Source organism: Dryobates pubescens, chromosome 6, assembly GCF_014839835.1.
Source record: "Dryobates pubescens isolate bDryPub1 chromosome 6, bDryPub1.pri, whole genome shotgun sequence".
Taxonomy (NCBI): domain Eukaryota; kingdom Metazoa; phylum Chordata; class Aves; order Piciformes; family Picidae; genus Dryobates; species Dryobates pubescens.
The window spans coordinates 29489869-29625963 of record NC_071617.1 but is presented as its reverse complement, the minus strand read 5'-3'; the positions used below and the strand labels follow the sequence as shown (position 1 = coordinate 29625963).

The following is a 136095-nucleotide window of genomic DNA, read 5'->3' as shown; positions in this document are numbered from 1 at the left end:
CATACAGTGTCTGCATGGACTTAGAAAGGGGAGACAGCTGAGCATAGCCAGACAACCACCTCATGTTCTATACTCCAGCCAGAGCACTTAAACCAGTGGCAGTTCAGACTTCTGCAGATGTCAGGGGTTAAAGAAAAGCCAAACTGCTGTCAAAAGCAAAGTGAACTTAGCAGGTCTGCAGTGTGCCTCCCTTGCAGAGCACCCTGACTCCTTTCTGCTGACAGTCTTTGCACCACTGCTCAGCAGGGAGAAAGGCAAGCCACAACAGAAAAAGTGAGATGGAAGAAAAGCATTGCGAGTGGCTTACAATATGAAAGTCTTGGATGCAATGACTGCATGGTTATGTCAGATGATGAAACTTGAACAGTGGACAGCAACACCATGGTGGAGGAGCAGGGCAATAGCAAGGTTTACAAGGCTTTCCCTGGTGACAACTTTGATCCTTGTGTCCATCAGTCAAGTGACTGAAATATGAGCTTGCATTAATACACAGGCACAGTGCAAGGCTCTGAGGCCTTTCTCCCTAAAGCTTCCTTCCTGCTTGCTCAGACACCTGCATGATAGCATGTCAAGTGTCAAAGTGCAGCATCATAGCTTGGTGCTAGATGTGCATCTCCCTTCTGCCCTCCAAAATCTGCCCAAATTTGTCACAACAGCTCAAGGCAGGAGCGAAGGCCGGCTCTCCCCTGCCGGCCCCTTCACAATAGATGATCACCCTATTTGTGTGCAAAGGAGAGGGGCTGCTGCCTGGGCCACAGCCCTTGCATCTGTAAGGGCTGGAGACAAGCCGCACAGATAGGCAGAAATCAATAAGCTGGCGGATCAGAGGGCCCGGCGGAGGAGCCGCTCCGTGCACACGCACAGGGGCCGAACATCTGTCAGGCAAACAAAAAGCAACCCAAGCGGAACAAAAGAGAGGATTATTTTCACTCAAGTTCTTCTTCAGTCTCAGCAGGCAACATTCAAGCCGTCCTCGCATTCAGACACTGAGGCCTTATGGAGTACGGGCTGTCCGGGAAATGCCAAATGCTGTTACCAGAAGACAAAAGAAGGAGGAAAAGAAAAAAAAAAAGTGTAGATATTGAAAATTCAGACTGTCTTGTTGAGTGCAACTGAGTAGGGGGAAGGTGGAGGGGGCACCGATAAGGGCTGGAGGGCAGGGAGCAGAGAGGAGGACGACAGCGTGACGATGTGTCGAAGAAGCTGATGACAAATCTCCACAGCAGTACTTGAGGACAATGCCGATCACATCCGATGTGCCACAGAAGCAGAGTACTGGTACACAGCTATGGATCTGCAGGCACTGAGACTTGGCCCCCAGCTCCCGCCCTTGTGCTGGGGGGAGAGTCACTGCAACCCTTTCACTCACAAAGGCAAATGCTGAGCTGGCCTTGTACCCCAATACCCTCCTTACCTGGTGGGAGCAGTTTGCCTGTGAGCCCCTGACACTTATGGAGGACCAAAGGATACAGAATAAGGTCAGAAACAAGCTGTCATGCCTGTCCCTTGTGCTTGGTGTTAAACAGTGGACGCAGTTATTTTGCAGCTTGGTTTCTCCAGCACAGCTGTCACTTCTAATTGGCATGTTATGTATGTGCTAGTAATAGGTGCAAAAAAGTGAATTTGTGACAAAATAGATTAAGGAAAATCAGATTTTGGCTTAAAATATCAGAAACCTCCATCCTTTCTGAATGAGAAGACTTTTGTCCTCTGAATCATTTCACAGCTGAGAATTGAACTCCCTCTATTGCATTCATATGTTGCTGCTCTATGCCATTTATGCTGCTCTTGGCATAGTGCATTTTCCAAACTTAGGTTATACTATGGGAAAACCTATCTTGGTCTTGGGTTTTCTCCAACAGTTCCACAATATGTAGTTTGCCTTCACTGATGAAAGCAGGAGCTGTTCTGGATAAAAGTGAACTTGCTTAGTTGAAGATTTACACTCTGACCTTGCAGCTCCATGCCCATGGATGCAACTACCCATCAAATAGTAGCCCACACTATGCTGCAAAATAGATACATTTCAGCTTTGAAAGTGACTTGACATAGAAGACATGGAGTCTTAATGGCATTAGAGGGAGTATCTGCCTTACCTGTGAAGCTCCTAAATTTTCCTTGACTAATTTACAGTGCCAGACACAATGGAGTTGGCTGCCTCAGTGAGAGCTCTTGAATAACCCTTAAAAAGAGTAAGCCTTGGTTTTTGTTTTGCTTGAGAAACTGAAGTAGATGGAATGATTGTCTTCCCCATCCCCGGGAAGGATTGGAGCTTGCAGTTCCAGCTGGCCACAGGCAGCTTCATGCACGTCTTGAACTCAGCCTCTACACACCAGGGAGAAGTAAGGCTTCAAGGGACTCGCATCACCTGTGTATTTTGTTCATATGTACCACTCACCTGAGAGGAACCAGAGGCAGCAGATGAGGGGCTCTATCAGCAGCTGAGGACAGGAACAGCAGCTTGGTGCCAGCAGCATGCCCTTCTGTCACTGGCAAATGGAGGACATCTGCCATAGATATAGCACTTCTCTATTCCCAGGAGCTTTTCTTGGGTGGACCATGTGCATTTCATAACTCATAGGCAGAGCAGAAATCTCCACCAGCCACTGCAGCTGCTGCAGACCCAGGTACCTTCACCCCATATACCCATGGAGACTCTCCAGAATTTGTGGAAAAGACAACAGAAGTTTGAGCAGCAACAGACACAGCCTGCATGCTACACCTCAGGTCAGTGAATGGAGAGCATATCCAGCCCTCTGGCACATGTCTTGACATATACCTGGACTCTCTGAATACTGAAAGAGGTCATAAGGCCAGAAAGATCAAACTCTCTTAATAAAACAAAGTAACTCATGGCAGCTTTTGGTGTCCCCTTAATCAAGCTTCACCAGTCCTGAGTTATCACCTCTTCTGCAGGGCTACAGGAAGTCTAGCCCAGGTTCCCCCTGGGAAGTGACACTAATCCAGAAGAGCCTGCTTGCCATGGCTGCTCTTGATCACCTGGTTGTTACTGACTTTACTTGGTCAGCAGTTATTCAACTCAGCTGCAGCCTTTCCTGTATGCTTCTGCTCTGCCTAGGCTACAGTGTTTTGTAAGAATTATCTCTAACAGCCGCTTGGTTATGTCTCAGGAATTTCAGGGCTCTTCTATTTACCTTTTGCAAGCACTGCTATAGACCATCAATAGCAAATCAATACCTTCTTATCTCTTAGTTAGAATATTTACTAATATTTGTTTATAGTAAATGTTTTTTCTTAAACCCCAAGCACTTGAGTTTCTTTTGCTCTTTTTGGTATTTAGTTTTTCCTTTTTTTACAAGCCTTGAACCACAATCAAGCACTATCCTAAGCTATGCAAGCAAATACTTCTATGAAGCTAGGCTTTAGGGGAAGGGTGTTACAACAAGGGGGTTTGATGTTATTTTGATAAATAAAAATAACAAAATACAAAGCTGATCATTTACAAGAAAGAGTTGTTTCATATGAGGAAGAGTATCCTCGTATAAAGTTTTATGGTAAGAGAAGAGTACAGTACATCATGCAATAAAAAAGGGAAGATTTTTTCCTTTACTTCCTACCACAGAAATGTGCTCTTGATTCTCCCCAGACAATGGCCCCTCCAAGAGCTGAATAAAGACCAAAGAAAAGACAAGACAGAGAGGTAATAAAAGTGGTAAAAGTAATGGATATATGTAAGTCTTTTGTGTGACATTTTACAACCTTGTCTTTGGAAACTAAGCATGTTTGATGTGTTTAATTTTATCTTTGTCTACCAGCAATGAAAGAGAAATCACCTCATCGGTAGGATCTTTTTTGGGGGGTGATCGGTTTTGAGTCAATGTCTGTGGGAGGCTCCTGGAACAGGAGTATTTGGAGGCATCATTTTTGTGCACAGTCTGACATGACCAGCTCCTTAGGAAAACAGTTTTTGGGGTTGCTTTGATGCACGTGATGTTGCTCTGCATGCAGAGGGTAGATCTGGAAGACAAAAGCCAAGGGACACGGAGTCTGACCAGCAGAAAGTACTAGTCACCTGGGAATGGAGACTGACAGAGACATGCTCTGAGAGCAAACCTGACCTTTAAGTTTAATGGTCCCCATTTCCTCTGGAGCCACAGAGCACCCTGGTGGTTCCTGCAGCCTGTTGCACTCCTTCTCAAAGCACTTTAAACATTAGAGAGAGAATGTCAATGTGTTATGTTAATACGGCTTTGCAGACTACTTGACGTCCATTAGATTACAGTTTGGGAAATCCTGTTCCAAATGTCTAAGAGAGAGACAGGACTCACCAGCAACTCTCCAACATGCAGCAGTGACATGTGCCACCCCAGTAAATTAACAATGGCCACAGTTTTGACAGTTTAAGTTAAAACAACAGAGCAACCAGAGCAAACTTTTATCTTGTGTCTGCACACCATTACTGTCTTTGGGAGTCACTGCCCTAAGAGATGAGTTCTTAATGAGCAAATAAATAACTCAAGAAAAAAATTAAACCAGTACATTCCTGAGGGGAGCTCAGCAGCCTCTTCTCCCACTAGCAACAATGGCAGTTGCCATGCTCTGCACCTCGCCAAGTGATGGCTCTTCTCCCTCCTTTCAGCAGATACTGCAGTAACCAAGTTTTTCACCATGTCATTCCAGTTTGCCTCTTTTGTTGATATTTGGAAACACATTGATTTTTGGTCAAGTTTCAACCCTGAAAAAAAAATTCAATCACACAAAACAAAATGGAAAGGAGATCAGATTTGTAAGTCCATGAGTAAAACTTCTTGTTGAAAAGTACTTATTGAGTACTCACTTTGTGGATGAATTTTTCAGTTTTGGAAAGAGGAAGATCAGTCATCCTAGGATCTGAAAACAGTCAAGAAACCAAACCCAGGCAATTTGAGGATGATAGATTGGCTAATCTCAATTATGTGAATAGTACATATATAAGAACTTTTTTTCTATGGTAGGAAAGAGAGAGCAAAGTATTTTTATTGAATGTATTCAATGGGCATGGGAAGCACCCTGAAAGGAAGAAAATATCCTTTGAGTCTGTGTTGTGGTAGCGTGGCACTGAAAAACAAAAGGGGTGAAAGCAGTGTGAAAACAGGTGAGTGGCAGCCCAAAGACTGAAGTGTGGAGGAGGGGAGAAAACAGTTAACAACAACAACAATAACAACCAAACCACGACCAATCAACGAAAACCAAATAAAACCAACCAACCAAGGCCCCTAAAATCCTATCTTCAATAGTAAAATAAAGACCCAAACAGAAAAACTAAACAGAAGTGTTGGGAGCGTACTTCCAAACACCAGCTTCCAAGGGATAGTAAGAGCAACCCTTGCTATCTGTTGGGGATGGGAACCATAGAATACAACAAGCTCATCTGGGAACATAACTGCTGTGTGCTCTCACATTTCTCAACTCAGTCCAACACAACTCTCTCTCTTTAAAATATGAGGGATGATCCACAGAGGATGAGTGCACCCCTACCTAGCTGAGCAGGTGATCTGTAAGCACTCACCTTCCTTAAAAAAATTCCCAACAGTTAAAATGTAATAATTTCATTAAGGCTCTCAGGAAAGGAATAAATAATGGCACCATAGCATGGTGGTGGGCATTTGGGACAGAGACCTGCAGCCAAACACACAGCTTGTTGGCTGCAGCCATCTCTGGGGAAGAAGTTAGGGCTGCAGTGGTTGCAGGTGGCAGCATGCCCTGCTCCTGGGCACAGAGCTGGCAGAGAGCTTTGCTCTGGGGCTCCTGTCTTCTCACAGCTGTGCTCCTGCCAGGAGGAAGAGAGAGCTTATGCTCAGCCTCAGGCGAGGCTCTCTGACTTTCTGGGCAACTTGGCCCGACAGTACACTGTTATACAAATGTCTCTGCCTGCCTTCCCCTGGTGTGGCTTTATATTTCAGAGGTTTGGGCACTTCTGCAGTAGGGCCTGGCAGGAGCTGCCTGCTCCCCTCCAGATGCCAAGAACCTGTCCATGGCCAAAGCAAGCTCAGCATATGCTGGAGGATGATGGCACAACACAGCCCTTGCTCCATACTTGCCCCTCTGGCCACGCTGGATGTCGGGCAAAATATCATACAAAGATAGATACTTAAAAGCAGGGGAGGACTTTTGAAGAGGGAAAGATTAAGCAGACAACATCTCCAATGGAGCAATGACAGTGAGATGTAACATTTTGACAAATATGGAGAAACAACAGGAAACAGTTACTCACCATTTCTCAGAACAGAAATAATAACAGGCATCACCTGAAGTGATGTGATACCAAGGTAAGAACAAACAGAAGAGGTGCCTCTATCAATTATGAAACTTTGGATTAACTAACAAAAAACCCCCAAACAAACAAACCAACCAAAAAGGGCAAAATATAGATAGATAAGAATAGTACACAAATGCAATTTGACACACAAGTCCTTAAATCACAAACTGCCCAATACCAGGAGAGATTAAAAGAATTAAAAGTCTCCCCTTGCTAGCCCTATTCTTACACAGCACTACTGACCACTGCTGGAGGCTCGAAAGAGCTTTAGTGAACCCAAGAGTCTCATTTTCTTCTGTTTTGCATTTGTCCTTTGAAGCTTGTCATATTCAGTGATTAAAAATGAACCTGTCTTTGAAACAAATACATCCAAATCACAGGTATCCAAAGACTACGTTAACCTGACTGCCGCATGTTTTACCTTCGCAATATTTAAGCCTTTTAAAAGGATTTAGCTCATGGATGGGCTCATCTATTTCAGGGCATGATTGACAGGGCTCTGTTTCAGAATACCTCCCATTAAGGAAAAAAAAAAGAAAGAAAGAAAGAAAGAAAACTACCTTAAAATGGTGAAGCAGGGAATGACAGCAGCAGACAAAAGGTCATTCCTTCTTTGTTCTTCAGATCTGAAGAAAATACACAGAACTCCATTGTATGACTTTTTCATGCACAACATTGTCTCCCTTGACCCATGCACATCTGCAGCCTGAAGTCTTCTGTTATCTCTGGATAACAGCTGTTCCATCACTGATTATTCATCAGCAACACTTTAGTCTGCCTAAGGTGCTATGAAACGCCCCCAGGTTGCTGTTTGCTAATATGAATTCAAGATAAAGCCTAAAATTGCTGAGGAAAAAGAAATAAATAATAATAAAGAATACTGGATAACCCTTATTGGACATTTTGTTTGGGTTTCTGTAGCTCACAGGACTACACTTTAACATATTGGAATTGCAGGATCTTTTAAAAACCTCACAGAATCCCCTAGTTCTCTCATCTAACTACTTTATACATTTTATTTGGCTTTGGACAGCAAAATGCAAGGTCAAGGAAAACAAGCAAGCCCTTCAGACATACGATGCGCAGAAGCAGAATCTGGAGAACAATTAATTAGTGAGGATTTCTAGTTAAAAGAAGGTGACTGAAAAGATGACATATGTGCCAAACCCAGCTCCTTTGAATGCAAATACTCCTTGATCTTTATTTGGGGCAGAGGAAGTAATTTCTCTCTGGTCTTCTCACACTTCCTATGAAGACCACAATTCAGTATGCACCTTCTCCTTGGGTAATTCATCTGGGCTCTTCCACCACCACCATCACTCCTAATCATTTTTCACTCCTACCACTCCCCAATTAGAAATGCTCATATTCCCATACCGGTGCTAAATCCCATCAGTCTCTCTGTCAGAAGGATAAGGATGGAAGAGGATTTCTTTGATCTCCAAGACTCTTTCATGGGTCATTTGAGAGGTGAGGATGGAAGAAGGTGAAGATTTCCAGTTTATCAGCAAGGTGTTGATGGCCACCAGATTGCTGGGAACATAATAGGGGACATTCCTTTAAAAGAAGAAGAAAAAAACACCAGTATTTTGCCGCCAAGCACTAAGTTGTTAATGAGCTCTTGGTGTAAATTCATTGGGTGCAGGGGCTGTACCCAAGCAGGTGGCTCTGTAGTGCCGAGCAGCACTCTGTTATCTAATGGTGGGTAAGCTGTAGAGCTCCTGAAATACCTGCATGCTCAGTATGTGAGTTTAGACTAGCGTTACAGAGTCCACAATGTACTGGGCATATTTTCAGGAACACGACCCCACCTTGCAGACAGTAAACCAGAGAAAACAGTTTCTGTAGGAGCCCCAGAGGAGGCACAGGATATTTTGTGGAGTGGTCCTGAGTCCTGGAAACTGGTGGCTTGTTTGCCTTGTGGCCATCTGTAAAACAGGCTGCTCAGAAGTCACCACCCTTTGATCTCTCAAAATGTGAAGGTGTTATACATGTGGATAGCTACGGTTTGCCTGTCAAAGTTGCTAGGACTGTAGCTCAGGTATAGGATGCCAACACATATGTCTACTGAAATGACACAGAGGGGTGGAGTTTGCAGTGTGATTGCAATACTGACTTTTTTTTCATGCTCTCAATTTGCCTTTTGTCTTTTCCAGTCCATCTACATCACATCCCTTGCAACTGTATCACACTCCCTTTGTCCATATGCCAAGATTTTGCCAAAGACTTGCAAAACCCTCATTCCCAGTTGTTTACCTGTTTTGTACAGGGTGTGTTTTTGGTTTTTTTTGCATTTCTTCAGAAAGCAATTCTGCTTACAGCCTCCTTCTGTTAGACAAAATTATGCAAATTGCATAGATTAAATTGCTGTATAATGGTTGATCAGCTTTTCCTTATTGTTTGCCATTTGTTACACAGGATTTAAGAGTTTTATGTGTTTAATAGTTATTTAAGAGGCTTAGCATAGCTAATACCTTCAAGCAGTTCTGTCCCTGCAGACTACAGAGAAGTAAAGACTACCTCTGTCATCAGCGAGTTTGACTCTAGGAGTATTAAAAATTGGTTGAAAAGCCTGAGTGACAAAGGAACTGGAGAGAAGGTGCAGTGACTGCTGATGCTCTTTGGAGCTTGCTGCTTCTTATCAAACTGATCGCTGTTCATCTTCTCATAAAAGGAGCTACGAAACAGACCCAGTAGCTCCCACTGGTGGAATAAGATCTACAGAATATGGGTCTCCAAATTTCACATTGGTCTATTACAGCCTGTTTCCACTCATGTGCATGCAAAAGTTTAGATTCAGTTTGGCGTGAACAGAGGCTTCTGTTCCAGCTGGAAGCTGGTTGCAAGCGAACACATAGGCATTTCCCCTCTGTCCTCAGATCCTGTTCTTGTTAACGTGTTGCCAAAACATTAATCATATCTCAAACCCCACATGCCCCTGAGCAGTCTTTTCCTCCCAACTGCCTCATCCCCATTCCTGGATAGACAGGCTTTCATCTCTCTCCCACTCCTTACACATTCTTGATCTTTTCCAAGAGCTGCAGCCCCACCAGAGCAAGCAGGCCAGAACAATGAGTGGTTTGCTGCCATGAAGCTGGCTCCTCCCTACTTTGCTGGTCACATTGCAGAGGCCACTCCAGTTCACTCAGCAAAGCACACAGAATCTATGCAACACCTACAGCTTTTCTGTAAGCAATTAACTGAAGAAGTCAGGTTTGGTTTTCTTAAACAAATTAGCCTTTTAGTATTGAGTTATACACACCGTTGAGAAAACAGAGAATAAAGTAAATACGTTCTTGAAAAGCAAGCCTTCTCCCATGCAGCCCCAGAGAGTAGTACTCACACATTTGCCCACTGCAAACAGATGGGCCATTTTCTTGTGTCTCTATTAGGTAATAGGCTCAAGCTGTGAACAAATAAAGCAGAAAACACCCAATATGCCAATGTGTTAATTTTGTCTTCCTGTAGGTGTCCCTGTTGATTGCAAAAATGAGTCAGGCTCAACTTTAATTTCCTATTTTTTGCTAACAGAGAAAAAGACCAGTTACAACCCTATTCCTGGGCAAAATAAACTCTGATCATTTTTCACAGATACATAAATAGTATTGATTAAGCCATGTGTGAGCCCAAACAGCTTGGTAGCCTGTTTGTATACACATGTGGCTCCTGGGCAGCTTGCCCTAGGTGATCCTGCTTTGATGATCTCTGGAGGTCCCTTCCAACCCCTAACATTCTGTGATTCTATGTTACCTTTTCAGATAGCTGGATTCTCCTATAAAGCATATGTCTCTATACATCTTCCTTACCAACCCCAAGTTTTAGTGATATGCCCAGACCCATTCTCTCTAATGCACAGATGTGTACACACAGTTATTTGTTGTTTGCACGGCCTTTCTTGCTTGTGGTACAGTTCTGATGCCCCCGCCATAAGAAGGACACTGAACAGCTGGACTGGGTCCAGAGGAGGGCCATAAAGGTGATCAGAGGATTGAAGCATGTTCCCCATGGGCACAGGCTCTGAGAGTCGGGGCTGATTCAGAAGGCTTCGGGGAAACTTTATAGCAGCCTGCCAGTACCTGAAGGGGGTCTACAAGAAAGCCAGGAAAGGGCTTTTTACAAGGGTCTGCTGTGATGGAATGAGAGGGAATGGAGCTTGAGGAGGGGAGATTTAGACTAGATATTAGAAATTCTTTACAATAGGGGTGGTGAAACACTGGTCTATGGAGGGTGTTCCTGGGCTGGAACTAGAAGATCTTTAAGGTCCTTTCCAACCCAAACCATTCTATGAATCTATGTACTTCACTGGGGTATAGCTCAGGACAGAATCAGGCTCAGACTGTGCAGAACCCATAAACTAGTAACATGTGTGAATGGTTCATCATTGCTTTTCTACAAAAGACTGTTTCCATGCTTGCATTGAAACTGCCAGGAGGTTTCCACAGGGAACAGAAGGGAAGGTAATGACCTCTAAAGAGATCTAGATAGTGACTAAAACTGGCAAAGATTCAGTATTATTTTTCCAAATGGTCCAAATCTGCAGTTTTACTTATTTTGCCTATAAAGTCTTTGGGTTTTCAGGGCTGAATTTGTCAGTCTAAGGAGGAGCAAGTGCTGAGTGCCACGATGATTTGTGTACTTTGCAACACAAATCCAACTGTTCTTAATGCACTCAGGCCTATACCCAAGAGATATAAAAGTGCTTCTCCTTCTTTAAAGTCTAACCTGATTAGAGTAACTCCTATGACTCTTAATTTACCACTATCAAACTACCTCTTCTATTGTTATAACCTTTCTTTCTCTCATGAAGGCTCTTTGGAAGCTTTTCACATACTTGTTAAATGCTCTTGGTCACAAAGCCTGCTCAAAGTTCCCTTGATCATGTCATTGGTATGGTGTAAAATTGAATTACTTTTACAATGGATGCTGTACGCTGGCAGAGGGAAGCCTTTTTCCCACACTTAACAGAGGTGGAAGGCTTCAAAAATAAATGAATAAATGAGGACCAAAAAAGTGAATTTTCGTTTAAAGGAGGAAAAAACCTTTTTTCTTGAAATGCAGGGGAGGACAAGCTCAACCAGCTCTCAGAAAAATGTCATCCAGGAATGCTATCTCACTATTTCAAAAGATAAATAGATTGACTTGCTGGTAAAAACAATAAAGCATTTGCAGTTCACTTGGGGTTTTTGTTTGTTGGGTTGGTTTTTTTTTTTTTGTGGGTTTGTTTTTTGGTTTGGGGTTTGGATTTTTTGGTATTGTGTTGGTGGGGCTTTTTTGTGTGTTTTGGTTGCTTGGCTGGGGTTTTTTTGTTTGTTGTTGTGGTGGGTTTTTTTCTAGTTTCACCCCCTGGTGATTATAGACAATGTCTTGTCTCCCACAAAGAAATGGGCTTCTTTATTGCTAAAAATAGGTGTGGGATGTCGTAGGCCTACAGATCACAAAGTTAGCTTTCATCCTTATTTGTGTCTTTTATAGGACTCAGTATCCAAACCAGAAATAAGTATTAAAACTAGACAAACATCTACTCAAAGAACATCCCCCCTACCTCCAAAAGGAACACTCCTGTCCATCCCTTCCTGGAAAATAATCCAGGCTTTGTTACTCCTGTTGTATCTCCTGAATAAAGGACTTTGATTAGCCCTGCTTGTTCCAGATTCTTGCTACACATCTGTAACACAATACAATAAAAAGACTGCGCTAGCAACCCATTGCTTCATGCAAGAGATAGCAAAGTGCCCCTTGGAGGCCCAAGACTTGTCTTTTGGAGAGCTCAGTGGTGCTACACCATCTACAAGGCAGGAAATGCATGCAGCAGAGCACATGGACATGTGTAACATATTTTCTGAGTTCAGCATGGTCCTCCAGTGACCCTGTTCACCAACTATCTTATCTGGTGTCAAAAACTCAGGCTAATGTTAATTTCTTGTCAGTTTCTTCTGCATGACCTGCTCATAATAGTGATTATTGTACTTGTTTGTGAAGCTTCTGCTCCCTCCTGTCATAGCTACAGTAGCAACCTTTAGCTTCAGCTCTTCATGCACTTGACAGCACTTTTGGTCCTTAAGCCAAAGGGCTGGGACCAGTAGGAGTTCATGCCTAGGTTTACAGGCATCTTCAAGGTCCTGTCTGTAAAGGGTCTAGATGCACTGTTCTTGCTGTTGGTAACTCAGACATAGTTTCAGGTGCCTGTAAGTCGTCCTAGCTCGGTTCAGGGCAGTCCCAAGTGTTTTCAGTCCTCCCTATTCTGTAAAAGGGGCTGTTCAGCCACGTCACAACATGATCATTTCTACTGGTAGTTGTGCTCACAGGTACATATTGTGGTAAAACTACACTTTCATGGTGAGAGCTTGTGTCCTATCTAGCAGGGTGATTTCATTGCACTGTTTTTGTGAAAGGTGTGGGGAGCTGCTTCATCGCTGGCAGTGCTGTCCTGCCCTGGAATGCAGGCAGAGCACATCTGGGGAGATGTGACCTCTCTGATGCTCAAAGGGATTGCCAGTTAACCAAGCAGTGAGAGGAACAATGGGAGCAGCACTCTTTTGACTTGCATGGTTTTCATCTTGCTTTTGCTTCCCTTGGATTTTCTGAGGCAGGCTGTGAATACTGAAGTGTCACCACTTGCACTTAAAGACTTTGCAGGTGATAGCATGATGCTTGTTCACACCAATATGAGAGGAACCCCACAGCAGGAAGTCGGCTCTTTCAGACCTCTTTAGAAATGTGTGATAATCTTATGGTGGACCAACACTTTCTCCCTCCCTTCTCCCCCAGCCTCTAATTTCTCTTAAACACAGCTATGCTAGTCTCTACTTTTTGATGCTGCTGCTGACATAGCTCTGCCCTCTCTAAATTTGCCATTTCACACCTCACTATCCCATATTGTTGCAGCATTCAGTGCTTTGGGGACAGGTTTATATAGTCAGTCTACACGTAGCCTGGTGTGTTGTGCCCTGTGTTATGCTTTTTTTTCCATATGCTTTGGAAAGGACACTTTTGGTGATAGCTATGCAGCCCTTTTTAGATTCTCTTTCCTTACCCCACCCCCCACCCCCCTTCTTAACTCTTCCCCTTGTGCCTTGCAGACTCTATTAGAATTGGCCCATATTTAAATTTTGCACTAATGCTCATGTTCCTCCTGTTCTTACTATGCTCAGAGATAGTCAGATTTGGTGGTTTTGTTTGTTTGTTTGCTTTCTTTTTTTAACATGAGCAGCTTTTTTTTAATGAAGCACCCCAACTCTGATCAGTTTTCCAGGAAAGGAAAGCCCCAGGTTCAAGTTCCTCTATGAAATGAGTTAATGGCAATTTTAATGTGAAGCCTTATCCCACAGTAGCACTTTTACCATAGAAATATTTTTTGTTCTATATATGTATTTGTTCCAATCACTATCCCACCAAAGATTGTTATATCTTCTGTGCAATAAAGTTGAAGGATTTGTGAAGTTTCCTGTCAAGCTCTATTTATAGCACTGTAGTATCTGAGTGTCTCTCAAAGGCTGATTAATTTGCTTATGCAGTCCTTTAAACAAGACAGTAACACATCAACTTGGGTTTAGAGTTGGGCAATAAATACAGAGGACAGTAAGTAATTTTCCCAAGGTCATACTCAAAATGGGATTGTGCTCTCCCTCACGACTCCCTCTCATGCCAGACTAATACTTTACCTCTAATCTCATCATATTGCTAAGTACTTTGCAATATTTATGCCATTATCTGATACCAGAGCTCTGACGCTTCCTGATTCTTTAAAGCTGTGTACAAACACAGAATTCTCACAGTGTACATCTGGAATAGCAGTCACTATTTTGTCTCCTCTGCAGACTGTGATATTGGAGGATATATTGGAAAGATGACATGACCAAAACTGTGCTGAGAATCATCCTGTCATCATTCCCACCCTTCCACATGCACATACTGGGTTCCCTGTAGAGGACACCAGGTTCCTAGGCTGCTTTTCATTTGGTTAAACACTGCATGCTAATACTTTTGTGTACCTTATTAATCCTGGTGAAGGTCAGCATTTCCCTCTTTAGTACAATTGAAATTGCACCCACCAGGATTTACACACCAGATATGGGCCTCTTAAGAAGCTCAGCTGTAAAAATAATTCTCATCACACTTTACAAACCTGACTGTGGTGTTAAACACAGTAGTCAACACAGTTAAACACATGCTAAGTTAAGTGTACTCCTGGATAGGACCAAGTACTTAAGCATGATAAGAAGTGGTTCCCTCATTCAAACAGAAGCCACCAAACTGTCTTTTGAATATGAAGTCACTGGGTTTTCTTCACCCTTTCATCTTGTCAGGAAATCTCTGTGAACTTCCCTCCTCTCCATTTGCTTCCCTTCCCCTTTCTCTGCTGTCATTTAGTAGCTGGGCTATTTTCTTCAAAGTACCTTCTAAATGTCACAACCACCAAACAACCACAGCAAATAATGGAAATGCCCTCATAACCCATCCCAAAGCACTTCTATACCAACACTGAATAATTTGACCTGCTCTCATTCTTGGAAGCGCATTTCAGGGCAGAGGCAGAGGAAAGAGAACAGTTTTAAGATTTTGTTCCTTTTTTTCCTTCCATGTAAGGCAGCTCTGCAAACACAAATTAGAAAAACCCTACAGCCCAAAACAGGGAAAAACCCTACAGCCCAAAACAGGGAAAAACCCTACAGCCCAAAACAGGCACCCCTCATGAGTGTGCCAGGTAATACAGAAAGAGGAACTTTCCAATTCTGAGTGCTGTTGCACGTGCTATGTTCCCCTTGTTATAAGAAAGTTACTTAAAAGCCATCAGGTACCTCTAAAACAAATAATCCATAACAATAAAGAGCAAAATCTTGTGTATCTTCACATGTGTTTCACCTGGGCAAGGTAGTCTGTAATGCAAGATTCCAGGCAGAAATCCAACTCTTACTTCCATTTTTAAAATATAGGAGTTTATAAAGAGCCATGAGGACTGTCGTTTGGATGATTCTTTCTAATGTATCAAAAGATACTTGTTCAAAAGGCCCATGCTGAGAGCCATTTAAACATCGTGAAATATATTAAGATATCCTACTTGACTAATCTTGGGATTTCTGTGTAATTTCATTGAGTGCTAGTTAAAGTTCTCATCTCTAAAACAACTTACTTCTGTCTGCTCCTTTGATCACAGATAAATATGAATTTCATGGCATTTTGTATTCAAGATGTGCCTGAAGCAATATCCTCAAACTAGCTCCTACCCAAGATCAGAAAACAAATATTTAAGTTAGTGTTTAAGCTTTGAAGGTAATCTTATTGCAGTCTCAACAACACCTCTGGATCTAATCTAGATCAGGGCTTTGGTCACTGTCCCCTTTCTCTTTTGCAGAGATAGAACAATACTGAAGGTATTGTCTTTCTCACAGTAGTTTTCCCTCCTTCCCCTCAGGCTTTTCACTGTACCTAATTTGCCTTACCCTAAACAAGCAACACAGACCTTATCTTCTGTCACTAGAGAGGCACTTCAAACCTAACCTGAGTTACGCTGGCTTACAGGTCAGGAGTGAACAGAAGTGTTCAGTTTAACTTTCAGAGCCTGTGGGTTTAGTGACACAGTCAGCAGTTCACACACAAGATCCTTCTGAACTGCTTCACCTTTACAGAAAACAAATCAGCAGCACTGACAATGCAACCAAACCCAAGTCTATATACTTCCCTGGACATGGCAGCAGCACACATGTGAAGGGAATCCAAATGAAGGATCCCCTTCACAAATTAAGCTACCTATGAAATTCGGTAATGAAGAGAAAGAGTTTCCAAATCCCAGCTTTGAAACTTAAGGACTGACATACCTGCAGACCAGGTCTGCACTGGAAACTCCTCTCAGACCAGCTATGGCAGCCATGGGTTGTTCCTTCTCTTACCAGCATGATTTTGCCAGGAACCCCTCTATTTAATTACAATTAAATCAGCATAAGGATTCACAGCTAATTTTTCTTAGAAAAGGAGCAGGTTCGATAGCAGGCAGAGGACATGACAGTTGGTAGCTGGAAGGCTTGCCAACACAGTTTGGGGAATAACTACTCCAGGATTCCCTCTGAAGCACAAAGTCTTGTTCTCCTTGTTGTGCAGCCACAGGAGCTAGCTGCCTCCATGACACAACATGGCAGTATATTGCTCTGTTTAATTAGAAGCAGCATAAGCCAGAGATATTTGTACACCCCGTCAGCTTCCTCTGTGTCTTACAAAACTACTATGGAGACAAATAGGTCTTGTGGTTGATGGCACTGGCCTGTCAGAAAAGTGTTGCTGTAATACATTATTTGTGAGCGGTAGCCCTTCGTCTCTCATCCAGCAAGGGTGATCTGGGCATGTGTGGTGCTTCATAAGACTTGGTTCCCCTATCAGCTGTTGTTTCTGAGACCTTACACAAACAGTTGCTAATGATAAGAGATCCTTTGCCCTCAGTGTATAAAATAAACAGAATTTTAAATACTTAGCTCTGATTTTTGCTGAAATGATGCCAAAATGGTCAGAGGACTTGGAAGGAAAGAGGCCCAAGCTCTCGCCCGCCAACCAACTCTACCTCTCCTGTGAAGAAAGCCTGAGAGAGTTGGGGTTGTTTATCCTGGGGAAGATAAGACTCCATAGAGACCTTGTTGAAGCCTTTCAGTACTTAAAGGAGGCCTATAAAAAAGATGGGGACAACATTTTCACCAGAGTCTGTTGTGACAGAACAAGGGTTAATGGTTTTAAGCAAAAGGAGGGTAGATTTAGACTAGATATAACGAAGAAATTGTTTTTTTATAATGAGGGTGGTGAAGCAATGGTACAGATTGCCCAGAGAGGTAGTAGAAGTCACATCCCTGGAACCATTCCATGTCAGGTTGGGTTGGGCTCTGAGCAACCTGATCAAGTTAAAGGTGTTCCTGCTCGCTGCAGAGAGATTGGACTAGATGACCTTTAAAGGTCCCTTCCAACCCAAACTATTCTATGCTTCTATGATTTCCATTGCAGGCTCTGAAGGCTTCACCCCATCATTAATATACTGAAGGTCATACTTTCCCAACCTGCCCTGTTGGCTTCCCCCTGGGATTTTCAAGCTCACTCCTTCTGGTAACCTGATTTCCATGTGTATGAGATGAGGTGAGAGCATAAGCCATTTCAAAGCCTCGGAAATGGATCTCCACCGCTGTGATGCTGAAGGAGGGCAGGGAATCAGCATGAGAATGTTATCCTAACACCTTGGCAAGAATGGGAGCCCTCACACAAATGTTTATTCAGAGGCAGAGGGATGGCCTAGTTGGGCAGCATTTTATTTTTCACTCCTAGAAGTGTGAAAGAGACAACAAGTAAAGAAATTTACAACTTGTAATTCCCCTTCTGAGACCTAAAAGATGCTACAAAGTTGTGGAGAAACAAAAGGCTTTTAAGATGAGGGAGGAAATTTGCTGCCCATTATGAGATTAAACCTTCTTCAGACAAAAAGTTGTTGTCAGTAGAAGATGGATCAGAAAAGAGCAATGACGTTTTATGCAGACCATGACTTTCAAAACCAAACAGAATCCTTCTTGTTTGTGGCTGGGAACACTCAGCAGCCTGATACAACACGGTTTCAGAGCTGTGCAAGGGGTGAGGTATCTAACACAAGATCAGCAAATCTGGTCAAGTAATGAAAGTTACCATATGCCTAGCAAAAGCTGTGAGTACTTATCTGGTGCTCATGGAGGAGCACATGGCATATTAATTAGTGTCAGACACTAATGAAAGGCTAGCCCAGTGATTACTGCTGAAACAAAACAGTGGCTGCTTCTGCTGGAGAATATAGAGAAGGGTCTGGTGTTCAGGACCAGCCTGACTCAGCTGTGCCCCAGGAGTTGCCTTCATCTTCCAATAGCCCCTCTCACTCATGTCTTTCTTCTATTAATAAGAACAGAACACATGGCTTTTCACATTAACATGTTGCACTTTTCTCCTGGATGAGCACAATTCTGGGATATTTTGAAACATCATGTCCAACTTTAGGAGGGGTTTGTAAAAAAGCAAGCCTTTTCTACCTCCTCCTACATCCCTCAGAAGACCATCCCATAAGTGTATTTGACATATGTAGAATGACAGCCAAATATCATGGGAAAAGCTGTATCTAAGACAGCTATATTTCAAACCCAGAAAAGGCCATTAGATCTTTCTGACCTGAACAGTTGTGTTCTAAACATTCTTGGCCATTAAACTTCAACCCATTTGTCTGTACTGAACAGAGCTCTCACTTTGGAAAGATGATAAATTGCTGTGCCTTGGTGGAGATTAAAAGCAGGTAAACAGACAGCATGGCTCTGGCCTCTCTCTCATACATTTTGCACAGATGAGTTCAACCCACCACACCCAGCTTCCAAAGTTTACCTACCTGTCAATGAAAAGAAATTTAGTTTCCTGTTTTAACCACTAGCCTCTGGCTACCTTGTGTTTGAGGGTCACACTTCTCCAAATAAGCGAGTCTATCCTACAAGTGTGCTCCTGCCCCAAGCCAAAGCAGATGAGGAGGAACTGAAATAACAGGCCTAGCACAGCATCTTGATCTTATTTCCCAAACCTTTAGGACAACTGAATGAGATAAGCACGTTCATCTGTACATCAGAGGATGGTGGCACATCTGTTCAATACAGCCTGTATTTTCACTTCATGAAGAAAACTCTTTGGTAAAGAGTTTTGTGTCCCATAGATGGTAACACAGACTTCCTTATTTGGAAGATCAACAGGTCCCATAAGGGCAGAATTGGTTGTCAAGTGAATTGAAATACCCTCTGAGAGAGAATTTCTTTTCTCTATCTTGAGTAAAAGTGAAGGGAACAATGTGGCTAACTCAGGTAACACTCACCTCAGGTAACCAAGCCACCAAAAAATCAGGCTTCTAGCCTGGGTGAGCATCCATAGGCACTGCAGGTTAGATGCCTCCAGTTAGTTGACAGGAGTGTGGAACAAATACCTTTGTCAGTTTCACATTTTCAGCATTGAAACCCTTCTAAAAATAAGCAGAAAAAAATTAACAGAAGAGATCAGATCATAATGCAGGTGCTTATCAGACACATGTATGTTAAAATTGGATCATCTTCAGCTGTGTGTTGGCAAAACAAGAGCAATCATAACCAGCTGCAATGGTTTTAGTCAGAGGACTAAACCTTCCATCCTGGGCTAAGATCTTGCATTACACAATAGCCACTCTGGCTGTTGCTATGCACACCAGCATCTTGGAAGATCAGATTGTAAGCTTGTACATCCACGTGGAATTTTCCACAATGGCCACAGGCAAAACTTATTTCAGTGATCCAAACTCAAATTTCCTATCAAAGCATTCCAATTCCTGTATCACTGAAGACAGAGCACAGCTGGCTACTTCTTTTGTGGGCAGCAAAACTACACGGACATTCCAGGTTGTAGATTTAACATACTCAAATAATTATAAATAAATGTCCCAAGACCTTTTGAGTTCCATGCCTGCCTAGCAACAATCACGTGCAAGCAACCAACAGTGAATGTGAGAAACATTATACATTCTTTGTGATGTTATAATAAGCATTTGTGATTTCTTTATAAATTGCCAAGCTCAACATCTGAAGATGTCAGGCAACCTGAACTGATAGTCTGATCAGATACAGCAAACTCTACTTTGTTTTGATTCCAGCCTTTTTTTTTCCCTCTCCTCATCACCAGTAGTTAATGTTTGATATGCAGGGCACTGGGATAATTAGAACTGCATCTGTTTTCTCTGCTACACTGCATTTTTAGCCACATAATCACCTACAATTGGATGGAGATTTCTCAGAGTGTGTTTTCCAAAGAAGTGCATTGAGAGGCATCTGTCTCATTTAGTTTGGAATGAGTTAAAAAGAAGAAAAGAAGTAAAAATTGAATACTTACCCTGGAGAGATGTTGAAATTATGCTACATACTGAAGTCCAGGCTACTGCTCTATTAAATAAATGTTTAATTCTTCCTTGATAAATCTACCAACCTTTTCCTGAATCAGACACACACACACATTTCTTGAAAATCCCTGCTGATACTAGGAAGCAACTGATGCTAACCAGGAATAAAATGCAGCAAGTTTTAATTCTCAGAATAAAACCAGCTTGTATTTTGCACTGTTATAATCAGCAAACTCTAATTGAAGTGTACTAAGCCAAGCCCTGGCTTGCCGAAGCTCTGCACATACTGCTATGTGCTATGAAGGGTAGGAGATGGTTTATTTGACAGCTTCTGCTAAAGAAAATAAAACTAAATGCCTACATGGAACATTCACATAACCCCTTGCTCATTTCAGAGTCTGTGGTTTGCAGCTCACTGCAGATGAACAAAAATTAAAATACTTGGCTAAGTCAATTCCCACATATCTGTCTCAAATCCTTCTTGTTCTTTGAAGACGTAGGAAGTTTCAAGTATTAAAACCATCTTTAAAATTTTTATGAGATGGTGTGACACTGTACTTACAAGAGAAATGGAAGATCAAAGATCTACAATTTTTTCCTGCTTTTCTTATGCTAGTAGTAAAACATCTTCATATATAGAGATACTGTCTTCTCACCCGTCTATTGTCCTCTCACCTCACACCTCCCTCCCAGCTCCTGGCAGAGTGGCTAGTAGAGAAGCACCTTAGGCTGCAGAGCAGAGATGTCCATTATCTGAGAGATGACATTTCACAGGTCTTAGGTATCTCTCAGCTGTCCCACACTACACTGTTTAGCCCTATTGCAGAGATGTAGATGTCCCCAGATCCAAAACCTGAAGGATCATAGAATTATTTCAGTTGGAAAAGGTCTTTAAGATCATCAGGTTCAACCATTACCTAACTCTACCAAGTCTGATGCAAAATTACGTCCCTTAGCCCAGGTGGACTGTTAAAAACATCTCTTCCACTAGGGACATTCAGCTCTCACATACCTGCATGTGGCTTGTTGCACTTCTTCGATACTGTGACAAGCTACTTTTTTCCATAGCTGTCTCTCAGAAGCAAACTACCAGACTTCTGATTGCTAACATTTAATTATCCAAACCGGAGACTGCTTTGCATGGCTTTTGCATTTGTGTTAAAGCTGTGGGATGTATGGTGACTTCCAAAAGTATCTGGAACAAACACCCTGTCTATCTACCTACCTACCTACCTGCCTGCCTACCTACCTACTACCTACGTACATCTCTCTCTCTCTCCCCCTCTCTCCCTACCTACCCACCCACCATACCTATCTGCCTGCCCACCTGCTCAGATCAGAGCTGCCAGTGTATTAATAAAACACTGCATAACATTTCAATATTTATAAAACCCAACAGCATGAGGTGAGATGTAGATAAAAGCACTTTTTCAAAGTCATAAAAATGACCATCAAAGATTGACTTCCCACTACTCTCTCGGTTGCTGGCAGTGCAAGGAACTCAGCAATTCCATTTTTTTAATGGCATGTAAATTATACCACTGTGTTGTGATACATTAATTAAGTTCTTTGAATAAATTAATCAGAAAATTCTGTAAGGATGCTTCTTTGCTTTTCTAAAGGGGAAAAAAATAATAAACCCAAACACAAACCCAGGCTTTGTGTTTATTTGGTGGTTTGTTTTCCTCTGGAGTTAATTCATGGGTTGAAATCTCCATGCATATATATTCACACATGTAAATAAGGAATGAAAAGCTTCACATTCTGTGTGAAAGGCCTCAAAACACTTCTCATAATTTAACTTAATAGATGTTAGCAACATGCCAACTAAATAAAGTGCCTTGCACACATTTAGATGAAGCATCAGTTTTGCAGCTGACTGACTACTGCTCCATTATTTCTACTAATTACATATTTATCCACCGTAAGGAGCTGATTTGCTATTGATTCAACTAGAAACAGCTTGCACAAAGCCAAAAATAAAGCAGCATTATGAAGTCAGATTTTACATGCAAATACAGGACCCAGTTAGTGGGGTATAAAGCAGCAGTCATGTAACTTCACTAAAAGCTGCACCACCTCATCACACGACCAAAATTGTTTCATCTCAGGTTTTAACGTGAAAGCAGACAAGTTGGTTAAACTTAGATGAACTTATGAATAACATGGCACATGAGAATATCTCCTGGGTAATGTAAACACATCACTGCTGCACAAAAGAACAGAAGTCAGAGTTACAAATGCTGAGTATCATTGGCATGAAGAGGTTAGGTCCTTTTTAAGGGAGTAATGCTGTGTATTGAACAGAACCCAGTTTCTCAAAAACTAATAGATTCTTCTTTCTGCTCTAGCACATACACATTGAGATGAGCTTGAATCTTGGTTATGCTTTCCTACCTAACACTTGATGGCTGCATCACACTTAAATGCTAGTTTTTAATTTTAATTCCATTTAAAAAAAATAAATTAAATAATGATTTTTAATGCTTACAGATTCTCAGGAGTGGATCTGGCTGCCTGTGGAAATGTTTAGCCGTTGCTTTTGCTCAGCCATCTGCAGGTATAATGTGCTTCCATTAACTAGTAAAAGGAACATCCTTTCCCTTCTCTCCTCCAAACAACAATACAAACCAACAATGTATGCAAACCTCACCTGGCACGGGACAAACCACTGGTGCTGAAAGTTTATGGTGTTGCACTGGTTTATGCAAACAGCCTAGATGCTGAACTGTTGCAATGGCATACCTGTTTTCAGAACTGGTCCCTGTAATGTTCTCAAAACTCAGAAGTCACAAAGCAACATTATAGCCAGGTCAGACAGTAAAAACTGAGGTCTTGCTGGTGACAAGACAGTGGGAAGCTACCTTATAGTGTGTTGTGTTTTCCCTTCCCTTCCCTTCCCTTCCCTTCCCTTCCCTTCCCTTCCCTTCCCTTCCCTTCCCTTCCCTTCCCTTCCCTTCCCTTCCCTTCCCTTCCCTTCCCTTCCCTTCCCTTCCCTTCCCTTCCCTTCCCTTCCCTTCCCTTCCCTTCCCTTCCCTTCCCTTCCCTTCCCTTCCCTTCCCTTCCCTTCCCTTCCCTTCCCTTCCCTTCCCTCCCCTCCCCTCCCCTCCCCTCCCCTCCAAACCTCTCCTCTCCTTTCCATCTATCATATCAAAGATATGTATGTAATTACTTTACGCAAAAGGAGGAAAAGTATATATATTGTAAATAGGTGCTAAAAGTGTATGTAAGCACATGTGAGTAAATGTCCATACAAGTTATATATTTTCAAGAGAACACCAGAGTACTACTTCTGGAATAATGAACAGAGCCACTAGTTGATGGCAGGGGTGAAAAATTTCCCCATCCCCTTGCAAAACCAAGCAGCGTCTGCACTGCATTCTGGCAAATAATAAGCATTAATGCCCTTAAACAATGTGTGCTTGAAGAAAAAGGATGGGTGGATTGAGGGAGGGGAGGTTTGTAAATATGGCCCACAAATCACTCAGTACTTCTTTCACAGTGCAGTATTAAAGCCAGACTAAATTAGCAGTCCACTTCCCCCTCTCTCCTTCCCACTCAAGTCATGTCTGTTTACCCTCAGTAATGACAAAACGTAGACAACTGTCTGCTAGGACTATGGTGACATTGGCACACACATACCAGACAAGCAGAATGTTGTGGGAAACAGAGATTGAAGCATCTTGATATACGAGAAACAATTATCATGGGAATTGTTGTTTCTCAATGCAACAGCTATAATAAATAGTTGCCATATGCTAAGCACAGATGCCTCCTTGAAAAGCAGCCCCGTGATGGCACAGCCCATGTTCTCCAGAGTCTGGGGCTTTGATGAAATGATTGGCTTTTTGCAAGCAGAACTGATGCCCCAAGGAAAGGTATCTCAGGCCACTGAAGAGCTTAGGTGGGGAAAAGGCTAAGAAAGTGCTTTGTGTTTGGCTGGTGGGTTTTGCAGGGGAATCTGAAGCCAATCCTCTCAATCAGGTCATGGTAACATTGCTTTCACCTTTGCTTGCTTCTTTGGTAACATTGCTTTCACCTTTGCTTGCTTCTTAAAAAAACAACTAAATGGAGAGGCACTGAAAAATATTCATAGGGAAGAAGTTCTAGTTGCCTGCTTTACACACGTATTAGAAACACAAGAGGATTTGGTGTGCTACAGAGGTCTCCAGCTTTGTTTGATTGCAGGCCTTATCGGCAGAACACTTCATATACATGATTTCAGACATGTATGTGCAGATATGCATGTGTCTTCACTCAGGTATCACAAGAGTGTTCTGTCAATCTAGACGGGAAAAGCTATTTTTGTATCAGAGGATGATAAAGAAGCAAATGGTTCTTTCATCCGTTTCACTAACACTTCACAGGTGTCTTGTGCTGTTCAAAAGCAAAACAAAACAAAAAACTAACAGGTCAGACTGACTCACACAGCATCCTGCTGAGGTTGGTAGGATTGATGCTGTTTCATCATCACTCCTGTTTTTGCATCTGTCTAGGTCCCAGGTTCTTTAAAATCCTATCTTTCTTTCATGCACATCTCCAGCCTTCCCCCCCGCACAATGCAGAGGCTAAATCATCACATTTAAGTCCCCAGTAAGGCAGAGAGAGCCCGGATCCTGTACTGTTAAATGTCTGAAGGTACCTGACTACTAGATTTCAGTGGGAGTTAGAAGATTAGATTCCTCTGGGTTTATTTTTTTTTTTAATCTTACCTGTATCATTGGGCATCAAAAACTTTAAACCCCTTCTGCCTCTGCAGTCTTTATGGTTTTACTGCACTCTGCAGTCTCAACTATTGCACTGTCACAAACTACTATTAATAATTTCTAATTCTTCACTTGTACTAAACTGGGATTACAGTCTCAGTCTAGGCATCTAGGGGTCATTGTAGCAGAAACATCTGTTTAACTCTCAGGACATCACCGCCAGCACACTTGAGAACGGACACTCCAGCAGTCTCTGCTGAGCAAGAAAACCGGATGGAAATCTAAACCTGCCAACAATTTCTCTCTGCGTGTATGTCACTTTAAGAACATGGCAGGACATATATTTGGGAAGCCAGCTGTAAACCCCTCAGATAGGCTTTGGAAAAAACCAGCCCATCATACACAGCAGATGCTGGCTTCATAAATGTCACAGAAGGCAATGATGTAACCTGCTGTACTGTTTGGCTGACATAATTTATGTGTGCGATCACACAGAATGCTAATCATTTTTTATGTTTTATTTCTTTTAACTGTTAAACAAATTAATAAAAGATGTTGCAAAAACCTTAGCTAGTTTTTCATTTCTCGTATGATTAACATATGACAGTGATTAACAACTATGAGAGATTTCCACTAACTTTTCAAATGTTTCATTCATACAGGTCCCCTCTAAGGAGAAACCTTCTTTTATCTGAATTCAGTTGTGTGCTTTGTTAAGAACTGTAACATCAACAATACCAGGAACTTCATTATTATTTTCCTATTTATGCCAAGGATTCTGATTGCTACCCCTGACTCCCATCCCAAATTTAAAGGAAAATGGAAAACTGTTAAGGAAAATTAAACCCTGCTGAGTGGTTGCTTTGTATTTTGAATAACCCTTTTGTGTATGCATTATACATACATACACGCTGCACCAACCTTTTATTGGCTAAATTTGTATCTAGTGTATGTTTATTAAACAGGGGGGAAAAAAAGGCACTTTTAAGGGGCTGCCTTTTTTCAGCTCTTGCTGCATTTGAAGCAACACTTACAAGACAGCTGAATAAAGAACAAATGCTCAAGTGCTAAAGAGTCTTTTTTTTTTAGCATATGAAGAATTTACAGCTTCACACTTGTAATTCTCAGAAGTTTCCTTGTTCTCAGGGCTCTTATTGAAACATTTGAAACTTTTAAAAGTGCACCTATTGGTAATTTAAAAAAAAAAAAGCCCAAACCATGGGATTTTTGTCACCAGCCTATTAAAGATAATGCACAACAATGACAAGATCAATATACAAGATACTTTAACCCTGGGAATTCTATGACACTATTTTATCTGAGGAACATAGAGATTGGAGCCCTGCTGCTGTACCTGACTGCTGACAGAATGGCCTTTTCAGTGTCCCAAAGCTGAAGAGAAGGAATGAAATTCAATATTAACACCAGAGCCTGCTTTAATTTAGGCCTAGGAATTACAGTCCTTACTTAAATCTTCTCCTCACAACGTTAGTACTGAATGCAATCAAGGGAAACACCAGCTGGAGTAAGGACTCCTTTGGATCCCGCCTGTAGGTAATGCCATGCAAAAGAAACCTGTTGAAATGAGCTGGTCCTTTGCTATTGGGGCACAAGGAAGCAGGTTTGCTTAACAAGTGCTATCCATCAGTTTAGGTCAAAATACACAGAAGAGAACTGAAATCATGTGAGGAAGACAAAGAAGTGAAGTTCAGTTACTCCAAACTGGAATTCAGCTGCAATGGGCAAATTGGCACTTGATGGCTGTGAAAAATACCAGGCAACATTTCATAAGAAGAAAGAGTCAGCACCCTGGCTTTACAGTTTATTTGGAGAAGTTCAGGCACATCAAACAGTATCTGTGATGGACGTGAACTGTGTTCACAGACAACAGGAAGGTTTCTCCCTCTTTTAGTCTATGCCCATTAAGCAGAGCAATTACCTTCTGCTTCCTCTGGATAAGAAGGCTTGTTCTGGAGATATTTGCAAGTGAAAAATCTGACACTCAGATGAAGGGAAGGGTTAGAAAACCAGTAGCTGATGAGTTAATGACAAGACGTATATGGTCTTGAGTGTTAAATCATGGTGTGCCTTAGAGGAGTGACAAAAACCACTCTATGGAATAGATCAAGTTGAACATAATGGCATCTACCTCTTGAATTATACATTTTGCAATCCCCTTCTACCAGGATCCCTGCCCTAGCCTCCCTGTGTATATCCTTTCAGCTGAACACACTGCTGCTGAATTGTCAATACATGAGAGCACATTTCAGGAGCTGAGAGTTAATATTTTTGGAAAATATGCAGCTCCAAACCATTTCTTCATTTCTTTCAAGCTAAGACTGAAGCACTTTTACAAGTGCTGTCTGCAAGGAGTTCTCCAGGAATCCCCTGAAGACTCTAAACATAAGAGAGTGCTTCCACCATTCCTCAACACCAGCAATGACAAGAGCTTGGAGCAATCCCTACCCCACATGTTCTCCAAGATGCAGCAGCAGTGAGGCAAAATAGTCATCACACCCATGTCCCATCAGTCTTCGGCTGCCATGAAAGGGACAAGCATATATGGTCATGGTCTGAATATGCCACCACAATGGAAATAGAAAATGCAAAATTGCATGCAAAATTGCTAGGGATGTAACTCTTCACTGTTGCCACAGTGCTTCCCTACAGCCAATTGATTTTGATGTTTATTCCATCATCTGTAAGCAGCTCAGATGATTTAGTTCAGGTGTTACATCAGTACTTGCTTGTAGCAGATCTTAAATATTGCAGCACACCTTACTGGCTGTCATACAGCTGTTCTGAATGGGATTTATCACAGCCATTCACAACGAGTGCATCCTGCTCGTGTTGCTCACCCAGCTTACAGGAGAACGGTGGCTGTTTCTGACTCTCCCTTTCATTCACCTCTTCTGCCTCAGTGACTAATTTCTGACAGACAGTGCAGCCTCTGGGGAGCATGGCTCAGCCTGCTGGGTCCAGCAGCTATTGTTAACTCTGCTTTCTGACACATCTAATTCAGGAGAGTCTCTTAAGCGTGCGTCCGGAGTGTCAAGAGTTCCTGCAAAAGGATCTTCATCTAATCCCCACTGGGATAGTCTTAAGTGTCTTGTTTTCCGTTTTCCTCTTGCTTGGGCTTTGTCCTTTCTGGTTTGCACACCGGCTGAATTCTCAAGTTGACAGCAGTTACTGAGAAGCTGGAGGTAACTTCAAGTATCTCTTTCACAGGAGAAATTTCTCCCATTTTCCTCAGCTCTACTATGCATGGAGTGAGTAGATGTATGGGCTAATCACCTTAATTGTTCTGCCCAAAGATAAGGTAGAGTATCTATGTCTGACTCTCGAGTTTTCTGAGGCATTAAAATACAAAAAAAAAAAAAAAAATTAAAGGGCAAGAAAGGGCAAGAATAACCAATTATTTGAAGCATGCAGTGTATGTTTTCAACATGACAAAATCTCACCTTTGAAGAGCTATGTCAACATTCATCATATCCCACATTTTCAAAGGACATAAGCCATTAGAAAAAGTGACCTTCGCATCAGCTTCCTAAATACACGTATCAGCAGACAAGAAAGTGTCCAAAGCATCAAGGATTCACAACTGCAGTGAAATCACTAGGAGCTGATGGAATATTACTGCACAGAGATAAGAGCTTTATGTTCAACCTCTGTTTTAAGCCAAGTTTACTGAGAAAAGGTGTGTTCAGCAATTTTCTGCACGTTTTCCTATCTTCCTGTATGCTCAGCTCTCTTAATGGCCTTTGAGTTAACTCACCACTTTGCACAAAGTTTGATGAAGTTTGAAGTTGCATTTCATGATATTAAGGCTATATTGAGGATGGTGGTTTCACTTGTGCCCTTATTAAAGACAAGTCCTCACTTAAAACTAAATCTTACTAGGTACAAGGACCCTGCATGGGGAAACCCTCCACTACAGCCAACATTTCATTAAACACCAGAGTATATGGACGCAAAGCAGAAATCATACAGAGATCATTCTCTTACAGCTCCTCTACTATTGCTATGGAACTTCTTCTCTTAACATTTCAATATTTTCTTTGGTGGGTGATTCTCAGTTTTCCCTGTTTTGGTCATTATGGACCATTTAAAATATCTAAATCGAAGGAAAAATGCAAAGTATTACATGGCTGGGCAATCTACTTTATCAATCAGATTATTTAGTCTGCTACCACCTGTATGTTTATCTTCTCCTTCCAGTTAACCATCTAAACACAGGGAAACAAAGAAAGGTGGGTAGGAGAACTGTGCAAACAGTGTTCTGCATGGGCAATTGTATCTATTTTATTTATGGCACTACCAAATACTGCTGGTGAGAGCTGATGGGAGCCTTTGAAATCCTTAGCAAATTTGTTTTGCTCAGGATTAAATACTTCTCAGGGACATATCCATTTCAACAATTTTCTGGTCCAGATCTGTCTAGTCACTTCTTATTACAGAGAGGGGAGAATGAACTGAAAACTTCTAGTTTTCAAGGCTCTATACATGGAAATCCAGGAACAAGGGAGTTACACATCTGTTTCTGAAGGGGAGCCAGAAAAATAACAGTAATATCAGAAATTTATGTGAGTTGAGTAACAAAAAACATTGAATAAAAGCAATTAGTTCTGAGAGGAACTCACCTTTGGATTATTCTGCTGCTCTGTTTTACTGAGTTGCTAGATTCAGACCTTTTGCTAAAATGTTCACACCCTCTGCTGCTTTAAGGAAAGTCAGGGGCAGTGTAAAGAACATCTGTACTCCTCCTCCTATTTCTGTTTGAATGCCCACCAAGGTGGAAGTGCAGCACTTTTCCTCTTAATCGATAACTCTGGGTAGTTAACTAGTATCATCTGAAGGGCCAAATTTTGGGTTACATTGTTATTTATCTGTACGAATCAGCAGGCTTTTCCCTATGCCTGTGGTTTGGCTGCTGCTACAGAAAATATCTGTGTGCTTTAGTAGTTTGATGACAAATAAAACTGTAAATATGGTTAAGTTTTCCAAGGTGGTCACCAAACAAAAACTGAACCCCAAAATATCAGTTTTCATTATACATATGCTCATTCTGTTTATGTTTACACAATGATGAACTTTGCTGCTGCCTCCAATACATGCATCTTTTATTGCAGATTATAAATATTAATGCCACATCAATAAAAGCAAGCAGAGAAGAGAGGAAGAGCAAACACAGCAAACACATACACTTCACACAGTTTTGGAAGACTAAGCTCTAACCTAAAGCCACGTCTGTGTATGCATTTTCAAAAACTCTGGAAAGTTGCATAAATCTGCAAACAGATTCTGTTTCAGGATATGACCAAAGGCTTGAACAAAACCAAAGCATCACGGATTCAGAATGATGAGAAGCATGAATAACCATGGTCAAAAATACATCTTTTGGGATGTCGTTAGGTCAAAGGAGTAAGGCAGCAATGGCCGAGAAGAGCGAAACCTCTAGGAAAATGAAGAAACATGGATCCAAGGAGTACAAATGTGTCTGCTACCAGGAAAAAAACCAAACCAAACCAAACCAAACCAAACCAAAACACCAAACACCCCACAAAAAAAGCCCAAAACTTAAAACCCCCCAGCTCTCAAAACATATCCCCCACCCTAGCAAACGCTTGAAAAGACAAAGGAGTAGTAACTGCTTGCAAGATGTAATACACTATGTGCTGAGGTGCAAGTAAGGAATACAGCAAAGAACCAGTATCCTTACCATCTTCTGTAGAGAAACTGTGGCTGAAAGACCTTCATTAATTACTGGTGGTGTTGCTATTTGTGCTTTAAAGCAAGCCAAAATAAAAGCACTGAAGAATACTAGACAGAATATTCTGCACAAAAATACCCTCTATATACCAAGCGCTCTCTGCGTTTATCAGAAAGTGCTCATACAGCTATGCTAATACAGCTATGATGGAATATTTTATCTCAAAGCAAGAGTGGTTCTAAAGAAAAAATGTAAACCAATAAATATTATTTCAACTGAGAAACAAAACCTTTGAAGTCCAAGAGACCAGTTCTGGAGACACTAAGTTACATATCAGCCAGCATGACAAGGGGAAACCAGATCATGTGTACAACTTGCTGATGGATATGCTTGCCAAAGGTGATTTAGTGCTGAACACAGATCTGAAAGCAACCAAGTGAAAAATCAAGAGTAATCCAAGTGGTTCTGTGTAGAGGAGTTTTTTACAGAGGATGACAGACATCAAAGTATGCAGTGAGAGTGAGCTGCAGCCTTTTCAGTCCTCAGAACTGAATTAAGTCAAACGCACACGGCTTCGTCATACAATGCTAACAGGATAGAAGGAAGACTTAAGCCCATCAGCAAGAATAGAGCAATGGATAAACCTCTTTGACTAAGATGTAGTTTATTTAGTCAGATGGGAGGAAAATAATCCACCAAAGCCCCCTGAAATCATCACTATCCCATCTGTCTGTGTTATTAACAAAGACTTGTCCAAAGGCTGAGTGGTGTTAACAAGGCATCTCTGGTCATTTGAACCAGACGAAGGTGCAGAAAGTCATAAAGTTAATACATTGTTAAACATTTACCAGACAATAACAACAAAACGTGCTGAGAAATCCGAGAGGACCCACTACCAGTGTTTATTTCAAGGACAAAACTGCAGGCCACAAAATCCAAATAAGAGACAAATTCTACTCAGCAAGTCAAACTCCATCTAATTCTTAGACAATGGTGTGCCTGGGTGTGTAAATCACAGAGGTAAAGTACATTATGTCTCTATTCAATTGTGATCTTCTTTTTCTTACTAACCAAAGACTACCATAAGAAAATAGGACTTCTCAAGGCACTATTAAAGAATGAAGATGCATGCTACACTGCATGCTCAAATAATGGGTAAAATCCAACGGTAATATAGACCTTAGCATGAGAAAGTCAGAAAACAGAGACACTCACTGACGGCAACACAACAGTGTGCTCCCTTGGGGATGATGCAGGCAGAGCACTGGTTGGTCTGCACGATTTTGTGGGATGCAGTGCTGTTAGTGTTGTGGGGTTTTTCTCAGACAAAGGAAACCTGGGAGCTCTAGAACTCATGCAAAGAAAATGCCATTATCAATACAACTTTTCAGTGTTTGGACAACCCCAGGAGCTTTCATCAGGCTTCTTTCAGAAATTACAAGAATTCACATGCCATCTGTTTGTCCCTAAAAGTGCAACAACTGATGCCATTATCAAGCTTTCTTTGCCAAAAGGGATGTAATTGACTCCAGCCAGCTTCCCCCATGCAAAGATTGCTTATTCCAGCATGAACTGCATGCAGCCTATTAATCAGAATTTGGAGATGATTCCTGCAATGTGAACCCACTATGCTAGATCCAGCAAGTAATGGCTGAACAACTGATGCCAAAGGGAATTTGGACATTCAGTGGATGTTTGAGTCATCATCACCCAAAACTGTCTTGAAGCTTATGAGTTACAGATGTGTAATATTCATTCCTGCCAAAATGATGGGTACTTGTGTATTTGTAATGTATTCAAATGCAAAAACATATGGAAGTTCCAAACCATACCAACTGAATGACTGATGATGGAAAGCAATACAGTTTGCAAGATCACTTCAGCGAAGATTTGACAGAGAAAGATAAAAACCACAATGTTATACAAGACCAGTGAAGTAAATATCTGACATGCTTCCACAGGGGAAAAAATACCGTGTTGTTTATTAACGGTGTGTTTAAACTTCTCAGTTCCATGAACTTGTGTTCAGAGTCTCCTTTTTTATCCACAAACTCTGTGGTCAGATGAAGTGAGAATCGTCATCAAAACCATGCTTAGCAATACTGAACTACCCCACTGAGAAAGTTGTCAGATCCAAAGGCTAGAGTTGGTAACACCTGCAAGGAGCTTTCTAAGAAATCTGACTACAGGAACTATCAGCAAGAGGAATGCCTGACCTTGGCTCACTGGCTCTTGGCTGGGCACGACACTTATACTTTGTGAGATCTTATCAAGCAGCTTCTTTTGGCAGGTGATCCAGCTGCTAAAAATGGGCCACCTGTCATTATTAAATGGGGAAATAGACGTCAATGAAGACAATAAAGTATGTTAATGCAGAAAAAAAGTGGTCCTGCTCTCTCCCTGACCTAGATGTTCAATTCCATCCTTGGTGACACCGTATCCTGCCTACTTACACAAGGTTTTGCACAGTCATGCAATTAACTAGACTGGGGGAAATGGATCCAGCTACACTCAAATGCCTCTCTCCCAACTCCAGCTGAATCTGCTTCAGTTCACCATTAGGGAAAAAAAAGAAAAGTATGATGAAAGATAGAGAATACTACAAGGGCAACAACAAGCAGCCAGAAGAAGCAGAGGAATTCTGGAACTACTACTTTTAGCAACACTAACAACTAATGCCAGTCTAAAGTACTTGCTTGACTGCATCTTCCAAATAGCATCTTATTTCAGTTTCTGTATTACCACTCCATAATCCTGTCATCACTTACTGAAGCTGATCAAGATATTGGAAGGGAATAATATATTTGAAAAGATAGTTTCTTAGAAAACTGACTTCAAGCATTTCTTCAGGTATGGAAAAGACTGAACACATGAAGACTGCTCCTGCATATCTAGGTCCAGCATGATCCTCACCCCAAAATACATATTGCCTCATTGCCCTTGAAAAGGACTACTTCCCAATTACCAAGTGCTTAAAGTCTAAATCAGAGAGCATCCTACTGGGAATATGACTGAAAAGACTGAGGAGGAAACCCCAGAACAATCTTGGGAGATCAAAAACTTAATAAATCAACCACGCTTATTCAGAGACCAAACTAGATGACTAAATTAGCTCTAACACTGTGGTAGTTTTAGGCTGTGCCTAGAAAATTTCCCACAGATCTTGAACAGAAAGTAGTAGAATGCAAATAAATCACTAGTGGATGAGAAAAGGAAAATCGTGATAAGGTCTAAATAATTCCATTGGACAGATACCTAACAGAAGTTAGTTTTGTAAACTAACTTTATTTTTTTTTGGCTTCCTCGCTCTGGCAGATACTAAGTTGTACTTCTGCTGGCTTTGCTGACCTTGAATGCATTCTTCTTGTGGTTAAGTAACTAACAGCAGCCCTCTGCCCTTTCTCTTGTCTGGTGTACAGGAGGGAGGGAAGGGAGCAGGGAGGGGAAAGCTATTAGTAGCCCCCTGGTTTGTCCAGTGGGGTTCTTGTGTTGTCTATAAATTGTAAATACCTGTAAATATCATATATTTTGTATATATTCATTCTATTCCATATTTTAGATTGTAGTTTTGCTTGTAAATACAGCTTCATTTGCTTTCTAACTGAGCTGGTCTGGCAATTTTACGTTGGGGGAGGGGGGGAATTTTCAACCCACTATAAGCACTCCTCTCCCAAGATATAAGAGAGCAGCCATTGCTCATTCTCCTCTTTTCTTGCATACCACACACAGTCTGTTGTCCAAATCTGATAGAGCAAACCCTGTGCAAGTCTCTCACATCCAGTGGGAAAACCAAGCAGCTTTCACACAGCTCTAGATCACTCATTTCTGCTCATCAGTGGTGTCAACAACACGTGTCTGCTCAAAAGCTTTAGATTAGGATTTAAAAATACATGTTTTTCAGTCCATTACTCCCAATCCCCAGGACACTTTGATTTTTACGTAGCTGGACATTCATTTATGTTGTTCTTCTAATTTTGTTCATTTTGGCTCAGGGTCTTAGCTTCAATTCACTTGTTGTTAAGTGAATAGACTATTGTAATTAAAACATTTTAAACACACCATACTAAATATTGTACTTTGAAAACTTACCACAATGTGTCATATTTTATCGTGCCTTAATATGCCTTTTAATAATGTATTTTTTAAATATAAAAAGCATAAAGAAACTGACACGACTGGAGGCAGAAGTCTAATCTTACTGAAATACAAATATTCAATCTGAAGGAATAAAAAGTAGCACATCTCTTCTATGACCAGTATAAACACTTTGGCCTTCCACACTCATTCTGAAAATAAGCATCCATAGCATCCATTTCCTCTGTACTTCCCACCCCTAACGGCACTGACTATAGAGCAGCTGTGAGGGTTACCCCAGATCTGTGGTGCAGCTGCTGCCTGTGGTGCCCCCTGAGCTGCAGCTCACTAATGACAGTGTCACTTGTACTTTTTTTTTTTGTGAAGTTGATTGTGTGACCAAAACATTTACATTCAGCATTTGTCCTCTGGCACCTGCATGCTCATTTGCTTCACCTGGATCCAAAGTTTCTTTGAAATCAGGATCTTTTACATGTGAATCAAACTCAGACCAATTGAGATGATGATGTTAATCTTCTGTGTTTAGGTAATGAAAAAAATCTCATTTCAATCTACCAACTCGAACCCACCATTGCTGTAGAAGTGTCCTAGCCCGTGCAACCCACAAAACTGTCAAAAATACCCCACCCTGGAGCTCCTCTTCCTCTCATAACCCTCTCCAGGCACTTGCAGCATTGCAGAAAATAATGCCACAAACAAGAAGAAATTCCTGCTGGAGGGAGGGACCGTGCACCCAGGAGAGAGGGAGGCAGGTAACGCAGTTCCTTCCTTCTCCTCAGCAGATCCTCCCCTGGATAGGAGTACACACGAAAGGTTTTATGAAAGTGACATATGTCTAATTGGCTGAAAGGTAATATTCAAAGGCACGCCGCTCCTCTCTGAGCTCAGGGACTGCAGCTGGCAGAGTGTTAAATCAGTTAACAGTTGGGCCCATTACTGCGCTGCACCACTGCTGCTGCTGCTGCTGTTACTGGGGCTGCTGCCCAGTTTGCCTCATTGAGCTCCACAGTCAATGGAGAAGGCATCTCTATTGTGCACCTCAAAGCATGCTCACAGCCCCTGAAAGAGAAACAGGCCCCAAACTACTGAGGCAGATCGTATGACAGGATTACTTGCTTGTTGTTCCTCTTTCTTTCTTTTTTTCTTCTTTAAAGGACTTCTATTGGACTACAGGAAGGAATTACGTGAGGGGGAGACCGTATTACATAGTGACAGCTGGAAAACTGAGAATTGCAGACTAGTAACAGAGCTGGGTTCCTTCTGTGCTGGCTGGACACCTACCTAAGGCATCTTTTAATTAATTTGTGCAGAGAGTGATCTCCAGAGTCTCGGCAGTGCAGAGCAAATCCTCATGCAACTGATGTTAGTGGCAGCCTGCCCCCTGCACCACAGGGAGGACAGGATTTTTTCACAACACCACACACAACCACTCTGCTTTGCAAACTTCAGAGCACAGTAGTGAAGCAAGTATTTGTTTTTTGTACAGGATCCAACCCTACAGATTCAGGAAATGTGTTATAGACATGATTAAGCAGAGTTCTGAATGCCTAACTCTCCAGCCACAGCAGTGATCAAGTTCTTGGCTCTTAAAAATCAGTATTTCTCTAATGATGTCAATAGACATTGACTGGCTGAGGAACTTCCTTGGCAGCCCAACAGTGTTTCTGTAACTAGTTCTAAAACCTCCATCTAAGCAACATTAAACAGGCAATTTACATCTGCCCCTCTGCTTTTTGCAAGCCATGGCCATGTGTACACATCTCACAAAACTGTATATGTGCTTGCAACAAAACATCTAAAGTTTGTTTTCCAGTGCTATAGACAGGCACAGCACCATGGACTTTCACCACCGTTTAAGAGTGGAGTAACCACTACATAACTACTCATGAAGGCAAGGGCACTGCTATCTGGAACGCCAACATGACTCTTAGCTGCTATACTCCCCTAGAAATGGGCAAACACCACAAATTTCTGGTAAACTATGTGCATATGCCTTATCTCAACTTCTTAGTAGCTTCTCAAGGCTTTGAAACACTTTAATTTGCCACTCTCGTTGTTCAAGTACCACTCTGTAAAGTCACACTGAAATCTATCTTGTCAGCCACATGTAGAAATCAGTGTAATCATTTCAGCTGCACAAAACATGCAGCCTTGTCCTGTGTGAAAATATCACTTGGGAACTGCAGAACCTGCTGGAGGCTGGGCAGATAGTGGCTCATGCTACCACTTTTCCTTCATGTTTTTTCATTGAGGGAAAATCAAGTTGTCTGATCTTAAAGCAAAGTGTTAAATTCCTCATTGTTTTGAGTCAAAATGCATGGTAGTCAGGGCCTGTAAAGACAGCAAAATCCCCAAGCTCTATGACATTCTTGGAGGGGAGAAAATACTTGCCAAATTTTCACCTACGTACTGGCACATCTGCACCATTCTGGCAATGCACAAGGACACCAAAGCAGATTTAAAAGCAGACTGGCATGAAACGAGTTGCCACAAGAGAGAGCATACATTTTGATTGCTCAGGCTCCCCTGTGGTAGTTGTGATAGACTGCAGATAAATGCTTTTATCATAACCACAACAAAGGCAAGGTAAGAGGCCCAGCTTGCTGCTCGGAAAAAGCACACACCACAGAGTGAGACCCAACACTCAGACACTCACCACAAAGCAGATGAGGCAATGTAAATCGCTGGCTTTGCGGTAATTTGTTCTCATACTCATCCCCAGGGTAAATAAACCCAGCTTATTGTGCCAGAACATTCTGAAATAGCAGTGCATGATGAAGTTGCATATTATTATCAACACCTACAATTATGTCAGTGCGCTACATATCTTATCCAGCTCTACCACACATGCCATGTAGTCTCTGAGCAAGCAGCATTATTGTACTATTCGGTCATTTAATTAAAAGAATAGTTGATGAAAAATAAACAGCCCCTTTTCTGAAAAGTTCGCAACTTAGTCTTATGGAAAGATGGTGTAGATGTCTGACAGGATACGTTAAAAGAAAAGGGAAGAGGATTTTGGTGCTAGGAACAGAAGAAAAGAGATTTTTAGTAACATGTCGAGCAAAGGCAGCTACCAGAAAGGTCAGCCAGAGTATGGCTGACTGGCCAGGCTACAGGTATGATTGTCAGAGGACTGCGGTAGGAGACAGAAAGGATAGGCTAAAAAGTTCTCTTTTACTACATAGGGACTGCAAAGGTACAACATACCTGAGAAAAGATTTTGGGAAAAGATGAAAGGGGCAAGGCTGGACAGAGGAAAGTAGAAGGGTGATGGGAGAGTCTTTGGCCAAGAGACAGGGGCTAAGATATCATGTAAGTGACTGCTGTCATCTAGGGACCAAAACCCCAGGGTAAAAGGAGAAAACACCGAGGAATGACAGCACAGAAAAAGGAGAGACCAAGACATTCCAAAACTTCAGAGCATTTAATCCTACTAAGCATCCAGATTTCCCACATCCTAAAGACCATCACTTTTTACCCTAGCTCTCGTAGTCATCTTCATCGACAAAGTTCATTTATCAGACACTGCTCTATTCCCTTCACATATAAGATGGAAACAACTACAGGACACAGTCTACTTGGCTCTCACGTCTGGTATGCAGCTCCTCTTGGCACCACGGCTGAGCTGGGGCTCTTGGTGTGTAACGAAGGGCAATATGGTCTAGTGATCTCAGCAGGCAAGGACTGGGAGGTGTGGGCATGCCATGCTTCTTGTGCCAGCTCTCACACTTTGCTTCTCCGTCTTTAAAATGGGAATACCACCTGCCAGCCCCACAGGCTTGTCATGAGGATTGATTAACGTTTGTAGACATTTTTAAAAGAGGGGGAAAGATCACCAGACAAAGCTCAAAAAGGCTGCATGTGGACAAACGGTTTATTATCACTGCTGTGGCTTTCACTCCACAAACTGAGGCCTGCCATAGAGGCATGGCTACATTTGGATTCAGTTATGTCTGAAAGGTTTGTGGCTGTCAGGCACAGCGACAACACACAGCAATTACAGAACAAGTGACTTAACCAAGGGAAACATTGCCCAGCTCTTGCCTTTTGCTTGGATCCAAAAATCCCTCTGGTCACCTTGCACAGCTTCAGGTGTTTGTGTGTAATTCAGTCTCGTCACACAAGCTTTCTAACAGCCACCACACATGCTCCCTTGACCCTGGGCTCCCATCAGAAACTATGCTTGCCCCTGTGTCCAAGCCTGTAAAGGCACAAGTTTACCACAGGCATGTTAGTTCTGCTGCAGGCTTTTACATTTGCCCTAAAACTTGTAACTCGAATTTTGAGTGCGCTCCTGCTGTAAGCTGAGGGAAAAGGCAGGGCTGGGGTAACCCACACCACAGCGGGGCTGCCATTCCAGAGCACAGATAAAAGTGAAACCTGAGCGGAAAATGTTTGCAGTGCCACTGGCAATCAAGGGCCGGGTTGTCCCAGCAACGGGAACACTTCATCAGCTCAGCTAACAGATGGTCAGTGAGCAACAGGCAGCATATGTTTCAATAAGCACTGACATCAGCACAGATGGAGGGTGGGCAGGAGGCTGGCCCTGAAACATAACCTGACATTTCCTTCTCATTTGGTGCTGCATTGTTGTAACTCACACAGGAAGATTAGCAGGGAAAAGTGAATAGCATTAGGGAATCTGCTCAGGAACCGATTACTAACACTTCACTGCAGTTTTAGATTTTTACTTAACCAGAGTGCAACATTCAGGGGCAGAAAAGGAAAATGCAGTGAGTTTTAACGATGGGGCTTTATTTTCATCACATCTTGGTTTTCCCAAGAATGGTAATTAACAGATTGCCACCTTCCAGGACTCTAGATCTCCAGTCCTACTGATTTCTACAGCTTTTTCTTTTACTCCTCACAGTCTTCCTCCAACAGCATGCACCCAAATACCCCACAGGATTAAATAAAGCCCCACAACATGTTGTCACAAAGGGTATAACTTTCCTTAGCTCACAAATGAACTTTAGTTGTTGCTACAGGAGATAGGAAAAACAGCCACAAAAGGAAATAAAAAATAAAAATCAAAATCAAGCTTATATCCTTGCTGACAAGCATTCAGTAAACACTAGGAACCAAAGGAGGCTATAGTCCCTGAAAATCAACAACAGATTGATTGGGGACACAGGCAATCGGTATGCAAACAAGATACACACAGGTTCTGTATTTATAGACTTGAACTGAAGATAATGGGAAAGCATGCTGGACAGCTTCAAAATGTCTCTTTGTGACAAACAGGAACATGTCAAGTAGATACATCCAAATGATGTAAGCATACTGCTGTATCACAGACTAATATTAAAGAAGTGCAACGTATGCAGCAACAAAGTTCTGTTACCTTCTGAGATACCTTGAGGAGTCTATTCCTTTGCTAATGTGTGGGAAAGTTAAGCAGGCACCTCCCTTCAATGCTGATGGGATTTGTATGTACATCCATCTCTTGTGTCAGCAGAAGAAGCCTCCAGTAAAGCCAGGCTACAGTTCTGGGGGACTGTCAAGCTGTTTTGGGAATGGAAAACCCACCTCTGTCCTCTGTGCCTTTCTTTGGAAAGCATGAATTTCATCAGAGATTTGCACTCTGGATACCCCCCTATTTATTCATACCATTTCTTCTGTGAAGCTTTACCTAGATACTATGCAGTCCTATAGCCTGTTCACACAAGGATCTCCTGCCCTCCGAGCTATAATCTCTCTGAGAGGTGAATATCATCCCTTCTCTTTTAGCAGAGAGCAGCACAGGCAGTCAATTGCTATTTTCACGTGGTTTCTAGTTTTGCACACCTCAGCATCTGGCCTCAGCACTACAGAGTTATCAGGGGTACTGTTCAATACATTTAACAACCTCTGACAGCAATCAGTGCCCAACAGAGCTAAGCTTCACAGAGACTTCTAAGGTGGCAGGCTGTACTCCAGCAAATGATAGTGGGTGTCAGAAGTTACTTTGACATGGTCACAGTTAGTAAATGACAAGTCTAGAAAGGTGCAGAGGAATTAGTCAAGTTTCCTAACTCTGTCCCTTATCCTACCAATTAGACAGAATCCTCCTACTGCAGGCCAGTTTAGATACTCAGCAACTACGAAAACATGTTCAGCCAGAACTCCCTATAAAACAATGCATGCCAATGAGCAGATAGACAATCACACACAAACTGCAGATTTCTGCATCAGTAGCAAGGGGTCTCAAGCACATGCTCTCGTTGTTAGCTTCCAGAAGCTAGCACTGCAACTCTAGTAAAGCCATCATTTTTAACTTGAAAAGACCAGATAGCTGAACCATTTTGATTAGTTTCCAGCACAAGGATGCCAGACTGCTGAGAGGTGCCCATTTTATGCTCTGGGCTTTATGCATTACACTATCAGTGACTTTCAGTGTGTCAAAAAGGCAACCTGGAATTCTGGGATTATGCTGTCAGAAACCCACCTATTTCAATGCTGTTTGGGGGACACTTCCACTTGTAAAAGATGTTTTGTTTCTTTCCTCCACCATATATAAGCTAAACTTGTACACACTTACCAGTCAGGATCCAGAAGGATCGGTCTGGTTCTGTATAATATGCTCTTTATCACAAAAAAATCTTATGTGCCTCTATCTGCACCGGATAAGTTCCAAAACATGAGGCAAGTAGGACATTTAGTTATCAAACAAGACAGGCACTAAGTGTGCCCTTTCTCCCCATGTATATATCTGTATGACACAGTATGGACAGAGATAATTCATCTAGTAAAATCAGCAGCCTCAGGCAGTTAACACTGCCTAGATCTCCAGAAGATTCCTGCCTCTGTGTACATCCATTAAAGAATCTACCTGGCTAAGGTACCTGAACACTCCCTCCCAATGATTTCCTTAGTTCTTTGGAGTAGTACGGATAAGGGCTTGGGCAGATGGGTAATATGAGCAACAAAGCAGAAAGAGAGGAGCTTATTTCTACCCTTCCTTCACTCTGCAACTTCCCAATCCTCAGAATGAGCAGAACATTGCTGTTTATTGAAATATTATTGAAATCTTTCTCTCCTGTTTGCTGCCTTCATTCTGTTTCACTGTAGCCATCCGTCATAAAGCTAGGCACCACCTGTCAAAGGTTAACCTATATTTCTGAAGACAGCAAACTGGGTGGTGAGATGGATATGTCAGAAAGGAGATAAATCTTACAGAAAGACCAGGAGAGGCTGTTATAGCATGCTAGCAAGAACAGTATGAAGTTTAACAAAGTCCTGCACCTACGACAACATAACCAAAGTGCCCAGTACAGGCCAGGATCTGTGTAGCTGGAAAGCAGCCTTGCTGCAAGGGACCTGGAGGCCCTGGTGGAAACAGGAGTCAACAGTGCACTGCTGCAGCAGCAAAAGCAAACTGGATCCTGGGCTTCATCCACAGATGCATTGCAAGCAGAGATAGACATGATCATCCCATTCAGCACTTGGCAGGCCATGCCAGGAATACCATGTCCAGTTCCAGTCCCTATGGTTCAAGAAAGACACTGACAGACTAGAGAGGGCCCAAAGAAGACCATGAAGGTCATTAAAAGAATAGAATAGAATAGAATAGAATTAACCAGGTTGGAAAAGACCCTCAAGATCATCAAGTCCAACCTATCACCCAACACCATCTAATCAACTAAACCATGGCACTAAGTGCCTCATCCAATCTCTTCTTAAACACCTCCAGTTATGGTGACTCCACCACCTCCCTGGGCAGCACATTCCAATGGCCAATCGCTCTTTCTGGGAAGAACTTCTTCCCAACATTCAGCCTAAACCTCCCCTGGCACAGCTTGAGACTGTGCCCTCTTGTTCTGGTGCTGGTTGCCTGAGAGAAGAGACCAGCCCCCTCTGACTACAACCTCCCTTCAGGTAGTTGTAGAGAGCAATAAGGTCCCCCCTGAGCCTCCTCTTCTCCAGGGTAAGCAACCCCAGCTCCCTCAGCCTCTCCTCATAGGGCTTGTGCTCCAAACCCCTCACCTGCATTTTTGCCCTTCTCTGGACATGTTCCAGTAACTCAACATCCTTCCTAAACTGAGGGACCCAGAACTGGACACAGGACTCAAGGTGTGGCCTAACCAGTGCTGAGTATAGGGGCAGAATGACCTCCCTGCTCCTGCTGGCCACACTGTTCCTGATGCAGGCCAGGATGCCATTGGCCTTCTTGGCCACCTGAGCACACTGTTGGCTCATGTTCAGCCTGCTATGAACCAGTACCCCAGGTCCCTGTCTGCCTGGCCACTCTCCAGCCACTAGCTGGAGCCTGTAGCTCTGCATGGGGTTGTTGTGGCCAGTGTGTAGAACCCAGCACTTGGATGTGTTAAATCTCATGCCCTTGGACTCTGCCCATCTCTCCAGCCCTGTCAAGGTCCCTCTGCAGAACTCTCCTACCCTCTCAACACCTGCCCCCAGCTCAGTGTCATCTGCAAATTTACTGATGATGGACTCAATGCCCTCATCCAGATCATCAATAAAGATATTGACCAGGATGGGGCCCAGCACTGATCCCTGGGGACAGCACTAGTGACTGGTTGCCAGCTGGATGTGGCACCATTCACCACCACTCTCTGGGCTCAGCCCTCTAGCCAGTTCCTAACCCAGCACAGAGTGCTGCTGTCCAAGCCACGAGCTGACAGCTTGGCCAGGAGTTTGCTGTGGGGAACAGTGTCAAAGGCCTTGCTGAAGTCCAGGTAGACCACATCCACAGCCTTCCCCACATCCACCAGGCAGTCACCTGATCTGGAGATCAGGTTGGTCAAGCAGGACCTGTCCCTCCTAAATCCATGCTGGCTGGGCCTGATCCCTTGGCCATCCTCTAAGTGTTGTGTGACTGCACTCAAGATGACCTGTTCCATAATCTTGCCTGGCACTGAGGTCAGGCTGACAGGTCTGGAATTCCCTGGGTCCTCCTCCTGGCCCTTCTTGTGGATGGGCACCACGTTGGCCAGCTTCCAGTCTTCTGGAACCTCTCCAGTGAGCCAGGACTGTTGAAAAATGATGGAGAGAGGCTTGGCCAGCTCATCTGCCAGCTCTTTCAACATTCTAGGATGGATCCCATCTGGTCCCATGGACTTGAGGGAATCCAACTTACACTAGGAGGAAAGACTGAAGAATTAGGTCTTTTCTCCCTGTAGGAAAGAAGGCTCAGGGAGGACCCCATCACAGTATTCCAGTACTTAAAGGACACATACAGAGAGGATGGCAGCTCTCTCTTCACAAAAAGCCACAGGGAGAACACAATGGGCAATGGGTACAAGGTACATTGGAAGAGGTATTGTCTCATTATAAGAAGGAAATCCTTTACAGTAAGAACAATCATTCACTGAAACAACATTTCCAGTGATGAAGCAGGGTCCTTGTCACTGAAGGTTTGCAAGATGAGACTGGACAGGGTGCTAGATAGTCTCATCTAGTCTCCCTTTCCCATGAAAGGTTGGGACAGATGGTATTTCAAGACCTCATCCAACTTCTATGATTCTCTATCTCTCACTGCTTAAAAAACAATAATAATTTTTAAAAAATCCAAACAAACAAACAAAACCCCCAAACAAACCCCCCAAAGCCCCCCCAAACTTTTGGGAAAAGAGGCTGGGCTTGCCTTCATGTGAAACAAGTCCTTCCACTAAAGGGAAGGTCCTGTGTTCCCTCACACATTCCCAGTTACCAGTTTCTGCCTCTTCTTTGTGCTGGCACAAGCTTTTGAGCAGCCACAGCTGACAGATCAAAAACTTGTGTTTTAGTTTCTTGAGCAGGTTAGCTTTCAGGGAAGCCAGCTGTGAGACTTTGTAAACAAGGCATGAGCAAAGTAAGCCTGTGGATGGTAGTTTTCCATTTGCTATAAAGTAATCCACTGGAAACTTTCAGGACAGAGGACAATAGTCAGCTGACTTAACTTCTGTGGACAAGTAGCCACAAAGACATCCATGAATTCAGCGGCAGACACTGGGCAGTGTGGGTCTTGTCTTTTATTTTAACCACTGAAGCCACAAAGGCAAGACCTATAGCAGATGTGCTATACCTACAAGTAAAATCTCTGACAGGGCATAGAAGTGAAACCAGGTCATTTAAAGTCAGGTCACTGATGGCTTCCTGAATATTTGCCTTTGAGACACACAGAGCAGGGTCTATGAAATACAGAAGAATGCTTACCAGGAACAAATCCTGAAGGCTATGAAAGAGAGCGCAGCAAACGGTGTAGTTGCTTCACTTAAGGCTCCCGTCAATAAGAGGACTTCAGTGATATGCTAAAACACGGCAAATAGAGTGACCCCAGAAAAATTTGCTCCGAGGAAGCATAAACGGAGGAGTTCTAACGAGGCTTATGCAATGCTAGGAGCATATTTGTGCAGAGACTGCCAGCGCTTTACAAGCAATTGCAGGTGCCTGATCTTAATGTCAGCAACCGCTTCTTTTTGTCTTTACTGTAGCCAGGACTTGTGAGAGTGAGAGAGATTGAATGCTTTGTAATGAAGGTATATTGTAACATTTCTCTCCAGGTGGCACTTTGTTAACAACAATTAGATCCTGATTGATCTTTGAAGGGCTAATTCTTATGTGGTTTGCAAGGGTCCTACAAGGAGCAAGTGTTGAGTGGGGGGCACTTTAAAAGTATTAGTGAGAAAAAAAAGAAGAATAGTGCCATAAGAAATTTGCAATACAATGCCCAAGCCTCTTTTGCACCCCGTAGTAATTTGTTCTTATTCCTGTTATTATCCCCTCGGGCACTAATGGTCACTTTATTAATTAGTTGAAAATTGCATTCTAGGTCAAATGGCAGCTTTTTTCCCCTCCCATTGTTGCAAATTGCTAGTGGTATGGCCCTGTAAATGGCAGTGTTACTGCAAAATGGGAAAGATCCTTTGCTTTTCAAGATAAAGCCCGTGGACCAGCTGCACTTTCCATGACATTTCTAAGCAGAGCGTTTCCCTAGGCCTGCTTTTAAGCATTTAGAAATTAAACAGAACTCACTGTCATTGTTAAGATTTCTAATCATAGGCTGTTACTGTATTTGCTCTCACTCTCTTCACCCTCCCCCCAGCCACTTTAATTCCAGCCAAGTCTATTTTCTAAGGTGCATCTCTGCAGTTCTTACCCCCATTTTTCAGGGAAGTACCCAGTGTGTTTAGGTGCCTTCGTTTCTGGTGCTCTAATGGAAACACTTTAGAGACATCTGCGTTAGCAGAAGAGGGAGATTCTTAGCCATTTCTGAGAAATAAGGTCCTATCTGTAGCATCTGAAGTTAGAGATTCAAATCACAAATCACTCTTGAAACTATTTGCCGGCTACTGAATGTAGAAGTAGAGCAAACCACAGTCTCTGAAAACAAAATGGAAAATCACAGTCTGTGAAAGTTTTTCATAAAGAAAATTCTTAGTGAGGACAATAGATGTTTAGCCTTTAAACCAGAGGATCAGCCCCCCAGAAGTGAACATCAAAGCAGTCTATTTTCCATTAACTACTTTCTGCAGCCTACTGTGCTGGATGCAATCTGTCATGCGAGTTTGTAGTCAAGCAGTCAGGAAAGCTACCAGCAGTCAGAAGGCCTGGGCTAATTTCCCAGCACTGTCAGTGTAACACATCTAAAAGGGTGCAGTTGCACAAGCCATCTAAGAAAAACCACAGCCCTTAATTTCTACTTTTTCAAACAGTTCTGGCCACACATCCTCTTAATCTTCTGTAGAGTTACCACTAAATTGATTTACCTCCTTCTGGGGTGGGCCCAATTGAAAACCTACAGAAATCAGGATGGGGAAAAGTCCTTCATAGATTTAAATGAAGTACTTGTTTTACAACTTCATAAAGGAAACTTTTTGTACGGGAAAAAAATTCCACAGAGTCTCTTACAGAAATTTCACACATGTTACCCTCACATATCTAGAAGCACAACTGTTGACACTCTTCCCTTTGATGGATAGATCATAGCCAGTGAACGGAAAAGGCAAATGCAGCTTTATCCTCCTGCAGGCTGGATGCTCATCCTCTTGAAAATTAGAAGCTGCAGGCTGGCATCAGCTGTAGCCCAAAGTGAGCCTTATATAGGGCACTTAACCCCCTGACTCACTGCACTCCTGGAGCATAAGCAACAGAAGACAAGCTTCCCCCACCAGCCCCCGGCCATGGCCCCATTCTAATTTCTGAAACAACCTATCAGCCTTGCTAAATTGGGCTCTCCCTACAGACAGACGCGGGGTGTGTATCAGGGAGAGGGATGGTGGATTGATTAAACAGTAATACATTAGTGGGGGAAAAAAAGCAAAATGACAAATTTGGGATCTTTTCCTACTCCCAACAAGTCAGCACTAGGACACATAAACCCACTCCTATTAGCACTTAATATTTTTGTAGTTTGATGGTATTTTTTACTGTGCTTGGAGCAAAAGTTTCTTACACTACTATTTCATGCCAAGAATTCATACAGTAATCAGCAATGTAAAGAAGTTTAAGAATTCCCTCCTAAAAGGATGAATTTGCAGTTTATCATTACTTCTTTTGGTCAAGTACTTCAGGAAATTACAACCAAGATGGAAGTAACTGTGTGCTCTAGTTTCATTTTTTGAAACTTAGAGCTTTTGGTGTAGATGCACTATCTGCCTTCTTAATGCTCTGTGCTGCTGCACGTCATCTGGGTAGCTGCCCTCCCTTCTTTGGAAATGTGTCATTGTAATGGGATCTTTTTTAATGTCTCCAATTAGGTTGGATATTAGAAGAAACCACTCCAGCTAGGTAGCTGAATCCCCCATCCCTGGAGGTGTTTAAAAGACACAGAGATGTGGTGCTGAGTGGCATGTTTTAGCACCAGAATTGGCAGAGACAGATAATGGTTGGACTTGATGATCTTAAAGGTCTTTTCAAACCAAAAAGATTCTATGATTCTATTTGCTCTTTTGTAGAGCCTCCCCTCTGCATAGGGAAGGTAAAGTAGAAATTAAATCACACCTTAACACGAAGGCTTTGTTAAAGAGAGGAGTACTGCAATTTGCCCAAAGATGGTTAAGATTCTAAGTCAGCCTTATCACCGTATTTAAATGCGTTGATCTTTCCTATGCAAATTACATAACAAGAGGTCTGCTTTATCACCAGAATGCCTCAAACCTGGATGAACTTTATTCAAACTGAAAACCCTCCAGCAGAATGCAGATCAGAACTGAAGGATCTGATGGGTAATTAAACCAGAGGGCAAAGATGATTATCGAAAGGCAGCACATTATACATTGACATCCTTTCAGATGAGCTGCATCATCATCACAAATGAAAATTATTCTAGAAAGTAAAGACAGAGCCTGCTGAGTCTCTGCTATTAACAAACAAAACAAACCCTTGACTAACATAAAGCTGGATCTGATAAAGCTAATCCCTTGACTTACATTTTCCAAATGCCATAAACAAGAAAGTTTCTCACCACATTTCTGAAAATGATGACTGCTTTCACTGAACAACCTTTTGAACTACCCACAGCATAATCAGAAATCACATCCAAGACCAGAACAGTTCTTACAGTATAGTTTTGCTCTTATTAAGAGTCCAAAGGCCAGCTGTATACTTGGCTAACTAATTTTTGAGACAGGAGGCATCATTTTCTATTGAAATTCCTTCAGTTACCAAGCATTTTCAGAGGGCTTATATCCAGGATTGGTTTCTGTGCATAGCATTTGTTGCATCTTCTGGCATAAAAAAGAGAAGATTAATACATTTGAAATATCAACATATTTCCTATCAAAATTAATGCCTAGATTAAATACATTAACATTGAATACATCCCTTTTATCTATATGATCACTGCTAATAATTGCTCATTCAATATGTGATCTAATGACTAGCTGTGGAAGAATAAAAAGAACAATCATAAAGATAAAAGCCTAAAAATATTAAATGTTGTAGGCATCCTTCATATTCTGTCTCCTCTTTGCTTCCCCAGACCATGTAATCTTGAGGTTTGTGATGGTATGAGATTAGCAAATTAAGTAAGCAGTAGTTGCAAACACAATCAAGGAGGAGAGGAGAGTCTTTTGGTTACTTGATGAAACACAATTTTGATAACAAATATGAACACTCAGGGCAGAATGCAAGATTCCATGTGACTGAAATTCTGCAGAGGCCTTTTGCCCCAGTTAAGTGTATACAGATACAGGGAGACAGAACTTGAATTTACCGGAGCTGAATGCCTGCCTGCACTACAATTTCAAGTGTGTTAGTTTTCAGTTGTGTACTATCATAATTCCTACTCATGCAATGAGCAGCATTCAGTACAAGATCAGGGCCAGTACTTGGTTTTGATTCCTTACCTAAACCAATGTCCATGACTGTAAAGTTGTTTTTTTCAATACAATAAAGATGTATTTTCCAGATGACACAAGCAAACCCAAATATTAGTCATTAATTTTGTAGTAAGATTAGGATGTCCCAGGACAAACCAAGTCAGACTGGCAAGACAAGGGCAGAATCAGCAAGATACCAGACTTGAAACAGGCAAGGTCCAAGGGCAAAGGCTCAGGCTTAAATGTAGATTTCAAGACAAAGGACCTGCCATGAGACATTCCACAAGTCACTCACATCTGTTCTTTCTCGCACACCAGCTGGATCCAAGCTCACCCAGCTGCAGGCAGCCAAACCCCTTGGGGGCCAGGAGAGGCTGGTAGAGCATTCAGGTTACAGGCTGTCAGGCACCTCTGCAGCTGGGACAGTAGGATACGCCAGACCTGTAAATTCGCCATCACTGATCTCTGTCCTGAGCAGCCTCAGCAAGTCTGAATGACCTACATTCAGAAACAAGCTTACCAAGTCATCAAAATATATCTAAGAGGGCAGCCTCAGCAGCCTCAAAAACGTCTGGTATCCTAGACTTTCAAGGATGCTATATCAATGTGTCAAAGCAGGCAAGGTTTCTGTTTATTCGCAGGACTGCCCATGATCCTGTATCACCAAAAGATGCTCTCTAGGAAGCAGGCTCTGCATTAAAGACGAATCTCTCACCAACTTTCCCAGAGAAGGAGCATATACTAGCCTATTCCCCAGCTTATCTGAGTAGAGAGAGATGATGTTTAAACATGGACATGTAAACTTCTGACCCCCAACATTTAATGAAGACTAAATTTTCAAAAGAATGCCACATGTCTGATTATAACTTTGCTCAGACAGCATGGAAGAAAAAGATTTAAAGAACTTTAACACTGCTATTTCCCTTTGCTTCAGCACAGTGTTTGCTAGTGTAGCAAAGCAACAAGAACTGTAGTTTCCTGCTTTATAAAACTGGCATCACCATGCAGCAAAGCAATGAAAACTGTAGTTTCCCACCTTACAAAACTGGTATTTTGATACAGTACCACAGCATCCCAAGATTAACTCAGTGTTTCAGTGTTCTGTAGCTCAGATTCAGATGGTATCACAAATTATCAAAGTAATTTAAGATGAAGAATAAAAAGAGGAAAGCTGACAAGTGTCTTCCTGTTGGCCACTATTTCTCTCACAATGACCACGTCATAATTTCTGTTGAGTCATAGTTAACTCAGTCATTGATGTTTGTCAGTGTTCTCTGAATTGCCTTCCAAAAGAGCAATAGTAAGGCTAATAAGTAAATAAGTGAGTACTTGATGAAAGGCAGACATCCAGCACACAGGCTAGGAAAGACAGTCAGCAATATAGCCAAGTAAGAAATAAGAATGCTTTTCTTCACAGACATAGGTTCCTTTGCTTCAAACTCACATTTTGCCCAAGGAAACTCTATATTAGACTGCCATCTTTAAGGTCATGTTCTTGTATGTGACTTTCTTCTACAGTCCATAAGCTTTATGATACTATATGATACTTTATGACCAATGTAAAGTTCAATGTAAAGTGATACAGGAAATTAATGTGTCTCTTTTCACTCTGTGATTCCTGGTGGGGGAAAAATAAAATCTTTTGGATTGGAAATAATAAGAAGCAGCTTTTGCTTATGGTCTAACATTAGGAAGAGAAAAAAAACCTCCCAGAAAAGCTAACAATTCTTCAGTAGTCAGGGTAATTATTGCTAACAATTCACAACATACCACAACAAGCACAGCAAAACTCCCACTCTATGTGTACTTAACTTTGTTTACTGAGGTGAGCAGAAATCTTTTCTCATATTAAAGGGCAGGGGGTGGAATTACCAACACATTCTGGCACACAGTTACATTCTTTTAAAATACTCTATTACATGTTACAGAATGGTAGGGGTTAGAAGGGACCTCTGGAGATCATTGAGTCCAACCTCCCTGCCAAAGAAGGATCACCTAGGGCAGGCCACACAAGAACATGTCTAGGCAGGTTTTGAAAGTCTCTAGAGAAGGAGACTCCACAACCTCTTTGGGCAGCCTGTTCCAGTGCTCCATCAAGCTCACAGTCCAGGTGTTTTTCCTGATACTGAGGTGGGACTTTCTGTGTTCCCACTTGTACCTGTTGCCCCTTGTTCTATCACAGGGCACTACTGAAAAGAGACGACTGGCCCCTTCTTTTTGACACCCACCCTTCAGATGTTTATCAATACTAGTAATATCCCCTCTCAACGTTCCTATATTCCTCTTAAGTCACCAGTCCCTTGTTCCACATACTGTGAACTTCTTTCTTCTGTGTATGTTTTTCAGCAACTCTTTGGTCATCCATGCATCTCATCTCATCATGAGATTTCTGAAACCTGGGAACTTTTCATAAAACTCAGACCACGTTATTCCAAGAAGTTTATGAGGAAAAGAAGAATAAAGTGGTAGTAATATTACAATCAGTGACAATACCAAAAGAAAGCAGGAAAGTCCCTATCATGACAGGATCCCTGGAAGACAAATCAGACACCATATTGTGTAAAAATTGAACTAGAAATCCTGTATTGCTGACAATTTATTTCATCTGTACTGTTGCTATATACAGAGTATAAAAGATAGATTTATTGGGTTACAAACAGAAATATACATGTGAGGAAATTACAGTGTTATGTATGTCTGACAACGCCATTCACTTTGAAATAATTTTTATACTATATAGGAACTAATTCTGCTGACAGTTAACTCAAAATTGAGTTACCTGCACTAGGCCTAAGAGCTAATATTAACTGAACAATAATGGACTAAACCAGACAAACTGAATTTAAATTGGTAATCACTGTACCATAAAGGAAATTGCAAGCAATACAATAGCTACAGTACTTCTTCTGAAAATAGATTTCAAAATTAGGGGAACATTTTCCTTTCGAAATATAAAAACACTGCTTTCTCCTCATGCTAAACACTTCTAAAGACATTTAGTTTCAAGTGTACTTATGTACACTTTATATTCTAAAACCACATATATCTCCAAAGTAGTAATAAAGCCTGTGTGATGAATAATAGATCAGTGAAAATTAGCAGAGGAGATGGCCAGCTGCCCTACCTGTATGCTGCCCATTTATTTAAGATCTCTTGAGACCACTTTATCAGTGAAACCATGATGACACTAATATCTGCATAAGATGCATCCATCATGTCAACAGGGAAAAATTTTACTCTCTGTGATTTAAACAATTGTCATGTGGGGAGGGGGGAAAGAATGCATACAAAATGTCTGTTACTTTCCCCCGGATTTAGTATTTCCTCCAAAATTATACTGGCCATAGGCTCACAGGATAAAAAAAAGAGGATAAAAATAGATGAACAGATGTAAAGTTTAGCATAAATTTCAAATGTTTCATAAATGACTCACTATGTATGGAGGAAAATACAAGGAATTTCAGAAGAGTTAGTCCAGATTTGACTCAGATCTGAAAGGCCCCAAAATAATAGGATATTAAAGCTGTAGCAGTTTTGTATGGAAAAAAAACAACCCCAAAACAACCAACCAGCCAACCAACACCAAAAACTAACTTTCTGGAATGTTTATATATCCTTTTATCATTCTCTGAGAAAGAGGAACTATGAAAGTAAGCTATGACTGCAAAGTGGTATTTTTTTATCCATTATAATATTTAAACACTTCAAAAGTACCTTTTCTTGCTCAAGACTGGGCACTCTGAGCTTCATAAAGGTTTAACAGAATAGACACAGTGTTTCTCACAACAGAACCAGATGAATTAACTAAAATTTTCCAGCCTTTCTCAACAGCTAGGATTGACTTAATTTTTTTAATGATTGTTTTCCATAGTTATGTCAGCAAGTGGTCCAAGCAATACTGTCTGGAACCTACAAATTGTGTAACAACTGCTTCACAACATTCACAACTTAATTCCCTAAGCCATAGGCTAGAAACCATAGGTATACAACATAAAATGGAATTGAAAATTAGGTATGACATATTTCTGATTACAGCCTTCCCACCATTTTTTAAATGCTGATGAAGTTTTTATGATCTTCAGCACACAGCATTTTGTAGAAGTGTGTCTTGTTTCTCTTATCCATTTTCATCCACTTCCTGTAATGAATAAGGTCACCTGGGTGATGTAAAAGACACAGTTCTGATAAGCCAAACACGAAGCACGAGCATCAATCCACACTGAAAGAATTTCAGAAGTTATGGCCTGTTGCAAGGTAAGATTTTGTGATCTGCATTATGTAGGTGATTAAACTACCAGAACGACACATTCTGGGTGTATTAATTACCCAGATCAGCACTTACGTTTTGAACCTTAAGTTCTGCAAGTCTTAATGCAAGCATTAAGTTTTATAGCATCTCCTACTCTCTGTTAGTATGAGTTGTGAGATAGTTTTCAGACATATATTTGATTTTCAAATGCTTATAAAAATAAATAATCCTGGCAGCACCATAATTGGGCAGAAGCCCAAGACTGATATACAGCTTCTGTATCAGTAAAACCTAGAATGATTAACATTAACAAGACGCTAATAATAGAAATCAAAGCAAAAAAGAACAATAATCCAGAAGCCTGGACTTTCCAGCATGATAAACATTAGGGCCACAGTTTTCTGTGTAAACACAAAGTTTTGTCCCCATGAAACACCACTGACTTCACAGTTTGGAACAGCCAACATCCTCAGGATCTAGACAGGCGCGTAGGAAAATCTGCAAACTGCATCAGTTTTCAAAATTTGCTCTAAGCATTTTGCCTCTGTCTTTGGGCATCCTCTTTTTTCTGCTGCTCAGTCTCTTTTGAGAGCAGGAATGGGATATCAGGCTTTCATTTCTCTCTCATCATACACTTTCCTTTATGAGAAGAAGAGAGGTCATTATATAACATCATGTACTGAAAATGCTTAAGTACAAAACTACAGATACTTTAATTCCACAGCACATAGACAGATGAAAACTCATCAGCTCCATAAGCATCCACTTAAGAGAGCCCCATTCAAAGTCTGCCAGAAACCTAAGGAAAGCATGCTGAAGGTTGCATAGATTGAGACAATTTTCTGTTAGGCTGAAATGCAGAGGAGTAAACATATAAACACAATTCTAAGTGTGTCACCTGCTTTCTTTGTGACATAAGAGATGCTGACACTTTTTTCCTCTACTGCAATTTTTACACTTCATGATTTAAAATTAGATTTCTACAGAACCCCTAGTCAGTAATTAAGTAAAGTACCTCTGATTATTTTTAGCTGAATGAGTATGTAAATGGAAAACATTAGAACATTGTTGTAATCTCTAAACCAGCCTGTTAAAAACCACAAGCAATGACTTGAACAGGGTCTTTTATGGTACCAATTTACCGATACATGACCCTATGGTACTGTTAAAAATCACATGTGCTGCCCAGGGAGGTGATGGAGTCACCATCACTGGAAGTGTTTAAGAGGAGACTGGATGAGGCATTTGGTGCCATGATTTAGTTGATTAGATGGTGTTGGGTGTTGGACTGATCTTGAAGGACTTTTCCAACCAGGTCTGGTCTATTAGATTCTATTCTATTCTAGCTCTTAAATATTATTTATAGTAGGTCTGTTTAAAATCAATTAATTTTATAATTAATGACACACATCACTGAAACTGAATCACAAAGTCAAATACATAATTTTAAAGAAATAATTCTGAAAACAAGTGTTATTTAAAACACTTCTCTTCAGAATTACTGGACAGGAAAAATACTTAGTTCTCATAAGTATTATTTATTAATACTTATTAATAAAGCATGGCAGATTCTTTCTCTCCTCATCAGTGCTGTGGTTTACTCCACACAGTCAGCTGAGAGAGAGAAGTTGCTTAACTAGAAGTACCAAAAGCAATAGTAATTTTTGGGTCTTGTAAATTCACAGAATCACAAAATTGCCAGGGTTGGAAGGGACCCCAGTGATGATCTAGTTCCACCCCCCCTGCCATGGGCAGGGACAACTCACACTAGATCACGTTGCTCAGACCCACATCTAGCCTGGCCTTAAAAACATCCAGGGATGAGGCTTCCACCACTCCCTGGGCAACCTGTCTCAGTGTCTCACCACCCTCATGGGGAAGAACCTCTTCCTAATTTCTAATCTAAATCTACCCTTCTCTAGCTTGGTCTATAGTTCCCTGGGTCATCCTTCTTTTCATTTTTGAAAATGGGAGTTATGTTTCCCCTTTTCCAGTCAGTGGGGACCTCCCTGGACTGCCAGGACTTTTGGAATATAATAGAGAGCAGCCTAGCAACCTCATCCACCAGTTCCCTCAGCACCCCTGGGTGTATCCCATCAGGTCCCACGGACTTGAACACTTTCAGGTTCTTCAGATGGTCATGAACCTGATCTTCACTGACCATGAGCAGTTCCTTCTTCCAGTCCCTGCCATTATCTTCCATTATTCTGGGAGTGTGGCTGGAGCCCCTGCCAGTGGAGACTGAGGGAAAGAAGTCATTGAGAACCTCAGCCTTCTCCATGTCGCTTGTCACCAGTTCTCCCGTCTCCTTTCTGAGGGGGCCCACACCTTCCCTAGTCTTCTTTTTACCATTAATATACCTACAGAAATTGGTGCTGTTCCCCTTGATCTCCCTGGCTAGATTTAATTCTAACAGCTTTAGCTTTTCTAACCAGGTCTCTTGTTGCTTGGGCAGCTTCCTTATATTCCCCCCATTCCAGCTGTCCTTTCTTTCACTCCTTGCAGTTTCTTTCTGTGTGACAGTGTGTCCAGGAGCTTCTTGCTCATCCAGGCAGGTCTCCTAGCATTCTTTTCTGCCTTCCTCTTTGTTGATATACTTTGCTCCCGGGCACAGAGATAATCCACAATTAAGACACAAACCACAATTTAGCATGGGTATGCCACATTATTCATGGTGAGCAAACTCTTGCAATATACACAACTGCAACAACAATATAGAAAACTTACAGTTTAAGTCTCAAAACACTTCAGACTTTCCAGTGTCAAAATTCAGCTATACTGGTATGCTACTGTGTTTCAGATGGTATCTTTCACTCGAGGTTTAGTGACTCTAGACTCGTAGCAAACTTAGACCTAACATGACAAGTTATTAGCACACTGAATACCACAGCTTGGAGTGATTTCCTCCACCATCACATGATCAGTTACTCTGTAAAGTCCATAAAAAGAGTCTCTCATAGACAAAAAATATTTCAATGGCAATTGTCCCGTCATCTCAGCTTGCTACCTGGGCATATGCATTCTTTAGTGAGGAGGAAGGTGGAATCTTCTCCTCCAGTCTGGATGTCTCAATCCATATTCTCTACCTGGAGGAAGTAGGAGAGGAATTTAGCAGTTTTAATTAACATTAAATCAATAAAACAAGAACTTATTCAGATAGTCTGCAAGAAGAAAGTGTATTTATGCATCTTCCAAAAACAGAACAAATGCCTCTCCAGTTAATATGGAATTAATGGCTAGTATTTTGAGGCATTGGAGAATAAAGTTCATTGTGCCATTGCTCTTCTTAAAAGCTCTTGGACCACTGTAGCTTTTGAAACCTTGTCCAATGGTTTAGGATAGTGAATCATACACCGGGGTTGGCAGATCACACTGTGTGAATTGAGGGAGGGAAAATTTAGAACCAGACATAAGCTACACTTTGATATTAGTTTATTGATATTTGACAAACACTTTGTTATTAGTTTAAGTCTGCCTGTGTCCAATAATGCTGTAGTTACAGATTCCTATAAGCAAAACAGTACTCAAACTGTAAATGAAGTATTTTTTCAGTACTGAAGTGCTATGAAATCCCACCTGCATTACAGTTCTATCAAACCCCTGTTAATTGGAAATATGCTTGAACACAGAGTATGCAACGTGACTGTGGAAGCCCTGATTAAATACCTAGCAAATTCGAACTTGCTGCAAACTCAGATTCTTCATTATACTTGTATTATGTTCAGCTACATGGTTTACAGTGTGCTAAGACTGAAGCGAATGCATCCTTTTGATGCACTTACATTCTATGAAGAAATGGGACTCTGGGTAATTCCCTTTTGTTTTGGACAAGAGAGCTTCTGTTGAGTGATACATAGCTCCAACAATTCTGGTTTTCCCATATCATTCCCTGACACTCATCTTTCCTTTCCCTTGAAAAACTGCTTTCAATTTTCCATGAAAGTTTTTCACCCAGACCTTGTTTTTAAGGAAAAATAAATCACTTCTGAAAACATGATTTACAAAACAAAAGTTTCCTATTTCCCTTTTCTCTCTTCCAGTAGTGAGATGGAAGAAAAACAAGGCAAAGATGCATGGAAATTAAAAAAAAAAAGCTTTTTTTTTTTAACATAATTCTCTTAGGCAGAATATAGTTGATCTCTGAATCTAACAGCTTCTAAATTCAAGTATGAAACTGTCAAAACACTTCACTATTTGTAGAATGAAGTAATGATGTGGTTCCAACAACATACTAGTGGTCTCAACTGTTAATTAATGAAGTTTTGTCTACCAATAGGCTATATGGCACATGATGTTTCTGCCACAAGTCTGGAGTCCATTAAGTCATGCTTTATGACAGAAATCTCTCCTACCTCAGGCAAGATTTTAAATGCAAAGCACATAGAGTGCAAAGGCCTGGCATATAAATTTTATATCTCAATAACAGAAAGCTAATCTTAGATTTAAATTAGATACCTACAATCTGTTTAACAAGCATCAGAATGGACAGACACTCAGAATGGGACACACAAAAGTCAGCATGTTAAATAAAAAGTCTTTTACATTAACAAACAAGAAACACTGAATGAAAATCTATCTCCTGGTGATGCTCAGATGGCCTGCTCTGAGTTACATGGACACATACCCAAGATATTTATAAGAGAACCTAAAATAAGTAAATAAAATCAAACACAAAACCCCCCACAACCTCAACAACAAAACCAAAACCCAAACCCCTAAAAACCCCACAGCTGAATTCCCCCTTCTCAAAATACAGCTAGAGGATGAGAAGTTAATTAGAACAGATCAGTGGTTAGTATTCACCATAAAACAAGGGATGCCTAAGTTAAATTATTTCTCTGCCTGAGGGGATTCAAATCATCATGCCAGAGAAATACCAGTGCTTCTTAGGTTTATGCTTTCTGGGTAGAGGCACTCTTTCCTCCATAGTGAGACATTGTCATGGAATTCTTAAACATTAACTGATAAGAGTGAGCAAAGCCTGACTAATCATTAGGTATACTCCAGTGGTTACTGTTCCATTACTTTTTAATGCATTTTATCCAATGATTTATATAAAAAATGCAAGAGCAGGAAACATAACAGTGTACAAGGAAGGTATACAAAAGTTGGGATAAATAGGTATCAGTAATATGATTTCAAAGTTTCATCATGTAAGTCATGCATTTCACCTCAGCTTGCAGAGTTAGTTTTTCTAATGGTAGTACCCAGCTATAACTGGTAACAAGTTTTGCACTGACTGCTGTGGCCACAGGGTAACAGCATATGGACACAGTGCTGTGATACTGTTGATAGAGATGATTGTAAATACACACACATACAAACATTTTTTACCTTGTGGTTGAGGATTTCTTGATAGGGAACCTCTTGCCTGATTATGATATGGAGGAATGAAAGAACTTTTGTGTGTTTGTCGGAACCTGGGATTAAATTCTCTTTGTTGTGTTCCTGAAAAAAAATTGTTTACTAAGCAACTCTGATTGTACATAAAATGAAATAAAGACAAAGAGAGACATCATGTTCTTTTTTGGGAAACAACATTCCCTAGTTTTATGCCAAAATACTTATGTAGAATTATGATTTTCCCCAAACTAAACTAAGTCTAATAAGCATGGTTCTTGTCTTCATTTCCATCTATATGCACATTATGATTACAAGCTGTTAACAAGTGTATTTAGAAACCAGATCAAAATTTTATGACACAGATTTGGAGACTGCAGTCATTAAAACAAAACAGAAAACCTGTCCAAATTGGAATCACAAATTATAATTAAAATGGTTAAGTACAGCTCTCAAGGAACAGCAGATGCTAACAAGGTCTGGTATCACAAATCACCAACAGATACCCTTAGTTTTGCATGTCCAGCACCAGTATGGTGTAGTATCATATGTAGAAGTATTGCTATCACGTAATACGAAGTACTGAACTAGCAGGAAATCATTCTGTCTGTTGTCATTTTCTCAAGAAATTTTGAAGCAGTAATTTTTATCCTCACTGACATTAACAACTGATCAGATATTAAGTAGGTAAAAACCTTAATACTAGTTTAAACTAGTATAAACACTGAGATTCAGCATGAATTATTTTAAAGCCTCTAAAGCTGCAACATTCAGGCTGATCTGTGAGTGATACTGAAAACCTTTTAGATGTTGTTTGTTTTTTACCCTGAAAGTGAGGTATATCTGGTGGGAAAACAAATGTCTTTCACAAACCAAGCCATAAAGTTGGAGGAAAAAAGCACATGGACTTAGGCAAAAACCCCTACCACACTGCAGGTCGCCCAAAAGCCTTCTTGTATTTGAACTCTATCAGTCAGTCCAATCAGGAATATTCTCTCTTCAGTGCCTCACCCAGACCTTCCAGCTATCAACATTAAAATAGCCCCTCTGAGTCATCTAATTCCTTCTATAAGAACAATTTTAGTCACTGAGTAAAGAGCAGCAATGTTTTTGTCAATCAATGGTATTTTTACTGCATATATCTTACCGTGCAGCTTGATGGAGACATTATCCAGACCTGCATAATCAAATTCACATGAATTCCTAAAACCCAGATATATTTCCTAAGACCTCTCCTTGTTTTCTTGGAAAAAGACCTTACAATTTACTTATCTTGATGGGCACCCTATATAAACAGCTGTTGCTGAAGGATAATTGAGCTCATCAATATATAGACTTTATTGAGAAAAATTAACACAATGCCAACCTGTCATAAATCCATTCCCTCTTGGTCTGCTCTGTATTGTTCTTTTCTTAGCCATGCAAGCATTGCAAATCAAAGTCTTCAGATTCTGGAAGGGTGTGTACAAAGACTCCTGGAGACAACAGGTTTAAAAATCAACAACTGTTTTGCTTTTCTCTCTTCAGGTGATCAAACACATATAACACAACTAAAAGACTTGTCTTAGCCACACTTACACACATACTCAGGAAATTAAGTTCAAACATTTCATATGAAAAGTGGATCTTTGGAAGGATGAGCAAGGTTACAGAAGGAATGTTTTCCAATTCCTCAGTATTTTGCTTTGTTTGTCTGTGCACATCTACATATCGTTTTCTTTCCCATTCTATTATCTTCCCTCTGTAGATTCACTTAACTAGACTTCTATCAGCAATACCTCAGGCAGCAATAGTTAAAGCCTCCAGATGAGGACTGATGAACTCATGGAAAACACACCAGTGAAAATCAAAGTATCTTAATCTCATATATTAGAAACAAAACTTAAATGAATAGTGTTAAAGCAAAATTTCTGGCTGATAAAATATAACCAAGTCTAAAGAGAACTGAGGAAATTCAAAAAATATTTACCTTGGGTAATTAAACCTTCTGCTGTCAAAAGGACAAGCTAGAGCTATCTAAAGATGCAATTCTAAGAGAGGTGATATATCCTTAACTTTCACGGATTTCAGTAAGCTTTGAAGAAGTGTCAGATCTTAAAACTCTTTTTCTGTTTCACCCATTTGTACTGGGCACGTGGGCAGCAGTACACAGTGAAAAGGATTCAGACAGATTTTAAAGCAACAGCATCCTTTGTAATTTTCATAAAACTGATTTTGACAGGGTGACAATTCCTTTCTGTAAACACCAAGGTGAAGGGGGAGAAAGAAGCAATTAAATTAGAGCTAGAGTCTGAATCCCTGAATCCATTTTTTTCATGAACCACTTTCCAGATCCTTAAGCAAACCACACTGATTTTATTATTTTTCACACAAACTGAACACAGTCTGTGAAGAACACCTGCTAATGAGAAAAACTCTTCAGTGTGTTCTAGGGAGAATAAATTCAGAATATGTTTATGAAGGCTGGGTGAAAGGCATCTTCAGAGAAGGATAAACCATACCACTGTGCTGGTCCCACTAGATAATTTGGTTTTAATTTAAAAAAATTGATCATTAACACACTTGTTAGTGTTAAGCATAATAACACTAATAAAGTGTTATTAATACCACTAATATAGGCTAATAAAGTGATAATACCACTGCCTCACTGCTTTATGAGACTATTATATCAAACTTTCTGTGTGGATAAACAAACTAATATTATTACTGTTACAAAACCTGAGAACTAACACAATATGAACTCAGCAAATTATTATTTTTTAAAAGCAAGCTGGCTCTACTTTGTTATTCTTATCAGAAGGTTCCCATTTTTCATCCTTAACAGCTGCTAGGGCACGAAGAGCTAAGCCACACAGAAACTTGGACAAACATATTAGCTGTATTTAATTTACGTATTTTTGTCTTTTGGTACAAGAGTAGGTGGGATGTAAACTCCAAAATGTTCCTGATTTCTGGTATATGTGTAGTATTTAACCAAGACTGTATTTCTGCTGCAATTTTCATAGAGTTATTAACTATATTTTAAAGTGCATCATAATCAAAACAGCACTGACTTCGAGATCTCCTGAACACCCTGAAGTAATGCAACTGTCCAGATCATAAAGAAGGGATCTTAGGAGTTAGGACACAAGCACCAAATATCAAAAGGAGCAACTTTTTCCTATTACTTACCTTTTCTGTAACAAAACACCTCAAGTAGAATAACTTTTTTTCTGAATACAATGATGTTGCTATCATCAGATTAGATTTATGGTGCTCAAGGGTAGATTGTTAAGAAACAAGGGCTGAAAGATCTTGTCTCTTCGTGGCGCATTAAGCTCTGCCAGGAACTAAGTAGCAGTTTTATTTATTAAAGTTGACCTTATAATAATAGAAAAAGCCAATCACATTGGCCAATCACATGCTTGTTGCCTTGCCAGTGTCCAAAGCCAGACTGGCATCTCTTGGCAATTCTCCCCAAACCAGATTTTTGCTTCAAACTGATAAGATGGAAAGCTATTTCATGAGTCTGAGAGCTAGCTCTACCTTATATGTATCATAAAATCATACCACAAAAACAAAAAAAAGGGTATATTTAAATTACTCTGTATGTTCACAGGGCTAGGTTATTTTTTCCCCATAACAGAGCAGTTTATCTGGAGTATGTTCACACTAGAGTATCAGGCTTTTTAAAATTGTAACCAAGATATTTCCATTGAACAAACAAATTACCAACTCTCTTCTAGGGATCTAAGCATCTTCCTTCTAAGACAGGTTAAAAGAAAACTTTAACATGATCACACCAAGATTGTCAAATGTTAGCTAAAACATAATACCTAACACATTTAAAAATACTTCTCAGCCAATATAAATTTTGTAGAGATTTACACATATATTGTAGAAGTTATTCACTAAGGTAAATTCTACACAAACAGGAGTATCAATTTCACACAGATCTGTAGAGTTTTATATTTTCCCATTTATTCTGTAGACCCCTCCCTATCATTCTGAAAGAGTACTACATGAAAATCTGGATGAAACACTGACCCAGTCCAAAAATCTACTAAAGTCAGTGGACCAGTTAATGGGAACCACAGGATCTGGACAGAAGCTATAGTCCTAATCTCATGATTGATTATTCTCCTCCTCCATGTTGAAAATACATACATTCCACCCACCCAGACACATTCCACTCATCATTCCAGATCAGCATGGTATGGAACTGGACCAAAAAATGTAAAAAAGAACATTCATTACACAAACACTGCTATTGAATGCATGAGATTAAAACCATTCAAACCCAATGTTTTATTTCTATATAATCACTTTTATTTATTTTAACCTCAAGTGATGTATGTAGCAGCAGGTTAAAGCATTTCAAAGGTAACATTTTCAAAAATTATACAGGATTTTCTGTTCCATGTTGAAAGTAACCACAGTAATTAATGGTTGTAAGAGCTATCTACCCAGCTGAGTACAGGTTGATCCAGGCACGTCTCCATGTATTCTGTGGTGGGAAGGCAGCAGCCACCTCTGGTTTGTGGCTTCACTAATGCATTAATACAGCCTTGCACTCAGTCCAGCAGAACCCACCTCTGAGCCTGGACAGGATGCTATCTGAAAGCATCAGATATGCCCATTCCTAGCAAGCATCTGCTGATATCTTCCTACATTTGCCTAAGCAGTCATACATTAAGTCATACTGGTTTTCTGGTAACAGAGCATGCACTCAAATCCCCAGTTTCTGAAAAGGAGAACTGACAACAGGAAGGTACTTGTTGAGATTCTAAAAAAATACTAGCTTCTTTCAGTATTCCTACCTTCTTAGCTTTTTGCCAGAAAAGATGAAAAAGGAATAAGGAAAAAAGGAAAAACACAAAGAAAGGGGACCAGTATAAATATGAATATTTAAAGAACAAACATGGACAGGTACACTTTTTGAAAGAGTACAGGACTGTCTAAGAGGATACAATTACTCACATTGTTTTCCAAAAGCTCCTCCAAAGAGCAACCTTGATGTGACTGCTGATACTTCACTTGAAAAAGTTTTCCATCAAATGCTTCCCAAGGCATCAAATCATCCATTCTGAATGGAAAGCCACAGGCACTATTGGCCATGAGTAAAGTTGTAAGCCCACGAACAAAGACAGCACCAAGATGCACAGCTCTGGAGTCCACTTGCGCAAGCTGTTAACACAAACCAAAAACAGTAGGCCTCACATGAACAGCAGAGCAAACGATAAACAGTCCCAGAGCTGTGACAATGATGGTCCTCTATAGCACAGCAGAATTCATCAAAGGATTCTGTAGTTTTATTCAGTGAAGTGAAAGAAGTTTGTTTTAACAAATACCGCATCTCGTTTGAGTTTTTAAGACAGACAGATTAAAAATGAAAACAGAAACACAAAATAGATGGGTATTCTCCACAGCATTTCTCAAGCATTAGCAGTTTCCCACAAAGAATTCTCTTAATGGAATGCAAGATATGAACTGGGAGTATAAAATGATGTGTACAGTGATCCATTGACCTTCCACAGTTTGATCAAATGGGAAATGCTGCAGCACTTAAGAGATAATTTAAATTATAAGATATGACAAACCAACATTTATTGTGCCCAGGCTTTCATTTTAAACACTCTAAAATTTCCTCTGGCTGGGGTCTGAAAGTCAGTTTATTTCACTTCAACACGAATGTCTCCTGAAGAAATACTGGAATGGTATGACAATACCCAGGGAATGAAAAATAAGAAACTCAGTACGACAATTAAAACTCACGGACAAAATAAACTTGAGGGGTGAATTTAACATCCTGCTGTGGCAGAACAGAGCAAGCTGTAAAAGCTTTGAGTCCAATACAGGGAAAACTGTAATTTTAAGCACTGTGTAAATAGTACAAAGCTCCTCAGTGGGGAATGTCTTTTCCACAGTCTGTATGAACCAGGAGGGATTCATAAATGCGGCCATCAATACTGCAGTCTGTGGCAGCTCTTGTACCTTTACAGTACAGTTTTCCTTACAGTATATCAGAAACGGAATAGCATCCAAAATAGTCCAGAACAGAAAGAACTTGGCCAAGTTTATACCAGCATGATTTATACCACCAATAATCTATTACATATGATAATGGTTTCAAACTAGACTGAAATTCCCTGTCACACAACTCAGTATCTTCTGTCACTATCAGTAAGTACTGACAATGTCAAAAAACGTAATCGCTGAAAACAAACTGTCATGAGGAATAATGACAACAAGTATTTAAAGTGCTGAAAAGAATAAGTGCTGTTATCTGCAGCAAGCAATCTCTCATATTCTGATTTAATAGCTGTGTATTATATGGCTATTAATTCATACTTTTCAGTCATTTTGGTCACAAAAATGTTTTCAATCCCACTAGTACCAAGGATGCAAAACAGCTGTTAAAACAGATGGCTAATATTGTGTCTGGATGGTGGATACAATCTGAGCTATAAATCTTACAATAAACATTTTCTATTGTTACTTTATTCTGAAATCTGTAGGCATATACCTTATACAAATATATATAAGGCGATGCACAAAATAGCAAAATACAGATGAGGACTTTGAGTGATGTATCAAGCTGGGTACAGTGTAGTACTGCCATCAACACCAATTGCTACTTCTGCCTCAGTGAGTATGAAGTCTGAGCCACCAATACAACCCTTTTTTCAACTACCCTAAAGACATGCTGCTTAAACAGATAAAATAACATTACCAGTGACAGCCTTTATAGTAGAAGACTTCACTATCTAGGGATATCAATCCAAAACTTTCCTAAAGCAATAAAGTATCAGGGGTGGGGTGGGGTGTGTGGATATCAGGTAAGCCTTTTTAACAAAAAAACAATATTGGTAAGCGCATGGCAAGAACTATCAACAGTGATTTCTTTATTTTAATAAGGCAGGAAATACATTCAGTGTAGAGTAGTTGTTGTTTTCTATGTTTAGCAATGAAAAAACAAAGAAAATGAAAGCACAGGGAATGTATAACAACGAGCCTGTGCACATGGCAAACCACAGACTTGCTTTGCCATGGGAATGCTCACAACTGCTTGGTGTCTCAATGCAAAGACGTCACGATGAGAAGTGGAAAATTCCAAAAGAAAAGAAGGCTTGCCTTCCAGGGCATTGCACCCTAGAGATTACTTCTTATTAGAAATTGTGTCCTTTTAACTATTTTTATAAACTCAGGACCCCAGTGAATCATATGAGATATACCCCTGCGATCCCACTGCTGCTACTCCTACCACCAACTGATGACATTTGTGTGAGAGAGACAGGGAGTGCGTGAGAACTGCTCCTCCCGCACCAGCTGCCTGCACTGTGCCCCTGCTGCTGCTCCTACCAACAGCAGCTCCCCACACTCTCAGCATTTGGGAAAAGAGATTACCTTTCCTCTTTGCCAGATTAACTGACAACCGAAAAAAGAACTGAAAGTTCACAGTCCTCTAGTATTGTTGCAGCAGAGATTACTGATATTATGCTTAGAAAGCCTGAGCTGAACTGGGTAAGCCTGCTTGCAAAGAATGAGAGAAAGGCTACAATATTCACATCACTAATGTACAATGTTTTATTTCTTGCAATTTGAGAACTGTCTGTGCTAGAAGAGCCATCATCATTGACTTATGCCTTTTTTTGCTCTATAAACACAGGGCTTTAGCCTGTAGGCCACAAGTTCACACTGATCTCAGGACTCCTGTGCACACTCCCTGGTCACAGAAAGAGGCTTTGCAAGAAGGAAAGTGTTTGCTTATAGCATTTTGCAAATGTAGACCCAGATGCTGTACATGCTGCTGAAGAGTTTTCACTAATAGGAAGAAAAATGCATGGATGTTGTATATGAAATGCAAATTTCCAGCTCAAACAGCATTTAATTAAACAACAATAATAATAAAAGGTAAAAACACCTTTATATTTTAGGGAAATACTAGTAGTCCTCTGAATCTTCTTTGTGGATTCAAAGCTGATTTTTTGACAGAGGTGTAAGCTTTATCCTATGCACTTTGAAAGCTGCACAACACTCCATGACTCCTTTACCACTTTACTCTATGGAATTTAGAGGGTTCCAATTCTATTAAAAGGATGAATAGGTTCTATGGTACTTGAAATGTAAAGGCAAGTATTCGAGCATGCCAGATGTCTGCAGACACAAATGAAGGCCAGAACCGTACTAAATGGCAACGCCACCTCACTATCTTAAGTTCTATAAACCAAGGGAAAAGGTAAAGATCATTTTACAATTCTTTACTTGTGCTGCTTTACTTGTCATCTGTGTCTCAAAGCACTAAATATTGTATTTCATTTAAGAAATGGTTCCTTTAGTAAGATTTTAAACAACATTCTGGGGACATTTTTTAATTTAAACCCCCAACTGTATTAATGACTGTTACTTTAGTTGAAGTTTTCTCATGCATTTTATTTCTTCTCTAATCTGTTTCCTTCTTCCTATGGCTGAGCTGAATACAGAAGATCTGACTACGGCTAACATTTTGAAATATAAGTGTATAAATAAATAACATTAAAATTACATAAGGTACTCCCCCTCTTCTCTCTGCTTCCCCATGCCACCCACCCTCAAAAGAACCTAACTCTTTCTGTTACAAAAACAAAATCACAATACTCAAAGACAGGCTACCATTTGATACTTTCTAGTTAAAATTAAGCAGTTGAAAAACAACAACTAAAAACCAACTAAATTTTATCCAAGCAACGAACAATGATGATGACGATGATGATGCTTTCAGCAAGCTACTTCTCAAACAGTTCCAAATTATTGACTGTTGTTGCAGCAGCTTCAAAGTACCACAATCTTCTTCTGGACTGCTTTCCTCACTGGTTTCAGTGGCATCCTCTCGTGCACTCACATTGTTCTCAGATTCTTATTACCCTCTGCTAGTCCCGAGGAATGTTTTGATCTCTTTGCGTTAGAAACTGCGGATCAATATCTGAGTACCTTACTAGTACAACTAGGTCTTTTTAGATCCATCTGAACTCAGTCAGTCTCTCAAGCCCACCTATACTTAAATAATCAAATATTTAACCACATCTCCCTCAAGCCCACCTACAACTTACATGATCAAGCATTTAACCACATTAAATTTATACTCAAACCCAGCAGCAGGTAAATTCTGTCCCAGGAACTGTCATTAAAACAGTAAGGCTTCGCTTTGCCTGGGAAAGGTAAAGCATGTTACGTTCCAAATAGATAGAGATGAGCTGTCAGTTGATGACAACTTCACTGAAATCAAATTTTCTGTAACGGAAAGTATCACTAAAATTATTTCAACCAAGGCACCAAGTAATTTCTTCAATTCCAGATCTTCTGGTCTTCAGCCATTAATATTCCCAGGGTAAACTGTCAGAAGATGCTAAAACTCCTGTGTACTGGAACTATATGCCCCGTTCTTGAGCAAAGATAATCTAAAGTAGTGCAATGGAAGTAAATTTAAGGAGTCTTATCCTACAGAGCTGGGCTGGTGAAACAGTATGTTTACTTGGCATCATGACAGGTTTAAGCAATAGGCTACTGGATGCATCACCTGCTTTCTTGACCTGTGAAACGCAGGGGAGAGAGGAGCGCCAGTATTTTGAAAACACATCTAAGGTTTATTCTGATAAAAGAGTATGGCTTAAATTAAGCTCTTCCTGCTTAAACAATGTTTGTGCAAAGAAAAATGAGGATTGAAGAGAGATCCTATTAGGGCATCTGCTGCAACAGAAACTAGAAAAACCTGTTTTTAAACACTTCTTAAGAATTCACAGTAAATATTTAGCAGTAAACAATCCAATTGTTCAGTGTTTAAATGTTGAGAAAAGTTTATTTACTGAGTTTTATCAGGAGTTTGATGTAAAATGATACAGCTCTGTGAAACAACACTGGTATTTACATTAAGCCAAAAACTCCAATGAAGTCAGCCTAAAAAAAAATAACCTTCAAACTAGCTCTTACCTTTAAGCACCCTACAAAATAACAACACAAAAGCAACCAGATAAAAATCTCCCTCAGTTCAAAAAACACACCTAGTTCTCATTAGTTAATTAAAAAAAGAATCAGAAATGTGCAGAGCTTTTAATGATATCTACAACAAAACTCAGCATAAATGACATTTCTGTCTTGATGAATAACATCAGTCTAAAAAAATCTAGCCTCTTCTGCTTATTTGCAGAGTTATGTAACTCACAGAACGCTACCACTGGCAACATAATTAAATAATTAAAATAACATTACTTTTCTTCTTTTAGCCACAACTGCTAGACTGATCTTAATGATTACCGAGCTAACAATAATCCATAATATATGTGACATTTACAGAATAGTCACATATATTTTGAGTTACAGTCATCAGGCTAACCATCTGACTGCAGCCCAGCCAGCAGCCACATCCTTTCTATAGAAGTAAATAGATTCATTAGGATTTTAAGTTTTACTCTCTGAAACACATGCTCATGTTTTGACCACAGATTTATCTTTGAACCTCCTCACCTTTTCCTTATGTATATAATACTGGATTTATTTTGTAGCAAACCATATTTTATTTGTTTGGGACTCTGAAATCTCTTAGGATCACATTTTTTTCCTCTGTCTCTTTTTTTTTAATATATATATTTATAAATTGGTAGCTCTATATACCTTGTAACTATGCCTGATGAAGGACAAACTGCTGTCAGACTGCTGGTATTTCTGCACCAGGAACTGATGGGCTCTTGTACATGCTCTGTCACTGGCATCTGAAATGGTTTGGGTTTTTCCCATGCCTGTAGCAATGTCTCCCTCTCACACGGATGTCCTAATAATGTGATCTCACATTAAAACTTCCTCCTGTTGGGCAGTTTAGAATGCCTTCCCCTTCTCCCCAGCTGTCTATTTAAAACAACTGGCAGTAACTTTTTTCTCTCAGAGACTTCTTTATCTCTGTCAAATGCAGTTGAAATTAACCAACACATTCAAAAGTTATTAGAGGGCACAGAGAAAAAAGAATTAAAACATACAAAAGGTCATTCCTCTCTCTGAGTTCCAGTAACTTTCTGTTGTTTGTAAGCCTTTGAAAAATCAAACTTCTGCCACTCCTTTGACACTGACTAGGTATTTCTGTGTTCTGCTCTACACTGCCTAAATTCCTTTACCAATGTCTTTAAAATGAGGGGTTTCATTTGCTGCTACCTGCATCTTGACCAGACCTGATATGAAGTCCTTATCCACACATTACTACAGCCCTTTCCTTTTGTTGGAATAATGTTTTAGGAGTAAAAATTCTTCCACCTTAGCTACCTATGGTAATGCAGTGTGTCCTTTCACAGTTGCAGACTATTCTGGCAAATGGTGGCTTGTCAGGCATGCATCTGCCCAGTGTGCTGCTGTCTGTTGGCCTATCTCGTGGACATTTTTCACAGCATACTGTGGGACAGTTGCTGTGGATTGACACTACTGACTACAAAGAAATTTTGATAGGTGGGAGGTCACTGCTAAAACTGTCCAAAACTTTATTAGACAAGCTTAAAAATTACTTTGTTATTTGTTATGTTTTTTCTCAGCAGAGTAGGTGTTCAAGATCTATTTAATTATCCTAATGTAAGGCCATCCTCTCTCTTAACCTGTTTTAATACATACTTTTTAAGGGCATGACTTATTTCCCACTGAACCAACAGAAATATCAATGAACTTCAGCAGAATTAGATTAGGCAAAATTTAGTATGTCTGAAGCTCTGCAGCTTGCAGAAACATATACTGCTGGTGACTGTTAGTAATGTCATGTCTAGTATATACGTCCTCCAAATAAGATTGTCATTGAAACAAGGTGGTTAGCATAGATTTCATTGTTGTTCTTTAATCCAAGGGTTTATTTGTATTGCAAAGCAGCTGCACAGTAAGACTGCTGATAGTACAGTTCACTTTTTGAAGTGACATGGTTCAAGGTAAACAACTACAGCTAAGGAATTTTCCAGGTGTATAGTCCACATGTTGATGAAGAAAGGAACTTATCTGCTTCTATTTCATGACAATCCTGAAAGCCAAGGCAAATCAAACTAGGAATTAACACATCAATATCTCAGATGACCTATGAAAGGAACTGCCAACCTGCAACTTGTGATCAGGTATGTTCAAAATACCGGGAACTTATTTGCAATTAAGTTGCAACAGAGTATCCACTTCCAGAACACCTAATTCCTCTGTAGTGGAAAACTACCATAAATAGCTTGAAAGTTGCTATGTTCTAACACAAAAACATGAACCCTATGACGTAGTTTAGATGAACATATAGAGTGAAATTAGAGAGCCTTTGTTTGGTGCATATAGCTGTTGAATAAAGACAGTCTTCTGAGCTATTCAAGACTTGACAAGTGAAGGTTTTAAAGGAAGTAACATTATTTACATGTAATATTTTATATCTTCTTGTGCCAGCACTGTGTCACAGCAAATTGAATGTAAGTTTGGAGGAAGCTTATGTGAGAGTAACTTGGCCATTTTTAAAGGTGTACTTAGCAGGAAGAATGCTGATTAAAAGAAAATGCATGCTCTGTAATATGCTAAACTTTGGGATCTCAGCACTTCAGCCAGCAGTACCTACCCTGCAGGTACTTTGCTGATGAAATAAGCATTCACCAACATTCCAAGCCTCAGGAACTGATCCATAGACATTTTAAAACAAAAAGTACTTTTTCTTTTTTTTTTTTTTGGGGGGGGGGGGGGGAGGGGAGGCACAAGGTATGGTGCCAAAATAAACTTCCAGCAGAACTATTACACTATACTTTGAGCCTCCTATGATTGAAAAATATTACTTGCCTTTGCTGCTAGGTTGAAGTATGCCTCTGTTGTGCTAAAGCCTCAGAGAACCAAATAGAAGCCTCAGAAGCCAAATAGAACATGTAATTGTGTAATTTTGCTGAAAAGAAAACACCACTGAGCAGATTGAGGGACCATTTTTCAAAAGTGTATTGGCATAGCTCTGCTTTTATGAAATTCAGCAGTAAAGCTGTCATTGACTTTAGTAGGAACTTAATGGAACTTTGATGCTAGCATAGAAATATTTTCTACCAGTATGTATTGCTGTATCCTATTCACAAAAAGTAACTAGAAAACTACTGCTAAGTAGGAAACAATAGTTAGGTATGTATTAACTGCCTTTGCTAAAGCAAATACATAATTTTGGATACAGTAAAGAACTGAATGTCTCTGATAGTAAATCTATGAGGGGAATACATAGCAGCCTAGATGAATGCAACATATCTTTTTAGTTAACGTGTACATGCTTCCTACTAGTGCGGGTGTGACACTAGACACACTGATTGGATTCCTAAACAATAAACTAACTCTTCGCATAAATCACTGATTTTGTTTGGAGGTAACACCCAACCACCTTTACACACCTGGTATTTATTGTCCCTGTGTGTTGTTTCCTCATTTATAACATTGAGATACGTTTGTCTTTACAAGGGACAATGTCTTGAAGTTCTAAGGTATAATGTTATATGGTATATGTACATGCAGCACTCTTAACACAGCTCCATTTCTTTATAAAAAACTCTGTTAACAACATCTCAGTGAATGTCAAATGAAACAATCCCAAAATAAAGGTGAAGGAGAGGAGAATATATGCGTGACATTAACAGTAACGTTAAGAATATATAAAACCCCCCTCACATTTGGCTAAAGAACTGAGTTCTTAACAAGTAATAACTAAAATATGAGAAAGAACTAAACCATTTTACCAAAATCATAGGAAGAACAGAAGATAGGAAGTGGACACTGCCTTGACTTTTAACCTCTGGGCAGTGACAATGTCAATCAAGGATACACTTGAAGGAAACAGAACAGTTCTTGGTTAGCCTGGCTGTTTCCAGTATCTTCAAGGCGAACATTTCTATTACAGTACTTTTCACATTTGCAGTACATCCTACAATGTAGCCATATGCCTAAAGGCATGCTTCATGTCGCTTCTCCATCCAACTATAGACGACTCATTAGGTTAACAAAACACTTTTTCTTCTCCTAAGCTACACATAGCTATCTACTTCTCCAAAGAAAGCCCAGAGAGATTTGCAGCTTGCACTCCCTCTCAGGCATGGCAGAGGCATGCAGGCAGGGGAAGGCAGCCCTGAGCAGATGACAGGCAGGTGCCACTGCTTCCTGATGGCAAGCTCCCTTTCCTCCCTAGCTCCAGCCTCTGCATGTCACCTGCCCTGTGGGAACACAGGTCAGCCCTGAAAGGTAATGGCTAACAACCCCACCTACACCATGTAAACACCACCTCCAACCCTCACATACTGGTAGTTCCTTCCAAAATACAATATGCAATGCAGTGAAAAGTATTTATCACAGTAAATGTATACTTTGATCAACATAAGCTTGGCAAGAAAATGGCAGTTGATACCAGAAATTACTATTTTCCTTGTCTGTAGTAAATTATCTCTTTTTCCAAGCTGTCAGTTTGCTTAATATTTTGGGAGAGGTTTATTACCCTCACTACCAATAACTACATTTCACTTTCTGCAGTTTTATTGAGCATGGATTAAAAATTAACAGTAATTTTGTTATCTCAAATTCCACAGTGTCTTTTACCTTAAACGTAAGGAAAAATTCTTTATTGCCTAAAAGCAATTTATAACTGAAACATTGCTTCTGTTTCCTTTCTGTTGAAACCCTGCTCGTGTACCATGGCAGTAAAGTGAAAAACTCACAGATAAGCAGAGCAAACTCATAATTATGGAGAAATAGACAACATTATCTTCATAAGATCATAGGATGTTAGGGGTTGGAAGGGACCTTCAAAGATTATCAAGTCCAACCCCCTAGCCAGAGAAGGGCCATAGAATCTAGCACAGGTCACACAGGAAAAGGATATTCCATGAAAAGGAATATAAATGTTCTAGTTTAAGGCCCTTGCTCAAAATACTATAGGAGATTTTCTGTAGGCAAACTGCATCAAACTAAATGAATGCATTTTTTTTTCAGAGGGTAGAAAAACATCTAATCATGCTGGGGTTTGTATTTGTGCCAGTGACACATAACAGAATTCACAGTTATGTGAATTCTGATACTTCAGCTTATGTCAAATGTAAAAAATATTCAGAGAAACAGGCTCAAATCATACTAACAAACATACCCAGTTTGGTAAAGAAGAAAATGGAGGAGAGCGAGACAGAACTGCAATATTGCCTGGAAGTTGAATAAGTTAGCTTATGAGAGATTTTTAATATGTTTGTGAACCAACAGGAGCAAAGAAAGGTAGAATAGAATAGAATAGAATAGAATAGAATAGAATAGAATAGAATAGAGCAGAGCAGAGCAGAGCAGAGCAGAGCAGAGCAGAGCAGAGCAGAGCAGAGCAGAGCAGAGCAGAGCAGAGCAGTGCCTCATCCAGTCTCTTCTTAAACACCTCCAGTGATGGTGACTCCACCACCTCCCTGAGCAGCCCATTCTAACGGCCAATCACAGAATACATAGTATACATGGAATAAACCAGGTTGGAAGAGACCTTCAAGTTCAGCCTACATAGAATAAACCAGTCCCTTTCTGCCTGGCCGCTCTCCAGCCACTCTGACCCCAGCCTGTAGCTGGTAGAACCAGTTGTCCATGCAACAGGACCAAGAAAACCCTAGAATTTCCTCAGAACTTCAAAATATTATTATGAAAACAGCAACAGATTTAGTGATGGGACCTTCAAAATATAATGTAAACAGTTACTAAGTTCAGGTCTTGACATGTAATTTTATTTGCAGTAATGAATGGCAGAGTCATACCCACCACTTCAAAGTCACTGGAGAACATAAATAGGTTCTGCAGTACTGGACTAGGCATGCAAACCTGGGAGGCCAAAACACAGTTATCAAGAGAACAGTAAAGTATGGAGGTCTGAATACATTCAGTCTTAGTATAAAAAAATAATTATAAGCAGGCTCACTTGGTGTAACTTTCTCTTGATTAATTATGTGACCTTTCAAAAACCTTTTAAACCAAAATTAATTTAGCGCCTGGAAGACTTGAGCTGTTTCTATTTGGACAATTTTAAATTATCTTGAGGAAATGAGAAGTATTTCTGAGGATGAAGTGGGACTGAAAAAATCTCAGCTTTCAACCACATCCCACACTGCTGACACTTGCTTCAGATTAGCTCAGAACACGGAGAAAACCTAAAGATTGCAGATGAAAGAACTGGTTGAGAAGCAATGCCAAGATAAGTAAACTACCTCAAATCCCCCACCATGCTCCATCCCCTGTCAGTTACAATCTCACCTATAGTTTAAAAACCACTTTTGACAAATGCAAATTTTGTGGGAATATAAAGCTCCAATTCAGTAAAACATTTTGGGAATGAACTCAAATTCCACTTCAATCAATACTAGCATACATCACAGAAACAAGTCATCAGCATGTAAAAGAGTTTTATCTTCCAGATTGTTACAATCTTCTTCCTCAATCCAATTAGACTTCAAGCAAGTGTTCAGTAGGAAACAGTCACACAAGCATGAGAGATATACTGGGGGAGAAGGGATTTTTTTAAACAACAATTACATTTTGAAAAATACAGATAGCTCATAAAGACTGTTTGGAGTCTGCCTGAAAAGCGTCATATCTAATGGTGCTGACAAATGTAACTTGGCTTGCCAAACAGGTCAAAAGACTGAAACTTTGGAATGTTCAGAATCTGGTGATTATTTATGCTTTTCTGTCTGCATGGATGGACGAAACAAGACTGAGTTTAAAAATAGTGAACAGATTTAGCAACTTCCTTCTGAAATTTGTGGGACTCTAATCAAGATATCTACTCACAACTTTAAAACATAGTGGGTTTTTTTTAATGTATGTGGCCAAGGATCATTCACATAAACATTCAGAGAAAAATGTCTTGTGTAATATTGGTCTAATACTATTACCAAGCTAATTCTGCTTCCATGACACTGTACATTGGAAAACATTCAAAGGGTCCATGCAACTACAATTCTTGCTAAAGTTACTTCTGCCTGTCCAAATCAGTAAACTATTCTGCTGAGTGTTTTCCAATTATTATTATTCCAAAACCTGACAAAGTAATACTTAATACATACTTTGTGAAAGTTCATTTGCAAAGCCTGTGTGCAGCTTGTAATTTAAGAGTTAAAAAGACTGTGCTCATTACGTATAAGTAATATATTTTTAATAACTGAAACAACTTTTTAAAAAATTGAAGAAATACACTTTAGCACTTTTCTTATATTTCATACACAGCCAAACCGCTCCTTTTACAAGTGAAAGAAAAGATGAAATTACTCCAAAGTAGGTATTTGGGAAATCACAGGATCACCGAATGTTAGGGGTTGGAAGGGACCTCCAGCGATCATCGAGTCCAATCCCCTTGCCAGAGCAGGACCATAGAATCTAGCACAGATCACACAGGAACGCATTCAGATGGGTCTTGAAAGTCTCCAGAGAAGGAGACTCCACAACCTCCTTGGACAGCCTGTTCCAGTGCTCTGTGACCTTCACAGTGGGGAAACTCCTCCTCATGTTGAAGTGGAACCTCCAGTGCTGTAGTTTATATCCATTACCCCTAGCCTTATCACAGGGTCCAACGGAGAAGAGCCTGTGCCCTCCCTCTTGACACCCAGCCCTCAGATATTTATAAACATTCATCAAATCCCCCCTCAGTCTTCTCTTCTCCAGACTACATAGCCCCAGGTCTCTCCGCCTCTCCTCAAAGGGCATGTGGTCCAGCCCCCTAATCATCCTGGTAGCTCTCCGTTGGACACTCTCCAGCAGATCCCTGTTCCTCTTGAACTGGAGAGCCCAAAACTGGACACAATATTCAAGGTGAGGTCTCACCAGGGTAGAGTAGAGGGGGAGGAGAACCTCCCTCAATCTGCTGGACACACTCTTCCTAACGTATAAAATACCGAATATTTTATGGTAAAGCTATGAAGAGTTTGCAAATGCCACAAATTCCAGCAGTGATGTGTATGTCCACTGCATCTATTACTAACTTTTGAGTTCAGGTTTTTTGACCTACATTTCACTTTTAAAAGCAGTTAACAAGACCTAAATTTCATTTATCAGTTTCCACGTATCTTTTCTTTTTAAGCAATTTTTCCTCATTTCATTTTTGGCCACAACTTTCAGAAAGGATGTGATTTACTTTTTTACATCTCCAACGTAAATTCTTCATATATTCACACTTTTGGAGATATCTTAGAAAAAAATGCACTTGTGTTTATAAGCCATTGTGGCCTCATCTTTTTGGGCAGTATTTTACAAGCATTACAACTGAAAGATGATCTATAATAGCACTTGTAAACAACCAGGGCCAGCACAATATGAGATACAAGACTGCAAGCACGGCTGCTGGTACCTTTTTTCCTCTACAATGGCCTCAAAGCTAGACTGATGGCTCTCTGGGCTTTTTGCCAAAACCACACACCAGATTATAGTAGAAAGAAGGGAAATAGGCAACCTGGAGTACAAAATTAAATCCTGACCTTATGTATAAGCTCTATGGGAGGTTTGGACAAATCAGAATGTTAATCTAGTATATAAGGGGGTGTAATGGGTTGGGGCAGATCCCCTCCCTACCATATGCAGAAATAATGACTCAGACAAACTGATTGCAAAAGTAGTGGAGAGTTTAAATAGAGAACAGTGAGTGTGTACAAAAAACGAAACATAGTGACAAGAAAGAAACCAAAATAAACCCAGAGAGACCCCAACCCCACCTGAGGGTGCACTCAAAACCCCCCAGGGCTCCTCCTTCTCCCCGCTACTGCTAGGCTAGTCTCAGCTGGCCAGATCTGAGACTGCCCATCCCCCCGTGGCCTTGGGCCTAAACAGGTCCATGGCCGGGAGATCCCTCCCCCAGTTACCAAGTCTTGGAGAGGGAAGGAAAGTGGAAGAGCCAGACCCCGCCGCAAAATTTGTAATGGTGCAAGGGATTATGGTAGAAATACATAATTTCCTGTGCCCACCCACTGGGCTGGACACAGGAAACACCCCTGTAGCAGAAGGCACCCAGCCCAAACTACGACAGGGGGGAACAAGGAAACTAGAAAAAAAACCCTTATGAGCAAAAGAATGTATAAAATCTTTTCTCTACTGTGTGTGCATTTTTGGTATTTCAAAACCATCAATCTTGAAAAATAATCAAATCTTCATGTGTAAACATGTTATTCTCAGAAAGTAATACTTAACGTGCATTTTAGTTATATTTTCACAGTGCACTTACTTTCAGCATGAGATAAATTATCTTTTTATGGCTTTAACCCACTTTATTCAAACCACAGACATTTCTGTTCCATAAAGTTAAAATATGGATAGTATATCAGAAAGCAAATTCAAAAGTGAAGGCTCAGAAGTTCTCTTCATCCTCTCAGACAAACAGGCTTTGTTTACATTTTCTCTCATACTTCACTGGAAATTTTCTTCTCATAAAACATATATGTGGACTCCTTTACAGAAACAACATTTTTTTAATCAAATTAGTGCTCTTCACAGGGCTGTTTAGGAGGAGTGAACATTTTTTTCTACATTTCAAGCAATAATACAGTATTACATCCAAAACAGAAAATGAGCAAATGTTTTCATAAAATTTCGCAGATGCTGCCTAAATTTAACTTAACTTCCTTGAAAGTTCTGTTATTAAGTTGTTTCTAGGAAACATATTTAACTTCTCAGTGGAGAATAAAAAGTATGGTGAAAAGACTAAACTCTGTTCTTCTGTATTCATATTGTAAATCTCTGTAGTAGTGTAATCAATTGCACTTGGATCCTTTGACTTTAAAAACAAGGTAAGAAAATTAAGATGTTCAATACCTATTGATACTCTATTATCTACCTATTAAAATTACAGCAGAACTCTATTATGTAAAACTACTAAATAAACACAGTAATGAGGAAAAGCACTTTAAGGTGTTCCGAGATGGAATCTTGACAATGAGATGCCTGAATCACAATGCTCAAGAAGCTTGCTTTACTGATCCTTATTTTTAGATTATTTATATAAGATAATCTACCAGTACCTCTAAGTGCACCTACAAATTGTTTCAACACTTTCTGCTTATGCTTGAATTCCTTTAGGCTTTTACTGAGCGACTGCCACAACAGGCTTGACAAAATAACAATACTCTCAATGTTAAGTGCAACACTACATGTAATAACATTTTTGACGGAAACAAATCCTCAGTTTTTGTTGTTTTCAATTTTCCCTTCATATCATTGCTTCCTGTTTGTTACACAGATCTAACACCTGACCAGTTGCAGAACAAATGTGATGAATTTGCAAAAATCATATAGAAAACTGGACTTTATGTGTTATAATGAATCAAATAATGAAACGTGGTATCACACCAGTCTTGGTATTTTGGTCCCTGCACACTAGAAACAGAGTAATAGGAATGGCTGGCTTACTGCTCTAACATATACTGTTCAAAGTAACAGAGAATTTATTTGAAACATAAACATGATATTCAGAATGAAGGTATGTTAAGGTTCCAACAATTTCTAAGCCTTCTCTCCTTACTTTCAAGTAAACTCACAAGTTACCATGAACATTTTGCATTACTCAATTATTCCAGCTCATACCTGCAAACCTGCCAGTTGAGCAGCGGACTTCCCTTTGAGGCAAAGAATGAGTGCCACAAACGCATTTAAGTCCTCCAGAGAGAGGGTACTGACCTAAAACAGATGCATAAATAACACATTATCTGAAGGCTTTGAAGAAGAACTTTCTGAAAATGGATGCCTATTGGTCAAACACATCAAACTCAAACCAGTGACTTTATAAAGTTATGATCACCACGAATGAATCGTCTAGGAAAAGACACTTAAGAGAGCAAAACACTTACTTTCACAACTTTAATGAAGTACATACCCCAATATCCGTGTATAGGGTATATTCATACACCAAACAAAAAGCCTACCCTTAAATATCTTCCCTTCTCCTATTCCCTTGGAGTTTCTTAATAGGAAATTTCTTCATCTCAGTAACACTAAGCATAGTAAAAACCATGAGATCAAACAAACACACAAACAAAAAACAACAACCAAAAAAACCCCAAAACTCCTCAATGGGCCACAGATTTGATGATCGTTAGGATTTCTTTTAAATACTTACAAGGTTATCTTTTAGAAACTTTAAAAATAATCTAAAATATTTCTATTACCTATTTCAGTTAAATTTCAGGATTTAACGAAACATATTCAGATTTATTTTTTTTTAGGCTACATATTGAAGTGGGAACTCAAAACTATAAGAAAACTAAACCTAAAATGTTCAAGGGGGGAAACATGAAGAAAAATCTTAAATTCATGTAGCAATTCACCCTAACGCTTCTATAAAAAAAACCAAACAAACAAACACCAAAAAACACCAAAACACAAAAACCCCACAAACCAACAAAAAAAAAAAACCAACCAGAGAATGAGGGCATTTACTGTTGTGAAAAATTATTCTCAGATTGTATACAGGCACATGATCACGTCAGGAGAAAGACAGCATCTCTAAGTAATTTGAACTGATTCCCTGAGAGTCCCTTGTAAGATTATATATGTGCACCAAGACCAAATATCTGTTGCAAATGTTAAAGCCATAAAGAGGTCTCTAAGTCAGATCCATAAAGAATTACAAGTCTTTTATCAACTGGAACTTGAGGGAAGGTTTCTCTTGCAAGGCGTGGAAATGTGCGTTATGGAATTATGATACAGTTAAAAGGCTGCCTAAAACTCTGCATTGCCTATTTATTTAACAGCTCAGTATTTGGGAGCATTTCAGTCTGTTAAGAGTTTCTATTAAGGCTCTTAAACATCAAAAAGTGATAGAAACAGAGGAGAGAAAAAAAATATCAAAGTATTTATGTAAATCAACAGAAAAAGAAAAAAAACCCAACAACAAAACACACCAAGAAGCTGTCTATAATTACTTCACTCAGTTATTTGCATAGGAAGAGTAACACATTTTTTCTTCCTCAAGATATAAATTATTCAACTACTAACGAGATTCCCCCTCCAATCACATCTTGCTTGTCCCACTGTAAAATACTTTCCCTTCTATGTTGCTGGTAAAACCTGAACAAGAATGTAAGGGCTACTAGAGAAGTTTTAGGCTTTCAAAATACTTCTTGGCATTCATTAAGTCTGCCCTGCAGCTAAGACCCTTTATTTCAAGTCAGGTGTCACCTTTGCATAGATAGCAACAAGAGAGGTCTACTAAACCTACACATTTTATAACTGCAGTAACAGAAAGACCAATTCTTAATACTTGTGACATTTTGTCCCAAAAAAAAGGCAAGCCAAAGATCACTTGCAAGTACAACAGCAAGCAAATGCCCCTAACAAAGCAGGTGAGCCAAAACACTTGCAAATATCAAAACACTTCTTTAGAGAAATATTCTATTCAGTAACTGAACTTGGCAAGTTATCACACTTTTGCGGTCAGACTCCTTCCAAAATGCTAAGAGCATGTCTTTGGAGGCTCTGTAGTTTGAACACATGCACTCCTTTCCACAACTTTAAAATCAGACTTAATATTTTACAATTTTTCTCACAAGTTTTGTTCTTAATTTGGATATTTGAAAATACTACTCTTCAAGTTGACATTTTATTTACATAGTTAAGATTTTCCTATTGGAAATTTTTTTTCTTCCTTTAAAAATATGCAGCTAAAATTTCCATTAAATTATTGTGCATACATTTTGAGGAAGCCAGACTGGATGGTCAGTATGCTGCATAAGCCTAAGTTTTAGGTTAGATTAAATGATATGTAATGAAGCCTTAAAGAAGTTACTTTTCTCTCGTGAGCCGACACAAATGATGTTAGCCCTCTTTGAGGCAGCCTACAATTGCTCTAATTAAATCACCTCTCTCTCTAATAGAAATACAAGACTGAAGTGCAAAGTAAAGAACTAGGCTGCATCTAGACAAGGATTGTTTTTTCAGCAATAAAACAAATGGAAGCAGTATGGCCAGCCCAAAGCATGACCGCTGACACTCTTGCTCTCAGGTTTTCCTCTCAAACACCCCAAGAAAACAAATGGACAGTATCAGACAAGGTTTAAAATAACTCACCAATGAAAAGGACATTCTAATCCAAATCAATTCCCTAGTCTCATTCACAGGGTGTTTTTTAGCAGTGCAACTCAGAGGACAGAAGAAAAATCAGGACAAAAATGGGACAGGTGTTGAGAAAGTAGCACTGCTATGAAAAGCCTTCTGTGAAGCTAAACCCTTTGCGTGATCTTTCTGCTATTTTTTTGTCAAAAATATGAGTTTGCAAAACAGTCTTCATCTATTTTTAACACTGGGTAAGAAGTTTTGAAAACCACATCCCTAATGAGCACTTCCCCCCCCCCCCCCCCCCCCCCCCCCATTTTATTAATATGCTGTGATCAAGGCTCAATAAATCCACATTTCTGGGTTCTGGGCAACCTCATCTAACAATTAAGCTACAAAAAGGTATACAGGATAGCACAATAAATGAAGTGGTGAAAACAGATAAATAAATGAAATTGATTTCATACCCAAATGTGAACAAACACAAAGCATTTTAAAAGCTAAGTACATAATATGTTATCTTTTTGAATTGAAACCACAAAGCATTAAGCTATGTTTAACAAGTTTCATCCTCAAAAAACTTTCCATTTAAATTCTGCTCTACAAAAATTAAACAAAAAGAGAGCTATGTGAACCATTTGTATAATTCCCATATATACTTCCTTAGTGCATCTTCTAAGTTTGAGCAGACATGCATGAAGTAAAAAGGTAAAGTCAAGGACAATTTGTTTTAGAGTATCATACCCTAGTATAAATCTGTTATTGAGGAACGTAAAGTCTGAAAAAGCAAAACAAAAGACAAAATGCAGTTCAGTGTAAGCAAAAGTGCAAGAGAACTTATCAGATTAGATAAAGGCATTATAATTTTCTCATCCTCAGAGAGGAAAATCAGCTTGGGAGATCAGAATTTGAAGGGTGGCTAGCGCAAACAACATACTAAATACTTGAAGAGAAATGTAAATAATGAAGCAATATTGTATTCATCTTCTGTTCCTTTTAATTATAATTAAGGTAGTCTGCCAAATGTTTGGAATTAGAAATGCTACTTAATGATCTGTTATTACTAAGATTTTAATGAGAATAGCCATGTCTTTAGTTCTGGCTTGAAAATGATTGACAATGTGGTATGAAACAGTAGGGAGAGCTGACTAAATACTTATATTGTCTCTCACATAGCCTGCAGAGTCACCTGAAAGAATGTCTTCTTTTGATGACACAAGGGAAACAAAAAAAGAGAAGCTTCAATTTGCAAAGGTCCCAAAAAATCTCTGTTCCTACTCTCTGTTGAACTGCCCAAGGGGCTTTGTCATGGGCATGTGAGAGTTATGAGTAACTACTTAAAAAACCTGAAGTACTTTTTGAACAAGATGATACGTGTAAAATGGAGTAATTAAAAACACTGTAATGCAGTATTATTGTATTTGATAACTATGCCTACAGTAAAGATTAAGAGAAAAATTCAACAAGCAAGTTTATTAGTTAATCTATCAGGGCTGACAGCTGAAGAAAAAGGAACTGTCCCAGTTACCTGCATCATAAGATAGGCCAGCAAGCAGCAGAATGCAGCAACAGGTGCTTGTAGAGCTTGGAACTCTTCCATCCTGTCCTGAAGGTGAAAGCATGCCAGAAATGTACCATACCGTTGCTTTTCCACATCAGGTCCTTTGGCAAACCACAGAGTTTTCAAATTAGGAGTTCCACCTACAAAAGAAATACATTATTTTATCTTGGCAGCAACAAAATAAAACGTATCTACCCCATTACAATCTGAAAGGAAATAAATGATTTGTGCTTGGCACGTGCCAGGACCACAGAGTTGAAGATAAATGTATTTGACAGAACTTGGCATTGGAAAAAAAATAAAATAAAAATGAAGGCTTGTAATTTGAACAAATTGTACTGAATGCAGGCACGCATAAGCAGAGTGGGCTGAATTAAACTGTTACAACAATATAGAAAACTTTGAGACAGCAGGCTTTTACCTTTTGCAAGAACAAAGTTTGCTTACAAGTATTTCCTTTCCCTCAGGGAGCCTTAGCATTAAATGAGGTTAGCTTCATTATAAAACAGTGATTCATCAGAAAACAAGCATACCTGTTTCTTCTCTCTCTCTCCTAGAGCTAGAATATCAGGCTCCTTGAAGGATCTTCACATTGCTCCCTTACAATCACCCATTTTAATGAACATACCAGTCAGTTATACCATTTGCTGGCCAAACATTCTCTACAAAACACTGTGCAAGTATGACTCCTCTGCAGCAGTTTCTAGTTTGGGAAGAAACCCCAAAGATTATCTGGTATTTTACATTCTCCAGGCTACTGTATAACACACTGTTGCAAACGCACACAAAAGAACTGTCAACGGTTAGGTTTAAGGTATCTTTCCAGACTTTAAGGTATCATTCACCATGGTCTCCAAATCCTTAATGTTGCCATCTCTCTACTTGTGACATGTGTGAAGTAATGTAAAATTTGCTCCACATTTAAATTCCATTTAATCTATTATCAAAATAAACACTAATGCACATGAAATAACAGAACAGCTAACTGGTTATGCCTAAGAATCCCAATTAAAGACAGAATTGTCCCATAAAGTATTCTTGCTCCTCTAGTTAAACAAAACAAGGTGTGAATTTTAACTGTGGACTAATTAAGCTACATTTGGTAACACCTTTTCCTTTTTTGTGTGACATGTAGCAGCTGTAGTCCAGTTAGGAACACTTGGTGATAATAAATTGTTAAAGTGACAAGGTGCTGAAATCTACATAGACAATGTTTATTTAGCCAAGAGAGCCCATTAACCAAATGGTACTAATTCTTTGGGGAGGGGGATACTAGAAGCTAGTAATTTCTTTCTAAATCTCCCCAAAGGACGTTTCTTTTACTAATTTTAAGACTAACTCTCCCATCCAAAATTTTAGCCATGTAATGAATTAACATCATAAAATGTATAGATTTCTCATCTTATTTTGTAAGGAAATAGAGATATTAAGAAAATACACCAGTTGCTTGACTGGAGTTAGAAATGCAGATTAGTGATCACCCAAATACTGGCAGTGAGCGGGCCAGTACAGACAGTAGCACTCACATTACTGGTTTCTGTACTGGCACTTGCTGCCTTAAGAAAAAACCAAAACAAAACAAACCCACAAACTTTTCCTACCAAAGGTAAGCAACTTGAATGTGTGAGACAATTGGATAAACTCAGTTTTGATGGTTTCTACTTTCCAGAAGGTTCCAAAACAGCTGCCTATGAAGAGATATGCCAAGAATCAGTTAAAGTACTCTTTCCATCTGTACAGTTTTGTTTTGTTTTTTTCTAAATTAATTGTATCCAGAGGTACACCTAATAATAGAAATCTTCCTTTCTTCAGAATAAACCCATGAACTACATTAATAATCAAGATTACATATCTATATTGAGAAAGCTCAACAAAAAATTCAAGACATTTCTTCCATAAACAGTTTCTTACACTTTGAGAAACAACATCTACTTGTGCCTGGGAAAAAGAGGTACTGACGAATTATGAGTGATTTACTCTGGGAAAGAAAACTTCACGCTACCTCCTTTTGGAACATACAAATGAAAAGCCTTATTTTCCTAAAAGGATCTCTTCTACAGGTAATTAAATTTCATGTAATACTCAAGAGAGATCCATTATATTAATCCTTAAATGCAAAATAAGTAAAACAAGAACAAATACACTAAAGCTTAATGACTCTCTCATCATGCATACAGCCAACGAGAGGCTTAAGATTCATATACAGTAGACCCTCCAAACTATTCTCTGCTCTGATTATATCCTCACTACATGTGTCAATTAAAAATCTCTGCTATAATTACATACTCACTACACACTTTATGTCAATTAAAAAAAAACATTCCTTAAAGAAAGAAATTTACTCAAAAGGGGAAGAGAACTATTTTACTTTCTGGACACATGTAAGTATTTATTATCCTTAAAAAAAACCCCAAACTGAGCAATAAATAAAGCCAAAACAAAATACAGACACACACATAAATACATATATATAAAATTGATACATCTTTACTGTGAGGATGAGTCAGGAGAAAATTGTCTATCTTACTGGGGTTATAGGAACCACAAGTTCCTATGAACGACAAAGAGATACTCAACCACTGCGTATGCTTATTCACAACATGCACAAAACTGGGTGAAAAATGCATTCAGTACTAAGCAAACTAGTCCTTGGAAACTCCAAGAGCATCACAAAACCCCTCCACAGAGGTCAAGAGGTACTACCTGCCTGAACACAAAAATGGACAACCAACAACTTAAGAGAAAAAGCATTGGCTGAATTATTTTTTTTCCTTTTCATGCACACATTTAGAAACATTGTCCTATAGAAAGCATCACAATAAACAAGAACACTTCAAGGGTATACATACATATTTACTTAATTTGTTTAATCTTCAATAACTGATTTATGAATACATGATGCATTAAAAACTTGTGGAATGCCTGAATACTATGGTATTACATGTAAATACTGAGCAGTAACTTTAAAAACATTATTTGCTGGGAACACTCAACATGCCAACCGCTGTGGCAAACTTTAAGAATGCCATAAATCCCAATGCCAATTAAATCTGACCATTAATGGAGCATTTCAGAGACAGCACTTTGAAAATAAATGTATTCATGATATATTCCTGTAACATATAATGAGTAGAATATTGAAAGTATATCAAAACTCCGTGGTATGAAGCCACAATATCCTAAACATTTTCAGAAATAAAATGAAAAGCAGAATCCATACAATTCCAGTAAAGACTTTAAAACTTCCCCTGTTCCATATAATCTGCATACATCTCAAATACAGCCAATGCTTTCACAAGATACGGATGTTATCAATATTTTCTTGGATCGCAGCTATTCTACCAAAATTCATTTATAAGAGATATTTTTTTTAATCAAATAAGTGCTGCTCTGTCAACATGTGGGAATCATCATGAACACATTCATTCAGCAGAAAGGAAACATTTCAGAAAGCAGAAACAGAGAATGAGAGTAAGTGCAAATGCTAATTCAGAAGACTGCCTCAAATAAATGCATATACATAATACATATGGTATTTTAAATGTATTTTAAGCTATCGTCTTAAAGCCTTTAGGATTCAAGATTTCATTTCAAAAGAAAAAAAAACCACCCTAACATTCAATTTATCACCTGCAAGCTTTTCAGAAGCAAGACAGTTCTGCAGTTTAATAAACACACAAAATATCAGTGGGAATTTTATCTTTTTAAAGATTAATACAAAATTTAAAATATTGATAGCTATGCTCATTAGAGTTCAAAGTTCATACAAGGTATTCTTTCTTCAGCCTTTTTCATTTAAATCCAATTCAGTAGAGTCAGAATTCCCCATATATTCTCAGTACACTTCTAAAGTAGTTGTGATGATGAGGTTATAATGTTTTCCAAATAAGATGAAGCAAAGGACCCTTCCAGATTTTCAAATAGTTTCTGGTAAGTTTTTTTGTCTTTTTGAGTAACCTGATCTTGATTGACAGCTCTGAACTCTAATTTCCTATAACTTCTTTAAATTTAGCTCTAAATATGATCCCTGTCTGAAAAATGTGATGCACTGTTGAGAACCTTATTTGGTGAATTACAAAGCCATGCTGTGGAAAATAAAGGATGCATGACCGAATGCAAGGCATACAAATATGGACTGCAAAAATTTTAGAAAAACATTTGTTCACTGAAGGAATGACAACAGAGCACTAAAAATAAACACTGTAAGTCGTCCTCCTCCCCCCTCTTAAGAGTCTACTTGAACAGCCTTTCATTACTGAATTAGTGAAGATTATGGCTGAGAAGCTGCTCTTTTTACAAACCAACAAACGCAGTGGTTTTAATTCCCGCTTACTGTCATCATGAAGGTAGGTTGTATATGTAGCACATTTTGCAGAGCAGCAGAACCCGAGTACATGAGATTAAGCGGATTCCTCTCCAGAAAGAAAGATACTGAATTGTTTGGGAAGGAAAAATTCACAACAATAAATACAGTATACTTGCCATGCAAATTGAAATGCAGCTGCGTAGGTTATTCCTTTGAGTTTTGTTTGCTTGTTTTACAAATGCATATTCCCAGAACACTGTATGCCGAAATAAAACAGTTGTACGGCACTGATCAACTTTTACTCTGCATATTCATATCCATTTGGAAAATTGCAGAGCAATTTCATGCTATCATCAAGTCAATTAGATAATCACTCTCCTAATATTGTATAAGGGATACTGGACAGTGAAACTAATGTATATCAAATGAAACCTTGTTTGTAATTTGTCTATATAAAACTCCTTTCTTTCCAAACAGTTCCTTTCAAAAGAATGTTGAGAGGGCTGATATAAAATAAGCAGCTGCTTTCCCTTCACGCCTGAATTTGAATACTCTCCATATGAAGACAAATGTACAACCTTAGGCCTCCTTGAGAAAAACTTACCATAACCTAGAAAATTAAAACCAAGTAGGCTCTAAAGCAATCCCTAACAGAAAGATACAAAACAAAACAACCAAAACCAACCAACAAAAACCCAAACCAAAATGATCAAAAAAAATTAAAAATAAAAAAAGTGTATGCATTTCAACAACTTCTGAGTTGGTATTTAGACCATATCAGAACAAGGACTGCTACAGAAGCTCTGAATGATGAGGGAAGCAGCACTGGTAATTACTCTCAAGAAGTCAAGTAGATAATTTCAATTAACAAGATATTAGTGGTATTGTATATCAATAGAACTAATTAATTTCATATGAATAACTAACAAAAGCTCTGAGCTCCTGATTCATAAAACAGCAGATGACTAGACAGAGAGAGTTGTGAAGTAAAGATGAAGGGGTTATGACTACAACAGCATGGGAAAATGAACAATTTTCCTTCTGAAACAATCAAAATTGCTACAGTACTGTTTGCTTCCTATCCTAAATTTGTATTGCATTATACATTTAATGATAAAGAGCTGAATAACATATACAAGGCTCAATCTTTTCACTGAAGTATATGACACTTCCTCATAAATGTAACATGTTCCTCATAATACTAATTTAATGAGGAATGTTTCCTTTACTAAAGTAAAGAAAATAAACCCACACAAAACACTTTATGCTTAAGACAGTAGAAACAGATTCACAGAAACAGGTAGCTTAAATATTTTTTCACTGAAAGCTGGATTCTCTTTCTGGTTGTCAAAGATGATAAAAAAATGATCCTTTTTTAACATTCTCCACCAGTCTCATTAACATATTCTCTCAAACAGCTTAATAGAATAATTTTAATAAGGCTCTCTGCATTCCTTATCCTGAACTCAGAGCAGTATTTAGAACCTCTAAGAAACTGTTAGTGTTTTAGTATTGATGTTTGAATCAGCACTGGGTTTAACAAGACATTGTGATAAAGTAGCTCAAAGCTCACTCCTATTATAATCACATAGGACAACTGAAAGCAATTTCAGGCATGCAGCACTTCTACTTTAGCTCCTTGTTCTCCACAGTTGTTTTGGATTCCATACCAAAATATGATGATAGACTGTATAATCTCATTTTAATGATGGTATCAGTTCAGATTTAAACACCTTTTTATTCTACCTGGAACAGGAGGTTCTACAGGTTGTATCAGCTCCGGCTGCTGCAGAGGATTTCCAAAATAGACAAACCACTCTTTTATGAAAGGATAGGCTCCACCTACAAAACACCAAACAAACAGTAAGAATTGGATCAGTAAGTCCAATGCAAGTATTGACACTATTGTAAAAACTGGAAGCAGTACCGATCAAGATGCTAAAATAACAGAAGGCACTTCAAAATTACTTGTTTGCTTAGCTTCTTTAAAAAGAAAACAAGAGAAAATCATTTTAGTATCTTCATGACAAATCATCAGAACAATTTAAGAGAGCTTGAACTCCACCTGGGTCAAGGCAACCCCAAGCACAAATCCAAGCAGGGTAGAGAATCAATGGAGAACAGTGCTGAGAAGGACCTGGAGGTGCTGGGTGATGAGTTCTGTGTGAGCTGGAAACATGCTAACAGCCCCAAAGGGAACAGCCCCAAGTTGCCCCAGGGGAAGTCTGGGTTGGACACAAGGGAATATTTCTTCCCCAAAAAGGTTGTCAAGGCCAGGCCCAGGCCTAGACTGCCCAGTGACAAGGTGGAGTCCCCAGCCCCTGGAGGGTTTTCAAAGCAGTGGAGATGTGGTCCCGAGGGCCACGGTTTAGTGGTGGACTTGGTCATGCTGGGTTAAGGCCTGGATTTCATGATCTTGGAGGTCTTTTCCAACCAAAATGATTTTTTGTTTCTGAATTATGTACTTATAAACATGAGTTTAGACTTGGGAACTGCAGCCAAAAAAGTGTGGAAAGAATTCTAAAATGGCTTCAGCCCATTTTAGGCCTTCCCATTCCAAGGCAGTTCGGGAAGCTCTGGAGGCATCTGGCATATTTTAAGGACCTACATGAGCTACCTCAGTCTCTCAAAGCTGTCACATTGCCACATATGCAGGCAGTCCTTAACAAGATTCTCCTCCCAACTTGCCCTGACATTTCCTGTGTCAAGGTTTGAGACATAATTTTTATAATAGCCTTGATGGTTATTTGAAAGCTGACAGCAACGGAATCATCCCATCATCAGATGAGCTTTTACAACCCATTGTTCCAGACTCTCTGTATCCTATAAAGAGATTGTTTATGTATAATAGCTCAAGTGGCTTCCAACCCTCTAACCCCAACTCTGTCCTGCCCTCCAGTAAAGAGCAGGGTGCCTCTTAAATAAAATGTCACTCCTTAATTGTGCATCTCACTACCCGATGCTTTAAAAAACAAATACACACACCCCCAAACAAAACCACAAATGAAAAAAGGATTTGAGAATTTTTGAAATGAAGTCTACCAATTTCTAGAAGTCAGTGCACAGCCATTCCAATGCAAGTCTTAACAAAAAACCCTAGAGTTATTACTGTTGTTATAAACGGTGCTTCTGCGTTCTGTTGAGATTATGCTTATGGCAACCAACTCACTGTGCCCTAAACTTCCAAATTTCCCAATTCCGTACCTGTTAAAGGGCACAAAGCACACAGATTCAGTTGTCCCTGGGCACTTGAAACAGTGTTTGAAAATCTTTTCCAGGCAAATCACACAGCTTTTTTTCCCCCTTTTCCCTTCCCTTTCCAGATTCACAGAACTGCAACTCTTAATTGCTCCCAGCTCTCATCCAAGTGCTGAAGGCACTGTTCTTAAAATTCCTGCCTTTTACCATCAATTACATGACACTACACTTTACTGCCCAAGCATTACTGATCCCACATTATGAACCATAATTAAACACTGCACCTAGCTTGAACCAAAACAAACCAGTCTCTCCAAAACTCTTTTTCCCTTCCTTCCATTACTCCAAAGAGTTTGGTCACATTATTTCCTGTTTTTGCTGATAGCTCAATGCTGAAATAAAAGAACAAGCAGTGTGCTATAGTGCAAGGGCAGGTCCTCGGATGTCAAGGATAAGAAGGGGAAAAGTGCATGACAAAATCTGTTTTATGGCCTTGCTTCGCTTTCCTTCCTTATTCGTGGACCTGCAGAACAGATTCTCAACAAAGGTGAGGAACTCAATTACCAATAGCTGAACTATGAGGGACACCATTTCATCTGGTTTGCCATGCTTGACTGTTCAAAACCTAATGACACTAAGAATAATATTAAAACTGCCTACATTGGGGAAAAAATAAAAAGTCTTAAAACTGCATTCCAGTAGCTGAATAGTCCCACATCTTGATTATAGATAATTGCCTATGATAATGCTATTTGATGAAAAAACCTCTTCAATTTAATATTCCAAACTCACTTTCAGAAATGTTCTGATGTTTTAGCATTCTAAGATTATTATGTAAATTACCCACTCTATACAATTTATTCCACTCTCTCAGCCTCCCACATTTTAGCTTGGCTTCTTAAGGAAGAATGTCTAATACAATTAGGATATCTGGTTTATAATTAATCCATGGATGCATGACTCTGTTTCAACTAAATCTGACAGAGACGTCAAATACCTAAGCATTTTCTGAAACTGCTGACTCAGCTGACAGGATCCTATTAAGGCACTAACTGAAAGGAAGGCAGGAAAAAGTCAAATTACCTGTTGTATCAGAACACACAGGATGACAAATCAACAAACAAGTAGCTATGAAAGTTAGAGATGAATAAAAAAGTAGATAGGATTTGAGAAGAGCAGGGGGCAACAGAAAACATACTTGAGAACCTCACATATTGCAGAAGACAGCTGTCAGAGACATAGGGAGAAGTTAAGAGGATACTAGGAAGGAACATGGAATATTAAAAAGCTCTGCTGAGGGGATTCTGGCAGGAAGAACCTACCAAAATGACTCTAGATTCCAAATGCCAGTGAAATACTAGTTTCACAGCATCCACTGAGCTCAAGCAAAATAAAAGGTAAGTCAATTGGAAACCTCTGGTTTTGTTCTTTTAAGTATACACAAACATTGGTACAGAATGAAGAACCACATTAGCTGAGTGCTTTTCATTCCTGTAGTCCATTCGTAACAAAAGCATACTACTGTTCACATAAGTAGCCAATCAAATTTAGCCAAAATCATTGTCCTGCAAACATTAACAGCACATTAACATACCAAGAGCAAAATGGAGAAATGACTACTAAACACCAACCCTCCCTGAATCAAAGTATCTCTAGAAAAAATGGTGATTTTTCAAACTTTTCCCCTCAATGCACATACAGAACCTCACCAGCTAACTTCAAAAAAAGAGCACTTATTTTGCTTAAACAGAGTCTGGATGACCTGTGGAAGCACTGCTCAGGTAGCCGATGGAAAATCTAAATTATGTGCAAAACATGACCTAGCTGGAAACACTCTTATGTGTGCTCCTCTACACTTCCAGCAAAGCCAGCCCTCCTATGTGTTCTCTGGTGATAAGTGGCAAAATTCTAACAGACTGATTTTGACAGCAATGGTCAGTCTAGCCTGCTAATGTTAGTACTGGGAGTGATGCCAAAACTTCCAGGAGCTGTTCACAGATTTAGCCTACATTACACAACCTCCTAATTGTCAACAGTCACAGAGGTGCAGGTGCCTCCATGGACTGCACTAGTGTCAAAACCTGCCAGTTTTGTTCTGAAATCTTCACACACAAAAGAAAGAGCTTGGCTGACCTGTCAAGGTGCAATATTTACTGTTATCTTCCCCTCCTTCTTTAATTTTTCCAATAATACTGTTTTTCTAGGACCTATGTTAAAAGTTGACGATTTATATATTGCTATATAATACTGCTATATGCAATATTCCAAGTAATGATCAGAAATAGCTCAATTAATTATAAAGATACTTTAAAAATGCACAGGTAACAAATGCCACATTATCTGGATCACTATCAAACCCTTGTTTTTGTAGTGTAAAAAATATGGCTGTGATTCCAGTATTATTTCCATGAGTAAAGATAAGCACATACTTAACAAACCACACCAAAAGCATAGCTTCACAGGCAATTCTTTCACAGCACTGCTGACTTTCATAGACAGCCACTGATTTGCTCATTCCCACTCCCTGACTTCCCTCAGGCTGTTTTATCACAATTGTTTGTGGCTACACAGTGTCAGATGGGGAAACAGGACCAGGTTAGTTACCTAACTGCATGAAAGGGAAGGAAGCAAGAGATGCGCTATTTTCAGTTTCACAAACTAGGCCACCATGCAGCTGCACAAACAGCTGCACCAGCACCACTGAGAGGATTAACTGGTACTGAAATGAGTGGCTGTGCAAGAGAATTAAACTAGCACTAACATCAAAAGAAATGCTAATCACACTATTGCTTCAGGGGAAGTGGCATGGTCTAGGTGGGTGTTTTCAAAGAAAATGGCAACATCCAGCTCCCGTGGAATCTTAGGTGTATTAGGCACCCTTGGAAATCTCAGCCTATACTTTCAAAACTAAGTTTCTTGTTTCAGAGTATCACAGAATCACAGAATGTCAGGAGTTGGAAGGGACTTCTAGAGATCATTGAGTCCAACCCCTGCTAAAGCAGGATCACCTAGGACAGGCCGCTCAGGAACGCATCCACAATGGTTTTGAAAGTCTCCAGAGAAGGAGACTCCACAGCCTCTCTGGGCAACCTGTTCCAGTGCTCGGTTATCCTCACCATAAAGAAATGTCTCCTCATGTTGAGAAGGAACTACGTGTGCTCTAGCTTGTACCCACTGCTCCTTGTCCTATCACTGGACACCACTGAAAAGGGACTGTCACCTCCATCTTGACACCCACACCTCAGTTTACATTACTTTTAACCTGTTCCTACTAAAATTGTAATTGCTTGGTTTTCTAAATGATGTCTGCTTTGCTATGCCTAATAATAAATAAGCAGATTTGCAAACTGCAAAAAAAGTCAGTTTCCAATACAGGTATCTTGTAATTTGGGGATCAAATGGAATAAAAAAGAGAAGATCAAAAATATATACATCTCCACTGCAAATTGGAACATTGTATAGTTAGCCAAGTTAGCTTTGAAAGAGTCACATCGATTATATCACAATGGCAACAGACTCCACATGCACTATTTTAACTGTTTTACTTCTTCCAATAAGCTAACTTTTAATACTAACCCAAAGTAATTATGTATGATACTGCAACCTACATATAATGTAGGTTATTTCTTCCCATTCTACCCCTTCCTACTAGGAAGTGACATAATTAAAGCAGAGATAGATACATGCGCTACAACCAGAGGTTTAACAGGGGTGCCCACACAGACACACATTACCTTTCTAGAAGGGTTATGAATTGAGGGTGCACTATGATTTACTTTTCTAATTATCTCTACAATTTGAGGCATGAACTGAGAACAGATAATATGGCTGTGTTATCTGTGGTCTTCTAAAAGCTTTCTCAAAACACCTCCTTCATATTCAAATTTAATTTTCAATATGATTCTAAATTAATGTTTCTGTATTTCAATGCTAACATTCTTCATCTCAGTACTACAAATACTGTCACACAAATGCAGATCTGGCTACTACCCTGACATCTTGCAACAACAGTTGTAATTAGAAGTTTTGGTCTGCAATTTCCTGAAAACATTGATGAATGTCCTGCTGCCTAGAGGAATAAACAAAAGCCAATCAAGTTATAATTGTCTACAAAATGTAGAGGCAGAAGGCTGAAAAATTAAATATGACAGATGTGCGTGATTACTGCTGAGAGTTTTGTTACTCTTCAAATGACTTCAGTCTGATTTATTTTTCCTGTGGGTTTTTTTTTTGTTGGTTTGTTTGTTTGTTTTTTCTGTTCTGTTAAGGTGCAACTTCAACCTCTAGTTACTGAAGGAAGTCAGGTACTTAATTACCTTTCCGTGCCTTTCCAAGCACACAGTTTGAATATTAGATTTCACGGCAGTGCACTTTCAGCAATAAAATGTAATTATCAAGGAGACATCAAAATATGAAGAAGAATAAAAATTCAGCACACTTTTAATTTTCAACTCACTGCCTAGAAGTCACTGTAAAGATAACATTTAACTAATAGATAAAATTTGTCCAAGGATGTGAAGAAAGAATTCTCTGTCTTGGAGCAGAAGAATGGAAGCACAGATATATATACACACACACCCCTGCTACAGAATCTATTTATACCACTGGATAAAGAAGTCAGGGGTTTTTTGCGCTTTGATGACAGAGTTGGTATAACTACCTGCATTTGTATTACAACAGTAACTATATTTGACTATCCACTGTTCTTGAAGTTGTTGACTTAAAATCAACAGAAAGCAAAATTGTGACAGTTCATAGCCATTTTTCAGAAATGTGTTACAACTCACGAATTCTTCAGGAGCTACACTTAACAAAGCAACGCAGAGTTTCATATCCTAACTTTTAAAACAGCTTCTAAATGTCATTGTTTTGCTCAATCATTAACAACTTTCACAACTTTCAATTTAACAAGGAAAAAAATCCCAAATTTTAAATATTTCTTTAAAAGCACCAAAACTGAACACCATGTAGGAAAAAAATGCAATTTCACTGTCACATGGGCTTTTGATTCCTTAAGAAGTACACTTCAGCTGCCCAGAGTGTTTATGCTAAATACCATGCTGATGTAGCCACTGAAACAATGAATTCAAGATTTAATATTTCAAATTTGAAAGTATACTTGAATAGTAATGCAAGTAGTTTAATCCTTACCTTTCCCAGATTCCAACAAGACAGAATAAATATGCTGACGAGCAGGACGGTAGATAAGCGCCTGTCCAGGAATCTCAGTATCACATTCATCTTCTAAAGAGTTGCTGCAATCAAGCTCTCCATTACTCAGAATATTGAAGATTGCATAGTTTTCAGATTGGATATGCTGTTCTTTAGCTAACTGTTTGTTCAAAGAAGGAAGAAGGCATTATCTCAAAACTAAGAAGGACTGAAAAATAACAAAATATATTCACTATTTGAGGAAAAAGTACTTTCAGTGGAAATGGAGGGAATGGCCAGGGAGGGAACAGGTACCTTTCCAAATAAATCCAGTAGTGTATTTTCTGTCATCTTTTTGTAGACAAGAAGCCCATCATTGCCTTTCTTAGCCCCTGTCTTGAATTCTTAAAACTTGGGTTTAATGACAGCTTTTCAAAGAGCAATTATGTTGAAATGAATTCTGAATTCAGACATAGAATGAGCTGTCTTTCTTTAGCCACGTGAAAATGTATCTTTCCTTTTTAAACAGTGAGTGAAGGCATGACAAACCACAAACAGCTCCATTTCTTTCCTGAGCTGACTTTGCAAAGTTTACATTGTGGTGAAATTAGAATACTTAAATTCACCACACTTTCACTTTGCAAGAGCTCTTCCACAACAAAACAAATACAATCTGCTCTAATGACAAAAATCAAGTCTGCAGGCTGCGCCTGAGAGCATCACCTAGGCCTCATATTAACCACACACGCTGGGTGCAGATACAACTTAAAAGCAGCCTTGGTACCAACACGGACTGCTTGTCTGGAGCAGCCCAGATGCAGAAGCAAAAAGGCTGCTCTTAGGCAGTGCATAATTTCAGCCACTAACACTTGTAACATAGATTGGCCAAGTGCAGATGCAGGCTAACTTTGTATTTCACAGCCTCACAGCAAAACTAAGGGGACATTTAAACAGCTGCACAGAGTGAATTATTTCCATGGGGCATCACTAATAAATTCTCCTGGACATATACTGTATGGTCAGTAAGCACTAAAGTTTCTCTGCTCTGCACTCCTTGCATGCGCCATGTGATCTGTATTATTTGGGTTGTATCATCCAGTAATCTCAGTCTTTTTCACAGGGAATTACCTGACCATTGGCCAGAGCAAAGTTCACCATTTCTGCAGAATTCCAGTGTCTACCAGCCTGGGAACTAAGCAGGTCAAAGATGCAGTTGATCACTGGGACATTACAGATCAAAAGTAATTCTGCTGAAATTTCATACTTTCAGAAGAAATTCTCAAGAGTATAAAATCAGTTTAAAACTTCTGTGTACAATACCAATCAACAGAGTATTTTCCTACAGCAGTAAATTAATGGTTGCCCTGGAAGAAATACTTTAGTATTCTTGATATATGTAAACAATGTAATCCCCTATTTTTATATAAACAAAGTATTTCTAAGCATAATATGAAGTATTGAATTATTTCATACAAACCACTGTCACTTATAATTTGAAAATACTAGTTTCTTGCAATTTGCCAATAATCTACACATCCTTATGTACCGAAAAAATGCAAGATGATTTCAAAAGTATTGCTAAATAACAGCTATAGGCCTACACAGGAGCTGCTCCCCGTTACTTGGCCTACATGTTGCTTCAAAAATAAAGGAACCACATTTAATTAATGTGCTGTATCTGTCCTCATAGGTTGGATGTAATATAGTTTTATGCATGGCTGTACTTAACAGACAAAAGATTTTGCTCAAGTAAATTTATAGTTTTGTGTACTTATTACCAACTTCCACTAAGTAGTCAAAACAAAAAAGTGACCATTAAGTTTTTCACAAGAAGGTACCTGAAAGACTTCTTTATCTTGACACAGAGCTGTTTGTTGTTGAAGTGAGATCTGGCAATTTGTTACATTGGGAGGAATCCATGGAGACTGCTGCCCAGGCAAAAGATAGGACTCCACTCCTCTGTAAAGTAATGTCTTATCTGATCCCCAAGGTAGCATCTCTTCCAAGTGTTTCAGGCTACTGTGTAAGCATGGAACTTTTGAGATGTAATCTGCTACAGCTAGAAATATGTTTGTTCTTCTGTTATAGCTCTTATTCTTGTGGCAACTGATGGTTAAACACTTTTGCCAAAAGCCTTCCAGCAAGTTTTCTGGAATTACATCATTGCCCAGCAAGCAAGCAAAGAGAGGGAGGTGTGTCAAACTAAGACCCAATGCATGGCAAAGAGCTTCTCGAGAGTACATAACAGTGACAAGTCTGTCCAAACGGAGCTTTTCAATGGAAAAGTAGGGGCATGTATTATAGATGAGATAGTCACTATCTTGCCCAAGAATTCCTATGCAGTTATGTTGCAAACCATATGCAGCCACTTCAAAGTCTGCCTCTTGCAATGTGCATACTGTTTCTTGACCAAGTGACTTCAGGGCATAACGTGTAAAAGTAGGCAAAGCTGAAATAGCAGTGAACATTTCTCTTCCTGGCTGTTTCCTATGAGTCTTGATAAATTGAAATATTCTGGCTATCTCCTCATTATTCTTCATCCTCCGTTTGATCCATTCATCTCTCTTTTTCTTTTCTACCACTCCATCGAAGTAAAACACCAGCTTGATACCAGCTCCCATAAAAGCTTTAATAAAATTATCTAAACTGACAAGGTACTCCTGCCACTGGCCACCACACACCCAGGATTCTGCTGTGTACCAGTATTTTACACAACTCATGGCATCTACTACGATAACAGGTGGGAAATTAGGATGATCGATGCGATGCTTTTCCGCCATCTCTCTCAGGTCTACTGCTGTGCATACATCAGGGCAAACTCTCTCCACAAATCCCTGCAAACCTCTAATGCCCATGGCTGATCTCTGAAACTCACAGCAGTCTGAAAGAAGAAAAACAAAAAGGACATTCTAAAATGCAGTACTGAGAAACTGAACAAAATTCTACAATCCAAGAAAAGCAGTTTGGAAACCGAGCAGTTTCCTAGTTTTGTCAATAGCTTGTCTTGTACTGGCCTTTAAACGTTATGCATTGCTAGAAAACAAGTATAATTAGTTCAAAGCTTTATAACAACTTAGCTGACAGTACAACACAGGAATAGCCTGATTTTTTATACTAGAAATATGACAACATATTTAATCAATGTCAGTGGAAAAAAACAACACAGAGTAAGTTTGGGAATCAGTCTTGTACCCTGACTACACAAAAGGCTCAGTTACCTTCTGAGTTTATAGACATTTGTCCATTGATAGGGCATCAGCTGCAATACCTCTACTTCTGCAACATTTCTAAAAGTATGCTTTAATTTGAATCAGAAATTCAGTCCATTTCACCATCCATCATTTGAAGACCTGTTTAAAGAATTAGAGGTTTACCTACATTTCATGAAATTACGTGTTTGACTATCATTAATAGTGAGTTTAATACTTTAAATGGGATTTCTAACTTTCACAGCAATTTTGAGATGCAAACGTTAGCTAGAAGTTAAATAATTAAAGACTTAATAAGCCTATTTTCAGGGACCTTTAAACATCATCTAGTCCAAACTCTGTGCATTGAGCAGGAACATATTTATTTAGAGCAGGCTGCTCAGAGCAACTTGACCTTGAATGTTTCAAAGGGTGGAGCATCTACTGTCTCTCTGGGCAAACTGTTCCAGAGCCTTACCACCCTCACAGTGAATTTCTTCCTTACATCTAATCTAAATCTATCCTCTTCTGGTTTAAAGCCATTATTCCATGCTCTATCACCACATGCCCTTGCAAAAATTCCCCCTCCATCTTTCTGGAGAGGGCCATGTCGGACAGGGCTATGAGCAACCTGACCTAGTTGAAGATGTTCCTGTCCATTGCAAAGAGTTTGGATTAGATGATATTTAAAGGTTCCTTCCAACTCAAACCGTTCTATGAAGGAAACATTTCCTCACCTCTTCACACCTGTATTTGAAGCACTCCTCTTGCCTAACAATTTAAACAAGTCTATGACACAGTGCTAGTTTAGCTTAATCAAGTTCACATCCAAATATATAAGCAAGCTCCTTGGGCACTGCTAGCATGTTAATAGAAGTCATATTATAAAATAGATTGCTTCATTACTAAACAGTCATGCTACAGAAACCACTAACTCATCACCATCGCAGAAAAGAGAACAAGTAAAACCTAGTATTTTGACAGGTCCTTTTGTCAGAGGAACCTCAATAAATTTGACACAACCAGGACTAAAATGTTTTTATGTTGCAATGCTAAGTGGGAAAGCACATTCTGTGCAACAGAGTAACAGTTTGAAGCTGGATACTTATTTGCAATGCTACTTCTGTGAAACGGTGATAGGTTACCGTACCATCTCAATTGTACTACTATCAAGTGTACTGCAGGGGGAAAAAAGTTTTGTACACAAACTGAAGCAATCATAGTATTTTCCCCCACAGCTTTATACAGACACAAGAACTCAGAGGTGGCCTCTACAACAGACAATGATACCATCAAAGTTTCAACTTTTAGCACGGAACCACCACCACAAGTTTTATTATGTCCATAGTAATGCACAGTATGGCAAAGGTCTGTCAACAGAAAAGTTCATGATAACCGCTCCAGGCCCTACAACAGCCCTCTCGCCGAAGCCCACACAGCACAAGGCATGAGGAGTAAAGTCTTCCACTTCCCACGCACAGCATCGCACAGGCAGGCCCGCAGCCCCCTCGCACTGCCTTTAAGGGTCAGAGCCTGTCGCAGAGGCACGCAACGAGGAAGCCACAGGCAGGCCAATGGAGGGTCGGCGACGTCCTCCCACCGCTGATGGCTGGCCGGAGGCCTGCACCAGGCGAAGTGAGGGTGGCTGTATGCAACCCCGGAAGAGCCGAGCCCCTCCCTCGCGAGGCCGTGCAGCAGCCGAGCCATGCTGCAAGCAAGAACTGGGATTCCACTCGCTCTCACTCCCGACAAGACACCCACCCCCCCGCTCCATTCCCGCGCAAGTAGGCCATTAAACAACACACCGCACCCCCCTAACGGCACCCGACACTGACCCGAACCTGCGCTTCCGCTTCCCGCTGGGGCGGAGTGGCGCATGCGCCGAGCCAACGAGCCCGGCCGGGCCGAGCCGGGGCTGGGGGAAGCAAAGCTTGAGGCGAATCCGCCTTTGTTTTTGTGCCAGCTGGTAGCGCTGTCCCTGGCCGCCCTTCCTAGGGTAGCCGGCTGCAGAGGGCTCCCTCTCATGACAGCGGCGGGGGACGAAGCGGGGCTGGTTTGAACTGCGGCTGTCCCCGCACACGGCCTGGTGTCCCCCGGCTTTGTACGGTCACAATGGGGCCGGAGAGGCCATTGTACCCCCGAACAAACCAAGCCGGGACGGGGTGGGACGTGAGGGTGTGAAAGCGTCGCGCACCGAAATCGCCTGAAAAACCCCGAGATTTCTGTCGCCCCTCGGCTGCGCGGCATGCTGAGCGGCGCTGGCGGTGGATAAACAAAGCGGCCCAACGCGGCCATGCCGGCGGCTCTTGCGATACCTGGCCTGGAGAGGGGAGGGAGTGGAGTTTGCTTCATTTGGCAGTTGCCAGCGATAGAGAGCCCCGGGTTCCCCGGGTTGCACCCTGCCGCACGGCTCAACATAACCGCCTGGGCGCTGGCGTGCTGGGAAAGCCACCCACTCTTTTCCACCCCGCTAGCAACAGGTGGAGCACTGAATAACTTCACATCTTTTCAGGAGGGTGAAGAGGGACATGGAGGAGCTGATGGGAGGATTAAATCAGATGTTATTGCCAGTGAAAAATTAAAAAGAGCGGTGCTCAGGGGAGCACAGATTAATATATTTGGTGACTGCACGCACAAAGCCTCACCATTGTAGCCATGCCTGAATGCCTGTGAATAGGATGGAGCATATGTGGCCTGTCACTGCAGGTGCCCACATCTGTTCGTCTCCGGGCAGATGCTCTCAGAAAAGGAGAGAGCATTTCCAAAAGCTCAGGCCCGCCCCATCCATACCCATCCGCTTTCTTGTAATCACCTTCTGCAAAGGAGTTTCTGCCCACTCTTCTTTCACCCTCGCCTTCCCTGCCCTTGAAGAGATGCAGAAAGAAGATCAACACAAATTGGAAGTGGCTTGGAAAGCCCTGGGAACATACAATCACACTGCTCCCCCCTCCAAGTATATTAGCAGCAGGTTTTGCGGTGCAGCCTGCACACAATGTGCAAGATGTGCACACTACGCAAAGGCGGCTGCAGGCCACAGAAGAACAGAAAAACTCCTCATGCATGAAACAGTACAGTATGACGACACACTGTGCTGGTTGTCACAAGGAGAGAGTGGTCTGTGCAGCTACTGTCTGGAGTGGCATTTTGCAGCTACTGTTCTGGCTTAATGTGATGATACTAAAACATGGGGAAAGAAGGGAGTTTACCAGAACCAGTGAAAGCAGCAAATACTGCTACTGAAGCTGGTGGCAGAAGGCAGTCTTTCCAGCTATCCAGCAAAATCTCATAGCTGGAATGCAAAACATTTTTCTGAAAAGTGCCATTGTGGTTTTTAATTCTGTATACATGATCTGAGCCTAAATTGCTTGCACCAGCGCCCTTGCTCTGTGATGACGCTGCCAAGACAAGCCAAGCCTCAGCACTACATGGGGTTGTGCAGAGCTTGTCTGATGGGGCGAATGGGGTGCTGGGTCACAGGATAAATCTCAGGATCATAGTCTATTTTGGGTTGGAAGTGGCTTTGGAATGTCATCTAGTACAAACATGATACATGGTTTCTAGCTTGGCAAAGATCCTGAGTGTCCTTGGGGTTAAAGTGGGGCAAAGAGGCCAGTTCTCTGTGAGGCTGAACTGCTACTCAAAGGGATGCAGGCAGTGGCATCATTTGAAGTGCCCTAGCAGAGACCAAGGGAGGCTCACCTGACCCGGAGTACCCCTGGGAAGTTTTGGGGAAAGGTTCTGCCCTGAATAGAGAGGGAGCCTAAGGGCAAGTAAGGCAGGGAGAATGTCTCCTTTGCTGAGGCCCCTGATGTCCTCTTGTCTCTAGGAGGCCCTTCTGCTCTGCCCACCGCGTAGGGGTATGCAGCAATTTATGCTTCCCACATTGGGGGCAGCTCTAGCTCACCCACACAAGTGACTAATTTTACCCCTTGTAGCTTCCCACAAGCAAAATCCATTCGGAAGTAAACCAAGGAGCAAACCCAAACAAACAAGTAGTGCAGGGGAATGGGCAGGGGTGGTGGTGGGGCTCGCTTTCTCCTCGTGTGCAAGCAGTAAAACACATACAGGGGCCACTCTGGGATTTGCTCAGGAAAGGGTTTGAGAGCAGCTGGCTGCGGTAATCTCCTTCGGAGACAAAGGAATGCCCCCTCCCCGGATCACAGGTAAACACACAACTATTGTCATGAAAATGAGGGGCTAGGGTAGGACAGGAGCAGATGATTTGCGATTTGAAAAAGGGGGCTGAGGGGGAGGAAAGACCCAGAGCTGCTTATCTATCATCTGGCCTCGCAGTGTGCCAGCTGAGCCACGCGACTGGCCTTTCTTATTCTAATCAGCACATGCCTTTGCAACTTTGGGCTAACCTACACGCTAAACTTCTTAATCCCCCTCCTCGCACACGGCAAGGCCGACGGAGCTCTCCGCCGGCACCGCCGCAACTCCGCCTGCCCTGCCCGTCTGTCTGCCTGCCTGCCTCGGGCCAGGGCACCCGGCTGCAGGGCCGTGGGCAGCGACAGCGTCCTGGTCATGCCATAGAGCCCGGGGTCGGCGGGGGACAGGCCGCGGGGCGCGTCGCTTGTCCTCTTACATCCCATTCCGCCTAGCCCAGCCCGGTCCAACCCGTCCCCGGGGGACTAGTCAAGAGGACGTGCGGGGAGGGCTGCAGCGGAGGGGCAGCCGCACACACATACCTCCGTAGGGACTATAGACCTAATTAAAATATTATGCACAGTCGGCTACACATAGCTCCACACGTACGCGTCCCTCTGTCGACGCACCGTTCGCCATATGCCCGGAGCCCACCGTCCCGGGAAAAATCAGGGTTGCGCGCCAGCGACGGCAGCGCATCGCCCTAATTAACAGTGTACCCCTACTTCACCCCCCACCCTCCCGCCTTGAAGTGGCTTTTCCCATAATCTGGTTTGTTTTGAAATAAAAGCTGCGGCTGCAGAGGGGAGCTTTCAGCCGCTGGGACCGTAAATCCTCGCCGGGGCAGGGGAGTGGGGGGGCTGGTGTTGAGGGAAGGGTATCAATTAAGGGCTGCGAGGGAAAGCACAATACTCTACCAGCCCTAGCGAGCGGCCGACGGGCGGGGCCTGGCCCGCCGCGTCCCGGCCGTGCGGGGTCACCGCTCCCCTGCGGGGTCTCGGGCACCGCGCCTGCCCGCGGGGAGTCGCGCCGCCAACTCATCCCGGCGAGGCGGGCGCGGCCGGGTAGGGCATCGGGCGGGACCGGCCGCTCGCCCTACCGTCCGTCCCCGGCTGCGGGGTTCGGCGGCGGTGTGCGGGCGCTGTTAACATCGCGGGGGCGGCGCGGGGGACGGCGGGGGGTGGCGGGCGAGTGCGGTGCGGAGACACGCGGTTGGGAGGGAAAAAGCGCCATTTGGTTGGGAGCAGATGGCTGGCTGGGGGGCTGATCGCGTCTAAAGGCGTGTCATCCCCCTTCAGCGAGAATCCCTAAGGGCTCCCCTTGTCTTCGAAATCAATGAAAATTAAAGTGCAGAGAATGGATGAATAGTTAGACCTCGAGTCCCTTCTTTGTTCGCCTCAGCTACTGGTGGGCAGGAGTTAAACTACAACAGCCTCCTATAGAAACACTTAAGTTAAACAGTCTCCCCGTTAGCCCAGCATCTGAAAGAGAGAGGGAGAGGGGAGAAAAAAAGCAGAAAAAGGAGCTTTCTGCTTGATTTCCCCAATACAGAATCGCGTGGCATAAATTAAGCCGAAGAAGAATGAGCGCCGTGGGCAGGATCCTGCCGGCTCTCACGGCGCCTTTCAGTCACGCTCAGCAGCGGTAATCGAGAAATCTGTGCCACGTCAGTTTAACAAATACCCGGTACCGAAGGGGGGTTGTTAAGGATTTGGGGGCAAGTTTTTTTCGCGTCTTTTTTTTTTTTTTTTTTTTTTTTTTTATCATTAGGTTAAAGCCCTCGCGCGTGTAACTTTTATTCTTTTATTTCCATTTTTTTTTTTTAACTAAGCAAGGGGATGCTAATGGACCAACTTTCTCTTTCTAGTAGATTAAAAGATCCGCGGTGATATATCACTTCTCGCCTCTACCAATGGACTTCTCCCAAATTTCAAGACAGATATTGTCATGTGTGTCCCCCGCTCCAATTCGTAAACTCAATACGAAGTGATTTTTTGACCCCTCTCTCTCTCCCATTCCCGGGGATAACTCCACAGCGAAGTTTGCGAACCAGCGACAAGCCTCTTGAAAAGCTGTTGACGCTAGGTGGCAAAACTAATGTATGGTTAAACTCGACACTGCTTCGGGGCCTGCCCCCCTCTCCGTTGCCCGTTCCCCGCTGCCGAAGCTGGGCACCGTGGGGAGGGCGGCCCATCCTTCAGGGACCCGCCGCCCTCCCGCGCCCTCTCACGATGCCTGCGGGATCGCTGCTTCCCTCTCGCCTTCGTATAACTCCATGGTGGAAAAAAAAAACAAACAACGAACATTCCTGTACAACTAAGCTTTTACTTAAGCGTTGAGGAGCAGGGAGAGAGGAAAAGAATACTTGGATGTAGATGGCTCGTGAGATCAAAAATTAGTTTTAAGGGACCCATACGTCGAGTGATGGATCGCTGCAAAAATCCAGATGCTTATTCAAGTACCAAGGATACCTACCCGGATTTAGGGTAGATGCCAGGGACCCTTAGTAAATGAACATGGGCAGCTACAGTCCTGAAACAGTCAAGAGGAGCTAGTCTGAATGAACTCATTAGCGATTTTCTTTTAATTAGTATTACCCAATGCTTTTACTTTAAGAAGTCTTTAAGATTTTTTTTTTCCTAGTGCATTGTAAGATAATTTGTGATCAAGACATCTGCTTCAATGAAAGTCACATTTTGCCATGCAAATGCACGTTTCAACCCAATAAAGTCGCCATAATAAGGCTTTTAGCACGGCATACCTACAGTGAGGTTATTGTAGCCAAATCCTCTCCTTTCGCGCACAAGCTTAATCTGTGCTGAAATGATCTGTTACAATTAAAATGACATTTACAGAGACAGTTACACCTTGCATTCTAATGAACCCGCCTGCTCCTACCGAAGGTGTTTAAACAGAGGGCCTGAACAAAGTGGAAAACCCCGCTTCGAGTGACATGCCAGAGTTGCCCTCCAACTTTTGTCCCTTTTCTTCCATCTATCCACTGCTCAAATGCTAATAATTTCTATCCCTCTTTCACTGCACCAGTAAATTTTTTTCTGTTTTCTTAAGTTCTGGTGTCCGATAGCTATACATAAAAAATAATGTGACGGTTGTTGTAATATTTGCTGGATTTTTTTTTTCCCCCGGATTGTGGGAAGCGCTGGAAGGGATTTCTTTAAAAAATGTGCGGACATTGTTGTAGAGGCAGTAGCGTGCGCCGAGGGGAGCTCTTTCTCTCCCTCGCATTGTGCAGGGAGCAGGTGCTATCTACATTACCATACAGCTGAGAGCACAAAGAGCTAACTGATTCAGCCCTCACACAATAACAAACGGCCTTAATGACAGCCACGCGAACGACACACACCAAACTCACTTTTTACTAAGCTGAAGGAGGAAAAAAGGAGAGAGAGGGAGAGGTTGTGGTGAAGATGATAATAATCATAGAGTGTTGCGGGACCCGGGCGGAGCGGGTGGCTCTCTCCGGCAGAGGTGGTGGCGGGGACGGGACAGCGGAGACTCGCAGGACGCTCAGCTCCGCGGGTCTGCTCCACGATCTTCCTGCGCCCTCCCCCGCCACCGGGACCGCTGGGGACTCCCTTCCCTCCGCCAGCGGGATGAGCGCTGTGAGGGGAGCTGAGAAAGACCGAGCCCCGGCTTGGATCGCGCAAAGTCATAGCCCCCTCCCCTACTATGCCAGGGAAAATGCGGTGTGAATTTCAAGGGTTCAGCTTCTCCTTGTTGCGGCTCGCTGGCTCCCACCTCCCTCGTCCCATTTAAACTGAAGATGTCCCTTGGTAGTGGTCTCTTGGTAGTGGTCATGATCACCGAGTTACTTCTGGGGGGCACGGCGGCTGCTTCGCGCGTTTAAAGAGGTAATAACAGCCCGCCGCTCCCGGGGTTGTTTTCACTCCGGAGCATGTTGCGCTGCCTCTCTCCGTTGCACCGGGGGTGTTACCCTCTCCCTGGAGCAGAAGGGGGATTCTTGCGGTTACCAAATTTTCAGGAATGTAAATGAGCACGTTTTGTGAACGCGCAGGGGAGGGGGAGGAGGGATTGCACATTTTACAGCTCACTGACCATTTGGCGATCCATTGAGAGGAGGGTTTGGAAAAGTGGCTCCTTTGTGACAGCTCTAGCCAGATTGGGGGGCTGCTCATTTGCATCTCATTAGGCATGCAGGCGGCCGGCGGGATATAAGGGAGGCAGGCGCCCAAGGAGAGGCAGATCCTTAGCGCTTTACCCTTGGAGAGAGCCGCCGAGCCGCGGCGCAGAGCAGAGCAGGCACACACACATCCCACCCCCCCACCTCCTTTCCCCCGCCCCGTAAGAGCACACCCGGACACGCTTCGTGCGCCGCTATTGAGACACGAACGTATTTTTGTTGGCTGGGATTCCTCTAACAACAAAAGTAAGCTCACAACAAGGAAAGAGAGCTTCGCTTCTTTTACAAAAAGGGGATCAAGGCTCCGACGTGACCCGCTGCCGTTTGACACCCACCGTCCCCGACGTGCGCAGGGCGAGAGCAGCCGCGCAGAACCGCGCAGAGCCGCTCCCGCACCGCACCGGGAATTACCACCGCTGCCGTCGCCTCCGCCGCTGCCTCTGCAGGGATTTCCAGTTCGCAGATTTTTAATCTTCCTTGGGAAGCCTTTTCTCCGCCTCTGTTGGGAATTAAGTTGATTATTTTTGTTTTTATTTTTATTTTTCTTCCTGGAGAAGAGGAGGAGCACCGTGGATTGGAAAAAAATTTAGCAGATCAATCTTCATTTTTTAAATTTTATTTTATTTTTGCTGATTTGTTTTTATTTCCCCCCCGTCTCTCGTTTTTCCCCCTTTCTTTTTCTTTTGCCATCCAAAAAGAGCTGTCAATATCCGACAGGCTACACCTAAGAGATATCGACAGAGGGGAAAAAAGTCAGAGACATTTCTGAAAGGAGACTGTGACAGTAACACTTCCAGCTCTGCTGGGGCGTCCGGCTTCAGCCGCTGTGTTTTCCCCTTCCCCCGAGAGACGCTTTCCCCTTTTCCCTCTGACGAGAAGACAAGTGGGAGGACAGCGAGGGCACCAGAGCTGCCCCTCCAAAATGGGAGGTCGGTTCCTGCTGACGCTCGCCCTCCTTTCTGTGCTGCTGAGCCGCTGCCAGGTAAGTGCCTACGGAGTGGGAGGTAAAAATACCTGCACTGGTCCCGGCACTGCAGGGTCCCGCGGAGGTGCCGGGGTCTATTGCTGCCTGTTGCAGCGGGAGAAGGGGCGGAGTGCATCAGGAACCGGGGTGTTGATCCCGCTGATGCTTGGCGGGGTTGGGCCGGGAAAGTGGGCTGCTCGGCGGGCTGACGGCCCATGTCCCTGTCCCGCAGGTCGACTGCTCCGGGGTCTTCGAGCTGAAGCTGCAGGAGTTTGTCAATAAGAAAGGGCTGCTCAGCAATCGCAACTGCTGCCGCGGGGGCGGCCCCAGCGGCGGCGGGCTGCAGCAGTGCGACTGCAAGACCTTCTTCCGCGTCTGCCTCAAGCACTACCAGGCCAGTGTCTCCCCTGAGCCGCCCTGCACCTACGGCAGCGCCATCACCCCCGTCCTCGGCGCCAACTCTTTCAGCGTCCCCGACGGCGCGGGTGGTGCCGACCCCGCTTTCACCAATCCCATCCGCTTCCCCTTCGGTTTCACCTGGCCCGTAAGTAGAGGGGCGGCGCGAAAGGCGGTGGCTCGAATCCCATCCCATCCCATCCCATCCCATCCCATCCCATCCCATCCCATCCCATCCCATCCCATCCCATCCCATCCCATCCCATCCCATCCCATCCCCCTCCCCTCCCCTCCCCTCCCCTCCCCTCCCCTCCCCTCCCCTCCCCTCCCCTCCCCTCCCCTCCCCTCCCCTCCCCTCCCCTCCCCTCCCCACTGGCTACTTGTGTGAGCACCTTTCCAAGGGGCCATCAATGTCCTAGGGGTGTCTTGGGGGGCTAGGGGCACTGTCTCTGGCCCTGCCTGCTCTCACATGCCCCTGGTGGGTTGTGTTTGCCTCTTTCACCAGGGCACCTTCTCACTCATCATTGAGGCTCTGCATACAGACTCTCCTGATGACCTCACCACAGGTAACTGTCCCAAAACAGACCCTTCCCTGGAATAATCCCAGTCCTGCAAACCTTTCCTGTGGTCCCTCTCTCTGCAGTGTGCAGTGTGTTTCTTCCCATCCCTTCCCTGTGCTTCTCTTTGGGAGACCATGGGAAGAGAAGGCAACTCGTTGGCACCCAACCCTATCATCTTGCCTCTGCAGTTCCCTTCTCAGATGAGGGTCTTTCTAGACCCCTGTCTGCTTCAGGCTCTCAAATTCTGTCCTCTCCACTTTGACACAGAAAACCCTGAGCGCCTCATCAGCCGCTTGGCCACCCAGAGGCACTTGGCAGTGGGTGAAGAGTGGTCCCAGGACCTGCACAGCAGTGGCCGCACTGACCTCAAGTACTCCTATCGCTTTGTTTGTGACGAGCACTACTATGGAGAAGGCTGCTCTGTCTTCTGCCGCCCCCGTGATGATGCCTTTGGTCACTTCACTTGTGGGGAGCGTGGCGAGAAAGTCTGCAACCCAGGCTGGAAAGGCCAGTACTGCACCGAGCGTGAGTGTCTAACTTCTTGTCTCCCAAGATGCCAGTTGTAGCAGAGTTCCCTGAGCTCTTGTGAGGTTGTTTCTCTGACATCAGGCCCCACAGGAAAGGGTGAAGCGAACTACAGTGAGTAGAGGTCTGGTGTTGTGCACAGCCTTTACTTGGTGATGGGAGGCCCTCAGCACTGCCACAGAAAGTTAACACAGACAGCCCCCTCCCCAGCTAACAAAGAATCATTGCCAGCATTACACTCTTGCTCATTTGCTGTAGACATCAAACCTGATAGCAAAATATTCAGCAGTTGCTTGAGGATTTTTTAAAGTGGATTATGACTACTTTTCATACCTGGCCATTCCTTCAACCATGGTGCATTGTATCATCTACAGGGTACATGGTTTCAGGTGAAGGAGCTAGGTTTTGGTAACATTCATGCAGCAAACCTATTGCTACACTTGTTAAGCTTTGATGTCTTCCTATCTTATATTGAAAAATGTATTGGGAGGTCCAAGGTATTCTCTGTGATCTCTAAACTGTACATAACTCATTTAGAGGATTCATTAACTGTCACTAACAGATCATTGCACCTGGAACCATAAGAACATTCAGCTTCTTCCCCCTCTCTCTTCTGTGCCATTGCCATGATCAGTACTACTCTTAAAGCAGTGAGGAACATGAGTTTGAAACTTCGCTTGAGCTTGGAGTTGTTGAGGAATGTGATGTGTTGATACAGCAAAAAGAGCTGGGACAGTAAGCAGATCACAGGGAGGACAGGGTTGTCAGATATCTGCAGCTTTGTACAAGATTACTGTCTTTCATAGATACATAGCAGTGTACACCCAAACATGCACATAGAGCTCCTGCTGCAGCATGTGATGGTATTCTCTGTATATGTATACAGGGTTCTGAAGTACAGCAGCAGATGACATGCTGGGTGAGTGTTCCTCTAGTCACTGAAGGGCCAGGCAGGGAGAAAACAGTTAGAGGCTACAAAGCAGCCTCAAATTTTTTCTTCTTGTGTTTGGCTCTGTTGTTTTTGTTTTTTTTTCTTTTCTTTCTTTTTTTTCCCCTCCTCCTTAAAGACCACCTACACTGTGGTCTCAGCTGAGCTGCTATCAAACAGGCCCTGACTGATTATTCACACTGTTAGTGAATGCTAGGATGCTTTTAGCAGTTCATGGTACAATGTTGCACACTAAAGAGTAGGTAGAGGGGCTTGCATTTCCTTTGATAATGTTTTAAATAGGAATTATAAACTTTCCCATATTGTGTCAAGGGGTGGGGAAAAAGGAAGCATTTTGATAATGAGCTCTTTCTAGGCTGTCAGCACTTTTGGATGCCTGTAGGCTGCTGCTCTTTCCATAGCAGAGAAAAAGGCTGTCCATCTTTCTTGTTGTGTATGTTCTTCACTCTGTTTTCACTCTTAGAAAAAAACAGCTTGTAACAGTGACTCAAATCAAACCTACTAGTCAGGGGAGATGTGTTTGTGTGTACATGCAGAAAGAATGTTTTGCCGTTAGCGAACAGAGCTGCCAGTTGCAGATTGCTTCCCGTTGCCTTGCCCCCAGCTCCATTCTTTCTAACTTGGAGGCGATCTGATTATCAGCACTGATTCTTTCTTCCCTGCAAACCCCCCTCCTCCCCCCACCCCCCCCCCCAGCCCTGCTTCCCCTCGCATGCCATTGTCTTGGGCTGGCTTTGTTGAATTAAAACTTTGCAGTGCCTGCTTAATGAGTTCCATAACCAGGCAAAGTAATGAGCAGAAGTCCCTTTTTTCTCTTCCCTCATCCTCCCTCCTGCTGGCCCGCTTACCTCTTTTACCAGGGCTGCACCCATCCACCCGCCCCTTTTTGGAGTGGGGCAGAGGGAGGGGGGAAGGAGGGAGGAAGAACTTTAGACTTATTTATTTGAATAAGAAAAAAAAAAAGTTTTTCTTTGCAGCGAAATCACGCGCGTGCCATAGATTAGCTGTGGGCAGGGATAGGCTGCCTGGCTGCCGGCCGCCGGCCCCATTGGCTCCTGGACTGGGGTATTGTTGCAGTGGGGCAGCTGCTGGGAGAGAATAGACAATAGAGCAGCTGTCTTGCACTGGCACCCTGCACACCAGCTGTCCACTCTTATCTGCACACACACTTTTGGAGGATATTAAGAGGTGGAGCTGTGTGCATAGAATTGGAAAAAAGGACTTCTGACCCTCCCTGGGAAGGGAAGGGGGGTGAGTGGCTGTGGGGAAGGGAGCAATTGTGAGCCCTCTTTTGTCTGTGTGCAACTGTATTAAGAAGAATGCTCATCCCTGGCGATAAGTAAAGTGCCCAGTTATGGGGTGAGATCAATACTCCTGCAGACTCCAGAGATTAACTCAGCTGTGCTCAACTGCCCCGACCTAGTAAAAGGGACTCACTCCGCACCTGCAAGGTGCTCTTGGGATTGAACTTACAAAAGGGTTCAGCCTCAGTGCTGATGTCTCTCCCTGCTTGTTTTTTTTTTTACAGCGATTTGTTTGCCTGGATGCGATGAGCAGCACGGCTTTTGTGACAAGCCTGGGGAATGCAAGTAAGTTTTCCACTTCTCTTCTGGTCCCTGCTTTGTCTTCAGCACTGATGCTCTGGTGTTAAGTAAGCCATTGGTCATCTGAAGGGTCAGTTTAAATGCCTTTCTTCATATTAGATGGTAATTTGAGAAATCCAGCTGATGTCAGGCCAAAGTATTAAATTACATGTCAAACATCAGTGCCATTAATATTGACCTAATGAGTTTACAGTACTGTGTGTAAGGTTTAGCCGTTTGTTATTAGAATAAACAAATTAACTACCTGGAACCATGGCTCTGTCTAAGGAAGTAGAAGAAATAGCTGGGACTGCTGAAAGCTGATGTTACGGTTGGACTCAGTGACTTTCTCACATGAAGGATCACTGTGGGCTTTTAGGAAACTTAATCCCTGGCATCAGTGTGTTTGCAGAATTTGCAACAGGTTTTCCAACTGTGAAAAGTCTGAATCTGACAAGACTTTTGTTTTGTTTTGTTTTGTTTTGTTTTGTTTTGTTTTGTTTTTGTTTTTTTAGATGCAGAGTGGGTTGGCAGGGGCGATATTGTGATGAGTGCATCCGATACCCAGGCTGTCTTCACGGTACCTGTCAGCAGCCATGGCAGTGCAACTGTCAGGAAGGCTGGGGTGGCCTTTTCTGTAACCAGGGTGAGTTATTAGTCTTTGGACAAGTGTCTGTTTTAAAATACAGAAAGCAAGAGGCTATTTCCAGTTCACTCACCCTGTGCTAGCAAGTATTTTGATTGTCATTCCTTTTTTTTTCACAGATCTGAACTACTGCACTCACCACAAGCCCTGCAAGAATGGTGCCACATGCACCAACACTGGTCAGGGGAGCTACACTTGTTCTTGTCGACCTGGGTACACAGGCTCCAACTGTGAGATTGAAATTAATGAATGTGACGCCAACCCCTGCAAGAATGGTGGAAGCTGCACTGTAAGTTTGAGTTACTTGTGCCATCTGAAACTCCAAGAGAGGAGTTAATCTCAATTTTACTGATTTTCAGAATCCCTTATTGGATTCCAAAGCAACTTCAGATAAATATTTTGACCATTTCTCATTTCTTCTCCACAGGATCTTGAGAACAGCTATTCCTGTACCTGCCCCCCAGGCTTCTATGGTAAAAACTGTGAGCTAAGTGCAATGACTTGTGCCGATGGACCGTGCTTCAATGGTGGGCGATGCACCGACAACCCTGATGGGGGTTACAGCTGCCGCTGCCCACTGGGTTATTCGGGGTTCAACTGTGAAAAGAAAATTGATTACTGCAGTTCCAGCCCTTGTGCTAATGGTAAGGCCAAACATGCTACAGTGACCTTCAAAGGGAGACCATCCAGCTACTTTGACTTCTGGTCTCAAGTTCAGAACAAGGCCCACTGATCAGTCATGGTCCATGTCATGTCAATAGCTGACCTGGTGGAGGAACTGTACTTAAAAAGTAATGGTGTGGTTTGGGCCGCTGCTGCAGACTGCATTTTCTCAAGGGATGGCTGTAGCCAGATGACTTGCCCTGAAGCTTCATGCATAAAAATGTGGAGGATTATACTTGCAAATGTTTTGCAAAGACTCTTTGAGGTCTGTGGATGCAAAGTGCCGTACAAGTGCTAGATATTAATACTTGTAATCTGGTAGCAGTAATCTTCCTGTTTTGATTAAACTGGTGAAGACTTTCTTTACTGCAGTCCTCCTCATTCATTGCCACTCAAACTCTGTAACATGAGATTGGGGTGTTAACTTGATCTGGGCTAATCTTGTTGTTCAAGCTGTGTGAAATGTTAAAAAAATAAGGTAGAGTATAGAAAGTAAATCTGATTATTGACAAATATATTTACAAAACCTCTGTGCTTTTTATGGTGGATCAGACTTGGCAAAGGTTGAGATAACATCTCAGGAAGCTTTTCTCAGCTGTCATTTGTGATGGCTGCACCACAAGCAGCAAGTGGGAGGCTGTTGGGTCTGTATGATCACCACTCACTTCTTGTCCCCATCAATGTCTTGCAGGAGCCCAGTGCATTGATCTGGGGAACTCCTACATATGCCAGTGCCAGGCTGGATTCACTGGGAGACACTGTGATGATAACATGGATGACTGCGCCTCCTTTCCCTGTGTCAATGGAGGGACCTGCCAGGATGGTGTCAATGACTATTCCTGCACCTGCCCCCCGGGATACAACGGGAAGAACTGTAGCACCCCAGTGAGCAGATGTGAACACAACCCCTGCCACAACGGGGCCACCTGCCATGAAAGAAACAACCGCTATGTCTGTGAATGTGCCCGGGGGTATGGCGGCCTCAACTGCCAATTTTTGCTCCCCGAGCCACCTCAGGGACCGGTCATTGTTGACTTCACTGAGAAGTATACTGAAGGCCAGAATTCCCAGTTCCCCTGGATTGCTGTCTGCGCTGGGATTATTTTGGTCCTCATGCTGCTGCTGGGGTGCGCTGCTGTGGTTGTCTGCGTCAGGCTCAGAGTGCAGAAAAGGCACCACCAGCCTGATGCCTGCAGGAGTGAGACTGAGACCATGAACAACCTGGCAAACTGCCAGCGTGAGAAGGACATTTCCATAAGTGTCATTGGTGCTACTCAGATTAAAAACACAAATAAGAAAGTAGACTTTCACAGTGATAACTCTGATAAGAATGGCTACAAAGTCAGATACCCATCCGTGGATTACAATTTGGTGCATGAACTGAAGAATGAGGACTCTGTTAAAGAGGAACATGGCAAATGTGAAGCCAAGTGTGAAACATATGATTCAGAGGCAGAGGAGAAAAGTGCAGTACACCTAAAGAGGTATCTCTCACATATGAGCATAGGGGCCAGTTTGACTCTGAAGAGGGGGTGTGTGTGTCTCAGCTAGTGTTAAGCAGCAGTCATTTGACCTGTGTTGTTTCTTTTTGTCTTTGGTAGTGATACTTCTGAAAGAAAACGGCCAGATTCAGTATATTCCACTTCAAAGGACACAAAGTACCAGTCGGTGTATGTCATATCAGAAGAGAAAGATGAGTGCATCATAGCAACTGAGGTTAGTATACTGCCTGGCAATTGAAAAATCAGTCAGAACTCTCAGTGTGCAACCCTTGTCTAACACATCAGGGCAGATGGTGCCACAGTGATTTGTTCCTGCTGAAATCCAGCCAGCTTGAGTTTGTCATGCTGTGGATGTTGTAAAGGCAAGTTCAGTGGCTTGCTGCTGTGGATGATGACTTCTGCAGATACGGGCACAATGACTGTGGTTGTGGTCTGCTGACCTACACCTTAGTGTGCTTCACACAAAGTCTGTTCTTGCCTGGTCTAAAGACAGAGTCTCAACTCCCTGCAACTGTACAGCCCTCTTCCCGCTTTCCATTAACCTCTCCTGATTTCTGCTTGTGTTTTCTTTCACCAGGTGTAAACCAGAGGTGATATGACAAGGTGGTTGTTCAGAACAATTTCAGAGGAGACATGCCCCGATGAATGCTGCTGAAAGAGGAATGGGAGATAGATTCCTTCACTGACTGCTGCTGAGAAACTAAATTCAGGCTTGAGCTGGTTCTCTACTGAAGTTAGCAAAGTGACTGCAAAATAATGGAACAAGATGGACACCAGGCAAAGGGTCTGTGTTCAAAGATTACTGTTGCACTGCCTTTTATGAAATTTATCATTGCACTATGGTCAGTTGCTTTTCTATATATATTTAAATGAATGGACTTAATTACTACGTAAGAAGCATGCACTGCCTGAAGTGTATATTTTGGATTCTTATGAGCCAGTCCGTTCTCGAATTAGACACAAACACTGCCTTTATTGTCTTTTTTGATACTCAAATGTGTTTTTACTAGGTGAGAAAAAGTGTGTTATTTTTCTGAATCTGTAAAAATATTTTCATGACAATTGTAAAGCTTGTGTATTTTGTGATGTTCATTTTTTTTATAATTTAAATTTTTTGGTAAATATGTATAAAGGCACTTCGGGTCTATGTGACTATATTTTTTGTATATAAATGTATTTATGGAATATTGTGCAAATGTTATTTGAGGTTTTTTTACCGTTTTGTTAATGAAGAAATTCATTTTTAAAATATTTTTCCAAAATAAATACTATTAATGATAACCAGAGTGCTATGTTTATTCCATAATCAATGATGAACTCACCGAACCTCACAATCAGGCATCAGACAGATGTCTGTGGACTTATCGGTAGATGGCGCAGGACAGAGACGTATCACAAGGACTGAGGAATAACATGTTCTTTGTAGACCCCTCCTCTTTCTCCTCCTAACCTTCTGAACTGTTGACCCCATGGCTGTGCTGACTCTTACCCCAAAGGCGAATGTCAATGAAAACCTTGAGTAATGTTTGCTCAGTCATGTTGGACTGTGTATAAACACATACAGCATGACTTCCCAAGGAAGAGCAATGCAAGTGCACTCTGTTGCCATTCAGGTGTGGGGGCCATCATGACTCAGCTCTTCATTTCTCACCACCTCATACACTTGCCTGAAGTTCAGGGGAGTTTGGGACACTCATGACACGTCAGCAGGGGCTCCCAACTCAAGTCTTTGATCAGTATCCATGGGATGTGAGCTCTTCCATATACACCTGATGGGAGGTGACATTTCCTTTTCCACTAAAGGGTGACACTGGGCTAACTGCTGGCCACAACTCTTCTGGCTATGATTCCTGTCCAAAGTATTAGTTGCACTTTTAGTTTCAATTCTGCTGGCTTCCTATCCCCTAATCTGCCCCTGGATGCTCAGGCAATTTCTCCAACTTATTTTGCCCTAGTTCTCTTTCAGGTTTTGCTGCATGTTAACTAGCAAAAGCCCTTCAGAAACAGGTCAAGTATTCTTACATTTCATAAAGAAAAGGAAAATCTAGGAAATAATTTTCTTCTGCTTCATAAAAGCTGAACCCAAATCATTGTGGATCACCTCCTGTAGCTTCAGGGAGATGATGAAAATCTTCTCTTCCCATTCAATTTGGGGGAAGGGAATGCTATCCTAAACGCAAGGAGTGGGATAGCAGGTCCAATCAAGCAATTATCACAGCTGGTGCTCTATAGCTGTAAAGTGCATATGTGCTTCCCTTATTTTAGTGTACATAAGCATGTGAAACACTAGAACTGTACTTTGGTGTGAGGTCACTTGAAAACTCACACTGACTGCAGGGGCTTGTCTGTCTGTAAGATATCATGAAGCCAAACTTCAGACAAGGTCTGTTGACTTGCTTCTCCTGATGTGACCCAAAAGAATAATCCTTTTCATTGACCCCAAAGTATCTTTTTAGGGAAAGTTTTCATAAGGAGACTGATGTGGAGTACTAGAGCCTAGCATATAACTGATGGTCTGAACAGCATTTGCAATCTGAGCAATAACACAACAACCTGCCAATAACCAGTCAATGCATCATACATTAGCTGAGGCATGACATTGTGTATAGTAGCAGGTGTTCATAGCAACATAATCTCACAGATTGGACAAACAAGTGAGTCTTGGTAAGTTTTATTTCTATCCCTGTTGCTTATTTTCTCTTCAACCTTGGGCAAATCACTTTATTTCTCTCAGTTTCTTCTTCCCAAGATTTTTGGAGCAGGCTTGTCTCTTATGATGCATTGCACTTTTCAGAGTCAGTGCCAAGGTCTCAGCTGGGCCCTCTTAATGTTGTTTCTGTAGAAATAGCAGTCACAAACAGAAGGTCATTGACGGTTGAATGCTTCTATAACAGCAGGTCTAGTTCTACAGCAAGTACTACTTCGATATGGTGTCAGGCAAAGGTCAGGAAAAGCACACAGCTCCTTGCTCTTGTAAAGAAGCATGGCATTAGCATCTATCTAATGGCTTAAAAATGAAACAGCTTCATAAAGCTCTGTTTGTCCAAATGTGCTAATTATCAGAGGTGCTGTGCTTGGTAAACAAGGGAAAACAAACTATGGATAAAGAGCAGGACATGGTCTTTACTTTCTGAAGTACCTTCAGAAATGTTGTCTGCACAGATGAGCCCAATGGCGGCTTCTGTTTCTCCCTTGAGCAGGATTTGGGCTGCAGCTACATGTTGTATCTACTTCTTGTACTGGACTGCTAAGCCCCCCAAACCTGACTGTATATGTATATACAGAAGCTCTTGGTGACCAGACCAGGGCAGGTTGAGACACACAGTGTGGAGCACTGAATCCATGCTCCTCATCTGTACCTGTGCCTTTCTGGGGAAAAAAATATATGGATGATCTGAGCAGGGGATGGAATTTATGCATGTGTTTGTGTGACAGAGAGCAGGCAGCACATACAAGTGATGTGCACTGTGGGCAATGACTAGCAAAGGTGCCTGCCTGTCTCTGCCTTGCTAGTGTAGTACTCACCTGATGACAGGAGCTCTGTTACAAAAAAAGTGGTTGGAACTTCCCTTCTAAAATGAAAGGAGAGCCTGCCTGGGAAGGCCATTTAGCCAGGACAGCTGAGAATTCAGGGCCTGATCCAAAGCCCATTAAAATTAATGGAAAGCCTCCAAGAAGCTGCAGGGGCACATGGCACTGTGCCTCTCCTGACACAGCACATCTCTGGCTCTTCCCAGGAAAGCTTCACGTACTGATGCAGCACATGTCCCCATGGGTGGGGGACATAAAAGCCCACAGCTGATCTAAGTAAATCTGCCCCCTGGGAGGTTCATCCTCCCAGTGCCAAATGGCACACTGTGCCAGGACCTTGGAGGCTTGGGATCTCTCCTCAGGCTGTCATTGAGATATCATCCTTTCATGTCCGCACCTCAGCCTGCAACTTCTCCTCCCCTCCACCTTGCAGCAGTCAGGGAGATCTTGGCCTCGTTCAGTGCCAGGTCTCAATAGGGTGGCCACAGAGGGCACCCCTCAGCCTATGCCTCCGCCTGCAAATCTGTTTCTCTGTGACAAGTGGCATTTGCAGTGTTGGCATGGACAAGACACTGAAAGAGTAGGAGAGGTTAGCTGCCCCCTTTGTGGAAGTGGACTTCCTAAACAAGGTGTGTCACAGCTTCTGAAATGTAGGAAGCTTTGGATTCAGACAGGATGTCTCAGGTTTAATTGCAAGACATGAGTTTCTAAATTTCTTTAAGTTGATATTTGTGTTTACTTAGTATGTAGTGCAGGAGAACAGCTTGGGTATCAGGAAACTTGGGTACTATTCCTGGCTCCACCACAGACCTGGTGTGTAACCTCAAGAGAGGAAGGATGGTCGTGTGGTCAAGGCACTGTGGAGGGACTGAGGAGGGCCCCTGTCTATTTCCAGTGCTCCATCCAGACTTCCTGTGCAACCTTGGACCTGTGTCACTTAATCTTTCCAAGACCTTAGGAAAATGGGGGCCTCCTGGTTGTGCTAACAAGGAGAAGGTCATTTGTGCTTGTGAGAGGATATTGTGGTGGTGGGGAATGTTAAAACACCCTCTAAGGTGAGTAAGGCTACTTCCTATCTCTGCACATCACATTGCTTGTCTGCAAGGTAGCGAGCTATTTTTGCAAAGTGCTTTCAGATGCTTGCATGGAATAAGGACCCCTATCACAATTGAAACATCCATCATCTCAGAGAGGATACAGAAACCCAGCACTGGCAGCAAGGAGACAAGCTGGTGGGGGTGGGGGAGGCAGCTGTGGTGGTATAACTCTGTGTTCAGTGTGTGTGTGAGAGACGTAATGCAGCTGTGCGCCCGTGGCCCAGAAAGGATGTCACACAGTTGTCTTAAAATGGGTGGCCACAGTGCCACTGCCCTTCTCTTAAAGATCAGTGCCTGCAATCAAAGTCTGTAGCTTACTTTCTGTTGGAGTAGGCTTTTTCAGCAGAACAATTTTGCAGGTATAGATACAAATTAAACTTGACTTATGACAGTGGGGGACAAGAAGGAAAGCTGCAGATTACCTGAGAAATATTTTTAGGCCAAATCCCAAACTGAGTAACAATCTGTCATGATGCCTGACAACTACATGTGTCAGAAGAATTGTATCCTTCCCTCTTTAGGTGTAGTTTTTTTAACCTGGCTATTGATATCTGGCTTTCTGCCTACATGATCGCTACCCTATTACAAGTCGGAGAAACCAAGAGCCTGGCTGGAAAAGACAGGCAGATATTCCAGATGAAACATGGGGCCTACTGTTGTGAAAATGTGCTGACTGATCCTGCTGCTCACTGTGAGGCAGAGCAGATGACAGATCCACTGCTGTACTGGGACTGCTGCCTGGTCAGTGATGGAGGGAGGTGGAGGTGCTGGAGCTCACAGCATCCTTGTGGCAAGTTGTTCTTTTATTTAGTAATAAACATCTTGTTATTTTCTCTTGCTTCTGTACCATCATGATCAGAGGACTGGAAGACCTGTCATATGAAGGAAGGCTGAGACAACGGAATTTGTTCATCCTTGAGAAGAGAAGGCTTAAGGGGACCTCATAACCTTATGTACAAGTACATAAAGGACAGCTATCATGAGGAGGGAGACTCCCTTTTTACAAAAGCTCACACGGTAAAGACAAGTGATAACGGGCACAAGTCGCTATTGGGGAGATTCAGACAGGATGCCAGACAATTTTTTTCACCACTCAAACTATTAAACATTGAATTAAATTTCCAAGGGAGGTGGTAGATTCCTCTACATTAGACAGTTCTAAGGGCCAGCTTGAGAGGGTGCTGGGCCACCTCATTTAAACTATATTCTTACCCTGAGAGGTTGGGCTAGATGACTCTTGAAGTGTCTTCCAACCTGGTATTCTGTGAATCTATGAATATGCTGCACCGACAAATTCAGCACTGCTGGGGCTGCAATTTGGCCCTGCAGCCAGCTGGTGTGGATTGGTTTGTTAGTGATGCAAGTGATCATACATAGTGTTAAACTGCCTTACTATCTTAAACTGGCTGCTTACACCCACGCTGCAGACGGCTCCTGCTTTGTGCCTAGGAATGGCCTGGGACACCGCTAACCACCTGGGACACTGCTAACTGTGGGGGTAAAAGCATGACAGGGACTGCTGTAGCAATGCAATGATACAGATTATTGTATTCTATGGACCAGGAGATGCTTAATTTTCCAGTACAGGTGTAACCAGAACACCCCAGATAGTGCCATGTTCAGGAATGCCTTACTCCTTGGTGTAGAAGAGAAGCGCTGTTTATCATCTGTCGGGTAACTGTGAGGGTCAGTGCAGACTAACATCACCTGCCAGGGGCAACTATGTAAATCGGCATTGCTTACTTTAAAGCCTGCTCTCTGCATGTATTTTGTATGACCAGGGTGATTTTTCTTGTGTATAAAACTGTATCAGCTGAATGACCAGTGTGGATGCAGCTGTATTGAAAGGAAGGTCATGTACATCACTGCAGATGCCTTCCTTTCTTGTTTGTTTATCTAAACTGCACTTTATACCACTGTGTTCTCCAGAGCATGGCTGAGTGGCTATAAAGACGCAGATATAATTTATAAAATACATAGCTATTTGCGCAAGGCTCAAGTGCTTACACTTCATGTGTTCAGGACTGATACTGTGTATCTCCACAGCGTTGTTTCACAGCATGCTAAGCAGGAGAAAGGATCAGGATGAAGGGATCCTGTGTTCTCTTTCGTAATGTTGAGAACGGAACTTTGTGAGGACAGCAATTTCTGTGGGAAAGGACAGAGCAGACAGACAACTCTGACTAGCCCATAGTGCAGAGAATACACATGCTGCAGAGCTGTTTCTGCACCTAGCTCTCACTACAGCCAGGATGCTGATGGAGGCAGCTGATTATAATTCCTAATCAGAATTTTTATCTAGCAGAAAATTATGTTTTCCAAAACACTTCAAAGTCAGTACTTTTGTATTTTTAGTGGGGAAGCTGGTCTTCAGCTGTGCTAACCTGAAATACCCTCTTGAAAAGCGCTTTTGAGTTTCACTTCATTTGTGAAGCAAGGTAGCAAAATGACAAGTGTGTTCTTCCTGCCAGACGGCAAATCAGCTGAAAACTTCTTTTCTTTTCTTTTTGTTTTTTTTTTTTTTCTTCCCAAATGTAATTGTTACAGGAAATTTATTGCATTAAGGATCTGTATATTTTACTTCTGATTTTGCTTTAGAATGTGAACATCTTTAAAGATAAGTTCTCCCTCTTATCCCATTTTCTGGCCCTAAGTAAGTAAGTAAGTGGCCTGAGGAAAGTTGTATTTAACAAAAGCAAAGCACAGGATTTGGCCATATGTCAGAAAATACTTTTAATGGTAACCTGCAGGAGGAAAAACTGGTATCTTCAAGAATAACTAATTACCTAAGGCAAAAAGCATTATGTGATATGAACTCCTTGCATAAAAGGTTAATATTTTAGTAATAATATAAACAGATGAAACCTTTTCATAATGTTTTCAACAGACATAGAGTCAAAATACCCCTGATTTAAAATGAAACACGGGAGAGTCTCCAACACTTGAATCCAAGTTCTGCATCCCATATAATTTGGCTATTACTTATACCTTTCCTCTTCAAGTCATTAAGAGGTTATTCTTTATGAGGTTTTTCATGCATGCAAACGTGGTGGCCTTTACAAAGGCCACCTGTCTGAAAAATGTAAGCCCCTTGCTTAGGTCTGGTTTTACCTTGGTTTGAATCAAAGGGCCTGTGGAATTCTCCATTGCCCCTCAGTGGTGATGGCTTGGCACAGCTGCTGCTACCATGACTGCAGATGTATTTGGAAAATTCAGATGGCCTGTGCTGTTGCTCAAAGTGAGCAGGAGTGTTCAGAGGAAAAAACTGACATGGAACAACTACTTATGGTGCTTGTCATAGCCTCTTTCTTTCTCCCTTTCCTTCCCTCTCTTTTTCTCTCTTCTTTCTCCCTTTGCCCAGCTCCCTCCCTTCCTCCCTTCCTTCCTCTCTCCCTCCCTCCCTTCCTTCCTCCCTTCCTTCCTTCCTCCCTCCCTCCCTCCCTCCCTCTTTCTCTCACTTTCTCTCTCTTTCTCTCTCCCTGTCTTCCTGTCTATCTGTCTTTTTTCTGGAAACTGTATGGCATTGTGCAAGTTTTACTAATTGACTTCAGGAAGTGTTATCTAGAATGGCAGTTGTGAGCATACAAACTCAGCAGACTTATCTGCATTATCTAATTACCAGACTATAAAGTTCTGCTGACATTTCCTTTTGATAAACACAATACACTGCTTGCTTATCTATCTGTATTAAAGAAACAATGTTCTCCTAAGTACAACCAAATGCACAGTTTTTACTAAAACAACATTATAAACCCCAAGACTAACAGAAATATTGCCATAACTTCAACAGTCCTAAATGAAAACAGTGGCTTTCAGACCATAACCTAATGGTGGTAGGAGACCACTGCAAATCTCAATGTTTAAATTGTGAATAAACATTAGACAGATTTGACAGATAGAATTGTGGAATCATTTAGGATGGAAAAGATCCCAAGACCATGAAGTGCAACCATAAATCTATCATTGTCCAGGCCACCACTAAACTATGTCCCTGTGTGCTACATCTACTTTTTTTCCCTTGGGTATTTGCTATTATCCATTACCTGTTAACTATTATTTTATATTGTGTATTAGTGTTTACCATCAAATTTTCAAACCAGGATTGCCAAAGCTAACTAGGCTTGCAGAGCTCACTTTTGTACATACATAGGAGGGTTTTAGATGATTGTGGAAAGCAGAGCTTCTCACACCAAGCTTTGGTGCTGGGAATCTGCAGGTAATGGATATAAAGGAAAGGAGCTTCTAAACAATGTTCTTGCTGTTTGATTTGCTCTGTTTTCTTCTGCTACACAAGAAGAGGTTTAGCTACCTCCTGCATTGGGAAGGGAGGGAGTAGGAACCAGCCAGAGGCTTTTGCAAAAGAGGTCAGGCAGAGAGCATCATTTGGCCTGGGGAATCCTGCTCCTCCAGACTGCAGCAGGGAGCAATAAGGGTCATGGAGCTGTGCTGGTGGGGAAAGGAACCATCTCACCAGCTCCTCTGAGGAACCTGAGCAGGGAAATTTTGGCTTCAACAGAAGACAAAACTGACACAGAAATATTACAACACCTGTAGCACTTAAATGCCAGCTTGTAAGCCCTCTGAGTTTCCATTTGTCTCAATGAGAAGTAGGCAGAGCAGGGCTGTGGTGGTTGGGAATGCTTTGGAACCCTACAGTAATTGTGTGCCCCTGCCTCTGAGACCAATTAACCAAGGCATAGCAAAGATTAGAGGCTGCATGAGTATTCAGCAAAAGGTATGAGATGTTCAGTGCTTTTTATACCTACATTTAGATTAAAGAAAGAACCCACAATTGAAAAAGAAAAGCTCTAATAACATTCTGAGGTAAGCTGTAAGCACACATTGTAGATCAATCGTAGCCACCACATTCTGGGCATGTTCCAAAAAGCCCTTCTCTACCAGTTAGAAAAGATACTAGTTTCTGTCAGAAATGCTAAAGAAAGTGTTAATGACAGGAATAAATAACAGGTGCTGTGAGCAACTGTTACTGATTAATGACTTGTGTTTTTTAAAGTAGGTTTTCTGTTAGGGGAACCAGAAGATTTTAGTAATGCTCTGTTGCCAGGCATTCTAATTTTTTTTTTCTTCCTTTTTCCTAATGAAGTGTTCCCCCATTACTTGTAAGGCAAAACAGATTCCAGCCAAATTAATATTTGCATTTCAGGCCACTGATAATTGAGGAAATTCTGAACTATAATGCTTCTCAGTTGCACAAATTACTTGCTTTCTTTCCTTGCTTTCTTCCCTTTCTTTCTTTCCTTTCTCCCACTCCATCTTGTGTTCTCTTATTATTTATGTTATTTATTTTATTTTATTTTTTCCTTTTTTTTGGGGGTGTTGTTTTGTTTTTCTCTCTTTACCTCTCTTTTTCCCTCATGCAGTTCACCTGAATCATTTGGAGATGGTGGTTCCAACGTCATGTATATTTGTCGCTGAAGTTGTCTTTTTATAAGCGTCTGAGGGATGATGAGATTGAATGTTACAAGAAAGATTGTCACTCTTACTATTTTTCATTGATGGAGTAATTTAAAAGTCATAAAGGACAGCTCAGTGAAAGCATCTGCTCTGTGCCTTGGGGCCATCAAAGAAACAAACAAAATAGTGTGATGGAAAACAATATGGAAAATAGAGTAATAATTCTAATTAATTTTTATTTAATAATTTAATTTTTATATGTATTTAAAACTACTTCAGAAACAACATCATGTACTGTAATATCCAATTTTTCAGCACAAAAATGAAGGCACAAGGGGCTGCTATCCCATCTGCTTTAAAGTTACTGGCAATGCTGGGGCTGATAGAGACAGGATTCCTTACAGAAATCTACGTCACCCAAGATCGCCTTTCCATTAGTCTAGATCCCCACCTCCCTGCACCCTAAAATGGACAGAAAGCCACGGCCAGTTCTTGTCTCTTCATTCCAAAACAGGTAGGCTCAGAACTAAATGGACTGAAAAGATTGGCAGTAGACATAATGAGGCATAAGCAAAGGCTTGCATGTGATGTTAAAATGCTAGTGTTTCCTTACTACAGGTAAGTAAAGATGGAATATGATAATACATGAAACAGCAAATTGGCTTCTGCTTGCCTGCTGGAAAAGGCCAAAATAAGGCAACTTGAAACTACAGTATGTTGTTCACCAGTGGAATTTAGTGCCTGTGAATGACTTCAATGGCATTTCAAGATCTTAGCCTGTTTCAGAAAGGCATTGGTCATATCAGTAGCGAGGATCTCTACAGCTACATTAGAGAAAATAAGTAATAGAATACAGTTTTAATATACTGAAATATAGCATTACCATACCTGAGATATGCCATGTGTGGCATACTCTTGCAAGGCTATTTGTCCTTACTGTTCATTAAAAACCTTTGCATTGTTTCTTTTGAAACAACGTTAAAAATAATGCTGTAGTGCCATGCCTTCTGTGTACCAGGCTCCTTAATTTTCTTTCTCATCTAAGGAAAACATACTTATTTAGCACTGGAGCCATAACTCTGTGCAACACCAGTTACCTATGACAGCTTTGAAGAGAAAAGAAGGTATGACTGGAAATATGAGGGGAAGAGGAAAAGGTTATGGTTAGGCAGAAGGTAATAGTTCTCACTGACATGGGTTACAAGGACCATTAGCTTACAGTCCATGAAGATCAATCATTCTGCATCTGCCATTCTGCACTGCACACAGCAGTACTGACTAAGTAATTTCAGGTGTAGCAGTGCCACGCACTGCATCACCACTGCCACTTCCTGAGACTTGTGCTATCAAGACTGTGTATGGAGTGGTCCCACTGCAAACCTAGTACTGTGTTGTGCCCTCAGACCATTTGTGAGATGTAGAGAACATATTTCAACGTAGCACAGACAGATGGATATTGTTCCAAGCAATTCTACAGCATCCATGTACAGCAGTTTCTTTTTATCATCCACTCACTGTATTTCCCATCTGTAACCACATATCAATATAAAAAAGTCTCTCTACATTTAGATTTGCTACTTGTTATGAGCAAGCCACTTCACAGTGGTTCCAAGAACACATTCTGGGCTAAAACGGTTTCTGAGACATCATGAAGTGCTAACTCTAAAAGACCTGACTGGTTTAAAGACCTTCAGGAATTTATTCCCTCTGTCCAAAGAAATCCATTCCACAGTTTTCCACATCCCTCTCTGACAACCAGGATTTCAAATCCCTTTATCTGGAGACAAACAGAAAGAGTGTGCTTGTGGTGAATAATTTGAGCTGATATTCTTGCCAGCTGTTAAGGGACACATGCAGGAAAAAAAAAAAAAAAAGAGAGAAAAGAAAAAAGTCAGTGACATCTGGTCAGCACTGATATTTCCTAACAGAAGTGTTTGTTTTGGGGTGGGGAAGGGGTGGTGGGGCTAAAGAGAAATATCATCTCCATGCCCCCTTTTGAAAAGTGAAAACAGTAACATTGATCACAGCAACTGGAACAAAAATTGCAACTTACATCATGGGGAAACGGTGGCATTACACGAGCCCGTATTACACAATGGTTGAGCAGTTGCTTTCACACACTAAGCTTTCAACTTTAACTTTTTTTCCCCCCCTTAAGCTACACAATGGATTTTTTTGCTGAGTTGGAAAATATCAGGAGACAGGCAGAAAGCCTTCCTTTTGTTCCTTCATCCTGCTGAGCACCTCATCATAAAGATTTTTTCTCTTCTGTTCTGTTTTGCTTTCCCAACTTCCTTTCCCCTATTCACCCTCCCCTACATTTTTTTTTTTCTTTTCCCTGAATAAATGTGACTAATTAACAACATGATTAATTAACAGCCTCCTTCAACTTTATGAAGGTGATAACACTTCATCCTGGTTTGCTCTTGGGAAGTAGACTTGTAAAACTGTCATCTAAGTGCTTTGCTTCAAGTGACGGTTTTCTTGGGCCTCAAACTGGAAGACAAGTTGACTTTAGTTCATGAGTAATTTCATCTCTCTCTTTTGGGCCTTTTCACAGAACTACACCCAGCTCAAGTCTGTAGATAATAGAAATCCCAGAATGGAAACATATAAAAAATTTGTTTCCTGGGGTCAACAAAGGACAGGAAAAGAGCCAACAATTACTTAAATAAACAGTATTCAGAGAAACAACAACAAAAAAGAAATACATGTCTGTACAAATGGAGTTATATATGAGGGAAGCAATGATTTAAAGCAACCCAGTGTTCATTCTGCTGAAGTTCAGTACTGCTAGGAAAAGGAAACCAAAACCAAATAAAATTCAGCAGCCACTTACTCTCAGAAAAACATCTTCTTAAAACTCTTTTTTTTCCCCCTCCTTCTCACCTCATAATAAGACTCTGCTCTTATATAACACTCTCTACCTGAAGAGCAGTAATGACTGCAAGGTGAGTATTTCCTGGGATTATCAACTAGCTGAAGGTTAATGACTTTCTGCTGCATCTCAAACCAACAGTTCTTTCTGATTTGTCAATAACTCTTCAAAAAAATTCTTACACCTCAGTTGTTACTGTTAAGATTAAGATTAGGAATAGAAGAATGACAGAATGATTGGGTTTTGTACCCTTACAGTTACCTTTGAAAAAGCATGGCAGGAAAGGAGGTAAAGAGATGAATAATGTTTTTAAGCTCCAGAAGAAAGATGCAACATGGACAATTCATTATTTGCCTACTAATGTCTGCTTCTTACTGTCAATATGGCAAAACCCAACCACACTCCAGGCATTTCTGGCTTCTCAGAGAAACCCTAAGGCAACTGCAGGAGAGAACTGACAAGTGAATTTGCCCTGCTGGAAGAAAATATTTTGGTTTCATATCCAGAATGCTCAAGGCAAAATCTGGGCTTGAGGAATTCGAAGTGCACAAACCCATTTGCTCCCCAGCCCTGGCTTGGCTAGCAGAAGAAGCCATTCTCTGAGAATTTGCTGGCTGGTAAAAATTAATGTTCAGTGTGAAGGCAGGAGATAGAACTCAGGACTTTGAGAAATCTAGAAGAATAGTGGGTCTGGCTCTTCTTGTGTCCCCACAAAAGGAGGGACAAGTAAGGACATGCTACTTATTTTCTTCATTCCTTTGGTCTGTGCTTCCTATGTTTCCCTCTGTGATTTGGTGTTAGAGACTGGTTCTCTGCCCACAAGGTGGGTGAGGTGCTTTGAGATAACCTATCTGATAAGATAGATCTAGAATTTTCACTGAAGGAAGGAGTTTTAACTCTCTTGAATAGCTAGTTCCATAAAGAGAAAACCTATCAGAATACATATCAGGATCACCTGAGCCACTCAGTTGTATCTAATCTTCTTCCTAACTGTAGTCACTTCTTGGAAATGTGAGTTCAAATGAGTAAGACACTTAAAATCAAGTAAGGAGAGGTATACTTGTGCTTCCAGTTTGCTGTGAAGGCACAGCAGATTGTGACTTGTGTTACGAAGCCTTGTGGATGAAACCGATGTCTTGCAGAAGAAAAAACCCATACATCCATAGCATTTAAACCCTCAAAATGAGACTTCACTGGCACACTGACTTGTTCTGGCTATATATGCAGAGACTGTCTTTGATATACTAGAAAACCCTTGTGCACTCTAAACTCAAAAGGTCCAAGACAAAGTCTCCCTGGACTCTAGTATTTAGAATGACCATCTTTAAAAAAATTATTTATGAAAGCATCTAGAAGCAAAGAAATGAAGCAGTGAAAGTAATAAGAATACTTCAGTTAGGGAAACTGACAATATTTAGATATATATTTATCTGTATCAGTATTTCTCTGTCTCCAGACATGCACATGTACACTACATACATCGCCGTATTCTATCTCTTTTTAATAACTCCTCTAAGCTTTTTATTTGGTCTATTTTATTTTATTATTGTTCCTTCAAATATTTTTTGAGAGTCCTCAGGCTGCCCTCAGAGCTTCCCTGCCTAGTGTGTATTTTTGAAGAAGGACACTTTTACAGTCAGGAGAGAGATCTGGCACTCCTGGATCATAGTTCTCATACTGCCCAGAAATGAAGACAAGATTTTGGGCTGCTTTGCTACAACATCCCCATTTCTAAAAAAGTCTTGTCACGCTTCTACTTCTTGTGGTGTTGTGGATACATTCCTGAACATTAGCACATCAATTCTTGCCTGCAAAACAAAGCAGAAATAGCAGTGGGATTGCTTCTATCAGGAATCAAGTAACAACCTCATGGAGATTATAAACAGCCCTTCAGAGAGCACACAGCACTCCAAAGACAGTACAATCAGCATTTCAGGTTCAATGGCTTGAGAAGAAAAATGTTGCAAAATTAGGTGAGCATAACTGCTGAAGTTCAGTGGTGGGTGGAAGTGAAAGTCTTTTGGATTTCTTTTTCTTTTTGAGTTCTTTGACAGCAGTCAGAACTATTTATTTAAATTCTTGTATGGTTGAATTTCAGTGTTATACCCACTGAAGCAGCATTGAATTATAAAGTGTTGTCTAAACATGAGAGCAGAGTTAGTAGATGATCTAAAGGACACTTGCACAGGAGAGTAATGATCAGGATCAGCCTGAAAGGTGTACTAATAGCTAACCAAAAGTTCATCTTATTGATATGACTCATTCAACTGTAGCATCAGGAGTTGCCAGTGAAGAATCAGGTACTAACAGATAAAAAAGGCATGTGGTGGGATTGAAATGACCTCTTTCAGAACCTTATCCAAGAGCTTAAAAAGACTGAGGCACAAAGAAACCCAGTTCCTGATTGCGGGGGAGGCACTTAGCGTCATTCTACTTCTGAGCTTTGGATCACGAAGTTTCCTGAAATTCCTCCATTGCCACAGGAGCTTTATGATCCTGGGGGCAGGCACTTGTCACCAGACCAAGCTCATTTTGCTCTGGAGATACCTATGCTCTGAGTACCCTGTATGCTCAGGGTACTGCCTGAGTACTCTGTCAGGGCTGATCTTCTAGTATGTCTGGATCACGCTTAATGCATCCCAAGAGCATTGAGTCCCTTACAAAACATGTTAATTGTGGTGGAGAATGTGGCTGCCTATCTCACTGAGCACAGAAAGATGAACAAGAAAAAGTGACCACAGAAGGACAGAACATATGATTTGCAGCTGCAACAGTTTGCCGATAACTGGCAGCAGCAAAAGTGAAACAACGATCCTCTCAGCTGGGGAGTTAGGAAAAGGTAAACATACTCTTATATTGTCTCCCCAAGACAGAGTTCAGATGAAGATGATATCATTCATGCAATCAGAATGCCACCAATAATCTGTGATGGTCAAGCTGATAGTAAAAACTAAGCTGAAAAATAAAGTTTAAGGACAGAGAAACCTACTTTGATAGAAATAAACCCTGTCTTATTCAAACCAGAAACAGAAACAAACCCAATAACTTCTGTGAAGTTCAGACAGCAAGTTCTGGACAATGAGAATATGGTGAAAAAATGCTTACTGGGAACAGTTTGCCAGTAAGTTAATCATGAGTCAGCAGTGTGCTCTTGTGTCCAAGAAGGCCAATGGTATCAAGAGTGTGATGAGCAGATTGAGGGAGGTTGTCTTCCCCATCTATTCTGCTCTAGTGGGGCCACATGTGGAGTACTGTGTCCAGTTCTGGGCTGTCCAGCTCAAGAGAGACAGGGAAATAATACAGGGAGTCCAGCTCTGGGTTACAAAGATGATTAGGGGATGGGAGCATCTCTCTTATGAGGAAAGGCTGAGAGACTTGTGTCTGTTTATCCTGGAGAAGACTGAGAGGGGATCTTCTCAATGTTAATAAATATCTAAAGGGCAGATGTCAAGAGGATGGAGCTAGTCTATTTTCAGTGGTGCCCTGTGATAGGACAAGGGACAATGGGCACAAACTGGAACACAGGAAGTTCCATCTCAATGTAAGGAAAAACTTCTTTACTTTGGGGGTGACACAGCACTGGAACAGGCTGCTCAGAGAGGTTGTGGCGTCTCTTTCTCTGGAGGCATTAGAAACCTGTCTTGACACACTTCTGTGCAACTTGCTCTAGGCAAACCTGCTTTGGCAGGGGGTTTGAACTCGATGATCTCCAGAAGTCCCTTCCAATTTCTACCACTCTGTAATTCTGTAATCTGTGACTATACTATTGTCATGAAAGCTCAGGAATGAAACTTTCACATAAGAAGTAAATTAGACCTGACCTTGCAGAATCTCACAAGCATCTGAGGATTAACACTAACAGAGGCTATTATGGGTCAGAGAGGGTCTTCAGCTGTGAGATATTTCCCATTTTTCTATTCCTCTTTTTCTCTTGATAATTTCTGATCCTCAGCTGCAATGCAGAGAGCCTGACATGGCAGCCTCAGCAGGTAAGATCAAAGTCTGAAGGCAAACACAGCCACACACTGTGCTCTCTGGCCAAGCCTTTTTCATTAATGGAGACACAATTCAATGATTGCTGCAATTCTTGGCACATATGCTGTGGTATGATTACACGTCTTGGCATCAGTTTTTGCAGAAACACACTCATAATCTCTGCTCTGTGCTCTGGCCTGTCATCTTTCCAGTGATGGCAAGTAACAAAAAAGGAAAGTGCGTGTGTAGGTAGAGAATCCCATATTTTACAGTAGGTGGATGGGGTCATGGTGCATGTGCATGACCTGAGTGGCAGTGTATGCCTGTAGCAATGTGCACTTACAATTAGTTGAATTTCACTGTGTTGGAGATGGAAGCTGACAGGCCACCACACAAAACCTCCCTGCAGCCAGACTCATGCTGAGACACAGAGCGGAAAAGGATTTTAACTGAAAGCCTTTGAAGGCTTTAAATATGGAGGCAGTGAATTCATGCACTGTTTACCTTTTCAGGCCTGGCTTTGACTCTGTCTTTCAATTTGTTTTAATGAACTAGGTGGTCTCATGTAATTCCCAATTACTGAAAAACCCCTATCTGCTAAACCCCATAGCTTAGAACTTATGAATATTCACTGAGGCTCATTCAAATTCTGAGGAGGTGACAATATTACTGTATTTAGACAGGAACAGCTCAAAACAGGTATATCCTCAGAACTGCCTATTACAGGGGTATAACAGCTTCTGAACAAGCATGGGCTAGTGGCTCTACTGGGGTACTAAATTAAATGGACCAGAGGTCCAAGTCACTGTGGAAATGTCCATGTTTCCAACTAAAATGTCATTATTTTGTTTGGAGCCTTTTTTTTCCCACCACTGGTCTAATCTCTGAAAAGATCAAATTATTTAGAGGAAGGTCAGAGACCTCATGGGTGCAATTCACCTCTGGATAATGTTTCTACCTGCCCTTGAACATATTTTTCTGGTTTGTATTCTAAGAGATGAGGACTATCATATAACATACATGCATGTTTTAGTTTACCGGTTGATGCTAAATGAATGACATTCCTCTCAATATAATTCCTCACTCTTCTGTGAGTCACAAACTTTATAACCTACAGCATATTGTGGAGATGGGCTTATCCTACAAAATCTCCATCCTAGGTCTACCCTTTCTCTTCCTTGCCCATGGCAGGACATTCACCCCAGATGTTCATCCATGGCAGCAAAATTCACCTTGCACCTACTCTACAGTCAGACCTCTGAGCAAAGTGATCTTGGATTAAACAAAGAAAAGATCCTAGGGAGTATGAAACTCCAGCCAAAGCCCAGATAATTTAGTTGTCATAACATACATCTCTCAATTGCATTCCTCTAAGGGTTTGCTCTTCATCCTTGTCCCTCAAGACTGACTCATGGTGAGATGACCAGGGCCTCTTAGATCATCACCTCTTCCTGTGGCCTTGCAAATAATTTCAGCTGGTGGGAAAGCAACAAATCAATTTTAGATTTTGGAGTTGTCCTGAATGTTCCTGATCTATAAGGGAATTCACTGAGCACAGATTTTCTAGTGGTCAGTGTTCATTCTTTTCTAGACTGAAGCTGCTTGATGTTTCCAGATGCTTTCTTTTCTTGATAGTAATATGGGGGTTCACCGATGAAAGTTGAAAAGGAATTGCGGTCATGCAGACACATCACTTATTTATCTCTAGATTTAGAGAAACGGACCTAGGAAAGCATCACATGAGAGAGCATCATATCTTTTTCTTGTCCACCTTGCTTTTCCTAGTGCCCTGTCTGCCAAGTAACAGTGATGCTTGATGTGGGTGCTCTAAAGGATATTTATGTATATGTGAAAGAGGAATGGATATGGTAAAGATTTAGTCACACTAGGCATAAATTGCAAAACCCAGGTTTTAACTTGTGGTGGGTTGAAATTCCACCCCCTGGCTACCACATTCTTAATCTTTCCAGGTTTTTCTTAGTTGCCCCTTTCCCAGTCACCCATGTGTCATAGCTGCAATATCACACAATCTGCTCATGAAATGCAATTTCAGGAGCAGCTCATTCAGGTGTCAGGGAATCAGCTTGCAGTATGGATTCTTCCACATTGAGAGTGCCTGATGTGACCTCACCCTTTTATACTTCTGTGTGTATCACTGGAAGGGGAAACAGATACACACAAGTTGTATTTCCCACTCTGTGAAGCCTCGTTTTACAGGTTTTCCAGCAGTTATGACCCCCTTCACCACTTTCCTTCTTGGATGCAGTGGCAGGCACAGATTTCCCTTGCAGAAAACATCACTGGTCAGCAACATCTGGGCAGACTTTTGAGCACATTTTGGTGCCCCAGTTAGCAAGATCATACTGATATGTCTGAACTTCCATTGCAAAATCACTGTTCCCAGGAAGCACCTGAGGGAGACAAGGTGTCCATGACTTAAAGTGTAATTTAAATTCCCCTTCATATTATCCTCTTCATAATATATTAATTCCTTATAATAGGGGAGGTATCAGCTGCTCAGAGAAATGCAGATAAAATTAATGATTCAAACTGTCCTCTTCAGGTAATTGGGTTTTATTAAGCTCTTGTTTTTATTTCTTCCTTTATTATTTTAACATCTTACATTCAGCTCAGGCTCTGGGGACTAGGCTTGGTAGCCTGATGGGTGATTCCCAGAGACTTTTTCTTGCAGGGATATTCTCCCATGGGGCTGCCAACCAGCAATGGTGTCCACCTGCAGTGCACTGCAGGCCTAGGACCTTACTAACCCAAATCCTCCCCAAGAAGTCTATGTTCACTTGAGGTCTTTATCACTTTAGAGGACTCCCCTTTGCCCAAAGTCTTTTGTTGGGTCAAAGAGTGGAAGTGACTCAGGTAACAGCAGGCAGTTTCCCCTAGAGTTGCCCAGCACTCACCTGGAGGGAGCAGCTGAAAGAGAGGAGGAGGTGGTTCAGCCCTACTGCTTTTTCCATTCTTCAGCCTTTTAGATGAGCTGGCCTCAAAAAAGTACCAATTACTGCCACTTGTAGCAATGGCCTTGATGATGGGGAGAACTGTCAGCTGGGAAGTGGACTGACATAACCAGTTCATTTCACATAGGTCAGCAAACAGCCATCAGATTAAAATGATTTTTGTTCGCTATCGACCTAGGTTCAATTGGAACCGGTGACCCGGAGATGAAAGGCTCAGAAAGAAGGGTTTTTATTTTGTGTATGGTCACACATCACTTCTGTCTCCACCTCACTCATTTTCTTGTCCCAAACTCTTTCTTCTCTTTTTCTTTTCTCCACCCCAAAAATTACAAATCCATCCTCTACTCTTTTAATTGCAATGCACCATATGGGGATCTGTTGAGGTTTTGTTAAGGCTTCAGTAATCTATTAGTCATTCTCTCCTTTGTGTTGCAAAAGATCTATCCTTCAAGAGGCACATATTGATTTCAGCATTTCTGCAGCTTGTTTGAGTTTGGAGGGCACTTTTTGAAGTAAAGCAGAGCCTGGTTTGAAAGCAACAATGATAGCAAAATAGCATGAACAGTATCAGGAATGATCTTACAAAGAATTCAACAAGCAAACCATACAAGGAAAAGTTGAATGGGGAAGGAAACACACCAGTAGCCCAGATCTCCTTCTTTTGGAGAATAAAATAATGTTCTCTTGAGTCTGAAATTTCTCTATCCATTTTAAAAACATGACTAACTCTTTAGTTCTTATCACAGCCTTCTTTTTTATGTTTTGTTCCCTAGTTTTTTCCTGCAACATACAAATGAAGCTTCTAACCTTTGGGTTTTTTTAATTAGGAAAAAGGACACACACTAGGAAATGCATATGCTTAACAAAGTTTTCAGTGCTAATATATTGTTCCAGACCTTCCTCATTTATCCTTTGGGAGAGATTGCCTCTCATCCATGACCGTGCTTAAGTCTCACTGTCATGACAGGCACATGGATAGTTCTTGCAAGGGACAAGAAAACACAGAAAGAAAGAAAGAAAGGGAAAGAAGGAGAGAAATGGGAATTGGAGAAAAATTTTAGAGCTTATAAAAAAAATGCCATTAAACATGTGGAACTCTGTAGTTGCTCTCCCTACCATGTTCATGACATTAGCATCCATTTTTAAAGGATGGCAAAGCATATTTGCATAAAAATGCTACATTCTCTCATCTACTAAATGAATAGTGCAAATATGGTAGCCCACTACTTAAAT

The 136095-nt window shown here is 41.3% G+C and overlaps 2 protein-coding genes across 3 annotated transcripts; one reads left to right on the top strand and one right to left on the bottom strand.

Moving 5' to 3' along the window:
• Positions 1-53024: 53024 nt before the first annotated feature.
• Positions 53025-107782, bottom strand: FAM120B (family with sequence similarity 120B). 2 transcript variants are annotated; one of them, XM_054162817.1, is made up of 11 exons: positions 107542-107782; positions 97546-98588; positions 95708-95888; positions 89105-89200; positions 83020-83192; positions 79026-79118; positions 63447-63653; positions 59854-59962; positions 58482-58595; positions 56155-56233; positions 53025-53055 (listed from the first exon to the last, which is right to left on the bottom strand). In XM_054162817.1, exons 2-10 carry the CDS (start codon positions 98560-98562, stop codon positions 56172-56174), a joined length of 2052 nt encoding a protein of 683 aa, XP_054018792.1. In that variant the 5' UTR covers positions 98563-98588; positions 107542-107782; the 3' UTR covers positions 53025-53055; positions 56155-56171. The 2 variants fall into 2 exon arrangements, with proteins under 2 accessions (XP_054018792.1, XP_054018791.1); XM_054162816.1 differs by lacking the exon at positions 53025-53055 and having other exon boundaries at positions 55906-56233.
• Positions 107783-107905: 123 nt separating this feature from the next.
• Positions 107906-116136, top strand: DLL1 (delta like canonical Notch ligand 1). Its single transcript, XM_009906317.2, has 11 exons — positions 107906-108188; positions 108403-108714; positions 109072-109132; positions 109394-109651; positions 112129-112189; positions 112699-112829; positions 112949-113118; positions 113257-113473; positions 114184-114976; positions 115094-115208; positions 115572-116136. Exons 1-11 carry the CDS (start codon positions 108129-108131, stop codon positions 115575-115577), a joined length of 2184 nt encoding a protein of 727 aa, XP_009904619.2. The 5' UTR covers positions 107906-108128; the 3' UTR covers positions 115578-116136.
• The last annotated feature ends 19959 nt before the right edge of the window (positions 116137-136095 follow it).

Excerpts from the sequence above, each read along its gene's own strand:
- FAM120B (XM_054162817.1), bottom strand. The coding sequence starts at position 98,562 with ATGGGCATTAGAGGTTTGCAGGGATTTGTGGAGAGAGTTTGCCCTGAT. Across the intron at positions 89,201-95,707 it reads CTTGTTGGAATCTGGGAAAG|GTGGAGCCTATCCTTTCATA; the intron begins GTAAGGATTAAA and ends GGTGTTTTGTAG. Across the intron at positions 56,234-58,481 it reads AAGAAATCCTCAACCACAAG|GTAGAGAATATGGATTGAGA; the intron begins GTAAAAAATGTT and ends TACTTCCTCCAG.
- DLL1 (XM_009906317.2), top strand. The coding sequence starts at position 108,129 with ATGGGAGGTCGGTTCCTGCTGACGCTCGCCCTCCTTTCTGTGCTGCTG. Across the intron at positions 112,830-112,948 it reads TGGCCTTTTCTGTAACCAGG|ATCTGAACTACTGCACTCAC; the intron begins GTGAGTTATTAG and ends TTTTTTTCACAG. Across the intron at positions 113,119-113,256 it reads AGAATGGTGGAAGCTGCACT|GATCTTGAGAACAGCTATTC; the intron begins GTAAGTTTGAGT and ends TCTTCTCCACAG.